The 144,179-nt window shown below is 32.6% G+C and overlaps 6 protein-coding genes, 1 long non-coding RNA gene and 2 other non-coding genes across 11 annotated transcripts in view; 8 read left to right on the top strand and 1 right to left on the bottom strand.

The window, feature by feature from the left end:
• LOC124840281 (homeobox protein knotted-1-like 6) overlaps nt 1-5,188 on the top strand; it is a 9,069-nt gene extending 3,881 nt beyond the window's left edge. The window contains exons 4-6 of one of the 3 annotated variants that reach the window (XM_047316315.2): nt 4,146-4,384; nt 4,505-4,667; nt 5,000-5,188. In XM_047316315.2, the coding sequence (XP_047172271.2) occupies nt 4,146-4,384; nt 4,505-4,663 (398 nt within the window). In that variant the 3' untranslated portion in view covers nt 4,664-4,667; nt 5,000-5,188. Of the gene's footprint in view, nt 1-4,145; nt 4,385-4,504; nt 4,829-4,999 lie in introns of those variants that run through there. The other 2 variants (XM_047316316.2, XM_047316314.2) reach the window with 2 other exon arrangements.
• A 34,964-nt stretch (nt 5,189-40,152) lies between these two features.
• On the top strand, nt 40,153-44,423 carry MENG (S-adenosyl-L-methionine-dependent methyltransferases superfamily protein). Its single transcript, XM_088098203.1, has 8 exons — nt 40,153-40,380; nt 40,460-40,524; nt 40,627-40,717; nt 41,735-41,823; nt 42,044-42,177; nt 42,263-42,324; nt 42,679-42,778; nt 44,197-44,423. The coding sequence occupies exons 1-8, from the start codon at nt 40,276-40,278 to the stop codon at nt 44,295-44,297; spliced, it is 747 nt and encodes a 248-aa protein (XP_087954329.1). The 5' UTR covers nt 40,153-40,275; the 3' UTR covers nt 44,298-44,423.
• Nucleotides 44,424-44,751: 328 nt separating this feature from the next.
• On the bottom strand, nt 44,752-48,469 carry LOC124846190 (cysteine-rich receptor-like protein kinase 2). Its single transcript, XM_088099063.1, has 7 exons — nt 47,222-48,469; nt 46,974-47,087; nt 46,401-46,540; nt 46,114-46,324; nt 45,748-45,982; nt 45,468-45,618; nt 44,752-45,336 (listed from the first exon to the last, which is right to left on the bottom strand). The coding sequence occupies exons 1-7, from the start codon at nt 47,979-47,981 to the stop codon at nt 45,001-45,003; spliced, it is 1,947 nt and encodes a 648-aa protein (XP_087955189.1). The 5' UTR covers nt 47,982-48,469; the 3' UTR covers nt 44,752-45,000.
• Nucleotides 48,470-61,219: 12,750 nt separating this feature from the next.
• Nucleotides 61,220-64,038, top strand: LOC124846153 (Pectin lyase-like superfamily protein). The gene is made up of 8 exons (XM_047323367.2): nt 61,220-61,514; nt 61,611-61,739; nt 62,051-62,218; nt 62,323-62,364; nt 62,460-62,667; nt 63,044-63,125; nt 63,234-63,342; nt 63,439-64,038. Exons 1-8 carry the CDS (start codon nt 61,242-61,244, stop codon nt 63,841-63,843), a joined length of 1,416 nt encoding a protein of 471 aa, XP_047179323.2. The 5' UTR covers nt 61,220-61,241; the 3' UTR covers nt 63,844-64,038.
• A 13,539-nt stretch (nt 64,039-77,577) lies between these two features.
• Nucleotides 77,578-81,775, top strand: LOC124846214 (carboxyl-terminal proteinase, putative (DUF239)). The gene is made up of 7 exons (XM_047323434.2): nt 77,578-78,253; nt 78,343-78,429; nt 78,594-78,806; nt 79,335-79,499; nt 79,721-79,774; nt 80,035-80,181; nt 81,131-81,775. Exons 1-7 carry the CDS (start codon nt 77,879-77,881, stop codon nt 81,506-81,508), a joined length of 1,419 nt encoding a protein of 472 aa, XP_047179390.1. The 5' UTR covers nt 77,578-77,878; the 3' UTR covers nt 81,509-81,775.
• Nucleotides 81,776-93,591: 11,816 nt separating this feature from the next.
• On the top strand, nt 93,592-97,813 carry LOC124846162 (uncharacterized). The gene is made up of 3 exons (XR_015782012.1): nt 93,592-94,645; nt 94,732-94,978; nt 95,266-97,813. It is a non-coding gene; the product is annotated as an uncharacterized LOC124846162 (long non-coding RNA).
• On the top strand, nt 93,993-94,185 carry LOC148193223 (U2 spliceosomal RNA). The gene has a single exon (XR_015782472.1). It is a non-coding gene; the product is annotated as a U2 spliceosomal RNA (small nuclear RNA).
• A 3,011-nt stretch (nt 97,814-100,824) lies between the features above and the next one.
• Nucleotides 100,825-101,017, top strand: LOC124846231 (U2 spliceosomal RNA). The gene has a single exon (XR_007029518.2). It is a non-coding gene; the product is annotated as a U2 spliceosomal RNA (small nuclear RNA).
• Nucleotides 101,018-114,234: 13,217 nt separating this feature from the next.
• LOC124846221 (uncharacterized) lies at nt 114,235-117,746 on the top strand. Its single transcript, XM_047323444.2, has 8 exons — nt 114,235-115,034; nt 115,151-115,245; nt 115,378-115,481; nt 115,584-115,684; nt 115,811-115,914; nt 116,243-116,680; nt 116,782-116,913; nt 117,279-117,746. The coding sequence occupies exons 1-8, from the start codon at nt 114,789-114,791 to the stop codon at nt 117,436-117,438; spliced, it is 1,380 nt and encodes a 459-aa protein (XP_047179400.2). The 5' UTR covers nt 114,235-114,788; the 3' UTR covers nt 117,439-117,746.
• Nucleotides 117,747-144,179: the final 26,433 nt, after the last annotated feature.

Raw genomic sequence — 144,179 nt, 5'->3', positions numbered from 1 at the left:
AACAGTGCAGCATGGTTACCTTTATTTTTGTTTTATCAGTGAAAATCTTATTGGAAAGGAATAGAAAAGGTACTCCCACCTATTTATAAATAGAATGTCGACATTGATTATATGAACAATGAAGTATCTCCAGAATAAATTTCCAATGAGATAATTAACAAACAATTTATGACCTCCTAGCCTGAGAAAATAAAAAATGTTAGCTGGTTCAAATATAGACCCCAACGATAGAGAAGCACCCGAAACTTTTGACTCGATTCAACTCCAGCTTCTAACTTTAATTAGTTCAACTACTTTTTTCCAATCAAAAGCATAGTTGTTTTAGATAGTTTAATTCCCATTTAGTTGAATAGAACAAATGCAGGAGAACTGTAGTAATTGCCAGGAGTGTTCTAAGTTCGTCGTTGTTGACATTTGTCATGAGTGATTATGCTGAACTTTTTTTGTGTATGTGATTTCCAGATCGTCCCAAACTATTTGAATATCTAGTGTGATTTCTAGATGATTTGAATACCTAGATATTTAATTCTTACGAAGCAAAATAGACCAGATGTAGGAGAACCATCGTAATTGCCAGCAATGTTTCAAGTTCTTTCTTCGTTGTTGACATTTATCATCGTTGATGCCGATAAAAAATCATGATTGATCACGCTATGCTTTTTTAATGTATTGCATTTTCAGATCGTCCCAGACGACTTGAACATCTAGTGTGATTTCTAGATGATCCCTTCAAATAAAAGTTTACTCAATTATGCTTCTAAATGGGCTTGATCATTGTGATATACTGCACTCTGATTTGTGTTTTTTGGGCAAAAGCTTGATAGATGGATGTGTTGCTCATAGTATAACGTCTTGCTGCATGATGTTGTTCAAGTCTGTATTTAACTGAAGTTTATTTCTTGACTAAAGGAATTAGTTACGTGCTAAAAAAATCTCCAGGATAGATAAAGACTTCCTTTAGATAAATAATTAGATGTGAACGAAAATAACGGGTTGACATGAAGGAATGAAGAACATTAGTTTTTTACTCATGACCTCCGTCTTATTTTATAATCTTTTTGAAATCACATGGCCAATGAATAAAATGTTATATTATTTATAATAATGTAATAGGTAAAATGAGTTTGTAATCGTTGATTACTGATTGATAGTAGGTTTGTTTCGCACCGCGCTTTCATGTTCATTATTTATATTTTAGTGCGAATAAAATGTTTTACACGGTTCAGGCGAGTCTATGGCGTGGTAGGTGAGTGCATCGGATGTTGGGAAATTGGAGTATTGAGATCCTAATATCACACTTGCTGAACCATTTTTCAACACATTTTATTGTTAAATAAATTTTCACCCAGTATAAGCACTTACGTAGGACATTTTGAGTAGGAAATAACACTTGCATGGCTTAATGAATCTATAACGTGAATTTTTCACCCACATAAGTGTCTTGGTGGCTTTATGTAGTTTGGAGATTTTTTGAAATAAAAGGAATTTGATTTCAGATTTGCTAATTATCTTCTAAATACCATGAAAACAACCAGGAGTGCTCTCTCGAACTATGTACATATATTGGATTGTTGTCTTCATCGGCTTGGATGTTGTGACGTTTTTATGGTAGCGTCTCCCTGTTTCAGTGTGACGTTCGTCTCTTCTGAGGTAGCGTAACATTGTGTTTCTATGACTTAGTTTGCTTAGTATGTTAACCTCTATTTTTTACTGAGTATTTAAGTTGAGTAATTGGTTAAACCCTAGGATATGCTTCTTGGCGGGGCCTAAATTAAAGTAGGAATGACAAGAAAAAATACAATGCCGCTGGATAAGTGGTAATAATTACCCGAGGGGTCAATTTTCATCTAAAATAGAAAAAGAAAATGGTAGCTTTTTAATGTTTGGATATACTAAGCATGAGATACATTTTGGTACTTGTTTGGGCGGAAGTTTCTCTAATCTCCAAAATAATTTGGACTTTTCAGAAGTACGTTATTGGGTCGTTCATTATCTTAGGAATTTGATAAATACATTAAGAAATGTTAGGAAATGGTTGTAGCGCACAGAGTTATTATAATATACGTTGAGGTGAGTGATTCTGATGAACTTAATTAGGACCTTTCAGAATAATCCCGAATGCAGCGGGTGATCGTAGAGTATTTATATCTTTCACATGCACTCCCGCAGATATCGCTGTGATCTTGATTCAGCCCTTTATTCTGAGAGAACGTTTTATTCAATGTCAATTTCATTTTGTATATACCTTCCCCACTGCCCTTTCTTCTGCCTGCTGGTTCTAGTGCTTGTCATTGCCATTTTCCGATATTTTGTTCTCTTGTGCCCCGTTGTGGGCCTCTGTCATTGACCCTTAGGTCATTACTTGATGCGTAACACTTGTCGATCCCAAAATGCTTCATCTTTTTATAAACCGGTCCCTCATCCTCCCTCTTAGTGAATAAAGCAATCGTATAGTTAAGGGTCATATTTTGGAAACCGAAATTGTAGATTCAATTAACTGAAGTAGTTATTCTAGTTCTTCAATATTTTTATTTTACATTTTTTTAATATATAGCGTCCTTAAACACACAAAGGGTATTATTGTTATTATGTACAATAAATTATTCAGTTAATGAGTGATTATATCTCGACAAATAGACACAAGTGCGATCTATCTTATAACGGGGGGATGATTTTCCGTACCGAGGCCCGAGAATTTTAAGGTGTTTATTATGTAAACAACTGTAATTTGAAACGGATACAGCGGAAGGAGTAGATCTGGGGTCATGAAATGGGTGATTAAGAATGACTAGAGCCGTACCGTGTGCCTCGTTGGAAACTTTGAGTCTCTCTCTGGTTTGGGTTACAGTGAGTGACAATGGATGGAACCAGGCACTGACACTGATATTTTCATTTTCTTTACTTTCTTTCCAACCTAGGTCTGCTCTGATCTGGTCTGGTGTGTACAGTGTACTCTCATGCGATGGTCAAATCCTTGTCGGATTGAGTGGGTGTCAGAAGTAATTTGTGGGTGCTCGTGGGCTCCTAGGCCTCTGTACTCAAACATTATTCGCCTTTGAGATAAGCTGGTCAGAAATGATGAGTGTCAAAAGTTTCTCGCAAGATTAATTTATATATCTTCAGGTGAAGTGGCACTAAGCATGAAAATCGGAAAATGATGGATTCAATAGGTTAAGTTTTGTGAGCTTTAAACTAGGTTTTTTTATGGTTTGATTTGAAAACTTTTTAATAATCTAGATTTTTCAATGTCTAATTGAAATACACAATAGGCATTTCTCTAACTAATTTCAAGTTGGAAAATAAATTTAAATTTCTGTGTAAATTCTAACTGTTGCAATAATTCATTATTATAATAATAATATTTTTATTTCTATGAATTCGTCAGTTCCTTAATCCGCTACTTACTGACTTGAATGTTTAATTGTGCCCTCAAAACAATAAATTTTTCCTTGGTTACATTTGAAAAATGTATTTTCTGATTTAAACCCAAATATAACCAACGCTACCGGGTAACTAGTATTCATTAACCAAAGGACCTTCATTTGAAAGTATTTTTTATTTATTTAAAAGTAACATTAAATACTAGATTTTCAAGGAGGAATTTCACTCATTATCTATAGTATATTCACATTATTGTAAATCAAAACCTTGTATTTGTTGTAACATTTAATTTTAAACTTGTCTGGTGTTAGTATTTATTAATTTATTAGTATTTTACAGCAAATAAGATTGTACTGTTGTAAGTTTTATTTGTAGTCAAATAACTTGTATACTTTCTTGTCATGAAAAGAAGAAGGTAATAAGAGATCTGAGAAAATGAATAAAAAATAGTTAAATTTCTATAGTCTTTGCTTTAAAAGTAAATAGAATCAAAGTAAAAGTTGAGTTTTTCTCTGTGGTCCTCTCTGGTTGGGTAACTACGTGGGGATAAATTCTTATAATTATAATTTGAACGGTTGTAGGATTTTTGCCTAGTTTGTTGTTTTCTTTTCCATCAAGGTAATTTTAGTTTGGAGTGCATCTCAGACGTTGTTTACTCTATTATGTAACCAAACATAATAAAACTACTTTTTTTTTATCTCATTTGCTTTGAAACAACGATAGTGCTGATGATTTTGCTATGGGTATTGCTGTTGCTTGACTAGATGATGGTGGTATGTCTTCAGACGAAGATTTGAGTACAGGAGATGGTGATGGTCAAGATGGGCAATCAAAGGGTGAAGATCGTGAACTGAAGGATAGACTCTTACGGAAGTTTGGGAGTCACATTGGTACATTGAAACTGGAGTTTTCAAAAAAGAAAAAGAAAGGTAAACTTCCGAAGGAAGCAAGACAAACATTGCTTCAGTGGTGGAATGTTCACTACAAATGGCCTTACCCCACGGTAATTAATGGTTCTTGCTTGTGATTTTATTCTCCTGTGCAAACTATCCAGTTCCCGCACACACGCACTCACGTGAGACATCAGCTATTAATATTTGTGTTACTTGATCATCATGTATAGGAAGCTGATAAGATTGAACTGGCTAAGTCAACAGGGCTAGATCAGAAGCAAATTAACAATTGGTTTATTAACCAGAGAAAACGTCATTGGAAACCATCCGAGAATATGCAGTTTTCCATGATGGAAAATCTTAACGGACGGTTCCTTGGTGATGAATGATGAGGTGCGTGTACATGTATTATTCTCAAATGTATATCCTGATTAATTAATTATTGCTTGTATTTTCTTTTGTAAATTCTAAATTAAAAGCAGATTGTTGACAGTAAAATGCGTACTTTCCTAAGAAGAGAAAAGGGAAATGATCATAGTATTCTTGATAAATAACTACTGACATTGTGCATGAAATGCTCATACTGTGCGGCACTGTCTTACTCCGTTATTAGCTCATTGCCGTTTCATTTATTTGTCTCCTTGCGTTTATCCACACATCAAATTAGCTTTTGGTTAATTGGGTATATGAATTAATATTGGTATCTTTTAATGTTTGGAAAACAGTGTTAAAGAATTGCAGTTATGAAATTCATACGCCGGAAACGCTGTCGCTGTACATTTGTGGAAAGAAAATCTTCAGATAAGTTAAACTTGATATATAACTTTGAAAGTATCGAAATTGACTATTCCTCAAAAAATTGGTAAAAATAATCAGTAGTAGGAATTATGTGTAAAGTAAACTCTTACTTGAAAATTTTAAGAGATATATTAATTACTAACTTTTACTTACAAAAGTTTACTCAGTAGAATATTTTGTCTCCTAAATCATGAGAAGTGATGTCTCGGACTGAAAGGATTATAAATCAAGCATAAACCGGTCATTTTACTTTGGTCTTGAGGGTCACAGTGAGGAAGGAATGCCCAACTAACTGTATTTTAGATAATTAGGAATTTGAATCCATATTTAATGTGGAAATTAGAATTGTAGTAAACTAGTTGATCACGGAAAATTTGCAACAGTTTTAACTCAATTTGAATAAATATCTATAAATGTTTATTGCTGAAAAAATTATAATTTTTTTAATTATTTTGGAAAACCTCATTTTCAATTTCTCTTAGAGTTGGATGTTCAATGGTAGCCCTGATAGCACCGTTGTCTTTTGATTAATTTTTGCAAGTAAATAGGTCTCGGTTTGAAATATTTGGTTGACATAAAGGCACTTTTAACAATTTATTGTGTCAAAATGATAAGTAAATTTACGATAATTAGACATTTGATATTTTGTTCATAACTTGTGACTGAAATAGGAAGTTTATGATTCCTTCCAGACACGTGATTACTAATTTATATCACAGCACCTAATTACTAATTTAAATGTAGTTAAAGGATTTTTTTTAGTCTTTATAAAAAATTAACGTGTAGAAAAGTAGTGGTAAGGATATAACATCAGTGAATACCTCGTGACTAATGTACTAAATTTTAACATATTTTATATTGAAATTGTTACATATGCTTCTGGACTATCTTCTGTCTGCGTACTTATTTTGGTATTTTCATTCATAAGACTATTTTTTTCGACAATAATAAGTGACTAAAAATAACAAACACAAATTCAAATAAGTTGTTAGATATCTTACATGTATTCACTTTTCAACAATATATCTCTTCTTTCTCTATCTATGTACGGTAGAAATTCAATTGTGTTATCAGATTTAAGATTTTGATTTTAAATAAACCATTTAAAAAAAATATGAAAACTTAATTGAAAATAAATTGATTTTTTTGATAATGCAGGTTTTTTAAGACGTCAATTTTTTTTTATCCGAAAGACGTGAATAATTAAACAGGTTAGCAAGTATTGGACAAACAATTTATCTCAAAACTAAAGTTACTTCGGTACTGTATACATAAAAAAAATAATGGTAAAGATCAAATTTAAATAACAATAAAATATGGGTAATTAATTAATAATTATTTTATCATAACTATATATAGTAAAAGGACAAAAATTTGAATTAAACTACTTTTAAGCTTTAAAATTTTAAATTATATTTTTTTATTTTAATGATAAATTTATTTTAAAATTTAGGGAAAGACATTAGTCAAAAGTTCATTTAAGTTTCCAATTTGTCTTAGTTTTAAGAAAATCCAAACCTATGAAAACGTAATGTCATTTTTAAAATTAATGATAATGTTTAGACTTCAATTGTGTATATATATTCTATTGTAATATCCCAAAAAAAAAAGTGCTTTATTATATAGAAGAGTCCTCACATTAGTAATATTAGAATAACAATTATATCTACAATATAAGGTCTAACTTAGAGTTATCCAAAAATAACTATAAAATTTAAACTATAGTTACTACTCGTCTATTACAAAACTATTTATATTACTGTTCTAACTAATCTATACTGCAGTATTATCTTGCAGCATTATCTTCATCCAAAGTCTGCTTTAGAGAAATATCTTCTCTCTCTGTTCATACCCACAGGATGATCATTGCCATGGAAAGAACACGCACATACAAAACACAATCACAAAAAACAGGGTATGCTAGATATAAAAAGATTCATACATTGATATAATATACTAAACACTATCAATCATGCATAGAGAATAACTGACTTCAAACATCCTAAGCATGTTATAACTTAAACTCGACTGTCCGAACTTAAAATGATTGTCGAGCTATGACGGGTTGTGCACTTGTGGTGACTCCTTCTGCTTTGCAAAGCCATTGCCAACGAGTTTCACCCTACCACACTTACAAGGTTAGTTTGTTCCGGGCCTTGAGGCATACTGGAAGCCCCCCAAGACTAAGACCTCTTACTACTCTTCACCACATATTCAATCCTCTCTACTTGAGAATGAAAGACTATTAGAGTTCAGGATAAACCCTAAGACTGAGCTCCCTGCAGTCATTCTAAACACACTTAAACCTCGCAAAGAGATTCCACTATAGAACTTACTTACATAACTTTTAAGCCATACTTTGAAACCACTTACTTTCACTTTGAATCTCAAATACATAACTTTATATCATCCACAAGAAAACAACACATAATTAAAAAAATTCAGTCAAGAACAAAGAAAGAAAGAGTAAAACCAAAATTGAACCAGTCTGATACGATGTCGTTGAAGCTATCAAATTAATACTATTTTTCAATGCAACTTCACTATTGCCCAATCAGTAGTCAATAAAGTAGATAGGGTTAAAGTAACCCTGAGTTGTCTCCCAACGAACACAGAATTGTTTTTCAATATTTGACTCTTACGAATGCTATGCAATGCTTAAGAATAAAAGTGAGAAACTATGCTAATGAAATTAATGTTTGAAGAACAAAGAGGAAACTTAGAAACAATTATGATGAAATGGGCTAATTCCACTGCTTTTCCAAGATAGATTCATCATCGGTTATCCATAGATCATTGTTCAATTGATTATTGTTCAAGTTTCAAATTAATTAAAGTACATTCTTAATTAATTTGAGGGCGATCATGCAATTAACCAAAGTAGGTGCTTTTCCAAGATAGATTCATCATCGGTTATCCATAGATCATTATTCAATTGATTATTGTTCAAGTTTCAAATTAATTAAAGTACATTCTTAATTAATTTGAGGGCGATCATGCAATTAACCAAAGTAGGTTCTCAATCAAATGCAAGACCTTTCTAGATCATGTCTGTTCTTAAATCTCCTAACCAAATTAAAAGTTAATTAATCAAAGTAAATTCTCAATTAATTATAGTTGAAATTATTACCACCAATCAAATTACATTTTCAATTGATAGCAAAAACTCGTTTAATCATATGAAAGTTCCTAAATTTAATCAAAGTATATTCTCAATCAAACCTAGAAACCCTTGAACTCATATGATTAATATGTACGTAGATTCAAACACCTTATGATGCAAAAATCATTACTTGTAATATGATTGAGAGATGAAAGACATAAAAAGAAGAATAACTCAAATCAATAATTAAAAGAAACAATTGCATTAATTCAACTTAACCTCAGAATCCATAATGAAATTACAGTGGAATAGCCTTATGAGCTTAGCCCTCCATGAATGGACTAGAATACATGATGAAATAAAAGTGAGAGGAGTGATGAATGATGGCTTCGAGTGGAGGAGTCAGAGAATGAATGAGTTGTCATTTTTTCCTCCCCTGGGTCTCTTTATATAGGGTTGATTGAGCTTGGACTCTCATTCTTCTATTGATAAGATCTTTTATCTTATATCCAATATCTTCCAAATATTTAACAGATTTAATCGGTTTTTGAGAATATTTGATAATATTTTTTCTAGATTCAAAAAGATTTGACAAATATTATCTTTTGATATTTATTGATATAGTTAAATAAGGTTACTATTTAAAAATATCAAATAAAATATCTTAAGATATGTTTTCTCCAAATTATCTTTTAAAATATCTAACAGATTTGAACTTGCCCAAAATTACAATTCAACCCTTTTTTATTTTATTCAAGATTGTACAGAAGTCTAGAAATTTCCTCTAATTGTACTTTAACCTTTTCTTTCTTTTCAAAATTGTAATTCAAACTTTAATTCCAACTGTAACAACAAACATTAGACTCTCCAAAATAATGTATGCAACTAAAATGACATTTTAAGTCTCTTTAATTCTCAAACCCGATAAAGTCAATCAAGCAAAATCTTATTCAAATCAATCATTTAAGCACAATTATTCCACTAAAATTTTGAAATTAAATATAAAATTTGGGTATAAATATACACTTATCACAGTCGCTCAACGAACCCCTCGCTAAACGACCCCAGAGTTCTCTCGCATAGCTAACCCAGCTCGCTACGTGAATACTCAAATAGTACCTCTAGACTCCAAATCACTCGCTCAGCGACCCAGCGTGCTTAGTGAATAAAACTCACAATACTCCCAAACCTCAACCTCTCGCTCAGCGACTCTGCTCGCTGTGCGAATCCCCAGACAGTGGTCTAGCCCCTCCAAGCATTCGCTTAGCGACACGACTTTTTAGGCGAATAAAACTCCAAGTGATCACAAACCCCAACCTCTCGCTCAGCTACCCAACTCACTGTGCGAATGCATGGACAGTGTGCTAGACTCTACAACCACTCGCTGAGCGACTCTACTCGCTCAGTGAGTCTGCATAATTCTACAACCCCAAATTGTTGAATTATAAACCTACCTCAAATTTTACCACTTGGAAATATTTTCCCCAACTTTTAATCCTCTTAGATCGTGTTATATACCTAATTTGGCTTGGACAAACGTTTCTAAACCTTATTAACCTCATTTTAAAGTGTTTCCTAACCACAATCAACTTCAAAGTCTACTAAACCTCAACTTATGACCTCAAATTACATTCTATCACTTTTGGCACAATTTTGAGTAACTTAAGAACCCTAACAAGTCCAAATTGACTTACCAAAACCATCTCAATTAACCAATTTAGCACCTAGCTCCCAATTCAAGATTTCAATAGTCCACTTCCTCCAAGATGAACTATAACCAAGACTAAACTATACCTACTCCTCATCATAAATTCTTCACACATATTTGCATCATACCATACATACAATCACAGATTAAACATTATACAATACAATTTACAATCATGGTTCATCATCACATGTTCCAAACGCACCCCTTACCTACTCCACAACTACTTAAGGCAACATTTCATACAACTAGTCAAAGAATTCTAACTTCTCTAACATGCACAATTGACATCAAACAAAGTAAACTCTAGCTTCCCTTACCTCAACTCAACCGTTCAAGATCTCTAAACGCTCCACCAATTACTTGCGACGCAAGGAACTTCTAGAACCTACAAATCACTGATTGATGATTGAAGACCAACCTCAAAACCTCAATTGAACTAAGATTCAAGGAAGATGGACTCTTGATTCATGCAAAACAGAACCATTTTACATAATCAAGAACCCTAAATACTAAGAAAAGGGGTTTACCACTTACCTGCTCTATTCAACAAATTGATCGGTCAGATTGGTAGCCCTTGACGTAAGGATCGTCTAGACACTTCCTGATCGTCAAACAAATGATCCAAGAGTGAAAAAGGTTAGAGAGATGTGAGAGGAAATGAAGAGAAAAGAGCTTAGAGAGATAAATAGTATTTTAGATAATAAGACGAGCTTTAGTAAATTTTATTTATATTATAAGATTATTTTATAATAAAATACTCGGTCTCATTATTTTAATACACCTATGTTCTAGGTTCTTACATCGGTTATGTGAGAAGAAGTCCTTAAAAGTTCTTATTAATTTAAGAAATGACACTCGTATTTTTTATTTAATTTTTAAATAGATGTATGAACTTAATTACTTTTAAAACTGAAGAATAAACATGTTTAGGTTTTGATATTATGAATAATCCTAGCCTAAATATTTATTTGGAGTTATTTTTTCTGAAATTTTAGACTCGTGTTAAGCGGTTGGTCTCAACAAAAATTGTTTTCCTTTGTTCTCTCGACTATTTATCTTTTGTTCTTTCTAAAAAAATTGTTTTCCTCTTTTCTCGACTATTTATCTTTTGTTCTTTCTACAAAAATTGTTTTCTTCTTTTCTCGACTATTTATCTTTTGTTCTTTCTTCTTCTTTTTATTTATTCTTGAGCACCTACACTCAACACTGTCAAACTTGACTGCATTTTCCTTTTTTTCCATTCAATTTGTTTTCTTACGCTTTTAAGTTGAGACTTCATCACAGTGTGAAGGTGACCGACCAGCTTGAGCCTTAATTGAGATTTCTGGTTAATTGTTAATTTTTCAAATATGAAGTTTGTAACGTGATATGAGTTCTCAATGTAAAGATGAAGATGATGAATCTCGTATATTTGAATTCTTTAAATTCTAACGAACTTAGTTGATTTTAGAAAAATAAAGGGTTTCATTAAAAACTAATTGATATTTATCATCGATCAATAAAAAAAACTTAGTTTATATCGATATATCTTTGAAAAAATATTAGAATAATAAATTACGTTAGCAATGGAATTTATTGAGATTACTGTCTAAAGACAGTAATCGGTTATTTCAGTTTTACTTTCCCGTTGTTTTCCCCTTTCCCCAAAGAACTCTATAAATAGAGTTCTCCATTTTATTTTCAGTTGTAATGTGTAACACAAAAACAGATTTATTACAGTGAATAAAACAAGAGCATTTTCTTACCTCCGAGGAAGCCCTTTGTGCCGGTTACGTCTCTTCCCGAATGTCCATGCACTGTAGCACACCATTCCACTTTTCTTCTCAGCGACCGGAAGAGCCCTAGGCTCTGTCTCTCACTCAGCTGTCTGAACGAAGGATGTCTCTTCGTCAACACGCTCGTCCAAGAGAGACATTAAGTCTTCTCACGGGCTTTTGCCACAATTGGGCCGCACAGTGCTCAAAGTTATGTTGGGCCATATTTTAATATGGTATCAGAGCAGATTTTAAATCTGCTCTGCTTCCGCTGCCCCTGTTTCCAAGTCTTGCATCATTTCTTGGACTGATTCTTGTTTCTTTTAATCTTTTTCTACTGCTATGGAGCACATAGATCAATCTGCTAATCCTACCAGCCCTTTCTACTTGCATCCTGGGGAGAATCCAGGACTCACTCTCATCTCTCAAGTTCTAAATGACAACAATTACTCTTCTTGGAGCAGAAGCATGAGGAGGGCTCTCCTTTCCAAGAATAAAATCAAGTTTATAGATGGGTCAATCAAGAAACCTCAAAGAAGTGAAGTTCTGTTTGATGCTTGGGAGAGATGTAATATGATGGTTCTTTCTTGGATGATAAAGACTCTCTCTCCAGAAATTGCAGAAAGCGTAATATACGTGGAAGAAGCCAAGGAGCTATGGGAAGAGTTGAAAGAAAGATTCTCTAAAGGTGACTATTTCAAAATTTCTGATCTTCTCCAAGACATCCACTCAATTAAACAGGGAGAGAGAGGTGTTAGCCAATTCTTCACAGATTTAAAAATTCTATGGGAAGAATTAGAGTCCCTTAGACCTATACCCACTTGTACCTGTGACATTCCCTGCAGCTGTGAGCTTTCAAAGATTTCTCTGAAGTACAGAGAAATAGAACATGTAATATGCTTCTTGAAAGGACTGAATGACACCTACAATACTGTAAGAACCCAAATCCTTTTGATGGACCCTCTCCCTAACATCAATAGAGTTTTCTCCTTAATCATGCAACAAGAAAGGCAAGAGAGACAAGATTTGGCTACTGTCAGTCAGAGCCAAACTGCTGAAATCAAAGTTCTGGCCAGCACTGCTGAAAGAAACAATAACTGGAAAAACCAAGGACGTGGTAATGGGCAACGTGGTCAAGGAAGGGGAAGAGGAAGGAACCCTAACTATGGAAAACAGTGCTCCTATTGCAATAAAATGAATCATACTGTTGATGAGTGCTATTCCAAACACGGTTACCCCCCTTGGTACAAGAAACCTGACAACAATCCGGACAGGAAAGGAGACTGGAGCTCTGCCAACGTTTGTCAAAACAGTTCTAGCGTAGAGGGTGTTCAATCTGCACACCAGGTCAGCACCAACGCTGCCCTCAATTCCTTTACCCCTGAACAAATGCAGAAGCTCCTCAAAATGATAGAGAAGGTTGATGAACCCACTCACAAAATTAACCAGGTGCAGAGAGACAGCACAGAGGTTAAACAAGGTATTTCTTCTTGGATTCTTGACACAAGGGCCACAGATCATGTGACCCATGACAAGAAGAACTTTGTTACTTTTTACAAAATTAAACCTATTTCTATCAGATTGCCCAACAACACTGTTATTACTGCCAAACATGCAGGGACAGTACAATTTTCTAAAGTTTTAGTTATTTTTAATGTTCTGTATATCCCAGATTTTTGTTTCAATCTGATTTCTGTCCAAAGTCTCATCAGAGACTCAAATTGCAATCTAACCTTTTCTTTTGAGGATTGTCAGATAAGGGAGAATTCTACATTGAAGATGATTGGGTATGCTAAACCGTCCAAAGGACTCTACTACCTACAAGCCTTTCCTAATCCTGATCAGAATTACATTTTTAAATCTGCTTTCTCTTATGAACATGTTGATGTAAATTTGTGGCACTATAGGTTAGGCCACCCTGGACATAATACTATGAAACAGATATGTGCAAACTTCCCTTATGTACAAATGGGTCCTGATATTGTTTGTGATGCTTGCCACTATGCTAAACAACATAAACTACCTTTTCCTAAAAGTAATTCTTTGACTACTGACTGTTTCCAGATTATTCACTGTGACATATGAGGCCCTCTTTCCACTTCTTCTGTCCATGGCCATAAGTATTTTCTCACTGTAGTTGATGACTACAGTAGGCATACTTGGGTTTTCTTAATGAACAATAAAGGTCAGACAAGGGATTTATTACAGAATTTTATTGTCAAGATTAAAAATCAGTTTGATAAAATGGTCAAAGTTGTTAGATCAGACAATGGTCCAGAATTTAACTGTGCTAATTTGTATGATTTATATGGCATTGATCACCAAAAGAGTTGTGTTGAGACCCCTGAACAGAACTCTGTGGTGGAGAGAAAACACCAACACATTCTTAATGTGACCCGTAGTCTTCTTTTTCAATCTAATATGCCTAGTGCCTATTGGTCCTATGCAGTTAGTCATGCTGTTTACCTGATAAATAGGTTGTCTTCTCCCATTCTTAATAACAAAACTCCCTATGATCTTCTTTATGATGCCCCTCCTACCTATTTGAATCTCAAAGTTTTTGGGTGTTTGTGCTTTGCTTCTACTCTTGAAAACAGCAGAAATAAGCTTGACCCAAGAGCTAGAAAAGGTGTTTTCCTTGGCTACAAAAGTGGGGTCAAGGGTTATGTTGTTCTTGATATAAACACTAAAGAGCTTTTTATAAGCAGAAATGTTGTCTTCTATGAAGACATTTTTCCCTACAAAGATCAATGTAACAGCAGAGATGTTGCTGACAAAGGAGAAGGTGGAGTCCCCTCTCTTAACGACCTCCTGGGCACTCATGACCTTATTGGTGATGCTAGATATCCGGAGCTGGATATCACTGAGCAAATAGAGACACAACAGAATGTCACTGAAAACAATAACAGTGACCATGCTGCTCATGATGAAGAGAATCATAACTGCAGGAGATCTAATAGGGTTAGAAAAACCCCTGAATATCTCAATGACTATGTGCATCAGGTCAATCAATCCTTGTCTGTGAAAAATACTTTCAAAACCCCTTATCCCATGTCTAATCTACTGTCTTGTGAATCTTTGACAGCAAAACACTTAAAGTATACTATGGCCATTACTGCCAATGATGAGCCTCGGTCATATAGTGAAGCCAAAGGTATGTGCGTATGGGAAGAGGCTATGCAAAGGGAAATCAAGGCCTTGCAAGACAATAACACCTGGTACTTAACACAGCTGCCTCCAGGCAAGAAACCCATTGGATGTCGATGGGTATACAAAACTAAGTACAATGCTGATGGTACTGTAGAAAGATACAAGGCACGTCTGGTGGCAAAAGGATACACACAACAAGAAGGGATAGACTATCTAGACACTTTCTCTCCTGTTGCTAAACTCACCACTGTTAGACTCCTTATAGCCCTTGCAGCCTCAAATAATTGGTTTCTCCATCAACTTGACGTGGACAATGCTTTCCTTCATGGAGACTTAAATGAAGAAGTTTATATGGAACCACCCCCTGGTCTTAATACCCATAAAGAGGGTCAGGTTTGTAGGCTTACTAAGTCCCTATATGGACTGAAACAAGCTAGTCGGCAATGGTTCGACAAACTATCCTCCTTTCTCATTTCTGTCAACTACACTCAATCAAAATCTGATCACTCTCTTTTTATCAAAGGCACTTCTACAGATTTCACTGCCTTACTTGTCTATGTAGATGACATCATATTGGCTGGAAACTCCATGACTGAAATCAACAGCATAAAGACTTTGTTGCACAACAAGTTTCAAATAAAGAACCTAGGAGAACTCAAATACTTCCTAGGCTTGGAGGTGGCCAGATCCAAGAAAGGTATACATCTATGTCAAAGAAAATATGCGTTGGACATCCTTAAGGAGACAGGAATGCTGGGATGCAAACCATCTTCTACTCCCTTTTTAAGTGATACAAGCACACTGTATAAAGCAGACAACTACTTAGATGACCCTGGCCCCTACCGACGATTGATAGGGAAGTTACTATATCTCACCAATACCAGACCTGACTTGTGTTTTTCCATTAATCTGTTGAGTCAGTTTATGAAATCTCCCACTAACCATCACTATCGGGCTGTCCAACATGTTCTCAGGTACATCAAATCTAAGCCCTCAGAGGGCTTGTTCTTTGGGGCTGATTCTCAAACTCATATAAAAGCTTTTAGCGACTCAGATTGGGCAACGTGTCCAACTACTCGAAGGTCCACTACAGGGTTTTGTGTTTTCCTTGGATCATCCCTCATTTCGTGGAAGTCAAAAAAACAAAGCACGGTTTCCAGATCTTCCACCGAGGCGGAATATCGTGCCCTAGCAGCCACTGTATGTGAAATACAGTGGCTTCACTATCTCCTACAAGACCTTCAAGTACGGGAAACTGGAACTCCTGCCCTATACTGTGACAACAAATCAGCGCGACACATAGCTCATAACCAGAGCTTTCACGAAAGAACCAAGCACATAGAGCTTGACTGTCATGTTGTTCGTGAAAAACTACAGGCCAATCTCTTACGTCTTCTCCCCGTTCGGTCGGATGAACAGCTGGCAGATGTCTTCACAAAATTTCCCCATCGCGTGCGGTTCAGATCCATCGTTCCCAAGCTTGGATTGGTGAGCATACACCATCCAGCTTGAGGGGAGGCTATTGAGATTACTGTCTAAAGACAGTAATCGGTTATTTCAGTTTTACTTTCCCGTTGTTTTCCCCTTTCCCCAAAGAACTCTATAAATAGAGTTCTCCATTTTATTTTCAGTTGTAATGTGTAACACAAAAACAGATTTATTACAGTGAATAAAACAAGAGCATTTTCTTACCTCCGAGGAAGCCCTTTGTGCCGGTTACGTCTCTTCCCGAATGTCCATGCACTGTAGCACACCATTCCACCTTTCTTCTCAGCGACCGGAAGAGCCCTAGGCTCTGTCTCTCACTCAGCTGTCTGAACGAAGGATGTCTCTTCGTCAACACGCTCGTCCAAGAGAGACATTAAGTCTTCTCACGGGCTTTTGCCACAATTGGGCCGCACAGTGCTCAAAGTTATGTTGGGCCATATTTTAATAGAATTTTAAAATATGTTGTTCTTACAAGGTTGAAAATGCACAAAATTAACAAACATAAAAAATATAAAATAATATTTAGTTTTTTTCTTATTTTCGTAAATTATTATAAGTTTCTAAGATTCTATTTCTTTTTATCCTTATGTTACATTGAGTTTTTATTTAATTTTATTTTTTTTAGTTTCTCGAATCCTGGTTGAAAGTAAACTAAATTAAATAATTTTTTGACATGAACTTTACATTTCGTTATATTTCATAATTGTTTTACCTGTCATTTTAAAACTATTATTAATAAACAATAAAGAATAAATATTCAATGTGACTTCAAATATTATCTAAAACATATTTGTTTTAAATTGAAATAAGAAAATCACTTAATTTATTATATGTTCAGCTTGGTATCACTTTATATTGTTATTAACTTTTTAAAACTATTTAATTTTATATTTGTTTTCATTTGTATTGTTAGAAATATTTATTTGGTGTTTAGCAAGAGTTCTAAAAATATATTTTATGCGTTCTAAAAAGTGTATTCTATATTACATTTTATACTTTTTAAAAAGCTTATTTTAAAAATCCTGTTGAAAGTTACTATTTTGGAATTATTTTTCCAAAAGTTCAATAGAAAAATATGATCTTTTTAAAATTTTAAAAAAGATTATTCTAGCAGATTTTTAGAACAGATAATTTAGAAGCCAATTTTGCGAAAGATAAAATGATGATTTTAGAAATTCTGGGAGTGCGGCTAGTATTTTGGGGTGCAGGAAAGAAAACAATCCAACAAATAGTCACGCATGCAATAGAAAATAAGCAAGTAAAAAGATATAAAGTGGTGGCTATCGTTTCCAGCACCCTATTAAATTTCTCGCTGCACCCCATCAAAAGAATAATTATAATTTAAGATACAATTTTATTAATATATATATATATATATATATATATATATATATATATATATATATATATATATATATTTATTGTTCTTATTTTGGCTTGTGCCTGATTTAATTATTAAGAGTGTGCTTAATTTGTCCATAGACAAAATATTTTATTTATTTTTTACCAATAAATCCAATAAGTAGATAGAGAAAACATATAGGAGTGTTAATAATAATAAATAAAATAATAGTTTTATTATTTCAAGTTTTAATGAGAATTAAATTGATGTGAATCAACCATACTGCTGTGTTGAACTTTATGCTCTTAAGTTTCATGAACTGATTCTAATCCATTTAAAACTAAGCTTCTTGTTTTTTTGTCCATTCAAGAGGAGAGTTTTCTGAAATCTCAAGTCCCAAAACCCATAGAAAGTGGATTGAGGTTGTTATAAGGTAGGGTTCATCCTTAAAACTTGTCCCTTCCAATTTATTAAAGCCACACATTCGTCGACTTGCATTCATGCACACATCGGAAAAGCAAAGGATTTCAAGGCTTCAAATGTACTCCTTGATGGTGTCAGAAACTTTTTTGTTAATTGATTTTATTATGTTGTTTGTTAATCTATCTTTTCCCTTATTTTTAGAGATGAAAGCTAAAACATTTGTCGTGTCAAATTAAGATGAATACAGATTTTACAATTTCAATCCCATTTTTAGTTTTACGAGCCAAACTAACGTTGAAAATAATAAGCTAGCAAACTTGCCACCATTCATTATTTGACAGGTCTAATAGTCTGGACCAGAACAACATGCTTTTTATCTTGCATTCTTTTTTAGAATCTATATGTAAATTCAACACGAGAAATTATTCTCATACATAATTTTTATTATATTTAACAGTATTCAACTACTTTTTAATCAAGTAATCATAATTCAAAAAATTACACCCAATAAAATAACCACAACTAAAAATAAAAAGTGATTTCTAAAAAAGTTATTTCCAAACTTGAAAATTAAACAAAAAGTAGAAACATTGAAAAAAAATCATAATTAATAAATTAGTGTACTGAATCAAAACTCTTTAAAAAAATATAAAAATCATCTATAAGCACGAATTAAAAAAATGTATTAAATGAAAAAAGAAATCAAAGTAAAATTACGCTGTACAAGAAGACTTCTTCGTTTTGTTTTTCCAAACACATGGTAAATTAAAAGAAAATATTTACGAAAAAGGAAATTGAACAGTTAATTTACACAACAAATTATCATCTCAATAGTCTGGAAAACCTAAAATGATCTTAACAATAAGACTTTTTTATTTATTAATATAATTACTTATATTAAAATGTATTATAATTTTATTTGAAATTTATTTTTCAAGTTTTTGTGATACAAGATTATATATTGTCATAATTAATTTCATTTAATATTTATTTTTCAATAAATAATAAAATCAATTGAGACATTATTAATCATAAATAATTTTTTATGGGTTTTAGGTTTTTGAAAATTGTTAACATTATTCCATAATATATATATATATATATATATATATATATATATATATATATATATATATATATATATATATATATATATATATATATATATATATATATATATATAGAGGTTTAATCTCACCAGAAGTTCATATTTTGGTTCGAAATTTTAAATAGGTCCATTTTCTTTTTGACGTATCAATTAGGTCTCTTTTCTTGTAAAATTGATTCAATTAGAGGAATGTCGTCAAATTCAACAAATGACCTTTTAAGTGTATTACAAACGTGGCATTAGTCAGAGTATACATTAATCACATGTGGCATTACAAACGAATTTTGTATTAAAAAATTTGAGTGCAGAGAGGTGTAATCAGCTTTTTTGAAGGACAAAGTGGAAATAATTAAATCACGCTTTTTGGCTCCTGGAATGCCATCTTTCATCTTCTCCAATAACCAAATCACACTTCCATGGTAGCCACCGTAGACAGAACTGCAAATTGCAGGAACCCAATCACGAGTTTGCCCAACATTTTCACCACTGCAAAAATTCCCAAATAAAAAACCAGAGCAACCCTAATAAGAAAACTAATGATTTTTACCTGAAGATGGCTCTTCAAATGATACAAAGTAAGCCCTAAAATCCCCATGAGTTTCATTACCGTTTTGAGTGTTGCCTCTGTAGAAAAAAAAATTAGCTCTTGGAATCATTCAACTAATGAATCATGAAATAGGAAAAGACAAGCAGAGAAAGAATAGAAAGATGAATCATTCAACTAATTGCTACCTCCAATTTCCACAAAGCTCAAGAACTCCAAATTCAACAGCTTAACATCCGAGGATTCCAGCCACACATGTCAGCACCAAATCTCAAATAAATGAAAACTCTAAACCCAACACTCTCGGCCGAAAGCATAAGCATTAGTGGTAATTTTTCCATTGAAGTTGTAACATGTATCACAGTACCGATCACCCACCAATTACCCATTGTCTGCAGAAGCCGTCTCACAAACTGAAGAAAGGGGACAAAAGAGTTCAGCTTTTTGAGGGTGAAAGTGAGATCTTTCAAGCGCACATCCATTTAGCAAAGAGGCATAGTCTTAACAGTGGAAGAGGAGATCAGTCCTCACGACTCTGACCGATTATTGAGGACGGCGTCGGAGGTGGTGATCTTGGTTCGTGCCGGCGATGTCGCAGGAAGAGACGAGATTTCTCTCTCGCGTGCGAAAAGGAGGACGAAGTTTGGGCTGCTCTTTCCGGCATGGGTGGCGTCGTCGGTGACACTCTTGGCCGGTGAAAGGAAGGCGCGACGGAGGGTAGGGACTGCCGCGTTGGAGGTTGAAGGAAGAGACGTTTCTCCCTTTTCCTTTTCGTGCATATCCCTTAAGATTTTAGGGTTCTGAAGAAGAAAAGGGATTTTCCCTTTTTGCCTATGAAGAGGTCTGGTTTAACCTTTGCTCAATCCATTTTTTAATACAAAAATTAATTCAAAATGCCACGTCCGATTAATGAATACTCTAACCATACCACATAGACCAAACTTAAACGGTCGTTTATTGAAATTGACGGCAGGCCCCTAATTGCTTCAATTTTACACAAAAAGGACCCAATTGATATACCAAAAATAAAAGAGACCTATTTAAGATTTCGGACCAAAATAGAAACTTCTGGTGAGATTAAACCTATATATATATATATATGTGTGTGTGTGTGTGTGTGTATGTGTGTGTGTGTGTGTGCACATATATATGTACACATATATCTGTGTACACACATATGTGTGTATACACATATATGCATGTGTGTAGACACACATATATGTATACACACATACATATATATATATACACATATATATACATATATACATACATATATACATATATATATATACATATACACATACATATATACATATATATATACATATACATATATATACATACATATATATATACATTTACATATATATGGATGTAAATGTATATATATATATATGTATATATGTATACATATGTATATGTATGTCTATATATATATATATGTATATATATATATGAATGTATATGTATGTCTAATATATATATATATATATATATATATATATTTATATATATATATATATACATATACATTCATATATATATGTATATATATGTATATGTATGTATATATGTATATGTATGTCTATATGTATATGTATGTGTATATGTATATGTATGTATATGTATGTATGTATATGTATGTATATGTATGTATGTATGATATGTATGTATGTATGTGTATGTATATATGTATGTGTATGTATATATGTATGTGTATGTATATATGTATGTGTATGTATATATGTATGTGTATGTATATATGTATATGTATGTATATATATATATATATATATATATATATGTATATACATATATGTATATACATATATGTATATATATATATATACATATATGTATATACATATATATGTATATACATATACATATGTATATATATATACATATGTATATATATATACATATATATGTATATATATATATATATGGGTTTGCTATGTTTTTTTTTAGTTGGTACATTTTATCGATGTATATTGGGTTTTAGTAGACAGAAACACTCTTATATATTATTCTAAGTTTTAAAGTTAAGGGTATTTGAATAATTTTTATTTTCAAAATTAAAAAACAAGAAACCCCTTCGGTAGTCCCAATTGAAAAAATAAAAAATACTCGCTCTTAAACTAGTTTTTACAAAAAATAATTTTATAATGAGTTTTCATTTTATAATTTGTCTTATTTAATTTTATCTAATTTTCTCAAGTATAATAATATTCGAAGGAATTGGTATGTACCCAACAGGGTGTTTATAGGGATGATGATTCAACATCCGTAGATGATGATTCAACATTCGCAGATGATGAAATTAGAGAGCTTAGTGAAGATGATGAAATTGAAGAGATCTTGAATGGACCTTTGCTTGAAGGCAAATATGCCAATGACTCAACTCTTTACAAAGGCAAATTGTTTGATGGTGAGTGTTTCTTATTTTTTTTTTCAGTTAGGGCTAAAGTAGGGATGACAGAGAAAATGTGAAAATGTTAGAGTCAGAGAGATGAAAGAGAAAACGTTGAGAGGAATGAGGGACTTTGAGTAAGGGTTTTAGGGTTTCTTGTTTTTTTAGCTTTGAGAATGAAAATTATTCAAATACCCTTGACCTTAAAACATAGAATCATAACATATGAGAGTATTTTTGTCTGTTAAAATCCGGTACACATTGCTAAAATGTACCAACTAAAAAAAGAGCGTATACAAATTAGCAAACCTCTCTATATATATAAATATTTTATTGGAAATTTATTTTTCAATTCTATAGTTTTCAAAATATTTAATTATATAAATAAATTTAATATATAAAGATCCAACAAATTATAATAATTTTTTAAGGTTTAAATATTTTTCAAATGTCTAAAATAATTCATTTAAGAAATCTGTGATTTTTAAAAGATGTAAAATAAGAACTTTACCTGAATTCCTAATATAGTTTGTTCATGTGGTGGAGTGAAGATGTTAATTCATTAAAAATAGCATTCCTAATGTTGAATAAAAAGATAATAAGTAAATTTGCTTTAAACCCTTTAGTTGTCCTTATTGTTGTGGGGTTTTCCCATTTTGATCCCCTTCTTATGAGAATCCCCAATTTAGTCCTTATAAGTGCTAATTTGAATCAATTGAGCCCCTGCCATTAAATTTAGTTAACGAAGTTAAGTTTTTACACAGGTGGGAGAATGACGTGTTAATTTCTTTAAATGTGACATGTTTGGAGTTGAAACGTGGCATTTGACCATCTTCTTCTCCTTTATACATCTTCTCGTCATTCCCAAACCCAATCTTCTTCTCCATTCTCAGCACTCTCTGTAAATAGGTACGCTCCCCTTCTAAAGCTACCAATCCAATAATCATCCTTTCTTTAACTTTAGTTACTCTCTTTATTTTTCGTGCAAGCGTTAGGTTTTCATTTCCTCTGTTCTGTTTCATTTTTCTTCTTGATCATTGTCGAGGACAGCAATAATAGGAGCGGTTTGTTCGGCTGGCATGCTAGAGAGAAGAGTTTTGACTTTTCTGGGATGCTTATAAAGGAAAATAGCTTTGTGAATTGTGGAGATGCTATTTTCATATTCTAGGTCTGATAGTGGTCAAGGTACAAAGCAAAAGAGGCACGACTCTGGGTTTTACAAAGAGGAGTTGTTTCGTGATTTCACGATTTGGGCGAAGGGAAAAGTTTCGTGATTTGCATCCCATGTGATTGCGGTAATGAAAAAACCTTGGTGGCTATTTGTTGCTCTGGTAGTGTGAGAAGCTCGAGGTGGCTGCTCATGATTTGCAGGTCAGCGAAGATGATGGCTCGCGATAAAGGAGGAGTTGCTCCGTCACGGTGGTTGGAAGATGAGCGAAGTTACAATTTAGGGTTTCTGGTGCGAAGAGATTTGGGGCTTTCTATGTTTCAGGTTTTGTAGGTTGCGAGGAAGTGTTTCGCGATAAAGGAGATGAAGCGAGGAGCTTCGTCTCGCGATGGCTTCTTCTTGCGGTGGCGTGAGGGTTTGCGTTGGTGGTAGAGGGGACAATGAGCTCTAGTGACTATATGAAAAATTGGAAAAAAGAATCAGAGAGGTTTACAAACACATAACTCTCACATCAGCATGCCACGTTTCAAAAAATTGACACATCAACCTCCTACGTGTACAAAAAGTTAACCCCATTAACTAAATTTAACAGCAAGGGCTCAATTGATTCAAATTAACATTTTTAAGGACTTAATTGGGGATTCTAATAAGAAGGGGATCAAAATGGGAAAACCACACATAAATAGGGACAACTAAAGGGTTTAAACCATTAAATTTTGTGGAGAGAAACCAACTTTTTAAAAGCAGACAATGACATTGAAAAATCTTGTGAGAGACTAATCTAGAGGTGGGAGCTTCCTCTTCTACTCTTAGGGTTTCACTATCTTGTTCTTTTCCATTGTACATCTAGTTTCTCCATGTCTATGAGGAACTAAACTCTATTTGTTGTTGGGGAATGATGTAACCTTGTGAACTCTCATGTATTTGAATTGATTCTTAATCATATATGCTTTATTTATTAATTGTTAGGGAATTCATATGTTTTAATGCTTGCTCTATTTAACTCATTTAGTTGCATGATTTATGAATTGAATGAGTGTTGGGAGGTTCCTTACAATTCAGGTTCTTGTTGAATTCTCCCAAGGGTAATATTTCTCAGGGATGAGGGTATGAGTACTTGGTCGTCTTAAGCTCTTGATCTTCAGACTTAATTTTCTAGGAACGCTAGGAATTGCACGAACTAGAAATTAAGGCAGACTTATTGTGCCAAGGGATTGAGTTCTAAGTATTTTAGTGAGTGACGTTAACATTAATGCATAAATAGGAATTCTTATATACATGAGAGGGAACTTGGTGAAATCTAACCCCAACAAGATATTAAACAACATCACTTCATCTCTGTGTTACTCTACTACTGATCAATTTGCATTCATATTTAATTTTTTGTCTTTGCAATGATCTCGTTTATTTTAAGTCTTAATTAAATAAGTTATCACACGACTGTTTAGTACCCTCTAGGATACGATACTTGGTCTTAGCATTTTATATTACTTGTGCGATTTGGTACACTTGCCAATCCTTTAACAAGTTTTTGGTGTTGTTGCCGGGGACTCACAATTTAAACTATTCTATTTGTGTGATTCTTAATTAATTTTGGATTTATTCTATTTTACTTTATTTTATTTTATTCTTGTACCTTTTATTTTTATTTTTGTTTTTGTGCTAACAATATTTTCTAGGGTTTTGTGTCTAATGTCTTCAAGATGCAATTTGGACAAGAAATTAATTATATGGGCACTCAATTCCACCAAGGCAATTTCAACCACTGGTGGGAACCTCACTCAAGCATGGATCAAAGTCAATTTGGGTATGCTGCCGGACAATTTTATAGAGAACCACAACAACAATGGCAGCAACAACCCTCTGTATCATAAAGATGGGCTAAGATGGATGACACACTTCAATAGATAATGCAGATGTCTGATTCTCATCATAAAAGAAATCAAGGAGCATTCACAAGGATAGGGAGCCAGCTTGATCACATAATTCAGAAGCTGGACGATCTTGGGGGCAATATGGAAGTTAGCCCTAAAGAGGGGTGCAACGCCGTTATCATTGAGAGTGGCAAGTTTTTAGATGAGAGAAAAGAAGAAGAAAGTGTGAGTGAAAAAGAGAAAGATGTAGAGGAAAAGAAAGAAAAAGAAGAGAGTAAGGTAAAAGAAAAGAGAAAAAGAGAGGAAGAAGATGAGAGAAAAATAGAGAGAAAAGAAACATAAAGTTTGAGTGAAAAAGAGAAAGATATAGAGAAAGAAGAAAGTAAAGGAAGAGGATAAGGAAGAAAAGAAAGAATTATATGAAAAACCTCTTCCCTACCCAAAGAATTATTATAGGGAGGAGAAGGAAAGACAGTTTAAGCAATCCATGGAAATCGTTGAGGAAGTGGAGATTACAATTCCTGTGACTAGGACATTGCAACAGGTCCCCAGTTATGTTAACTTCCTGAAGAAATTCAATAAAAAGAGAAAAAGTCCAGAGGAGGAAACAATTGAGGTACATAGCAATTGCAGTGTGATCTTGCAGAAGGCACTTCCTCCAAAAGCTAAAGATCCAGGAAGTTTCAATATCCCCGCACTATTGGAGTCATAAAAGAGGGAAAGCCTTAATTGATTTAGGGTCCAGTATCAACTTGATGCCCATATCTGTACTTAAAAAAATTGGTGGTCTTGAAGTCAAGCCTACAAAGAGGAAGCTGCTGAAGATAAGTTGGTGTGGAGACAGAAAGGAGAATACCAAGATTAAAGTTGGAATTGGGTGATCCAAATTGAGCTTATTGGTGTCAAGCTAGTGACGTTAAAGAAGCGCTTGTTGGGAGGCAACCCAGTCTCTAAATTTTTTTATCTTTTATTTTGTTTTATTTAATTTTTTATTTTTTTATTTAGTTGTGTGGTTTGGATTTGATTTTGTTTTTTGTGTGTTTGAGTTTTTTTTAGCTTATATGTTGCTTTTGATGGCAGTAATGACAGGATCTACTGATGGATGCTTCTACAACATCTACTGATGGATGTTGCTATGATGAGCATGATGAATAATAGCATCTACTGAGGGATGTTGCTATGGAAGAGGACGGTGACTAGACATCTACTGATGGATGTTACTGATAGTATCTACTGATGAATGTTATGATGATGAAGACTGTGTCAAGCTAGTGACGTTAAAGAAGCGCTTACTGGGAGACAACCCAATGTTTCACAAACTTTTATTTTATTTTTCTGTTTTTATTTTATTGTTTTAATTGATTGTATTTTGTTTCTGTTTTATTTTTTTCTTTTATTTATTGTACTTTGCTTGAATGAACTTCACTACTTTGATTCAATTGTGATTTTTTTGTGATAAGTATTGCTTTGTGATATTCTAGTGTATTGATTGATGTTGAAATGATGCATGATGTGTTGATATACAGGTGATGGCTAAAAAAGTATGAAATTGGTGCTTGAGGTAAAATTTAATTGAGATACTAAGCAGGATGTTTTTCTGAATTCTGGGACTCGAGAGTTTTACCTGTGTGAGTTTTAGGCTTCAGAATTGTTGTGAATAATTGTTATTACTTTGGAAGCATGAATGATTTTGTCCAAATTTTCTGTGATTAAACTACTTGTTTGCAGGTTTCATATGATCAAGGCCATCTTTTGTTATTCCTTAATTTATTTTAGCCTACTCATGAATTTTTCCAAATAAAAAGAGAACAGTTTGTTCCATCCTTTGAACCTTTAGCCTTAAGCATGCTTTGAAAACCCTGTTTTAAATTCTTTACCTTGAGTTGAGTTGAGAATATTTGTGAGGTATTGATAAAGGTTCAAGTTTGGGGTTGCTAAAAAAAAAATAAGTAATGAGCGAAAAGAAAAAGAAAAAGAGAAATCAAAAGGAAAGAAAAAATAAAAAGAAAAGCTCACTGCAAGGGAAAAAGTTGGGAATAAGAAAAAGATCTTCTTGAAAAGAGAACCTGTATGTAATTATTAAATTCATAAATATCTCTCTTAACTCAAGGATTTTGCATTCCTGAAAAACCATGTTTCTTCTTAGCCCAGCCATGTTACAAGCCAAGAAAAGCCCTTGTGATAAAAACCTACTTTTGACTGCTTGAGTGATAGCAGAGTGAAAGAAACTCCAACACCTCACTATACACTTTTGACTGCTTGAGTGGTACACCTTTAGTGTTGAGTGAAACACTTTCTTTGGTGAAGAGTAGTTCTCTAAATTTCTGATTACATCTTTGCTTGGTTGATTGATCATTCTTAAGAATAGCATCTATTGAAACATATGAGCATCAAATTAATTTTAATTGAATTAAGACACATGCACATCTTGACTGACATCTTTATGCTGAGTTGATAAAAGTGATCTCTTGTCGTGGAAGAAAAAGTTTTTGAAAAAGGTTGAGTCATTGTAGTAATTGTTCTGAAAAGCTACGTTACAATTTGTTTTGCTTGAGGAAAAGCAAAGTTCTAAGTTTGGGGTTGTTATAATGGTTTAAAATACCATTATCTGTGATGTAATTTTGATATTAAATACACCCTTTTTGACTTACAAACTTGCTTGGACTCCTGCTTTTTCATTAAGTTGTGTGAATAAGAGAGTTGAGGTTGAATTTGATGATTTTATGACTAATTCCCTTTATCTTGATAGAAAATGAGTTAATACAGGAAGCAAAGATGAAGTGCTAAGGATATAGAGCTCATAAAGGCCTAGAAAAGCACTAGAAGAGGGAACCACACGAAGCTTGGGCGACCTGCAGGAGGCTTGGGCGTGGAAAAATCGACGCCCGCCGCCCAAGCGGCCAAATGGGGTGCCCGAGCGGTGTGCGTTGCTGATCCGGCAAAGTTTTTGCTCTGTTTCGACTCTTTTTTGGATCGGGCCCTGTTTCTACTCTTTTCCAACTTTATTTAAAGGACCCAGACGCTCTAGGTTTTGTATCTGTGGCTGGAGCAACACAATAGCACACTCTTCTACTCTCTAAAGGCGGATCTGGAGGCGGAAGCTTCCTTTTCTACTCTTAGGGTTTCACTATCTCGTGCTTTTCCATTGTACATCTAGTTTCTCCATGTCTATGGGGAACTAAACTCTATTTGTTGGTTGGGAATGATGTAACATTGTGAACTCTCATGTATTTGAATTGATTCTTAATCATATATGCTTTATTCATTAATTGTTAGGGAATTCATTTGTTTTAATGCTTGCTCTATTTAACTCATTTAGTTGCATGATTTATGAGTTGAATGAGTGTCGGGAGGTTCCTTACAATTCAGGATCTTGTTGAATTCTCCCAAGGGTAATATTTCTCAAGGATGAGGGTATGAGTACTTGGTCGTCTTAAGCTCTTGATCTTCAGACTTAATTTTCTAGGAACGCTAGGAATTGCACGAACTAGGAATTAAGGCAGACTTATTACGCCAAGGGATTGGGTTCTAAGTATTTTAGTGAGTGACGTTAACATTAATGCATAAAGAGGAATTCTTATATACATGAGAGGGAACTTGGTGAAATCTAACCCCAACAAGATATTCATCTCATATTAAACAACATCCGTTCATCTCTGTGTTACTCTATTATTGATCAATTTGCATTTATATTTAATTTTTTGTCTTTGCATTTTAAACCAATGATCTCGTTTATTTTAAGTCTTAATTAAATAAGTTATCACACGACTGTTTAGTGTCGAGAGTCCTCTGGGATACGATACTTGGTCTTAGCATTTTATATTACTTGTGAGATTTGGTATAGTTGCCAATCCATCAACAGCAAGCAATCTTTTTAACAAAAAATAAATAAATAAAAGTAAAAATTAATAAAGATAAAAACTGGGATAACTTATTGAATTTGAGCTTTGTTAAGAGTTTCGAAAATAAAACGATCGTGATTTAATATGTGGACATGTTTTTATCAAAATAAAATATGATTCTTTATAACCTATTTTGAGTCTTAAAGAAAAATTCTTGAACAAGTCGGGTTGACATAATGTTATTTAAAAAGTAGTTCATCAATAATATTTTTTTAGTATAAAAAAGAAAGAAATGTTTTTGAAATAAAAATCAAAATTTCAAAACACAAAAAAAAAAATGAAAATGACAAACTTTTTTTTTTGAAGATTTTCATTCACGGTAACAAGAGGGTGTTGCTCCCACTACCACCACCAAATGTTCTATGCACCACCCCGTACCTAATTTATCCTTGTAATAAAATGGATGTCAACATCTGTTCACCTTCAACGGATGTTGACATCCTTGAATGGATGTTGACATCCGTTTACATATTTTAACTTTTTTTTTTTATATTTTAGTTTATTATTTTTATTTTAGATTTTATTTCAATAATATTTTTCATTTACGTAATATATTATAAAAACAAAAAAATTAATTATTTTATAAATTAATTAAAATAAAAAAAATTAAAATAATATTTAAATATTAATTTAAAATACAATAAATTAATAAACTAAAAACTAAAATAAAGAAAAACCTTAACGGACGTGCATCTCCGATTAAGTAATTATATAAAAAATATTTAAATAATTAATTAAATAATAATACATAAATTAAATTAATAGTAATTATTTTATTAAATAAAATAAGTTTAATTTATTTATAATTACGTAATAAATTAATTTATTTTATTTAATTAAATAATTATTATTAATTTAATTAAATTATAAAACTTTTTAAATAATTAGAATCAACGGATGTGCTAGAGGCAACATCCGTTTAAGTGTTTTTTTAGTTTATTTAAATATTATATTTTAATTAATTTATAAATTACTTAAATATTTTTATTTTTTTATAATATATTACGAAAATTAAATTTATTTTATTTAATTAAATAATTGTTATTAATTTAATTAAATTATAATATTTTTTAATTAGTTATATTCAATAGTGTGTCACATTGTTTATGTTTTTTCTTTTTTACTTTTTAATTTATTAAAATATTATATTTTATTTAGAATATATTACGTAAATTAAATTTATTTTATTTAATTAAATAATAATTATTAATGTAGTAAATTAATAAACTAAAAACTAAAAAACAATATTAAGCTTAAATGAATGTGGACATATCCGTTAACAGATGTGGCATATCCATTGGAGAATTTTTTCTTCAACGGATGTCGACATCCGTTGAAGAAAATAAGTGGAGGTGTAGGATTTTTTAAAATATTAAGATTAGTTTTGGAATTTTAAACAAAATGTTGTGGTACAGAGAACAATCTGGGGTGGTGTAGGGAGTAACCCTCGTAACAAGAACATTTTTTAAGCCCATTAGGTATAGTTTATAGTTTTCTTCAAATCCAATTTTTCGAAAAAAAAAACAAACGAATGCGATAAGAGAAAATAATAATAAAAATAATATTTCTCAAAAGGATTTATAATTTTCATTTCGCAAAAAAAAAACATTGAAAAGGAAATCATCACATTTTGAGTAATTTATTATCATATGCTTTTGTGACCAAATATTTTAAATTATTGATAGCATTTTCTGTTGAGATATGTGTGTGCACATTGCTTGAAAACACTCATCCTTCAGCCTTCCCCCAAAAGAAAAAGAGACTGGCTCTAACAAACAATAGCAGTACCCATAATATAATAAACATAAATCCTTAGACTAGAACATTTTGGTCTTTTGCTATTCGGAAACTCCCTAACTAGCCAGAAGCATGCATAAGAAAATCAAACCAATTGGGGCAATCCTTTTTCGGTAAATCCTTTCCATACTCATTCCCTATCTTGAACAAAACCCATGCCTAAAATTGGGGCATCTTTGACATTCATGGATCCATATCCCATACTTTTTTTCCAAACACCAACATCTTTTTGGTATGTCGTATCTCATATTGATATTCACATATTACATTTCCTTTTAAGGGCATATAGAGAACGACACACCAATGTGACTATCCCAATGTCTTTTAAACTTTTTTCTAGATAAAGAACTACGTGATCTCTGATTGTCCATCATAAATAGATATACATAGGAACAAGGTCAATCCTTGTCGGGTTCATAAAACAAAAAATAATTTTTATTTCTTATTAATTTATTTACATAATTATTTTTAGGGAAAATTAAATATTTTGAAAAACCACGTCAAGTTATTTAGGGAAAATTAATTATTTTGAAAATTAAATATTTAGTTAAAGGTACTGCCTTTGGGCAGGTGCAGTAGGGTGCTAACACCTTCCTTACGTGTAACCGATTCCCGAACCTAAAATCTAGTTTTCGTAGACCATGTCTTATTTTATGGTTTTCCAAAATAAATTATGGTGCGACTCCCAAAATATTTTCTTAAACCCATTTTGTTTTCAGTTCGTCGTCCCGTCGCGACCCCGATTGCGACAATAATAGTAATAACAATAGGATTCCTAATCCTCTAACATAACAAATCAATCAAACAAATTACTTAATCCTCGATCCTCGATTATCGATCCTCAATTGATGAGTGAACATTTATGCCCACTTTTTAGATTAAATTTCAAAATTTTAGTGGAATAATTGTGCTTAAATGATTGATTTGAATAAGATTTTGCATGATTGGCTTTATCGGGTTTGGGAATTAAAGAAGCTTAAAATGTGATTTTAGTTGCATAAATTATTTTAAAGAGTCTAATGTTTGTTGATGCAGCTGAAATTAAAGCTTGAATTGCAATTTTGAAAAGAAAGAAAAGGCTTATGTGAAATTTTAAAGTGCAAATTTTGAATAAAATAAAAAGGTTGATTGTAATTTTGGGCAAGTTCAAATCTGTTAGATATTTTAAAAGATAAATAGGAGAAAATATATCTTAAGATATTTTATTTGATATTGTTAAATAATTACCTTATTTAACTATATCAGTAAATATCAAAAGATAATATTTGCCAAGTCTTTTTGAATCTAAAAAAGATATTATCAAATATTCTCAAAAACTGATTAAATTTGTTGAATATTTGAAAGATATTAGATATAAGATAAAAGATCTTATCAACAGAAGATTCAGAGTCCAAGCCCAATGAAGCCTATATAAAGAGACCCAAGGTAGTCAGAAATCACAACTCATTCATTCTCAGACTCCTCCACTAGAAGCAAGCATCCTCTCACTTTTATTTCATTATGTGTTTCACTCCATTCATGGAGGGCTAAGCTTCTAGGGTTATTCCATTGTAATTTCATTATGGATTCTGAGGTTAAGTTGAATTAATGCAATTGTTTCTTTTGATTGATTTGAGTTGTTCTCTTTCTATGTCTTTCATCTCTCAATCCTATTAAAAGCAATTTTTTTTGCATCATAAGATGTTTGAATCTACATGCATATTAATCATATGAGTTCAAGGGTTTCTAGGTTTGGTTAAGAATCTACTTTGATTAAATTTAGGAACTTTCATATGATTAAACGGATTTTTGCTATCAATTGAGAATGTACTTTGATTGGTGGTAATAATTTCAACTATAATTAATTGAGAATTTACTTTGATTAATTAACTTTTAATTTGGTTAGGAGATTTAAGAATAGACATGATTAAACAAAATAGAATTTGATTGAGAATGTACTTTGGTTTAATTCATTGTGAATAATCTAGAAATGTCTTACATTTGATTGAGAATCTACTTTGGTTAATTACATGATCGCCCTCAAATTAATTAAGAATGTACTTTAATTAATTTGAAACTTGAACAATAATCAATTGAACAATGATTTGTGGATAACCGATGATGAATCTATCTTGGAAAAGTAATGAAATTAGCCTATTTCATCATAATTGTTTCTAAGTTTCTAATTTGTTCTTCAAATATTCTCCAAACATCATTTTTATTCTTGAGCATTGCATAACATTCATAAGAGTCAAATATTGAAAAACAATTTTGTATTCATTGGGAGACGACTCATGGTTACTTTAACCCTATCTACTTTCTTGAATAGTAGTTGACAATACTCAAGTTGCCTTGAAAAATAGTATTAATTTGATAGCTTCAACGACAATGTATAATCCTCGACCTCCAACCCTTGATGTAATGACTAACATCTTACACATAGACTCTTGATCTATCCACTCCTTAGCACCTATGTTAGCTACTTACTATACTCTTATAGTGACACCACTATCACATAACATCACTTGGAGTATCATACCAATTGTCAGAGTGACTGCAACAGAATGGTTAGCGTGAAATAACAAACCAAGAGGGTTTTTAATATGAACGTGTGCCTTTTAATTTCTACTCAATTAAACTTACCAAACAAATAAAAATAACAAAGAAAGAGAGTAAGGTTGAGAGAAATTTGCACAGATGATTTTATCCTGGTTCGGATCTTACCAATCCTACATCCAGTCGCTTATATCAAATCAAGATAAACAGTTCACTACTCACAAAACAATTACAAATTAATATCACAAAGAAACAATTTGTAAAATTTTAGAAACCACCTCTCCTCTTGTTACCCCAAGAGATGAAATTCACTTCCCCTATAACCCACAAGGGATGAACACCTCCTCTGAATCTTCACAAAGGATGACCTCTGAATGCTTCACGAAGGATGATAGGCTTTTAACTCAGCAACAACAACAAAACTCAATCACACTCCCTGTGAAAGTTCTCGCTCTATGCCAACCCACCAAGTTCTCAAAGCCACAACACAAGGGTTCAACAAACCCTAGAACACTTATCACCGCACACTACAGATAAGATTTTTCAAAATACACTTATTTCGTATTTTAGAATGAGAGTCCCAATCTGATTTATAGAGATCTCACTCAAGGATACCTCCAAAAATCCGTTGTCAACTAATTAACGTATGATAATCAATTATCCAATTATGGTAATTAATTATGCATTTAATGAATGCACAACAGTAAAAAAACTTGCTTAAAAATTCTCATAATTGCTCATTATAATCAATTATGGCAAGTCATAATTGATTACTGATAATCGATTATTATAAATTGATAATCAATTATCTTGAGTATAAAATGAGGTTTTCTGATTCAAAATAAATTTTAACGCAACCTAAGGCAAACAATACATAAAATCAAATATAAACCACATCCTATACATAAATCTACTAAATTATAAAAGCTTTAATATAAAAACAAGTCTTCATGAAGATCTTCCTGCAATAAGAGCACTTGTGACTTGATTTTGAGACATCATCAAAATTTCTACTCTTTAGCTTTATGCTAAAATCAACCACTATGATCACCATCATAGATACACCACCATCATGACTATCCCAGTCATGAAAAACACCATGAGCATCACCATACCATAAACACCACAATGGAAAGAATCAGTCACACTCTTGTACCCTACCTCACCGACTATAGTCGCTCCTACAGCCCCATCTGTAGATTACCTATACAGATACATTCGAGTAGTCCCGCAATCTAGCAATGAACATGTAATCCTGCCACACAAGGACAAGGAAGACACCTTCACCCCCACACAAGGAAGGCTCAATACCCGAATAACCTCCAATGCACACAAGGCAAAAGGAAACACCTATCCGTAGATAACACCAGGATCTGCTAGGTACAACAAGTCAAATACTATGGGTGTATGTTTTCTTGATCATAAACCATCCTTGTTGAAATTAAAGTTGTCTGGACATGAAACTCAATTTTTTAAGTGGAAAAGCTTTATTTAGAACTGAGTCTACCCTGGTGTGAAAAAGTCATAACGTAACTCCCAGTTATTTGAACTTTGGTCCCAAAGGTGTATTCCAGGTATATTTGTTATTTTTAAGTTCATTTTCTTACTTAGGGTGTATGTTTAATTGATCATAGACCATCCTTGTTGAAATTAAAGCTTTCTAGACATGAAACTCAACTTTTTAAGTGGGAAAACTTTATTTAGAAATGAGTCTACCCTGGTGTGCAAAAGTCATAATGTAACTCCCCAATTATTTGAACTTTGGTCCTAAAGGTGTATTCAATGTATATTTGTTATTTTTCAAGTTCATTTTTTTACTTAGGGTGTATGCTTTGTTGATGATATATCATCTTGTTAAAATTAAAGTTTTTCCGACATGAAACTCAATTTTTTAAGTTTGCATTGTGAATTTAACAGTTTTTTATATTTAAAATAAAAAATGTATATTTTAAAAAATTGAAAATATTGTTTAATTATTAAGTAAAATAATGGTATAAATACTTTTTTTTAGTTGAATTAAATTTCTATTATGATTTACATAGAAAAAACTCTTTTTTATTTGAGTACATCTAAACTAAATTGTATTTGCTTTTATTTTATAAATTGTAAACGTAAATAATACTATTTTTTTTTCACTTGTAGCCTCAATACCTCAACTAATGAGACTAACACAGCAACCATCATTCCAAAAGGATGGCCAACATCAAATGTAGGAGCACCCCACTCAAGAGGGTATGGAATCTTTATCCTGCCACAACACATTGAAGAGTCAAATAAACTTGTTATTTGTTGCATTCATGAACATGGTTATTTTCTAACAGTAAAAGTATGTCTTGAAAACAAAATCAAACATTAAAAAACATTATTCTTTGTTGTCCAATGGAATCTATGATTGTCAAAGCAGACATTATATAAAAGATATGTGAAAATAATCGAACAATAACCATAAACCTCCAAAAATTATTTTGCGTGTAAAAAAATATTAACTTTGTACCCAAAATGATAAAAAAAATTCAAATATTTAATACAAGTCAAAATCACCGAACAACAACAAGAAAAAGAAATCCAAAACAAACCACAAATACTTACAAACAATGCTTTTTCGTCTTCAATAGCGAAACTAACGGCGGAAAGCTTCAAAACTCACGTCAATGGCGGTTTCGGTGTTGAGAACGATGCTTTAAAATCAACGAAAGAAAAGGTTCTTCGAAACAACGGAACGTTCTGAATGACAACAGAGACAGCTCCACGGCGACAAACACAACTCCGGTGAACGACGGTGATTGTGGGTGAGAGGACATTCCTTATTCTCTCGTATATTCTCTCTAGGAAATGAAATTTCCAATTTTTTAAATCATTAAAATGAAACCCGCAAACTTAAAACCCTACAACCCCAAATCCTTTGCATTTCCACGTCATTTCAATTTCTTTAATCTTTTCCAACTGGACCAATCAAAACGCGACACGTGAATGGTGTCAAAAGTTTGTCAAAAAATTGTGTCAAAAGTATCACTATCTTTCTTCAAAATCTACAACACGAGTTTTGATATAGTTTTTATCAATTTATTATTTTATTAGTAAAGAATCAGGATTTTGAGTGACAGATACGAAGGCATATATTAAAAGTTTATTGCATGACATATTTATGAAACCATGCAAATAACAGAACATGATCAAAGATACTTGGTTTTCGAAGCTGAAGGCAGATTCTGAAGAAAAAAAACTTGGTTACTGAAAGAAGGTTGGTAGAAAGTTGGAAAATGGAATATGAGCATGGAAGAAGGTTGGAAACTGGAATATGAGAGAGTATACACAATTTCGTCAAAAGCAGTCATAAGGAGAGACTGACTTTTCAAATTTTCATTATTTATGAATAAATAAAGATTTAATTATTTTTTTTCTCTAATTTCATTACGGTGTGTCGAGTTGGTCTTATTTTTTAAAAAAATTTCAATTTCGTTCATAACTGATAAAATTTTCCTCAAATCCCTTCATTTTCTTCTCTCTCTCCTACGCGCGAGATAGAAGGAATTCTTTCTCTTTCTTTGACACAGACAAAGAAAAAATATTTTCTTTAAAACATATCAATCAGCGAATTCAACATTTAAACATCAATCCTCTCACAAGCTTCAACCTGGAAAACACATTTATGCACATGGAGAGCTAGGTTGAGGTGACCAATCTTCCCACAAGCGAAAGTCACATTACCATGGTCAACCATCCGACGCAAATCCCCACCTCTTCATATCAAGGCCACTTATTACAGCATTCCATAATAACATCAACCATGGCGCTGTCTTCTTTGTTGTTCCTCTCCTCTTACTTTTTTGTTTCCTTTGTATTCATACTTTCCAGTCTCAAGTTCCTTTTGGGAAGCAGAAGAGTGAGGAATCTGCCACCGGGGCCCACTCCTCTACCCATAATAGGAAACCTCAACCTCCTCGAACAACCCATCCACAGCTTTTTTCAACGAACTTCCGACCACCACTACGGGAAAATCATCTCCCTCTGGTTTGGTTTCCGTCGGCTCCTGTTCCCACGGTGACCACTAGCACAACCTCTGCCGCATCACCGCACTCGACATTCTCTCCACCCAGCGAGTCCACTCTTTCTCTGGAATCCGAAGCGACGAAACCAGGCGGTTGATTCGCAGGCTGGCTAGGAACACGCGCCAGGGTTTTGCTCGCGTGGAGATAACTTCCATGTTCAACGACTTGACCTACAATAACGTGATGAGGATGATATCCGGAAAGAGATTTTACGGAGAGGAGACTTACATGAAGGACATGGAGGAAGCCTGGGAGTTCAAAGAAACCGTGGCGGAGATGCTGCAACTCATGGGCTTGGCTTTTGCACCAAAGTAGGCAAATATGCCTCTAATATTACCAAAATAGGCAAATTCAAATCATATTACGAAAATGGGGAAGTCGTGGGGGGTCCAAACGACTTCAATTGAAGAAGTCGTGCCCCCCTGCACGACTTCACACTGTTGATATAAACAGTGTTGTCGTGCACTCCAAAAACGACTTTTGACGACGGTAATCGATTACAACGTAACGGTAATCGATTACAGAGTGTTGAAATCGTGACCACCCTACACGACGCCCGGGCGCGAGCTTCTCGCAAAAACTGGCGCCCGGCGTCCCTCTTTTAGTTGGACGAGCGTCCTCTCTTGTGTCCACAGGGCGAGCGTTCTCTTCTCGTTGGACGAGCGTCCTCTCGTGCGTCTTCGCTGGACGAGCGTCCACATCTGCTTGCAAGACGAGCGTCCACTGCGCGTCTTTGCTGGACGAGCGTCCTCTTCTGCTCGCTTGATGAGCGTCCACTGCTCGCTCAGAGCGCAGAGTGCTTCTTGCTACACAATCAAGCTGGTAATCGATTACCGAAATGTCGTAATCGATTACCAGTACATTTTCTGCCTGGTCACCATTTCACACTCTGTAATCGATTACCAAATCAATGTAATCGATTACAGGATCCAGAAGTCGTTTTTGGGGTGCACGACTTCAACACTGTACCTATGAACAGTGTAAAGTCGTGCAGGGGGGCACGACTTCTTCTTTTGAAGTCGTTTTGGCCCTCCACGACTTCACTTTCGGTCAAATTTTGCTTATTTTGGTAATAAGAAGGCATATTTGTCTACTTTGGTGCAAAAGCCCATGGGCTTCGATAAGAAGGCCAATTAGTTTCTTAAAATTCTTTATTAAAATATATTTTAAAATTTGAGAAATTAACATGTGAATTACAAATTATTGAAATATATGTCTTAAAATACTGTTATATTAAAACAAAAACCATAAGAACATTTTACAAAGATACTATAATTTAGTTGCGTAAAGTAAAACAAGATCCAATCAATATACTGGTGATTATAAGTTTTATTCACCAAAACTACTAAAAAACTTAATTTAATTATTTTATTCTCAACGTAAATTTAAATAAGTTACTGATTATATTTGGTTGATTTAATTATTTTATTCTCAACGTAAATTTAAATAAGTTACTGATTATATTTGGTTGACAAGTTTGGTAGAAGAAAATTCTTTTTGGAAGATTCAATGGTCAAAGACGAGAGAAAGAGAGAAAAAATTCACTTTCTGTCACACAGAAGAGAAGAAAATACAGAAACTTTTTTTAAAAGTACGAACAGAATTGAAATTTTTTTAAAAGGTAAGTGAAATTAAGAACAATGCAAGCAATTAAACTATAAATAAACTATATTTATAACTTTTCACTTTTCATTTATGAATAAAAAACTGAAGTCATAATGTCAAAATGTCTAACGAGATTTAAACTGCAGTCATGATAAATAATAAATAATGGATATTTATAACTTTTCACTTTTTTGATATAATTTATATTGAGCTAAAACTCTGAATTTTAGAGTGTAACTGAGTGGGTTAAAACTCAATGGACAAGCAAATTATGAATAGTAACATAAAATTTTCGACAACCTTTATAAAAAAATTTCATTATCTATGAATATATGAAGTTATGAATAAATAAACTATATTTATAACTTTTCACTTTTCATTTATGAATAAAAAATAGAAGTCATAATGTAAAAATGTGTAACGATATTTACATTGTAGTCATGATAAATAAATGATATTTATAACTTTTCACTTTTGATATAATTTATATTGGACTAAAACTGTGATTTTTAGGGTGTAGCTCAGTGGGCTAAAACTCAATGGGCAAGCAAACTATGAATAGCAAAAGAAAATTTTCGACAACCTCAACTAATATGTTCCAATATATATGCCCCAAAAAAATATTAATTGTATACAACAGAGATGAGCCAGCAAAGTAGATTGAATACCAGTATGAAGTCTAACACACAGTCAATTGCATCCAAAACATAGATACAAATCCAACAGAAAGTACAATACATAAATCCACAATAAACATTAAATAATAGATTTCAAACAGTTCCAAATTACATCACTCATTTCTCAATTTTGATATTTTTCTTCCTAAAGGTCTTCAATGGTAACTAATCCTTTGGTACTTCCGAAGTAGTAGAACAATCTCTTTTTCAATAATAAGTGATGTGGTGGAGGTTAACACATTTTTTTTATAATATTTTAATGCTATATATATCTTATTTTTTTCATCTAATGTAAATATTATAATAAATAAATAATGAATCAATATATATTATAATTTTTTTTTTGTCAAAAATATCTTTTTCCATAAGGTCGCATTGTCACCTGAATTATATTACTATAAGAAAAACCAAAAACAAAAAGATAGGTTAGACATCGAGAAAGGTAAGTTTTGGGTCATGGGTCGGCCCACGAAGCGTGGTACAGCTGTTGTGTAATCGCAACTGGTACAAATATGCATATATGAAATGTTTTGGGATGTGAATTCGAATTGAAGTACATGGCCTCGTTAGTCCCTTCTTCTTCCATTTTCCGACCAACATTGGTTCGGTGCACCAACGAGCGCCGGGCGCTGTTTAATCGCATTGCTCCTGTCTATGATAACGTGCGCCACTATTCTTTTCTTCCTTTCTTCTATTAGCTAATTTATAACTTACGCTGTTTCTCTGTATGTTTTTGAACAGCTGAATGACTTGCTGAGCCTTGGGCAACACCGGATTTGGAAGCGAATGGCGGTGTCGTGGACTGGGTATTCCTCTTTCTTCGTTTTTAGCCTCGGCAGTTTCTTCAAAATATTGTAACAATTGTATTTTCATTTCTTAATTGGGTGTTTGTATGAATTTGGACACAGTGCGAAATTGGGAGATCGTGTGTTGGATGTCTGCTGCGGAAGTGGGGATTTGTCATTTCTCTTGTCCGACAAAGTAGGCTGTGATGGCAAGGTGTTTGATTTTAGTTTCACATATTTCAGTTGCTTTCCTACGAATAGCAAGGGCTTTGAATTCCTGAGAGAGAGAGAGAGAGAGAGGAAAAACATAAAAAAAAATTGATTTCTTTATAAAATCATAAACTAAGTTAAAATAAAAATTTGGAAAAGATATAGGGAAGACTGCATATACTTGCAGAGTTTATTTATATATATATATATATATATATATATATATATATATATATATTTATTTATTTTATACACACACTTCTAAATTAACAATTTTGGTCTCCAAGTTCCCCTTATGTGCTAATTTGGTTATATCATTATATGTTTTCAACATGAGAATGTAGTTTCTTAGACACGTGAGTAAACTAAACATTTAACAAATCCCAAATTTCCATTGATAGAGGAACTTAAGTAACATCTTTACAGTAGAGGATTTTACAGTTTCATCTAATTGTTTATTTTCATCTAATTAAGTATTATCATGTATGATAAACTTATTGACTTTTGTAATATCTATATTAAGAATTGTCCATGTCTAGCATGATTTCTCGTTGCTAATAGGACATTGGACATAAATTAAATTCATGTATTACTATCATTATTATTAGGCCTAAATATTTCTTTTAATTAATCCGGAATTATTCTAATTTTATCTTTTAAGCTTTAAGGTAATTATTATAGACATGATTGCACCTGTTACGAATGACAGTATATGAATGAAGGACACTCTAACTTGAAAAAGAAAATGATTTTATTATGTAATTAAATTATTCTATCTTTATCTGTAAGAATCTAATTTTTTAAAAAAGAAAATAAGAAAACAAAATAAGTTAGAAGATCATACACATATAATTAGGAAGATTGTATAGAAAAATTTTATAGATATTTCCTCTAATTATAACATTTAAAAAAAAAAAAACTTACATTGTAAGTAAAAGTATATTTTAATCAATTCTTCCTATTGTTATAGCATTTGAATTTTATAGTGAAATTAGGGTACATCAAATGTTTTGCGGTGCAGGTCATTGGTCTTGATTTCTCGAAGGATCAGTTATCGATTGCTTCATCCCGGCAACAATTACTTTCAAAGAAGTGCTTCACGAATATTGAGTGAGCATGGGTAAATTTTGCAGTCTGCAGACATTAATTATAACCTGGGGATTTTTTTAATATAATTTTAAACTCTTTTTCTATTTTTGAACCTTCAGAAGAACTTTTGGTGTAGAATAAAGATATTAGCAGTGTGTATAGTAGAGTTCTTATTATGTTTGTGTTGTATATTAGTATCATTGATGCTCTGGGAAGGTAGTAATGGTTTGTTGCGTCGTAGGTGGCTTGAAGGTGATGCACTTGACTTGCCATTTATGGATGGTTGGTTTGATGCTATCACTATGGGCTATGGTCTTCGAAATGTGGTTGATAAACATAAGGCAATGCAGGAAATTTTCCGTGTCCTAAAAGCCGGTAGGTTTTGTATCTCTATCCATTAACGTGATAATTGATGTTTATATTAAATTTGATACATTTTATGGTTTATTTTGCTTTCCAGACTCTACAGTGTCTATACTGGACTTTAATAAAAGCAATGAGTCACTAACTTCTGCAATTACGGTATATCTCAGTCTCACTTGTTGCTTTATATAGGATCTAATAATAATCGGCACATCAATGCTCCTTCATTTTGGACTAGTATTTCTGATCTTTTCAGTAAATTGAAAGGTTTGTCTTTAGACTAAAAATCAAGGTGAAAGAAAAATGCATTCATTCTTTTCAGCAATGCTTTTGACAGGATAGGACCGACGAAAATCATGTTTGGTACTGCTAAATTTAGGGAAAAATTTTCAATCCACTTGTCTAAACATATATTACCACATCTTATTCGTACAATTTTTTTTTTTTAATTTGCTGTTGCCGTTTTCATTTCGTGGTGCACTGAAGGTAACCCCACGTATTTACTTATGATAGGAATGGATGATTGACAATGTTGTTGTACCTGTTGCGTCTGGTTATGGTCTTTCAGAGGAATACATATACCTTAAAAGTTCAATAAGAGAATTTTTAACAGGTTTGTCTTCAAATGAATTTTTTTATCAGATCAGACTTTTTATAGGATTTTTACATTGTATGTCTCGCCCGTTTCTTCTTCTCAGTACTTGAGATATATTGAGAAACTTTCTTTGTAAAGGATATATTCTCAGTGGTTATAGAATGCCATTAGTGTGGCTGTGACTTGGATTTTAATCGTATGGCTTGCCTTTGTTTCTGTGAATATTATAATGGTTGGGATCCATCATACTTATTTGGATTGAGCGAATTACTTAAAGCTTTAGATTCAATCCAGTCTAATCAGCTATCAGGTGGTAGAAATGAGATAGGTCTGGCTATACTTTTCCTTAAAATTAGGCCTGGTATATTTCCTAAAATATAATATTTTTTATATTTTTAAGGTCTAACTTTTTCTAACAATGTGACTTCTTGAAAGCCTATCCAAAAGCCTATGTTATAGCAGGGCCTTTTTAAAGGTCAAAAACAAACTTTTAAATAGACTAATGGCGTAAGGCTTTGTGTATAGATATATATTTTCATAAGGTTATAATTCAATACAATAATAAAACTATTATATTATATTATTTGCATCTGCTTAAATAGGTTGGTTTATTAGTTCTAATCTAAGTGGATTTTCTAATGGCCTAAAGTCTTGACCTTTTCTTGCCAAATAAGCTTTCAAAAAGGTTCTGCCTAACTTACTTAATGTGCTTAAATGTGGACAAAGTTCATATGCCCCAATGAATTACCTGGCTTATTCCCATTCCTATAGTAATTGTTATAGCCTCAATATCAGACTCACTTAACTTGTTGGCCAACTGAAAAACCTCACTTAAGAATTAAAAGGCTGATTTCATGGTACAAGTGTAATGGAGGGAAGGATAGGTCACGAGTTAAAGTTTTCCTACGAACAAAAAAAAGATAAACATATTAACATAAGGCATGATAGGATGCAATGCTGCCAAAATCCTCTAAGCTCAAGATTTTACGGTATTCTCGTTAAATTTAGTTCACCTATCTTACTCTCAAAAGTGGGCCCAAGTTTGGAGCCTCCAAACTTTTGGAGACTTCTGCAAACAGCTTCAGTTTTATTGATCCTCACATTGAAATGGTTACTTAGGATTATGGATGCTTGTTTAGTAAACTGTCCTAAGCACAAGCATAAAAGTTTCTTTTGTTCTATTACACAACATGAGCACATCTGACTATATGTTATGCTATACTTGATACTATATTATATGCGGGTGAGTGGTGGGGTGCTTTAGTCATCAATTTTTGCACCTGTGTCCATTTAACATTGTAATCTTGCAAGTTTTCATTTTGTTGGGGGTACGATTGTCATTCCTTGTTATGTAGTTTGTAATTGTGATGATTAGAGACATATAAATTATGTTGATAAGATTGATTGTCTAATTTAAGAATCTTCCTGTGATGCAGGAAAGGAATTGGAGAAACTTGCCTTGGAAGTAGGATTTTCTGATGCCAGACATTACGAGATTGGTGGAGGCATCATGGGGTGTCTGGTAGCTAAGCGTTAGATATGGGATTTATGTATTTTTTTTAACCCTTTTGTATTCAGGTTGTAAAAACATAATCCATAAATGCTTCAGTAAGATTTTCATATGATCTTTCTCAAATGGTACATTCCTCCATTAAATCCATTATCTCAAGTTTTGGGAGAAAATTGAGTTATTTGGGCTTGGGCCCTGGGCAAACTGCTGGGTCATAGAAAGTTCATTTTTTTAAAATCAGAAAGAATATCCTTTTTTTTCTCTCTTACATGATATGGAATTGATAATTATCTTAAAGGAATAATGCAATCTAATACAAAACATTTTTTATATTCAAATTTAAAAATATACTAAAGAGATATTAGATTGCTTATAGATAAAGAAAACTAAAGGAGGAGGGACTTGAAAGCCTTTTTGTCACTTTTTAAACTCTTCATGTCCGGTTTATGATCATATCACAAAAGTATTAGTATTTATGAGCTGTCACATAAATCAAATTAATCTATAATTCTTATAATATGGAACTGTACAATATGCATTGTTTGCTTCCCATAACCAAATTGGACATTTGGATTAAAATCTCTTCGTAAGTATGCATCCTAAATAGAAAAACATCTGATGCTTGGTGAGCAACCTTAAGCGTCATAGGTCTGAGGCAGACTAAGTTATTTGCCAATCACAAGCAATGCTGCAGACATGCAGTGTGTAGGGATTCTCTGCATTCTCGTGGTCACCTGGGATAGAAAGAGCTATGGGACATGGTAGCCACTGAATCAGGTGCATTAAGAGGATAAAATGGGTCCGCACTTGTGTCATGAAGTTCCATGGTACTCTCATCTAGGAAGGGTGGATTAGAAGGAGCAATTAGATTCTCCTCCTTCTTTGTTAGCATCTTTAATGTCTTTGACATGATTGGTCGTAACGAAGGGACCTCTTGGGTGCATAGAAGTCCTATGTGAACCACTCTTAAAATCTCATCCTTAACCTCGCTGTTGTTGTCTTCCTGTAACTCTATATTTGGATCAAATAATTGTTCAGCAGTCCCTGCCTGAAAATGCTTCCATGCCTGATATTGCCAGAATATTTTTGGGTAAACAGAAGAACAAAATTGTTTCGTCAGTTATTTATTTTGTTAACCATAATCAACGTACAGAGGAGCAACAATTAGAAGAAACAACCAAAGAATCTGCTACTTACCACTGTAACTAAGCTGTCTGAATACTCCGATACTATGCTCCTGTTGTTCTGTCTACCAGTGACCATCTCTAGCAGCAACACTCCAAAACTATACACGTCTGCCTTTTCTGTTAACTGACCATGAGCTAGGTACTCAGGAGCCATATACCCCCTGCAGGGCCAAGAGTAAATGGTTATCTCAGATAAAATATTGCTTCAGTTTTCTGCAACAGCACCTGGCTCTTTCCCTCGTACTATTATTTCTTCAAAACTAGGCAGTGATTTATGAAAAGATACTTACAAAGTTCCTGCAATAGCTGTACTTATGTGGCTCTTGTCCTCTTGAAAGGACCTGGCCAGACCAAAATCTGCAATTTTAGCACGAAACTTTGCATCCAATAGGATGTTGCTGGCTTTTATATCTCTGTGAATTATCTTTGTTTTAGAGTTCTCGTGCAGATAAACTAATCCTTCGGCTGTCCCGATGATAATTTCAAATCTCTTTTCCCAGTTTAATTCTTTGCCCTTGTTTTTATCTGTCATGTATAACTTGACAAATATTAAATTCAGTTCCGTAATTACCAAAAATTTATAATCACTTTGTGATCAAAATGAGGTGAATAGGTGAAAAGGGTAGTCAAGCCTACTGCATGAGTTCCGTAATTACCAAAAATGAAGCGATCAAGACTTTTATTGGGCAGGAATTCATAAACAAGCAGGCTTTCAGGTCCTGAACAACTGCATCCTAACAGTCTGACCAGATTCTTGTGTTCCACACTACTAATTATGTTGACTTCGTTGTAGAAATCTGCTGCTCTATGTCTGTTGTTGAAATATAACCTCTTGATAGCAATCTCTCTTCCATCAGCTAGAACTCCCTGCAATAGCAAATTGTAAGAATGCGATGATTCGTACAATGATGGATAGATATTTGTCTTCAGAGAAGAGAAGTACTTTATAAACTGTTCCAAATCCTCCTTGCCCTAACTTGTTATTTTCATGAAAAGATCCAGTAGCTTTGTCCAATGTAGAGTACTTGAAGTTCAAGCTTTTGTTCTGAAGAGATTTTGCTAACTTTTCTGCATCATTTGAACCTGGAAACCAGAATGATCATTGGAATCGCTAAATATTCTTCAATAGTTGAGTGGTATCACGTGATGTTTCATCAATTTGTTTATAGACAAGGTGAATAATCTCTTCATAGATAAAATAATTCATAAGCAAAATTTATCTTTGAGAGCAGAAGGACTATCTTATAAACACGCAGCTGAAACAACCAATATCTGGTAGTCTAAGTGACAAGGTACTAAATTGTTCCTAAGCAAGGCTCAAGGTTTGAAATTTTTGAATAAAGAAAATAATCACTGAAAACCTTAGCTCAGCTCGAACTGGTTTGGCTCAAAACGGCTATTTAATCAAACCAAAAAATTACAGTTAGACATTATCGGTTGGGGAATGGAAATGATTATAAAATTTGGGTTTCTCATTCTCAGGCTAATAAATGTACTTAACAAATAAGACAATTACCTCTTCGTTTCTTCTGAATGTATCTTTGTTTCCATATATAAACTCCAATAGCTACTCCAACCACCAAAACAATCACCGAACTAACTACTGCAACCACTATTACTACCACGTTACCTGCACAAATAATCAAAATGAACTATACTCAAGATTCACCATTACTCTCTAAAAATTTTTCAATGCAGGATCCTGCATCCAAGCACAGATTGTTCGTCAATTATGAATTGTGAAGAAATCAACAATTTATTTACCTCTTGAACTCCCATTTTCCTGTTCCTTGTTAAGAAAATCTGTGTCTGAGTACCTCATGAAGCAGCCGGTGTTGAGTGCTCGCCCTTCTGACCAGGGCAAGCATCCCTGTAAGGAAAAATATGCATTCTCAAGACATGCTTTGCAAGACCTTTGGTCCAAAGTCCTCCAACAATCCGCCAGAACATAAACAGATTGGTTAGTTGTTCCTGCGACAGCAACATTCCCTCTAGCATATCCTTTGTTGTTGGGTGCATCTTGAACTGCTCTTAAAACTGCTTGCTTTGCCGCTGCTTGAAAACTTGAATTCTTCTTGGTCGTGTTCCCACATACAGCTTTGTCTCCTGGTCCTGTATACTCATTAAAGAAACTATAATTCCCAGCCCTCATGAAGCACCCATCAAGGAAAATGCGACCAGAGTTATAAGGGTAACACTGAGGAAGAACAGTACGTGCCTCAGCATAGCACAATACACAGTCAAGCAATGAAAGATCCCCATAACACTGGGCCAGGCCATAGTTAGTATCAGGTCCTGTCCCTACAACTGCTGTGCCAAAGCCAGTTTTCCGCATCTCATCACTGATCTTCTCCATAGTTGCAACAAAATTGGGAACAAATATAGTAGAATTATGCTCTCGTACATTGCCACATGTTACTAGGACCGTCTTGGCCCTTGGTTCTGCTATAACAGTCTTTGATAGCAGTAGTAACTTCATCACAACAAGGTGGCATAAAGAGATGAGAGAGACTACTTTCTTCATTTTTAGGACGATCCAATCAAAATAGATTTCTCTGGTGAGCTATTCACTACAAACTGTGGAAAAAAAGGGGAGGGTTTAGAATATCTGTGTAGCTATAGGTCTGATAAAAAAAAAGTCATTCCATGTTCGAACTTTACAACTTCTTTTAGTGAATCAGAAACAAGCATAAAGTTTGTCTAACAGGCGCAACAGATTGTTAATGCTTAAGCTAAAATGTTCACAACATGTTTCAACAACTATATCACAATTTCACACATAATCTGAGGTTGAATTCCAAAAACTTATCTGTTCCTGAGAAGAAAGGCAAGTTGAAGACCCAGAGGGACTTTGGAAGAAAAAAATCGTGAAGTAACCAAAGAGGGCAGAATCTCAAGTTCGTACTTCCCTTTTCTGTGCATCCTCGAATTCTCAAAGAATGAAAGAAAGTACTGCTACTTTGGCAGCAATCATCATTAGAAAGGTAGATTTTGGTTCTTTTTCCATGTTTATCACAGAGATGTAAAAAAAACTAAAGTTTTAAACTTGCTCTCACTTACATGACGTATGAATGATGCTGATGTATATGGACCAACAGTTTGAAAAATGAGGAGCAGAATAGAAGCCACTCCACCCGAAGACCCCACTTTGAATTAATAGTAATAATTTATTAACAATCGTTTTTTAATCAACTTTTTAAAAATGCAGCTAAATAAAATAAAATAAAATTGTTAAGACAGTTGGTGGAGGTCGTCTGAAACACAGACAGAGTATGAGATTGAAGGTGACGAAAATAGGAAAAGAATATGACAAAACTTATGACAGCTGTTTATGTTTTTTAAGACATTTGCTTAGCAATTTTTTTTTCAAATTTATAGATTTGAAGGAGAAATTCATTAATGAATCACATAAAATTGATTTTCAAATAAATGATTAGAAAAAAAAAGTGAGAAGAGAATATAAAGATAATCTTATCTAACTTTCTCCACAATAATATATATATATATATATATATATATATATATATATATATATATATATATATATATATATATATATATATATAAATTTAAAACTGATACCTTTAACTTTCTCCATAATTATATCTTAAACTCAACCAATATGATTATAATAAATTAGGAAACACTAAATTATGTTTGTTCAATTAGATCTTGATATCCTAATTTAACTTATGAAAAAAAATGTATTAAAAACAGTTAGATAGATTTTGAGTACTAAAATAACGAGTAGACAATTATTTATTTAATTGCTTATGATTTTATTATCATTAAAAAATATCAATTGGTTATATATATGAAAAAAATTATCAAATTTCTTGTAGGTTTTACTAAGAATCGAAAAAAAAGAACGAACATTTATCTCTGTATGGACTTCCTTTCTATGTTATCTGTTTATAAAAATAAAAACTTCTATTTTTTGCTCGGTTACTAGAAAATAAGAAAAATATGAAGAAAAAAAGATAAATACAATAAAAATATACTTATTTATTAAAAATAACTTAAATAAATATAATTTTATTATTATTTTAAAAACAAACGGATTAACACTAAAGAAAAAAAAAGTGGGTATTTATTGGAACGAAAACTTCCCCCACAACAAAACCTAACCAATTTATTACGGACCCCACACGTGTCAACAACCATTCATATCAGCCCACACGAACCAAACCAGTGATCAACAACACAGTCTGAAGAAAACCAAAAAAACAAGAATGAACCAAAAATAACTCTCGTTGTTCATGTCGCTTAGTTTGTTATACAAGAACTCGAAGCAAGTGTTGTTAAATATAAAAATACGAAAGGTTGGGACAGAATTTCAGAGGAAATTGTTACTTACCTATGATTCGGTCGGTCTGCATAGAAGAAGAAGCACTGGAAAATGGGAAGTGAAATTGAAGTTGGTGGTGTGAGAGAATGGGAGGATTTAACGAAGAGACAGGTCAACGAAAGTTGAGACAAAAAGTGAGTAATGTAAGTTTGAAAATTGGAAGTCTTTTGGTATGCAGAGAGAGAAAATTGAATCAGTGGAAATAAAACAGAGTATGACAACGATACGAGTAGTGTATGCAAGAAAACCAATAGTGTAATCAAATGTAGCTGCGTGGTAACATCGTACCTTTGAATCGTTCTACATTTTTGGAAGTCGTCAATATACACTGAACTTACCATCTTGCCCTGCAATTTAATCTATTTTTTATGTTCAGTTTCTTCATTTAAAAAACATATTTCTACGTTTTTGAAACTATTTTTTAGTTTAGAAACAAATGCTGATGTAACACAAATGTCTGATTCTAATCCTATATAATATTATATGAACAATCTCATTTCTACCAACTCTTGTGGAAGAAAATATAGAAAATTGTCTGAAATTATTTTAGTAGAGTAAGTGATATGAACCATAACTTTTAATCTGAAAAAAAAAAAGAAACTTAACGTGTAGGGTTTTGGAATTAATAGTAAGGAGAAACTTCCATGCATTTCACTGTATTTGCTCACAGAAGCACTCAATTTCTTGGTCATTAAAAGGACAAAGGAAGTCAACTATAGAACTAGTGATAGATGTTAAGTGTTTAAAATAAATTGAAAGTTTCACGTTATGAAAATAAGTAATATAATTAATATATAAGTAGAATACCTTATAAGTTTGTTGAAAGTGATATTATAATCTTTTATATAAACTTGTTTATGAATTATTAGTGTCAAATTTTTCGTTCTCAATCATCTAAAAATAGTCAAATACAAACAATAACAATGACTCTAATTCTTTATTTGGAAAAGAAGGCATCTTTTATGTTTACCCAACCCCAATGTTCACTTCTCAATGGATTTTTGGATTAATAAAATGGAATTTTTTAAATTATTTAATAGAATTTTTAATTCTTATATTTATATTTATAATTATTTAATGTTTCCTTTTCTATTTATTAAATTAACATTAATATCATTTCTTCCATTTTGTTCCTAGAAATAAATCATAAGCATGTAAAAAGAGTAATTATATTATCAAACTTTGTTTTATTATTATTATTATTATTATTATTATTATTTAAACAACCTCAACACAGATCTACCTTAAAAATCATATTGAATGTTTTTAAAAACATAAAGAATATGTTGAATAACAAATAAATAAATATATATGAAATCATATTACAATTATAAAGACAAAATTGCTATTAATTCATATTAAAGATGAGGATATATATACAGAAAAGGCTTTAGACGTATGTTATTTTGGACTTTTAACGTCTAATATCTATCCGACGTCTATATGGGTGATGTTAATGAGATGTCAGACCTAATAAGTTAGACGTATATAGACGTCCGATCCATACAGGTCATACGTCTATATAAATGTTTGACACTATAGATCAGACGTCAAAAACATTGCCGTATTTGATTGGATCTTTTTCCGCTTGAGGCCTCTCGGGTTGCTCCTAGCTCATGGTGATTCGAGTTTAGAACAAAATATTTTAGTTGAAGAGAATGTATTATACGTTTTTTTTTTTGTATTGGATGGTTTTAAAAACGTAGTGAAGAGAATTTGAGGAGTGCAAAACACAAGAAATCGCCGCCCAAGAACGCCGCCCAAGGACACAAGCAAAACTGCACCAAAACCCAACGAAAACGTATTTTAATCGGTTCAAATAAAAGATAATTCATCAAAGAGTGATGTAATCGGAGTAAAATTAATTTAAAACGGTGCAAAAGTGAGAAAACGAACCTGAAAAGCGTAACCCTTAGAGAGAGAACGCGAGGAAGATGATGAACATTAAGTGCGCGTAACTACTGCCTCGCGTTCGCGATGTTTTAATGCAGCCATATAGAAGTCGGGTCCGCCCACATCAGACGTCTATATGGCTTTAGAAGCCGGATTGGCAGGATCTGACGTCTAAATGGAGTTAAAAGATGACATTTTAGATTTAAAAAATGAGTATATAGAAGTCGGTTCCCCCCACATCGAACGTCTATATGGCTGTAGAAGTCGGATTGGCGGGATTTGACGTCTAAATGGAGTTAAAAAGTAACTTTTTAGATTTCAAAAATGAGTATATAAAAGTCTGTTTTCCCCATATCAGACGTCTATATGGCTGTAGAAGTCGGATTGGCGGAATCTGACGTCTAAATGGAGTTAAAAAATGACTTTTTAGATTTAAAAAATGAGTATATAGAAGTCGGTTCCCCCCACATCGAATGTCTACATGGCTGTAGAAGTCGGATTGGCGGGACCTGACGTCTAAATGGAGTTAAAAAGTAACTTTTTAGATTTCAAAAATGAGTATATAAAAGTCGATTTCCCCCACATCGGACGTCTATATGGCTGTAGAAGTCGGATTGGCGGAATCTGACGTCTAAATGGAGTTAAAAAGTGACTTTTTAGATTTAAAAAATGAGTATATAGAAGTCGGTTCCCCCCACACTGGACGTCTATATGGCTGTAGAAGTCGGATTTGCAGGATCTGACGTCTAAATGGAGTTAAAAAATGACTTTTTAGACTTCAAAAATGAGTATATAGAAGTCTGTTCCCCCACATCAGATGTCTATATGGCTTTAGAAGTCGGATTGGCGGGATCTGACGTCTAAATGGAGTCAAAAAGTGACTTTTTAGATTTCAAAAATGAGTATATAGAAGTCTGTTCCCCATATCAGATGTCTATATGGCTTTAGACGTTTGTTTAGTGAAAACAACATAAAAAATTATTTGATGAGTATTTATGAATGTAAAAACAAAAACTAATCATCAAAGGGAAGATATATTGACTAATTATATGAATGGGAGTCAAACTAACTTTGTAAATTTCTAACAAACGTGAAATTCCCCTGTCAATTAAATAAAATAAGTTTAAACTAATAATGTTTTTATTTATATTGATTTGAAATTTATTCATTTCAAAATAATTTAATTAAATTAAAATTAACTTGGGCGTACATATACTCATATTTAGAAAAGGTTTAATAATTTCGGACGTCCTTATTTGTGCAGAATCATCTCAAATAGGTTCTCGTATTTTAATTGATCTTAATTAGGTCCCTTTTTATGAAAAATTAACTCAATTTGGACCTTGTCATTAAGTGGGCTGGACGATGTTAAAAAAATTTGTGTCGTGGTTTGGTGACTAAGCAATTTTTAATTACGTGGCAGAGTTTGGTTGCCTTAGGTGAATTTTTTTTATTTACAGTTTTAAATAAGTTACATTTAATAAAAAAAACATAGCGTTTTACTTAGGAAAAGGTTATTAAAACTTAGGGATTTGTTGAGTGCATGCAAAATTAGGAAAATTTGGGGAAAATAAGGTTTTTCGTGGCTTGGTTGTTCTGGTTGGAAATTAGGGGAAAATAGGAAACGTGGTGAGAAATTAGTTGTGAATGAAGGTTCGTTTTATGAATTTGGTGTGATCTATCGATGCTTTTTCGGTGGAATCGACAACTTGTTGGTAGTGAATCATGTGGAAGGCAGTCGCGAAGGTGTTCGAGGTGAATCACATGTTGAGGTTAGTAAATGGGCTTTTCATTTAATTGTTCGTTGATTTTGTCCTTTTATGGTTGTCCAATAATGTTGCATGGTCATTCATGTTTCATTGTTGATTGCAATGTGGTTCTTCATGTTTAAAGTGTTGTTGGATTCTCTTTTTCAGTGGGTCGTGATTTAAATTTTTATTAATTTTGGTTGTTGTCGTTATGTTATTATTTTATATGTTAAATATAACTTTTTTACGTTATGGAGGAACATTTTGAAGTTGTATTCCACCACAGTGAAAAGTTCATAAATGAGAGGAAATTTAAGTAGGAGGGGGAGAGTACAACTTTATCGTTTGACCCAGACATGTGGAGCTAGTTTCTTCTAGTCAGTGTAGTAAAAGGATATGGATATGATGAGTTTAAGTTGTGGTACTGTGTAGGTTGTGGTTTTGTGTTAGATAATAGATTGGAATCTTTGTTGCATGACATAGGAGCACTGCACATGATTAACTTAGCTAGGCTTAATGGTGAGATTTATCTATTTGTTGTTAGGTTTACATGTCAGCACCTCTTTACAATTTAGTAAAAGTATATTACTTTTTTATTTTTAAATGTATTACAAAATATATTTATAGTTTTATTCAAAGCATATTTATCATATCAAAATAATAATATAAGTTAATTAAATCTTTAAGATATATCAAATTATTTATTCAATTACTATTTTATCATTTAATAAATTAGACAGTTATGACAATAAGCCTTTGTTCACTTAGGGGAGAGGGAGTAGATGAATTTGAAGGGATTTGAGGGTGAATTAATTGTTGTTTATTTGAGTGAATTTGGAGGCAAATGAGAGTGGATTTGGAAGTAAAGTTTATGAGAATTAGTTTAGAATTTGATTGATGTGACAAATACAAAAAATTTGTTTAATTGGTAGAAATTAAAGATTACCAAAATGCCCCTATCTATTAATGTAATATAAAATAATATTTGTTAATGTTATATTTAATAAGTGAAGGTGATTATTGTGCTGCATGATGCATGATGCATGATGCATGATGCATGATGCATGATGCATGATGCATGATGCATGATGCATGATGCATGATGCATGATGCATGATGCATGATGCATGATGCATGATGCATGATGCATGATGCATGATGCATGATGCATGATGCATGATGCGATGTGTTTCTAAAATGGACACGCAAGCATGCACGTTGCACGTGATCATCTTTAGTGCTCCCTCCCTTCCTTCAAACATAACACCAACAACGGGCTCTTTCTTCCACACTACTATCATCGCTACCTCCTTTCTCGCTCATTCTTCACCGACAAACTCATCCTTTTCCTTTTCTCGGAATATTATTTTCTCCTCTTTTTTTTGTAAAGGAAACCAAAAAAGGCTCAATTTTTGCCATTCCTTTCCTTTACCCTTTCGACCGCACGCACACGCTCTACATTCTCTCGCACCTAAATTCATCCAATGTCTCATGCTAATCCAACCTTTTGAAACTCAATTTGGGATCTCCTTGGCGGGTCTCAATTGTTGAAATCCAAATGCACAGTTACCGCCTGGGCAGAGCAGCGCGTTTGTCGCTGTCGTCGCCGCGATTCTGCCACAGCCAGAGCAAGAACGAAAGCTGAAATTCATCTAAGGAGAGCAATTCCATGGAGAAGTTGGTCTTTATTCTTATGTCGGCAGTTTTCAGAAGGTGGGGTTGCTTCTATTTGCATCTTTGTTGTACATTTCTAGAATGTTGTTGTATATAGGTTCCTTCAGCTTCGATGTTGTCAGTATAAATAATGGTGTCGTTCTTGTGGCTTGTAATAAGTTTTTGTGATCTGAAGAACTACGAGATGCTGCCGGAGGCTGCGATTGTAAGTGGTTGTGTTTCAGGAGGAAGACGTTGTATACGACCAACATTATGGCGGCGGTTCCCACCACCACAAACCGTAGTACAACATAGGCATGTTGTTGTTGTCGGAAGAGGAAGATGGCGAAGGAGAGGATGAAAATTTGAAAGGGCTTAGAACACACGGTAGAACCGAATACGACGGGCAGAACCGAATACAACGTTGTATGCAATTTATTGTAAGCACTGGAACCGAATACGCGATATCTGGAACCAAATACACCACCCTTCAATATTCCTTGTTGAAGCGGAACCGAATACTCCTCCTGCGTAACCGAATACAGCTTCCTTTGTTGGCCTTCATTCTTCCTCTTCAACCACATATATGCTCTGTCTTTACCCATCAAACTCGTTACCTTCAACAGAGAGCACCCCCTTCTTCGTCTTCATTTCCAACAAAAGCCTCCAACCTGCAACAACAACTCAAGATCTCACAAAAAACCATTACCTGAGATCAAGCATGGAACCGAATATCACCATTGGGAATCGAATACTACTACAAGGTAGTCGAATACACCTCTAGTTCTTCCTCTTCAAATGCTTCGAACTGGTCTTCATCTTCAACCATCAGCCAGGATTGGAGTTGGAATTATAAAATGTGCAAAGGGTAAATTAGACATTGTATTGTAAATCTTTACAAATCTCTGCACTCCATCGAGTGATGAAAAATACCACTATCCCGCAAATCTGTACCTTTTCGTCGTCGCATTTACGTTGAAGTGGACGCACATCGTCCCGTAAATCTACACTCTCATTCTTTTTTTAACAGTAAAATCAATTCAAATGAGCAAAGAAGTTGAGAAGTAGGTTGTAACTCTGCCGTTTGAGTTTTTATGTCTACTTCCTTTAGACTTTCTTTGGTTCGAGTCCAGAGAATGATTGATTTGGAAAGTACATGAAAATAGTTTTGTTGAATAGGAAGATACTGAAATTAAGTTGAATTTTTATTGGTATATGTGATTGTTGAGTCTAATGTAGTGTGTAGTGTCCAAATTTCTTTTACTTGTATTTTTTTCATAATATAAACAGTTTTTGTTAGAAAACACATCAGACTAGAAAATAAAATAAACTATTTATTAAAAAATTATTAATGATTTAGAAACACTATTTATTAATATTTAATAACAATTATAAAAAATTAAATGAAATTTTAATAGTTATTTTAAAAAACCAAATGTTGGATAAAGGCAAATCATTATATCTACACATGATGATGTTGAAGAAGTGCATAAGAGTCTAGTAGATAATTATAGTGAGAGACTTGTGTTTGTAGGTTTATTTTCTTATATGTTATTCAATCTTTTTTTATTTAATATGATATTTTTAACTTATATTTTGAATTCTACCAAAACTTATATAAGATCTCATTTAGCAAAAAAAAATTAATTTAGTTTTATAATCTTAGATAATTATTTTTATATAAGAGTTACCTCGGGATGATAACTTGTTATATATGTTTTTGAATTTCATAATTTCATATTCACACATATCAAAAATTCACCAGTCTTTGCAAATTTCGGTAGATGAACAGTAACCATTACGGAATGATTATTTAATAACATATAATGTATAACCGATTTACCACACCTTGCTTTACGTTTTGTTTGTTTCGGATTCGGTATTCTACCCTTAAAATTAATAAGATTCAGTGTATAACGCCGGGAGAAATGAAAAGATTTGTTTTATCGGAAATTAATCACAAGGAAACTGATTTTTAGTTAGAACTTATTTCAATACTTATCGATATTAAAGTAATTTCATAGAATAAATATATAACGGATCTTGATTTACATCAACTGTAAAAAAAAATTTTAACTAAAGGATAATATAGAAATGAGGAGGTGTAGGGAGAACTTGTGGTGGTGGAGGAAGTAACCCTCAAAATATTACTTCAAAATGGATAACTCGACTTGACCCAGTTTAGTCCATCACAAGTTGATCATTTAGTTACTCAATCCAATTCGGCTCACTTATTAGAAAGAAAATTTTTTTTTGAACCCGGCACAGCTTATCAGGGATTGGTGAGTTAAACTGTTTGACTTGACTCACTTAATTACAAGTTTTCTTTTTCAAATAAAAAAAATTACATTTTTTAGGTAATTCAAATCTAAATAAATTTCAATCTAAAACTATATTAAACTAATTCAAAATAAATAAAAAGTACCATACAATCCAAATGTAATCCAAAAGCAACTACAAAAAACAAGCAAATAAGTTTATAATATTGATAATTTTTGTATCATTTATCCATTTATAAGATTAGAGTCTAAAATAGATAAATCTATAATATTTTTCTTTTTTAAAACATCTTTTTTTTTATCTTCGTTTACAATGCAATAAAAAAAATTAAATTAATAATATTAAAACACAAAATAATAAATAATTAAATTAAATTAAGTGGATCGATGATAAACTCGACTCACGGCATATTCATTTCATGTGTACAAATTTTAAGTAGATCAGGTTAAATATTAATCCATATAAAAAATTATATATTTTTCAATTTCAACCCAAGTTACCAAATTGTTTCTCGAATTCTAACCTATTTTACCAACCAAAAAATATATAACACGAGAAGAGAAGAGGTAATTTGGGTGTGCTTAAGGAGAGTTTTCCTGGATTATATAAACAACATAAGACATAATTAAAGAACATAGAGTAGAGGAGTGGCCCCACCCGCGTGCTAGAACAAGACAAAAAAACCTAGTAGCTGGACACTCTTTGCAGCACATACAACCAATAATGTCTCCATTTTAGGCTCACTCTACAATTTCATTCAGCTACAAACTGGTTTTTTATCCACTAAATATACGTGTAAACCACTTTCCCATTCTATATATAATACCATAAAGCTACCATTAAATTAACTGAACTAGCTCTTACTTTCTTTATCCACACCATGTTCATCTTCTGAGATTAGTTTAGACACTTTTTTCTGTAAACTAACATGAAAGAGTATTCTAACCAAAATGCTTATTAGGATAATGTCAAATCATATTACCATTAAAATTTATTTTTAAGTCAATTATTCAATTATACTTCTATAGAATATATATAGTATTAGTGGAAATTAAAATATGAGTCTAAATTGTATATTAAAAAAATAAAAGAATATTAAATATAAAAGAAAATATATAAATTATTATCTTAATGTTTTGGATTTAAAATAGTATTAATTTTTTTAAGTTTTACCCGTATCTTATTGATGTGTCTTTCCATATATGTAGTTTATTTTATAAACTTATAACTACTATTTATAACAAACTTATATTGATAAAGTTAAATATTAAGTTTCTTATTCACCAACAAACTTAAATTTTAATAGATTTGTAAATTAAAAAAAATAAAAAAAAGCCGCAAATTTAAGTTTGTTATGATCATATGAGACTTAAATTTACTTTTTTTTTTCATTTGAAATTATTTTTATTTGGGACAAAATCAAAACCTGAGAAAATTTTCTAGAATAGAATATATATTTTAAATTGTTCATTTATTTTTGTTTGGCACAAAATCAAAACCTAAAAAATCTTCTAGAGTAGAATATATATTTTAAATTGTTCAATTTCCAGTATATAATAAACCGTTCTAAAATAAAAATAAACAATAAAATGTTTAACTTAAAATTGATATTCTAAAATTTAAAATATAATCTAATCTACACATTGAAGACGATAACTTGTCCATTGATATATATTAATTGGACTATGATCACCTTTGATATAAATGATAAATCATTAAACACCTAAAACAAACATAATGAAATATTTCAAAGCATAGAATTCATACATTAGTTATAAATGTTTATTGTTGTTACCATAAATTTATATCTGAATGATACTTAAATTTAGGTATATGATTTTGTTGACACAGTTTAGTTCAATGTATTAAGATATATAAGACCCTTGAAGGAGTCACTAACATGCAATTCCTCTTTGAAAAGTATACAATTATGATTAGGTAAATGTGGAAATACAGATACCTTACTTTTCCATGTTATTGATGAAAGAATGATGCTTGTAATTAATTAATAGTGTGTTCTTTAATGGTCCATTCTTATTTGTCTGCAACATAAACTCCTAAAAAAGGCTTCTTCTGTGATACATTGTTATACAATGGATGGAATAACAAGCATTTTTCTGCTCACAATAAAGCCGGTATTTCAGAGAAGATAAGGGTTTAATTTAGTATGCATATATAATTGGGTAAGCTTTCCTTAATTTATTGCCATTACAACCAATTATTCAAATGATTGCATGATTCTCATCCACCTTATATAATTGTGGTGAAATGGTGCTATAAATATATATATATATATCTTAAGGAAAAAGGAGCCTCACGTAAAAACAACAAAGCTAGCCTATGAAAAGGTTATTTATTTTTATAAAGAATGAAAATATTATTTATTTGCCACCCCCTCAAAAAATGAGGACAATAATACTATATTACGATATTCCAACAAAAAAAGAGAGATTATTATGCGACTAATGATTAACAACAGTATAAAAATATTGGTCTGTGTTTATATATGCACATTCTGTCATTAACTTACTGCTTTACCGGTCGTTATAGATACAGGGAGAATTCGTTTGATTTTTTTTCCATGAAACGATGAGACAACTAATCCCACTTAATTCAGTATGAATCGATGGGAATTTTATAAAAAGAGATTGAATATTATAATTTTAAGTCAAACCCTAAATTCTTATTTTATCTCATAATACGTTAAGTTTAGTAAGATTGATTTTTTCTTTTTAACTTCTAAAAGTCTCGTTCGTTTCTATTGACCGTGTCGTGATAACAGTAGAAGATAAATTTGTTCAATAAAAGTTGTTTAAAGAAGTTTGAAAAAGTTCTTTGGCTAAATACTGATTCGTGAACATTATTATTATAATATGTTTTGAATAATTTTAAATTTGTAAAAATAGTATAAAGTATTTCATATATTAATGTATTTTATTAACACATTATGCTATAACTAAACTTATTATAAGATATTTTTTTTATCTTTAAATACTAAACATCTTTTTTAATATTAGTGACGCTATAAATTATATTTTTAATAAAAGAAATCCGTAAAGTATTGAGTACGTTAAATATTAATATTTTATCTTATAAATGGAAATAATTTTCTCTCTCAGGTGTTTTTTGTGCTGAATTATTAATGTTATTGAATTGGAAGGACATGAATAGGGATAGGACAAGAGAACCAATAGGGAGGATAAGCTAAATTCTGGACCTACTAAAAAATGGCAGAGTTGTCTTGGCCATGCTTAAAGAACAGCTTATTACTACTAATTCTAGAATTGTTCATATTTGATGAAATTTTTGTACGAATATTTTTTGAAATTTACAAAACTAACAATGTTTTTTTTTATAGAAACTCATTTCATACACATAATTTCGTAGGAAAAGTCTTACTAGACATGAAAAATTCTAATAGTTTGCTGTGTCGTCTGTGTTTTTCACAGGCAGCAAGAATATTATTCACTGCAGAAGGACAACCATGAAATTCTGTTCTGCACTTGTTTGACAAAAGTACGATGAAAAAGAAAGCATAAAATATATAAACAAAATACATATGACTTTTCTAAAGTACACTGTTTGTGTAATACTTATGGGAATCTTCATATTATATGACAATGGTATCCACTTTTCTTTCGATTAATTAAACTTATCTTAAGCATTAGTGATTGAACAATTTTTTGAAAAGCTTACACTAAAAAATTAGAATCAAACACACTATTTTCCATCATATATTCCACTATATAAACCCTCTATAACTACTATATGATCACTTCCCTGCACATTACCAACTCAAGATCCTAGAACTCGTTGCTAGAGCTGAATTTCTATCAGTGGCAAATAAAAGGGTCGTGAAGGAATGAAGAGAAACAAGAGGTTTTCCTCACTCTTTTTCATCTCCTTGTTGGTGATTGTCTTTGTCACCTTCTCTACAGTTTCTGTGGAAGCAAGGAAGACTAAGAAAAATCTTCACAAACGTCATAAAGATAGTCACAGTGGCAATGGCCACGGTCGACGGTCACATTCTCCATGTCCAACACCAACCCCTCCGCCTTATTATGGTCCTCAAGGGAGCATGTTTGATGTTTTGTCTTTTGGTGCCAAGGGTAATGGAGTTTCTGATGATTCAGAGGTAAATAAATAAAGGAAGAGTCATGCTATGAATTCAAAGACACGGTGAGTTTTAACTGCTAGAGTTATAACATTGTTGATGATGCTTATAAACCAGGCACTTGTAGCTGCATGGAAAGGTGCATGTAAAGTTGCTGGTGCTACAGTTAAAATTCCAGCACAACGCAAGTTCCTCATCAAACCTGTTACTTTACAAGGCCCTTGTATGCCTTACCTTACTCTTCAGGTTTCACTTTTCTTTTTTGTTGTTGCCGAGTCAAGTTATTTTTATTTGGATAAACATTTCTGAAAACAAAACAAACTCAACTTCATACAAATTAAATTCATTTTATACACTTGATCTTATGAGAAAACTTGGTTTGCTTTATGTCTTTATCTTTTTAATTTTGTTTTGTTAGAAGTCCCATATGAATCCGATAAAACGTTATATTTTCTTTGCTTTTTATAAGATACTGATAAATTTATGAAAAGAAGGTATCATTATCAAAATAATGTTTTGCACGAGGCATTTGAAAGTTGTATGTGTAACTGTAACAGATCGATGGAACTCTATTGGCACCTGCTGAAGCATCTTCTTGGCCAACATCAAGTTTGTTTCAGTGGATAAATTTCAAGTGGGTACAGAACTTTACCATCAAAGGTTCTGGCACTATTGACGGCCAAGGCTATAACTGGTGGAGCTACTCAGAATTATATGACATACAGGTAAAAATTGCCAGAAAAAAGAAACAAGTCAAGTATATGTGACAAAGTTAATATAAATTTCAAACACAAATAGCTCACTTTGCACTCATTATGAATTCTGGCAGAAGAAGATCTATTCAAAAAAAATTCCAAGCATGAAACCAACAGTAAGATCTTACCTATAACAGAAAGTACAATTTTCTGTGTAATTTTGTTTAGTTTCAGTTTCTGATAAGCCTTGTTTGAGACTTACTATATGCAGGCTATAAGATTTTACTCCAGCAACTCTGTCACAGTTCGTGATATCAGAATCATAAACAGTCCTCTGTGCCATCTAAAATTTGACAACTCAAAGGGGATTGAGGTTGACAACATTACAATATCCTCCCCAGAGAATAGCCCAAACACTGATGGCATTCACTTACAGAACACACAGGACGTGGAAATTCAACGTTCAATCATTGCAACAGGTAAGAGATTAATTCATATGTTTTAAATGACTGTACATTCCATTTCTACAAGCTGGCAAAGTAGAATCTTGTAAATTGTTAAATCATGGCCGGTATGGTGCATTGCCACTTGACTACTTTGACAAAGAATAATTGGCTGAAACATCCTTTTCAACTTAAAACGGTAAACTGTCACCACAACTAACTTTTGAAACGTGCAGCATATAAAATTATTTTTACAGCTGAACTAACTTTAACTTTTGTTACATAGTGTGCAGATATAGTAGGTACCCAACTGAATTCAGTCTACATAGTACTGAGATATTAAATTTTATATTTTCCACCAGAAGATTATAATTTATAATACTTTAGTTGCTCTTATTTTTTATATTATCAGGAGATGACTGTGTATCCATCCAAACCGGTTGCTCTAATATTCATGTCCACCACATTAATTGTGGCCCCGGACATGGTATAAGGTAAGAAAAGATATGCAGACCCTAACCAGTCCAAGTTGGCATCTTCCTATAGTGATTTTGTTACCAAAACCACTCAGATTCTTTATACATCTCATTTTCTTTATACAGTTTGGGAGGATTAGGGAAGGACAAGAGTGCAGCATGTGTGTCTGACATCATTGTTGAGGATATCTCTATGAAAAACACTCTATATGGAGCAAGGATCAAAACATGGCAGGTATTAATAACTTTTATTTGTGCTTAAACCTGGTTATAACAAGGTCTGGTTGTTGGCAATATCATTGAGTTTTTTTATTCTTCTTGCAATTAATAGGGAGGCTTTGGTATGGTAAAAAATGTGTCATTTTCCAGAATTCAAGTGTACGATGTTATGTTTCCAATAATGATAGATCAATACTATTGTGACAAGCAAAAGTGCAAGAATCAGACAAGCACTGTGGTGATTTCTGGGGTGAAGTTTGATCAAATAAGTGGAACTTTTGGAATGCAGCCTGTTCATCTAGCTTGCAGCAATTCCATTCCATGCACAGATGTTGATTTAACCGACATTCAACTGAGTCCCTCCCCTAAATATAAAGGTTTGCAACAAGCTGTGTGCTGGAACACTTACGGAAAATCACAAGGGCCTTTGCTACCTTCAACCATTGATGATTGCTTGAAAAGTGGTGGTGGACTAATCAAGAGGATAGCAAGGTCACACGATAGACTTTGTTACTGATTGCTCATGTGAGCCTTGTGGCAGCTTCCCTTCTACAATTTTTTTTATAACTGTGGGAAGGTGATGATGGTGTAAATTAATTTACTTCATTTTTCCATTGGATTTAATGTGCTCATAGACTTTGTTCATTGGTTCAGTGTTGAGTGAGACCAAATATTTAACTGGTGCCTGTTGGGTTTGTTATTGTGGAAAGACATGGAAAGGTTTTTCTTTAAAATGGTCAAAACTTTATGTAAGACAACGAGCCATCTATTTTATTATCCCAGACATTTATGTTTGAATCATCCTTTCATAAATAATTGTGTCTAAAACCTTTTAAAATAGTTCATAAAAAATTAAAGCAGTTTAATAAAATAAAATCGAAGCAATTATTTTTATATTTAACTGAATGAATCAGCTAAGTGTTTTCGAGCCTAATTAAACATGCAAATGATAATCCTGTGTTGAATTAACTCTACTATAAACAGTGAAGTTCATTTTTAGTAAATTTATATAAGCATTAAAAATAATATCTAAAGTTTTCCCACTAATTTAAAGAATAGAAACTTAGCAAGCTTACCTTATTACTTGTTGAGTTGGATTCTCTTGTCTAAAAAGACTAAATTAGTGAAGTTCATTTGTTTCACTCTTAATTTAAATGGAAAGGAGTCGTGTAGGTTAAAAGACTGTAAATTGAAAATTGTTATAACCTTTTTTAGAAATAGGTTTTATTTTTTAGTTGTTTCGAAAATATATCTTTAAAACAGAGATTGTTGTATAAAGAGTCATTATAGTGAGTTTGCTTTGTATGCCCATGTGTGTGAGTGTCACCACCATAGTGAGTCTGGAAAGATATGTTAGATTGTGTTCAGTTTAGAGAAGAATCAAAAGAGGTGGAAAAGTAGTGAAGTAATGCAGGTAGTGCAGGGGTTGGAGTGATGGTTAATGGAAAGAACGAAGTGAGTCAGTCAGGATATTTAAAAAAATAGAAAAGAATATCACACATATTCACCCAAGTCACCACCTTACTAAATTTTATTTTAGTTAAAACTTTGATAGTAGGTTAACGATATATGTTTCTTCATTTTAACAGTTGAGATAAGATTGTACTTAAGATAAATTAGTTTCGTTTTGTTATTATTAGGTTTTTATTGTCTTATGTTTTATGTCTTATGTTCTATGTCCTATGTTTTAAGCAAATTTTAAATCATCCCAACATGGGAAGAATGTGTTCTAACAAATGTCTCATACCATATTTGGAGTTGCTCTTTAGATGCAACAACCTGAGCATAACAATAATACTCATATAATGCTAACTAATTTTTTTATGTTCAAGATAAATAGTATCATGTGGCCAAAATTGGGAAGGAGAATGCAACCGAATAAATAAAAAGAAAACATAGGTGATTGGTGTGAATAGGTGAGGTTGCAATGATGGAATGAAGGTTTGGGAAGAGGTGGCCCTTGGTGAGTGGAAAGTGACTAGAGGAAGCCTTCTCAGACTCTCTAGTTGTGACTCTCAAGAAGGGAACTGGACTCTGGAGTGCTCTCAACAGAAGATCAATTCATTGCTCAAAAGTCCCTATTACAAGTGATGAATATGGCTTTTATAGGAGTTTTAATGCTCTATGATGCATAACTAAATGACTGATGATTAGTCATGATACAAGGATTAGGTGTCAAGTGGTCAGTTACATGTACAATGCATAAAAATGTGTACAAACAGTTGTTGAATCTGACAGACGCAAAACGCTTAGCATTGGCAGCATGTGCTCAACGTTAGGTCATTGAGCAAAGATCAGGGCTCACTGAGAGAGTCCTCATTTTTTTCAGGTGATCTTGCTTGGTTGCTCTAAACGGAGAAACATGGCTCGTTGAGCGAGGCTTCATGCCTTCCAGGTGAACATGTTAAAAAGTGATTTCTTTGCAACTATTTGTCTTTTCCTCCCAGCCTACAGACCTTCTTATATGGGTCCACTAGTTAGACCCAAGTCATCACCATACATTTGGGGTTGCTCTTTAGAAGGAACCACCTGAGAATAACAATAATACTCATACAATACTAAATAATTATATGTTTAAGATAAATAATGTCATAGGAACAACATAGATCACTTATCTGTCACTACTACAATTGGAGGAAATATTTTTCCTTGAGGAGCCAAGGGACACATCAAGTTCCACAAGCACTAAGTCTTAAGCTTTAAGGCCTAAGTCCTAAGTCCTAGCCTTACTTTGATCTAAGCTTTTAAGCCCTACTAAATTCTCCCCATGGCCTATGATCTATGCCCTATGCTCTATGATCTATGCCCTATGCTCTATTTCCTATGCCTTATGCTCTATTTCCTATGCCTTATGCTCTATTTCCTATGCCTTATGTCCTAAGGAAACTTTTAAGCATCCCGACATGGGGAGAATGTGTTCTAACAAATGCCATATACCATACATTTAGGATCGCTCTTTAGGTGCAACCACCTAAGCATAACCACAATACTCATACAATGCTGAATAATTCTATGTTCAAGATAAATAATGTCATAAGAACCACATAAGATCACTTATCTATCACTACTAAAATTGAAGGAAATAGTTTGCCTTGAGGAGCCATGGGACACACCAATGCCAGTAATGAGTGTGGGAACACCAAAAACAACCAAGACTAAAAGAAATCCTTCACTGAGTAACATTGAAGTCAAGCCTCCAAGCTACACCATAAATAAAAAAAAAATGATAAGACAAAGAATTTTTCATCACAAACAACAAATACAACATATACAACTAATTATATTTGAAGAAATAGCGAATCAAACGTAACATCGTACCTTAGAATTGATCTTCAACCATACATTTTTTAAAGATTGACCGTTGACAATTAATGTGGTGCCAAACATTATTGGGTGACGGTTCTCATTTCAAAAAGTATCTTATTCTTCAGCGAACCCAATCAAGTTCAATTAACTTTTAGCAATAATGGACTTGAACAATTTCATAATGAAAAATATAAGTAAAATAACTCACCATAGAGAACAAAATTTTTTTTCTTTAAAGAAACAAAGATATAACGAATTGTGGAATCCAATGAAGTTTACCATCCATCGAGTCAACTACTTTCTCAACTCTTAAATGAGGTGAAAAAATTTATTTCGAAGATTTTCACAAAATGTTTTAAATCAATTGTAATAAAACAAATAGAAAAAGTTTGTAAAATTATCACGGGCTAAGTCAACATGATTTTTGGAACTTACAAATGTTTTCATTCCACCACACTTGAAAACATCTCGTACAAATCCTTGTGCATCACATTGGACAGAAAACCTAAGCTCCATCTTTGTTTGATTGAATAATTGGAGAACTATTCGGGTTAATAACAAAAATCATAATCTCTACAAAAGAACACAAAAGTTTAGATCGAAAGTTTAATTAAACACCTTATTCTTAAAGTTTCACCTCCCATTTCTTGGTTTGAAGTCCTTCCTGTTTTTAATCTCAAATTGTACACAATTTTTCATTGAACAAAAACATTAATTGAACAAACAACAGATTAAACAACAACCAAGTTTACAGCTTATCTTAGACAGAAAATAAAACCGAGCTTGTAAAAGTCAAGTTTCTATTTTAGTAAAGGCACAATTGTTAAAGATATAGAGCATACGTTCACAACCATAATTGCTTTGACTCAATGCCTATAATAATACAAGTAACATCACATACATCAACAAAGTTTTTCAATTGAACAATTGTACAAAGAACATTTTGAAGAGACTAACAGTTGTGACCTTTTGCATTGTCTCCTATGGCTTCTGATTTGATTTCTCCACCAACGAGATCCTTCTACATGTGGTTAGAACTTTTATGTAATGTTAAAGTGACACCAAAAAATAAAACTAAGTACAACATAGAGGAATAAGAAATGATTTTACTTAGTGATGATCCATTTCATATCAAGAACCAATAAAATGAAAATCACCAAAATATACCTCAAAAGGCAATTATGTTGTCTGTTTCGGCTATGCAACATTAGAATGTAGCGAATACACTGGAAGCGAAAATGATCATACAAAGTCACACCGTCCTCATTGTCATCATCACCGTTCATTCCACCTTTTTTCGTCAATGTAAACCTATTATATCAACCACCAAATTATGAAGCTGACAAATGAAATCACAAAAAGTGGACAAAGTCAATGAAGAATGACAAAAAAAGAGCGAAAAAATGCTTTTTTGTATTTGCAAGGGATGTCAATAACCTATTTACTATATACACTGGATTAGATTTATTTTCTTTAATCCTGAAGGTTATCAATGTATATAAAATCAATTAAACACAACAAAATATACAATTGTAGTGATATTTGGTTATTGTAAAGAAAATGGATTACCATAGACCCCATTGTAACTATCAAGAAAAAATGAGTTAAATGTAATTAGCATCAATAGAAATTTCCTGCCACATTAATTACCACAAGACAACATGTCAAGCAACGGATCATTCCCAAAGTATGTGACAAGCGTACTTTCATAACTACAATGAAGTCTCCTGTAACCAAGCACACATTTTCCTATATTGGCAAAACTCAATAGATCAACAAAGGAAAACGACCGTCACACAAGCAAACAACCTATGTAATCGTTGTTTGTCAATAACTTGAAACTTGTACACACAAAAAAGTTGAACAAAAGTATTAACAAAAATTAACTATAGTAATTCATGAATAATGAGAATTTAGTATAAATCACACACTACTTAACAACATGTCACAAAATGATATTAAGAACACTAATTGTTTTTTTTTATGATTATGGAAACACAACCATAGACAATGACAAATAGTGGAATCTCTTAAGCAAAGTATATCTTTACCTTAAAGTTTTCAATATGTTTGTGCATTATCCACTTTCTGAAACTTAATTTTACAATTGAATGAAATTCGTAAAATATTCAATTCATAATTTTTACAGAAAAATATAGATAGCCAAAACATTTAACCAACTTTAAAAGTAAAACAACTACAATAGCAAAACCATCTAAGAGAAGCATTACTAACTTTGGGCAACAAATTTGAACTCAAATCCCACAACCATTAAGTCCTAAGTTTTAAGTCCTAAGTCTTATGTTCTAAGTCTTATGTTCTAGTACAATAAGCCCTAAACCCTAGCCTTACTTTGACCTAAGCCTTTAAGTCCTACTAAGTTATTTATATGTCATATGTTTTATGTCCTATGTCTTATGCTCTATGCCTTATGCCCTATATTGTATGTCTTATGTCATATGCTATATGTCATATATCCTATGTCCTATGTACTATGCCATAAGCAAATTTTCAATCATCCGACAAAGGGAGAATGTGTTCTCACAAATGCCCTATACCATACATTTAGGGTCACTCCTTAGATGCAACCACCTAAACATAACAATATTACTTATACAATGCTAAATAATTTTATATTCAAGATAAATAGTGTCATAAGAATAACATAATATCACTTATCTAATACTACTATAATTGAAGGAAATAGTTTGCCTAAAGACTGATGGGACACATAAAGAATGAGGTTGTGAGCACCAAAAGCAGCATAGCAATAATAATAAGGTCAAACAATCAATTTTCTTGTTTAGATACTATTTTTCTAGCTCACTACTAATGAGCAATTAAATCTATATTTTTACAATATATGGTTTTCTTATTCACTAATAAGAACATTCAATCTATATTTTTAATATATGGTTCGCTTGTAATCTAATTTTTGCTTTCTTACAATATTTATATGGTTCTCGTGTTAAGTATATGTTATATCTATTTATGGACCCTGAACATATAAACAGTCTCTGACCTTTTTACGCGTGGGCCATGCTCGCATAGCCTTACTGGAATCTGCAACTTTCTAGTAAACATATACAGTTGTTTCTTTTTTTCGCCCATTAAATTTCTTTTCATGCACTCGTTTCAGGAAATTTTGATCCGGAATATAGGAGTGGGAATTGATACATTCCGGAAGGGTGCAGAAAAAAAATTTGATGAGTACAAAAAGAAACAACCAATGCGTATGCCTCGAATATAATGGGCCTTGGGTTTTGTGATACGGGCCGAAACTGCAATTTGCCCTTTATTATATTGGCCTCATTTCATCGTCATCTTCTACATCAATACATCTCTCTGAATTGAAAATGAAAATCAACTCCAAAAAAAGTTCATGGAGACTCAAATGCTACTCTAAAAGGTGTTTATAAACTCAATAAAGTCACTAACTAGCTAACCTAAGCTAGAAGTACATAACATAAAAGAATTTATGAATATAAATAATTTTAAATAAAATATCCCTCTTATTATTCTGAACCTCCATCTGTTACTCAAATTCTCAAAGTACACGCAGCAAACTAAACATAGTCAATAATAAAATATAAATATAAACCACAATCATTATATACTTGACTCAGCATTACAAGTTTATCTTAAACTTTCAAGATTTTTTTTTTCTTTCTATAAACTAAAATAACCTTATCTATAAACGAATTCATAGAATGAAATATATTGTAACATTTAAGTCCAGGAAGTCTCTTTCTATTTATATAGTTGTGAGAATTCTGAACTCGTATACAAGATAATTTTGCTATATTATTTGTCTTAATATAATTGTTTTGCATGAACAGAAATAATTTTTATCGAAAAAATATTATTGGTTAATATGTTAATGTTTATTAACAAAGAATGGAACCAACAATCTATCTCTTCCTCTGATTCACTTTTATAACCAGTTAACCTTATATTTATAAAGTAGAATAAATTTTAATTTTTTTAAAATCTGATTTTCAGTAGTGAATCTTTTCATGCAGAGAAATCAATTTGCTTTCGTGACTTCCATATTATTTAATTTCATCTGTTCTTTACATATTCCAAACCAAACCTTTTGCTATCTCCAACCTTTCTGAACACCTTTCTGCAAAGAGATAGCAGTTCTACATCTATGCACAGGTGCAGCATGAATAAAGCATATCATTAATCATAATTATTTCACCACGTAACACTATCAATTCAAGCACCATCTTATTTAAATCATGTGCATGGTTGGAGCAACATCATCATGATGTAGATGATGATGATGCATTACTGTATTAACAGACAGGTTGGCCAAGCCATGATGCTAGCATGCAACTGATGCAATACATGAACCATAAGTTTTAAGAAAAATGAAACAAAAATTGGCCAAAAAACATTATTTCTGAACCACACCACGTTCCTAAATCATGGTTTATGAACTTGTTTTACAGAACATGATAACATGAGATGGTTCACAACGTTTTTTCAATCTCTATATGTTCTTTCGCACACTTTAGGATTTACTTGTGTTTACATTTTGAACATGAAAAGTTGATCATGCATGTTTTTTAAGCTCTTTAGACAAAATCATTGCTTAACACATCACTATTCCATGCTTGGAAACCTTAATATATTTTTCTATTGGCCCCGTTCATGAAGCTTTAGGGTTTTAAATAGTATACACACACATAGAGGGGATATTTATCAATTTATAATTAACCTTATTTTTTAGAGGGAGATTCATCATTTAAATCTAAGCATCTACCATTGTTTCTCATGATTCTATTCTCTTCTTTTTATAGAATCACTTTACTAGTATCGCACTTTTTCAGTAGAAAAAATTCTAAAGTTAGATGCTTTAACTCGATGCTGTTTATTTCTATATGTATAAGACATGTATTTTAGGTTAAAAATGCTGTGTGACTTCCTTCTTAGTTTAGAAAATGGGGAAATGTTCTGAAAAAATCTTACTATCATTTTATCACTTTCAATAGAAAAAGTTATAAGGAGATGATTATAGTAATAGTCTTAACTTTGGTAAAAGATGAAAGAAAATCTTTCATTGAAATCTATGAACCTGTTTTAAAATATTTAATTCTCGAACAACATTATTTTGGACATTTATTTATTTATTTAAGTGGGACCGGATATAACAATGTAGAAGAATATAGAAGTTCTTAATTGTTTTTGCTTTCACTATCTTAATTTCTTTTTTCTGTTTTTTGTCCTTTTAATATTAGTTCCTAAGGTATAAATTCCTTGTTATGTGGCTACACGACAAACAAAGTTTAAAAAACAAATTTAACGTAAGTTATCTAACTCGTTGAGATTAGATTAACAACATTTTAATATATAAAAAAATCTATATCAAAACTTTACAATTTTGAAGAGATTAAAACGACATAAAATAGACTATGTACTAATGAAAAATAGTTTTGTTTATTCACCCCATCACAATCTTAAGTATAATGAAGTCGTTAAATTCTTTGTTAATAATCATCAAGTTATGTAACTAATTTGATAGTGATAATATTAGATTGAAAGATAGAGATGAGAAAATATCTTTTTTTTTTTTTTGTTTTAGTTTTTATAATTGTAAAATGCCATCTTAGTTTTATTCTATTTACTGTCTCGAAAAATTTGTAAAAGAACAAAAAATTTATATTTTTGATTTTTTTTCCTTATATGTTATATATTCATAATTATTTAAAAATATAACATAATACATTCGCTAGTTATTTTTTTAACCATTAAATTAGAAGTTGAATTTGATTTTTTTTAATAAAATGAATAGAACGTCTCATATATTAGTCATTATTTTCTTCACAATGAGTTATAAATTATTTTTTAGTCCAGTAAATAGAAAGTGAAATAAATAAGGTTCTAAGGTTATTATAGGAATCTAAGATAAAGAAACCATTTTGATAATGTCATACTTTGTCAATTCACATGTGTTAAAGCAAGAAAGATACAATGAGGTGAGAGAGAAATTGAAAATAATTTCCATCACAGTTAAGAATATTAAAAAATCATAATATAAATTCAGAAAAAGTTTAATGTTAGAAAACTAAATTCAGTAAGTTGTTTAATTAAGAAGAATTACCCAGTTAGATTCTAAAAAGAGTATAGTATATATATATATATATATATATATAATAATAATAATATTAATAATGATAAAAGAATATCTTGACACACTACAGTCATAGAAGATTCTTCAAGCTTAGAATTCCCCCATCACTTCACATCACATCACATCACATAATGCTCCACTCTCTTTTGTTGGTTTTGTAGGAATCGAGCCACTCAAAACGCATTCTTAGATGAAGAAGTTGTTTTGATCATTCATTGGTCAATGTTATACCTCCAAACCCATTATTATTTCATTCTTTGGTCAACTGTGCCTCTTTTCTGACCTTAATTTCTCATTGAAATTGTTGCTATCTATGAACTCACCGTTTCAGCACCACTCCTAATAGTTACTTGTCAAACCATTCTAGTCTTCATTAGACAAAGTGTCTCATAGGGTCGGGTACTTTGCGACAAACATTTCTGTGAAACCTTCTTTCTGCTTTTACTTTTTCACTTCTTTCCTCACTACACTTTCTATCACCAATTTTAATCACCTTCTGCATACCTCACATTAGGCAAAATCCAAAGAAAAAAAAGCCCTGTTAATCATTTATTAATCACTCTATAAATAAAACAGTTAATTTAGTGATGGTACAAATAATATGTGGGAAATTCTTGAACCCTCCACCTGCTTATAATAATGTCAATAAAGAGGAGCTTCGGCCGCTCTGAAATGCCACATAAATACCACACAAAGTGGCCCTTTTTCCCTCTCTTTTTCTCTTTTTCCATATGCTTCATCTCTCTAAGCTAATCTCACAGCTTCGACTAGGAGACATCATCATTATATGCCTAGGCCCAATTAGAATACTGTACAAAGAATTTTAGAAGAATATAAGCGTTAAGGAAGTGAGTGATTCACTGACTTGTCCACCGACTACAGTGTATAGTTGCTCAGTACCTTAATGAGCACTACAATGCTGACTACATAATGCATTAAAAAGGTAGCTTATGTGGCGCCTTATATGGAATCAAATAAAAGATGACTACTCTGAAGTAATGTACGACTGAGATTTCACATCAGTAGAGGAAAACGACACACCAAGAGGTTTAGAATTTTTTCCCTTTGGTTAGCTTATGGGATGTCAATGTCTGCATCAGATATTGAGCCAAAAATGGTTAAAAGAATTCATCTTTGTGAAAGTTTTTCTAAAGAAATGAGTTTGCTGTGAGTTTTATAAATTTCCTTGAAACATTTAAAGAAAAGTTTTAGTTGTAAAAGGAGAGTTTTTTGAACAATAGAACAAAGTTTCTTGTTTGCTGCCCTGGAATTCTGAGTACATATTTTCCTCTGTCAATTTTTGTTTATGACCATTCTCTGCATTCTTTGATCAAGATGTGAAATGTTGGAATTCCATCACATATAACGAACAAAGTCACACGTTCTTCTCTGACAAAATGTGTGATCAACGATTGGTGCAGAATCATATTTAGCGCTCCCTCGTTACATATATTTAATATTGAAGTGTACCTTGGGAAAACCATGTGAATGCAAGTGGAATTGATATTTATGTATTCCCTCTTTCTCTACTCTTTCAACCAATATTTTCTTGCGTGATATTGAAACTTCAACTGAAGTTTAGAATTCAACCCTCCTTAATTAAATTAATTAGGCCATAACTCTGCATGATGGACTCTCTCACTCACACTGCACACTCATCCACCATTCACCCATGCTTTCCTTACATATCGACTATTGACCGATTTCTCACCTAGAATTGCCTTCCATTACATTAATAATAACCCCACGCTACTGGTTTTTGTTTGCTCTTGAAATAGTGAACTACATTTTTCTGTCTGCACCATGTTTTGCCTTAATTTGTTTCCTTAGAAACGTAGACACATGCCAACTTTTCAGTAGCTATAAACCATTTCTCGTAGTTTTGTCGCAAATTGATGTTTCATGCCAATCAAAACAAGTGGAAGCCACGGTTGTCTGGTAACAGTTTTCTCAAATAAAACATCTGTCTCCATCCCTTCCACCAATTAAGAAAGAAGGATGATCATCTGTCTAAATACATGAAAAAATTAATGCACAGTGACTGACAAACTCAAAAGATAAACAGAAACCTTTTAAGGCATTATTAATTAGGACTTTCTAATTCTTCCAAACTTGGTTGTACAATGGTCCATAATGTTCATTAAACTGGTGACTATAATTAAATTAATTAATCCCTCGAAACTGTCCATGAGTTAGTTAGAGGGGTCTTTTCATTTTTCACTCAAACAACAGAAGAAGAAACATATTTGGCATTTTGTGTTTATAGTTGCTACCCAAACATATCTTGATTCTTGACCTTCAACTAACTTGTGTAAAGTACATTGCTGAATGTTTCTGGATGTAAGAGACATGAGTTTTGGTTTCACTGAGGTTGTGTAATTTAATGTGCGGACCAGTGAGCTGTAGTGAGAGTGACTCACGGGGAACCAGATTCTCAGTATGCTTCCCATTGTCTATGTTGCTGATGTTAGTGAGTATGTGAGAGATAAGAAAAGAAAAGGATTTAAAAATTCAGAGCTACAAATAAAGAGGTTCCTAGCAAAATGGTAGGCAGGTATCATTGCCAGAGTCCCCAAAAAGGAGAAACTAGAGAAACACTGTGAAAGAAAGACAACATCCGTTTTGGTGCCAATGAAGCCTTGAATCATAGTCCCTAATGTCTTACAAAGGTTTATGAGCTACATCCCCTAGGAAGGGTAGCATACTCTGTCTTAGCTCAAATCAATTATGTTTTGTTGGTACTAATCATTTTGGTTGAGGACATATGTTCTGTAAGTTACTTAAGCTATGTTTTCCTTTCAATTATAATTGTTGAGTTTTAACTGTAAAGCTAGGTAACAAAGATCTTAGATGCATTAATAATATTTTTTTAAAAAAAAGTAGTTATTCTTGTGAGAATAGCACTGATGGAAATAGTATATTCAGAATTTCTTAAAGGGTGTCAGTGGTACAACTTTTTTCAATGAAAATAAGCCATTAGCTATGAATGACTAAAACAGCAAAATATAGCTTTTTCCTAGTTCATACAATTAACTGCAAAATGTAGCTTTTTCATGATTAATTTTCCTTCTCCTTAATAACTCCCCAATGTTTCCTTCTCACCAAGGATAGTTAAAAGTGATGGTTAGCATTTTGACCAGCCACTCGATTACGTAGGGGTGCACCACAGTAACAACGGAACATAAAGACAATGATTATAATCTACAAAAGTGGAAGAAGCTAAGACCTTTTATGATAAGAAGAATTTGGTGAGCATAGAGCATATGATAAGTGTCCTTGATTAAGGTAGTTACGTTGGTAAACATTATTAGTGGTTGTTCTTTTTTCTGGATGGGGTTCACCTAATTAACGACAACCCAAAAGATTGAGCCCCCAATACCATGGACAAACCATGACACGCATGCATCTCATGAGTTTGTGCTTAAACATGTAGTGAACAATGCCAGGTCTGCGCGTGCCAATTGGGTTGGGGACCTTCCTACTACCAATTCAACTCTCACTAATGCAAATTCATGTAACTTCTTGAAAGACATATATAAAAGGTCTTAAAGAATGATAAACTTTAATTTTAGTAAAACAATTAGATTAATCTTTTAAATTACAAAAATTAAACTGTCAGTGTCATTGACATAAATTAGAATATTCAATTAATTAAAATATTTAAAAACTAGTCAAACACTGTTTGTTCAAAATACTTAGTAAGAGTTATTATCAAAGATATGTGAAAAGCTGGAAAGTTTTATCCTTTTAAATTGATTTCAATTGGGTTGAATCAAAGTATGGTACACTTTCAAATACTGAGGATTTCAGGTAAACATTCATAAAATATGCATATTATACTTATCTGCTATCTCTCTAGTTTGGTATAAGTAGATAGAACATTGTTTTCAAAGTTGCAGCTAATGAAAATAGGCTCGAGGATGGTTATAGATTGGATTGAAGAGTATAGAAATTTTGCTATGAAAGGGAATATGGAAAAATGTGGTAGCAGGTGAGTCATAATAGAACATCTTGGGAAGTGGGAAAGCAAGAGCCTTAAAGCAAATAGAGAACCCAAATCAATCGTAATTCCTATCAGTCCTGAGACACAAAGTAAAGAATAACAGAAATCATCAGTCCCATTTTGCCCCAAAAAACTAACACCACAAAAGCTAAAGTTTCAGTTCTTGTATTGGAGACCGGAAACATGTCCTCTTATATCTCTCTGACTTCGATATTTCTTCCTCTCTTTCCCTCCCACCAAACTGTCTTAGGACCAATTTGGATACCTTCAAGTACATCTTGTGTCTAAATTTTTAACCTTTTCTGATACAAGGTTACTTCTCCAATTTTTTACTTCAAAATAGAAAGCCCTACCACCATTTGTTCTGCAGTTAAAGATAAAAACGAAACTACCCTCATGATTGACCACTACAAAATGACATAATTTTCAATAACCCATTTCTTATATTTCAAAAATGCAGTTTCTTTCCAATGCATTCTTGTAACCTGAAAAGAAAATCTTTACTTTTTCACTTCGAACAATAAAAGAAAGTAACATTAACTCTTAATTTTAATTTTCCAATGTTAAAAAAGTCAACAGTTTGGTCCTTTCACCATAAACACTAATATTAAAGAACTAATTTAATGTTAAAATTGACATTAAACCACCATTTTAATGAACCTATTAGTATTGATTGTATTGAACAACCAAACTAATGGACACCGTGATAATTACATTCCTTAAAGACCAAAATGGTAACTAAAGGAAAAACTGTGTAAAAAAACACACACACAACTTTTTTAAATGAGCCATGATTCATGCACCCCTCTTGCACTCGGACTTTCTTGGAGTTTTTAAATTGGGCATGATTTCATCACTACTCTGGCATTTATAAGTACTCCACCCCACATGGTCAAAACTTCAAGAAACCCCAACCCTGTGCATTTTTATTTTAATCAGGTAGCACCTGGAAGTTGTAGTTGTCAGTAAAAAAACCCGAGTTTCACAAGTCTTGAGCACTAAACTCCAAGAGAGAGTCAGAGCGAGAATAGAAGGAAGTTGTTGTGTGCTTCCAAGACATTGAAGATGGTGAAGGAGTAATTAGCCTTTCTTAGAATACTCGCCATGTGTTGGATAGATTTGGTGGGAGACGTGTTTCCCCTGGAAGAATCAAAGCCTGGGAACACACACTTTTGTTTTGTTCGTGCAAGAACAAGAAGACAAGGCCAATGTGAACAAACTCACTCGGATTTGTCAATAGAAACAAGGAAGACAGATCTCTCAAGCATGAATTTTAGCTTGTGTTTGAGCTCCCCGATCATTTCCATACTTGTACATTTCCTTCTTGTTGCTTCTTTGCTTTGTCCTGTTTGTTCCTCAGAAATGGGCAACGCCCCAGTTGCCAACCAGACTTTTAAGCCGCAAGAAGAGGTTCACAAGATGAACATCATAAGAACTCGTCTTCAGCAAATCAACAAGCCCCCTGTTAAGACAATTCAGGTGAGCCAAAGCTTCTTGCTTTTCACGTCCCTTGTTTTCTCCCCTGTTTTTTTACCGTAACACGGTGAACTTCTTTTCGCTGCCACCAGAGTCCTGACGGTGATGTAATAGACTGTGTGGTGTCTCATCAGCAACCAGCTTTTGATCATCCTATGTTGAAGGGACACAAACCACTGGTAATTGTCAATTGTCTCAGACATTTTCTTACAGTTTCTTTTTTTTTTTTAAATTTGAATATATTATTTGATGTGAGGAGAAATTTGAATTACATAGAATTTATTATTTGAAGTTAGGGAGAAATTTGAATTAAAGTGCAGATGTTCGTTCATATCATGTGCAGGATCCTCCCGAAAGGCCTAAAGGTCATAACCAAAGGGACCTATTGAGTGAGAATTTTCAGCTATGGACCATGTCAGGGGAGTCATGTCCAGAAGGTACAATTCCAATTAGAAGAACAAAAGAAGAAGACATGTTAAGAGCTAGTTCTGTAAGCAGATTTGGAAGGAAAATAAGCAGGCGTGTTAGAAGGGACACCAGCAGCAATGGCCACGAGGTATGTACTGAAACTTTCTTTTCTTTTCTTTACCTTTCTTTTTTTCCTTTTTCCAAACCAAAGGAAGGCATTAACAAACAACTCTAGCAGAAACTATTAAGGCAAGCACATGGGAGTTAAATGTTTTGTTTTTCACCATGCTTCACAATGAAGCTAAGAATAGCGATGAAAGCACCAAAAAATAATTTTGATTAGCTGGATTTTTATTCCTTTCTTCCGACTGTGAAACTTCAACCTTTTCCTTTTTATGGCAATCACAGAATTCCATGGTTCCTCAGCTAGTAATGTTTCACTTACTCCAAAGTAAGTGGTCTTTTCATCCTTGTGTATGTTGCAGCTAACTTTACCCTGTATACAAAAATTTAACCAAACCACTCAACATCAAGTTTAAACCCTCATTATCTTGCATAGAAAAGTAACAATAAAAAACCTAGCTTCCTCTAGCAACTCTTCAAACTGACCTAACAAATAGTTTCGTTGTGACATACCTGCAAACCTAACAATAGTATTTGTTGGTGCACTGCACAGCATGCAGTTGGGTATGTGAGTGGAGAACAGTACTATGGAGCAAAGGCTAGCATAAACGTGTGGGCACCCCGTGTGGCAAATCAGGATGAATTCAGCCTGTCCCAAATGTGGGTCATATCTGGTTCATTTGGGGATGATCTCAACACTATTGAAGCTGGTTGGCAGGCAAGTTTCAATTCACCCATTACTGCACCTTAATTAATCAACTCTTTCTTTACACAAACATACTCATTTTCCTTCAATAATTTCTACCACTGTATCCTTTTTGGTTACCAATAGCATTCAAAACACAGATACCATGCTCAACTACCTACCATTCATTTTCATCGCTGAATTTAATATTATGCTTTGGACAACCAAACTTATTTCAATTAATTTTGCTGCAGGTCAGCCCCGAGCTCTATGGGGACAGATACCCCAGATTCTTTACTTATTGGACGGTAAGAAAACTCATTCAAGCAAAATGGGTGCACAGTTATACTATATGTTTATTGTGATCCTTGCTTAAACTCCAAGGCAGATCATGTATTAATAAGCTATGATGTTTCTAGTCAAACAGATTATTTCATTTATTATAATGTTAAATCATGGATACAGATTATAATTTAAAGGACAAAATTGAGCATGGTTCATACTACAGTTGTTATTGTTATTAAAAAGAATGAAACTGATGAAAAATATCGGTATTTATTATTTACAGAGTGATGCATATCAAGCAACTGGATGCTACAATTTACTGTGCTCAGGTTTTGTTCAAACTAACAATAGAATTGCAATTGGGGCTGCAATTTCTCCAACTTCTTCCTATGCCGGTGGGCAATTTGATATTAGTTTGCTGATTTGGAAGGTAATTTGGTCTTTCTTTACGAAATTGATCACAAAAAATGATTATTCATTGAGAACTTGGTGTAGAAGTCTCCATTTATTTCTTTTTGGGTTACTTTATGTTAATTTTTGTTTTGGTGATTATGCGCTGTTTTTGTTGTTGACTGAAAAAGTTAAACTTTGTCATATAAAACGGATTAAGCCATTTAGGGTTTGTTTATATCCTAGTTTAGGTTAATCTTTTATGTGGCATACGTGATGGGTTGAGGGTGGGTCCCTGTTAAATGATATAAAAGATTTTATGACAGAACACTGTGCCTACCGTTCGATTTGAATACTTTTGTGGTTCAGAAAAGTCTTCGAATTTCTTAGTCAAAATCCCAAACGAGCCAAAAAAAAAAAGTTAATAAAATGGATTTAAAAATAGTCAATGGTGGGGTCTCCATTATTTGGGAAGTCTCGCAAATGCCATCGAATTTTGTGATATAGACTGGTAGAAGAAGCAAGGGAAGATTAATTTAAGCTTTTGATGGTAATACGATAATTAATTATTTTAAATTTTATAAAAGTGAAGATATAGTAGCTAAAAAAAGAGGAAGAATAAAGTGATGGTGCACAAAGTTTTGTCCTATGTCATGTCTCAGTTAACATGCCACTTTACTCACTTTAATACTTTGGGACATTACACGCATGCACTGTGAATTCTAATAATGAACTGTATTTCCTCTTCTTTTCAAGATTCTCTTCACTTTTTTTTTTTATCTTGGTTTTACTATTATTCTAACAAAACCCTAAAAATTGGCTTATTTATTCCCCCAACATTCACGACCTTTCTTTTCCCCTCTTTTTGACCCGTTTCGCTTACCAACCTGGCTAACATGTTGCTATTCATAATTATGTCTATCTTTGAGTAGTTTGCAACAAAAGGTGACATTGAAGGTTTGGTGTAATGCTTCATTTTTCGTGTACAGGATCCAAAGCATGGGAATTGGTGGCTTGAATTCGGATCCGGAATCTTAGTCGGGTATTGGCCATCGTTCTTGTTCACACACCTGAGGGATCATGCAAGCATGGTGCAATTTGGTGGAGAAGTGGTGAATTCAAGGCAATCAGGCTCTCACACTTCAACCCAAATGGGTAGTGGTCATTTTGCAAGTGAAGGGTTTGGAAAAGCTTCATACTTTAGGAATATGCAAGTTGTGGATTGGGACAACAACTTGGTACCCTTGTCAAATCTTAGGGTTCTAGCAGATCACCCCAATTGCTATGACATTCAAGGAGGGATTAATAATGTTTGGGGGAATTACTTTTACTATGGTGGACCTGGGAGAAATGTGAGATGTCCCTAAGGGGATGAATTTTTTTTAATTTTTTTTTCTTTAATTTTATATTTGGTCATTTTTGGGTTTGGGTGACATTGGTTTTCCTTCTCAAGGGCATGCAAGAAGCTTGGGTCATGGGGTCATTTATTCTTATATTTAATTTACATTTGTTTGTTAATCAACGATTTTTTTTTTATTTTGACTAACCAGTCACCCACTGATTATACCATTACCACCTGGACTCCTATGTAAATCTTTAAAGAGAAATAGTAAATATATTTCTTCGTTTTTCTATTCCATTCTATCCCTTTTTCTTTTTTTATTTCCTCATTTTATTTACTGGTTAAAATCACGATTGTTTCTTCTCTAGTTTTCTTCTTCCTCTAATTTGAACTATGTCTTGGTCTTGATTAAAACTATTCTCAACGTTTGTTTTATGATAATACATTTCTAGAAATATTATTAATGGAGATGTTATTTTGAAAATTAAATGAAGAAATGTTTGGTTAGATTTTAACATTACTAAATGTATTGTAGGATCGTTCGATTAACAGAATTTATATGTTTAAGTCAATATATACATTGTATATATCGTATGATCGTTTAATCAGTAGTTAACTAGATAATCAAACTTTCATAACTTTTTACTATAAATTACTTTTTGCCAATAATCTCACACGAATACTAAAATAAATATTTGGATTGTTATATAGTTTGAAAGTTATTTGAAGTTTAATATTAAAAAGTTTAAATAATTGTTGTTGCAGGAAATTTTTAATTAGAAGTATTTAGTATAGGAAATTTAAAAGTTTGCTTTGCTGTTAGTTGCAGCTTCACAGTCAAAGTTCGGAAATAGTCAACAGAGATCTTGGACTTAACGTTATCGAAGAGTAGTTGCACTGTTTTTATTTTATTTTGTCAAGCATTTCAATATAATGGCGTAGGGATGTAACGAGGTTGTATTACTTGATAACAAACTATTAAATTTTATGAATAGGTGAATCTCACCTCATACAATAATATATAATAAAAAATATTATTTATCTAATAATTTTATTGTAAAAGATAACTTTATGTCTACCACATTATATAAGTATTTTAATGTGTGTGTGTATATATATATATATATATATATATATATATATATATATATATATATATATATATATATATATATATATATATATATATATATTAATATAATAAATGAATATATCTTTGATATTGTTTAAATTTATCTTTATTTGAACGTAAAATTCTTGTATTAATTAAGTATTTATATGTATATAAATAATATTTGATTTTTCAAAATTATACATGTGAATAATATTTAATTTTTAAATTGAATATAAAAATGGATATATATCCCGTATCTTTAAATATTAAATTAGTTTTAAAACTATTATGTAATTTAAAAATTTATATTATTTTTTTCTTTAATCATTAATTATTATAATTATTTTTAAGACATATATTTAAACATTTTTATTCTCTTGTATAATTATTTAAGATTTATTAATTATTATTATTAATCACTTATTTGGTAATTATATTGTAAGCACCTTAATTAGCATATACATTATTACTAGCTATATCGTTACATAACTAATAACACACCATATCCTTTAAACACAACAAATATATAAATATGTACATTGTATATGAATTTTTTTTCAAAAATAAACTAACTTGACTTAACGAAGAAGAAGTTGTACCCGATATAAAAGTACATAATTAAAATATACAATTTATTTATATTTTTACATAAATATAACTAAAGAAAACTTTACAAATTCACTTATTTTTCTCATTACCGGATCATTTATTCACGTATAATATTTCATTAAAAATCATAACAACACCAAAGCAAAAGGTAAACTAATGAAAATTACATAATTAAAATTGTCCTCGAAAAATAAGCCAATAGTTCAAACATACAAGTTTAATCTTCTACTCTTTTATCAAACTTTATCCATCTTTATCAAAAATTCGATTCAACAACAATAGTTATCTTTCAAACAAAATTTATTTTCAACTCTAGATTATTTGTTAACAATAAGAAGCAAATATGTATCATATAATACAATCCTTAGGACTCAAAAATCACAACACAACCCTCACGACTAGATCTCATAGCTCAAATAACATTTAAATCTATTTTTAGAAGATCAAGCAAACTCAAAAAATCTACACCTAACATATCTTACTCTTACCGCTCAGATTATTTATATATATATATATATATATATATATATATATATATATATATATATATATATATATATATATATATATATATGGGACATAAATTCCTGTTGAGTATGACCATGGTAAGTTTTTCACATCTGTTAGGTCTGATTTTATCTTATATTGAAGCTCCAGATGCCAAGAACCTCCTTTGACTCCCATCACTAGATATTTGCCTCTACACGAGTATGATAATATTATAATCAAGATAGTTTCTACAAAATTTCTCTCAATACACCACCTAACATCACATCACATCAACTTAGTATTCCCTTCTTAGGAGTCACTACATTCACAATATTCACACAAAATTCATATTTCACTCCTAATACCTTTAATTAATTTAAAACACATTGAAAACAAAATATTTTTAAAACACATTGAAAACAAAATATTTTTTCTCAAACTTCTACCTAGCAAGATCTCACTATCGCCTAGTGTTGAGACTTTGACAAGTGTATTAAATCGTTTCGAGCAATAAATCGGTGACACTGGATATCGTTTCCTAAGAGACCCGTGTCACCAAACAATCATATAATTTTTAACTAACTTAGACTAAAGAATGATTCCATATTTTGGGGTTTTATGCAATTAAAGTAAAGATGAAACATAAATGGTAAAAGTGATATTTGATAACTCAAACACTTGGAAATGGATAAGATTAGAAATGATATGGAATGATATTGTTGGGGGATGATTTCACCTACTTCACTCTTATGCATGGAAAATCACTTCATCTTCATTAATATGTCAATGTCAATCTATTAATTTACTCAAACTCAATCCCTTGGTAGAGAGAGCCTAGACTTCCTTATTAGACTTCAATCCCTTGAAAAACCTAACAATTATTTTCGCATTAAGAATTGAGATTCAAGACAACCAAAGGTCTTAGTTTTATCCCTAGATATTATTTCCTATAGGTGTTTAATATCCAGTTCCAAATTCACACAATATTTCCCAATATCAAACAAACCCCAAAATCATGCCATGGTTGATCAAATCATAACAAGCTTTAAGTGAAGGAATTAAACATTAACAATCAATGAAAGACACATATAATCATTCAAATCAACTATAATTTACATAAGAGATCTGTGGTCACATTAGTCCCTAACAAGAATGAAATTAGCTTTTCATTGTCATAGAGAGCTTGAGCTTACAAATGGTGGAAATGGAAGAAGATGAAGACCCAAGGATGAAGAAGGGTTGTTCCCACAGCTCCGAGCTCGCTTCCAAGTGCTCCAATAGAGAGAAATCGTGTTTTGGTGCCCAAAGATATCGACCCATTCGCGTTTTATGGTTAAATAAGCTTAATCTGTCACATCAGCAAAAGTTGCGCTCAGTCAAAAAAGTGGCACTCAAGCGCCCCTAGGTAGAGGGCGCGAGCCCCTAGGCAGAGGACGCAAGCTAGAAATGGTGTAATGCGCTCCAACGGCCATGGAAAAAGGGCGTTCGTGCACGACTTCAGCAGAGTCATGATTCTTCAGTTTTGTTGTTCTTCTTGCTTTCTTTGGGTTCCAGTGCCTTCATTAGATTTAGAGACTTCTTCCAACTGACTTAAGCATATAAAAGTAGGGCTTAATGATCAATTTATCTCATTAAAACTTAAGATGCAACCACTTAATAAACTAAAAGAAAACTAGGATTTACAAGACAAAAAACCAAGAAAGAGTTGACATTTTCTCTTAATTCAATATTGAAATCATGGTAAAATATGTCATTATCACCTAGCAAAAATAAAATCAGGGCTCCCTAGAACTAAAGTTCCAAGTCGCACCCAACGACAACAATTCGGCACCCACTACCCTTTTGTGCGTCCAACGATGGTGATTTGGTGTCCAACACTCAACCCTTAGAACTTTTGTAATTTATTTTATAGTTGGCACACAACAATATATAATTGGTGCTCATGCTCCATTCCCTTAAGCTTACTCAAATTTATTTTTCCTTTAGGACCAACAATTTTAAAATCATGTTCAACGACATTACATAACTTCAAAAATTTCAATGTATACGAGATTGCTCCTATGGTGTATCTAAGTTATTTTACTTCTTGTATCCAAATAAACTCATTAAATTCAAAATCAAAATAGATACCACCACTACACTAGTTTGTACACCATACTCAAATCCACACATTTTATTCATTCCTATTTCTCTAATGTAACATCCCAACATATAGTAATTACCATAATCAGAATTAATTACATTAATCATATAAAACAGTGCAGTCTTACAAATCTGAACTAGCATTTAATTGCCGAACGGCATAGACATAAAGAAAATAACGAACGCTTAAACCAGCAAGAGTTCAGGGACGAACGGTCTTACAAAACTATGACCGAACGTTCAAAAATAACATAAATAAAACTAACTACAAACACTCGCGAGCGCTCTAAGGCTCTGCTTTAACTTCTACCTCCACCAGGTTAGCGTCTTCCAAAATTTCTTCCTCTAGCACTTCTTCAAGTGACGCACCTCCATCTGCTCACATCCACACGGATGATCATTGCAATGACAGGACGAACGTACATATACAAGGTGACAACACAAGGAAACGAAAGGGTAAGCTTATATAATTTAAATTATACATCAACATATACAATAAACATATCATTCCACGCAATCACTCATGTAACATTATATGACTATATATACATATATATTTATGACGACCGTCCGGACTGTATGATCTGTGTAGCTACAAGCGTCCTCGCACCCGAGTGGTGTATTAGCCGGGATATACCTAATCAGCTGCCACTCGAGGTTAATCCTTCGCCCCTGCTAAGTGAGGGATACGAAGACCTCCTGCCATTCCCACACATGAACTACTCCTCTCTACTTGAGAATGAGTGTCACGGAATATCAGGATGGACCAAGCCTGGCTTAGCTTATCCACAGTCATACTTTACCAAATTTAATATTCCAATATATATAGGAGACGTCCCTCCATGGAACGCTCGTTCAAATTTCATACTCATAGAATCACTCAATATAGTGTTCGCAAGGTAAGATCTTATAATTTATCATCATTCTCATATTTAACTTTAAGAGCATAAAAGAACGAACGTTCTGTCCTTTGAAGAATTAGGACGAACGTCTAAAATAAGTACTGGATGGACGAACGTGACTCTCTGTTGGTCAGTTAAATGAAACGACTCAATTTTGAAGGAGTACTGATACTTAGAAAATTTCATAATAAAGATCTTGAACCAGATTCAATATATAGGAAGGATGGATAATAATACTTAAAAATTTTCTTTGAAGGAATTTGCACATGGAAGACCGAGACTAGTATTAGAACGAACGTAAGAATGTGAATATTCAAATACTTGAACGAATGCTATATACGTTCGTCAGGGAATAATATCGAACGTTCGGTTTAAGACCGAACTCTTTATTAAAGCGGACGTTCGGTATATGACCGAGCACAAATCATGACGAACGCTTGGCAAAAGGCCGAGCGCTCTTTAGGACGACCGTTCGACATGAGGCCGAACGCTATTAAGGACGAACGTTCGACATAAGGCCGAACGTTCTTATTTCAGCATTGTTTAAGTTAAGGCATACGACACTCTATGTTGAGCCGGACGCTCAACATAGTAACTCAATAAAAACGCTCGCTCTCACACCGAATTCTTCCCAAATGAAAGAATTCAATTCTAAGTCTTTTGTAGGGAAACCGAACGGTATAAGACCGTACAGTGACGAGCGTCATTTATCAAAGGGAAGATTTACAGTTTCAGATTTTTCAACCTTAACAGACTTTTCCAGATTTCAAATTTTCAAACTTTATAACTTTCATTCCAGATTTAATTCACCTTAAACATCATCATCATACAGATCTCAACATTTTAATCATTCCCAAATATACAATATCCATTCTTCATTCATACATAATCAAATCAACATACATTTCAAACCACCAACAACATATATATTCCATACAACCAGTGATCGTTCATGACAGATAAATCAAACCAGAAACCATATCAGATCTCAGTAAACTTTCATAACAGCTAAATCTTCAGATGTATCACACATGCAAATCAAAGCATATAACATACCGTATAAATTAAACATATAAGCTTCCCTTACCTGGATAGCAGTGAACGTTTAACAGTATATCTTGAATCTGCCCAACTATGACTTTCTACCCGCTAAGCTCTTCCTTACGCTCCTTAACTAAGTCGGTTACAGGATCAAAAGAGGTTCGGCTCAAAATGAAGCTTACTGGCCCGTGAACGTTTCTACGGTTTCAGAAAGTTGATTGGAGTTGAAAGAAGTGAGTAATGGTAGAGAGAAGATGAAGGTTCTTAGAGAGAAGTTGGAGAAAAATGGAGGTTTTAGGTTCTGGGGAAGACGAAGAGTGCGTGCAAGTGAGAGAGAGAGTTTCTCAAAACTCAGATTTTGTGGATTTCCACGTCAAAACGGACGAGCGTCTCCCAGCCTGCCACCTGCACACCAAACCCTGCTTTGGAAGCTTCTCCCGCGACACGTGGCGTGCTTGCATGCAAAGATTGGTGCGTTTTTAATGTTTCCAGAGAAAATGATTTTTGGCTCAGTTTTCCGTGCACAGCAGAGATGAAATCAGAGTTGGGAGTGGGTTTTTAAAGGGATTAAACATTGATTGTGGTGCAAATTAATTTGATTTGACGCAGAATTATTATTGCTAATTAAAGAGGGTTTTACATCTAAAATATGCCAATCAATGAAGTTCAACTTAATAAAAACAGCCTAATGACTTTCACAACTCAGTTTAATATCACAATATATTCATAATCATAAAATTTAAAAAGAAGTCTAAACTTTTATTAGCTTTTCTTATCTCAAAATAATGAGTTAAATTATTGTAGCCTAAGAGACATTGTTATCTCTTTTAAATACCTAATGTAAAGTATTCAAATAGAGTTAAATTTCAGTATAAAATAGATTAAATTGAAAGCATCACTACTAATTTTTTTTACTAAGATCATGACAAAAGCACTACGAAAACTAAGATTTAATAGAATATATAGAACCTTAGTCGGTTTAAAAATTCAATTTATTCAAAATTCTTCTTAAACCTCCATTTATTCAATGGTCCATTTCAATTGATGTCTGAAATAGAATTAGAAGTGAATAGAAGAATAAATTGAAAGAAATAGGTTGAGGTAAAAAGGTTTGGATGGAAGTTGGCGTGAAAGGAATATGAACACGAGAGATGCAGTTTCCTACGTTTCTATCCAAAACTCCTTTGTATATAATATTATTATATTCTTTTATTTCAAACATCTCACATATATAATTATAATTTTTTTAATTTACTATTAGAGAAAAAAATGTGTATTCCTAATTACTAATGGCAAATAATAATAAATAAAATCGTTGTAGATAATCATACTTATTAAATAATAACTGTTTATATGCATATTCATTAGAATTTGATGTAAAATATAGTAAAGTCTGTTTTACATATTAATTATTTTACAATTTTCTTTTTTTAATCTTTCTCCCTTCTGTTTAAACTGTAATAAATATTTATGATATTAATAAAACATTATCTATATGTAATGTTAGGGGTGACCGAGGAACAATCATGTAGTGTAGTTTACAATGATATACTTAATTTGTAGACATCATACTCACTGATTATAATATTCAATGTTATGTTTTTACTGATAAAAAATAGTGTACGTTATATGTACGCCATGTTGAATGAATATGAAAGTATGCGAAATAAAAGCAGCTATTAATCATGTGGGAAGGGGCATAAAGAAAATATTGACTGAATGACAAATAGGGGTTTATATGATAAAAGACCATTGACTAAATAGACAAAGGAGTAAATGACCTCTGCAGCAGCATATTAATCAAATTGAACCCAAAGTCAATACATATGAAGATGTAGGGACTATATTGATGGATCTGGGCGGGATAGAGTATTATGTCCCACTACCATTCCATCCCTAATTCTCAATATGCTATTTTCAATATAATATTTTTTTATTTAACACAAAGTTAGGGTATTTTTAGTGTGAAACTATCTATTATTTTAGTATATTTAGAGATTAGGCCTAATAATATTTTTGGTTTCTATTTATAGAATTGATTTATTGTTTTCATTATTATTTTTTATTTTTTATATTTTTAAAAAGACAGTTTTGATGTTACTATTTCCATTTTATTTATAAAATTGATTCTTGAACTCTCAATCCGATCCACAAGTTTTAATCTCGACTAACATAGATCAAGGCAAAAAAAACTAATATAATCAAAAGTCCTCGAAAAAAAACTCCTCAAAGTTACACTAGCTTCAAAATCTTTATGGGCTAAAGTGAATCCATAGGCCAATCTATGTGAGTTGGTCGATGATAAAGATAAATAAGGTTGGATCAAACCTTGGTTAACTCGTCTCTATCCTTGGTGCAAGCCAACTTTGCTAGACCTTTCAGGTTGCACCGACTTGGATTGACTCTTTGTCCTAGTTGACTCAGACTGTTTTTCAACTTAAATTACTAAGTTTAACATTCGACTTGTGCTGACTTGACTTGAACTTCGATCCAGGCTGACTAATTTCAATCTTTGGCAGAGCTCAACTTGTCTCAAGCTGTAACTAGAGATGACTAGTTTTGACCTTCGACATAAATTGAATCGACTCAATTATCAGCCTATAATGACTCGATTCAAATATGAATATGAGCTTACATAGCTCGACTATGATAATAAAAATATAATGTATTCTACATATATTTTTAGTCTTATAAATAGGAAAACCATAGTATACTTTAATAATAACTTGGAAGTGTAAATAGTACTATATTTAACTTTAAAAGTGTGCTTGGATGATGTAATTTGAGAAAATAAATAATTTATTTAGTAAATTTAAAATTATTCGAAATAAAATGAGTTGTTTGAATGAGAAAATCAAATTGAAGTTAAAAGTTATACTTAAAATTTTTAATAAGGTATTTCAAATAACTAAAATAATATAATTTGAAATCTCTTTAAAAAAAGAATGCAATTTCATAACTAGTCACTTCCTCTTTATCACATGTGTTAATTTGATCCATGACTCATGGACTAACTCAATCCAGTCCTAAATAATATTAAAAGGGTGATTCGACTTGATTTTTGATTCGAACTAATTCTACTTAATTTTTTGTTCCAAAACTTGGATTGATCTTTAGTCTCAACTAGTTTGGATCATCCTCAAGTCAAGGTAGACTTGTGTCAAATTGACTCGACTTATGGTTTGAGTTGACTTGACCACTCTTTGATATAGGGGTGTTGCTCCCTCCACCATCACACCTTTCTCCCTCTACCTTCCATTTACTATTTTGCCCTTAAGTAAAATTTTATTTTTAGGGTTATTTTTTAATTTTACCCATTCACAACCTATTCCACTAATAACCTATTGAGTAAAATATTTTTCTTTCATTTTAACATTATATTTCTTCCTCTCTCTCTTTCGTCGCTGTGAGATACTACAAGTTGCAAAGGTTGGTGGTGGTGGAAAGAATTATCAAGCAGTCTCCCTCTCGTGGTGCAGTGTCGCTCTCGTGGTGCAGTGTGTGGAGTGGTGCAGTGCGTGTGTTGCTTCCTCAAGGTGCGTATTCGAATAAACCTTCAAATAAAACCCTAAAATAAAAAACGTAACCTTTAAGACATCCTTCAACGGATGTCAAAATCCTTCAACGGATGTCAAAATCCTTCAACGGATGTCAAAATCCTTCAACGGATGTTAAAATCCTTCAACGGATGTCAACATCCGTTTAAGGTAAAACGGATGTCGACATCCGTTTTTCCTTAAACGGATGTTGACATCCGTTGAAGGATGTCACCTCCGTTTAAAAGTTACGTTTTTTATTTTAGGGTTTGTTTTATTAGTTTATTCTTTATTTTGGAAATATTTTAATAATTTAATTTACATGTTTTGATTTATTATTTTTGAATATATTTTTAATGTATTTTAATAATGTAAGAAAAATGAAGAAGAAAGAAACGGAGGAGGAGAAGTGAAACGGAGAAGACAAATGAGGTTGCAGAGTAAAACGAAAGACAAATTGTTAAACAGAAATTAGAGATGGAAAGATTGGGTGCACGGAATAAAGTAGGAGAACTAGGTTTGAAATAAATTAAAATAGTAAAAGCAAAAAATTTTAATATGAGAATATAATTGGAATTAAAAAAATTGGGGAGGTGGAGGGAGAAAGGTGTGGAGGTGGAGGGAGCAACACCCTTGGTATAGTTATTGAGTCTTCGAATAAATTGTAGGGGATAACTTGATATTGTTGCTTTCCTTATTCTAATGTTATTTTGACAAAATAGTTATAGCACTTTGACATAGTTATAGAACTAAATCAGCTGTTGATGTTATCACATAATAAACATATTATAACACTGCTAGTTTAACAAAACAACAAAGGTTTTAAAGCATTGTACTTGTCCCTTTGAATTTAACTTGTCTTGTAAGAAATTGTTGGGGATGAATTTATTTTATTTCTTCGTAAAGCTGAGTTGAGAAAACTTTGAACCAAAGTCTCTATACTGAGTTCAAAATCAATCCGTTAAGTTGGCCTTTTGTACGTAGGTAGCAGATTTTGGCCTCGCAAGGCTAGTAGAACGAACCAATGATGAAGAATTCATAGCACCAAGGCTTGTTGGAACACCGGGCTACCTTCCACTAGAGTAGGTTTTGTGCTTTCAAATCATAAGTACACTCTCTTGGTGTATTCAACAGAACCAATTTTCTTGCTACCATTATATACTTAAACCCAAGTCAAAAAAAAACTTACACACCAGTTGATTTTATTCTGACTTGATTGCTTTTTTGCTCCTTTTAGATCTGTTAAGGAGCTTCAAGTGACTATAAAAACAGATGTTTTTGCATTTGGGGGGTGCTGTCAGAGTTGATAACAGGGAAACGTGCACTATTTCGTGACAACCAACAAGCCAACAATATAAAATCACTTGTTACAGTTGTAAGTCAAACTCGTTTTTCATAGAACATTAAAAAGAGAAATAGAATTTAAGGTTGAGAGTATGTACTGTGAAAATGAAATCCAAAAAATCATTAGTTCACTTTTATTCAGAGAAATCTAACTCTGCTGTTGACTCAATACTCAAACATTTATTATTATTATTATTTGAAAGGCTTCTTTTCATCACATTCAGGTTAGCCAAATTTTCAGAAATAAATACCCAGAGAATGCTTTAGCAGACGCCGTAGATGGGAATCTTCAGCATAGCTATCCCATGGAAGATGTCTACAAGGTTAGATTTACCTGAAGTTCCTGTCTTCATTCACATACTCTATTTTAATTTAATATCTCTCTGTGAACTCAATGGAAATATATATAAAAAGATATTTGTTTTTTAAGAGACAGTAAATTAGTAATTGAGGATATCAGTTTCACTCCGGAGGACCAGTAAATTAGACCTTTTACAGGCTGTAATCTAAACTTTTCCTTTTAAGAAGTCAAGAGCACCCATGAAAAGTTTATGCTTCAAAGATAGTAGGGATTTTATTTATATTCTTATCATAAATTAGGATACATTTTCTGACTAAAACTTCATAGACAACTAGAAAAGGGGTGAAAACAAACAAACGAATGAGTTTCTTAATCACCTAAAACAAACAATCTTTTAAAGGCAAAAGCATTAGATGGGTTTTATGTTTGAACAAAGATAATAATGATCACTCCTTTAACATAGTTATTGTGTGTCTTTAGAGATAATGTAGGGAATAGAATAATGCTGTTGCTTTCCTTAATCTAATATTATTCTGACATAAAATAGTTATATCACTTTTTCACAAGACTCGTTTTTCCCTTTTCATAATTTTGTTATTTGGAACATTTGGCTTTGCAGATGGCAGAAGTAGCTCATTGGTGTTTGTGGGAAGATCCAAACGACAGGCCTGTGATGAGGGAGATAGTTGTGGCATTGTCAGAGATTGTTATGTCATCCACAGAATGGGAAGCATCACTAGGTGGAGACAGCCAAGTCTTCAGCGGGGTTCTTGATGGAAGATGAACACCCTTTTCTTACTTCACAATTCTACACTAATGCTTCTTCTCTTTCTTGCATTCATCAAATCTCATGCTGCTACCATTTTCACTTTATGCTCTGCTGTATATATTCCTACACATTTTTAATACAAGATTATAGAATTAAATCGTGGAAGCTTCTGACTCAAGTTATGAAGTCCCACACTTGTCAGAACACTCACAAGGAGTTGCAGCTTAAGATATAAAATCTAAACACTTTTAACTTTCAAAGCATACCTTTCTCGGCCTTTTGGCTAAGATCAAGTGTAGTATCTGTTCTTATCAGTTTAATATCTGATATGTGGACTATTAGTTCACACGATATTAAATTAAATTTTTGAGGGAGAGAAACAATGAGTAGCTTGCTGCTTGGTTTCTTAAGCATCATCCTTGTTTTGCACTCTTGCAAGGCCTGGTGCATCCCACCCAAATTAGTTCAATTATTTATTCTTATATCTGGTAGTCTACATTTATGTTCTAGCTAAATGGTTGCTTATTTGTTCTCCATCAAAACTTGATGAGTAATTAATGTTCTATCCTATTAATTTTACTGGTTCTTCTTGGTTGTGTGGCTCAGCATTGGTTTCTTTGGCAATGTTATTATTTGGTTGAACAGTATTATAATTACCTTATTCATTGGATTTTCTGTTAAAATTAACATATCAAATGGATTTGTATGTCATTTGATGAAAGAGTGTTATTACCCATCAAAAAGTTTACATATTTTTATTAAGTTTGCTGCACATGGCTGAATTATATTTTTCATTTTTGGTGATGCTTTTCTCTGGTCGGAAAAAAATCTATAGGCCGTTTCTTGGGATTCCTATTACAGTGATTGGGTGAATTGGAAAGTTGACATAGTGGTGGAATGAAGGCCTGTCTTTCGGTAAACATATCTTGAGCTATAAATTTTGATAGATGATGTGAATTTGCACCAAAAGGTTACATTTTAGTTTATGCTTTTTGTTTCAGGTGTGGTAGGAGTGAAGAAACCATCCTCTATTTGCTTAGTGACAACCCAAAAGCAAAAGGATTTTAGGATGTAACAATTTAATGAAGTCAATAACAATGCAGAAAACAGCTCCTACTTGTTGCAGCATCACACTACCTATAGCAAAGGGTCTTTGCTTTGGCATGGTGGTTAATATGGAAGCCCAAAAATGATGAGATATTCAAGACACTAATATTCCAGATTTCTCTATGACAGTGCAGGAACCAGGTAAAGGTTTTTTGGTGGAGTTATTGTAGACATGAACAGTAATTGGATTCTTGACTTCACTGAGGGCTGCAGAGTAGCAACTCCGTCATGTTAGGAATAATTAAAATATGCATCATAAAAGTTAGATGATACATAGCTCTTCAAATTGAAAATTATCCATTTCAGACTTTAGACCTCAAGATTTAACCTGCAAATGAAGTAAATCTTCAAGGCTACTTGCTTGGAAGTGTCTTTCATCAAACACCTTATGTGCATTTGTTAATTCCGCTGCCATCCACTCTTCTCAGCTCTGTGCAACTTCAACGAGCAAAGATAAATCTCCAATCATCCATGGAGGACGTCATCAAGTGGTATTCAGAGTCAAGGTTAGAGTTGAGCTAAGTGTTTCTTCCAAATCCGTGTTGTCTCATCATTTCCTGTTTTGTCTTGTGTTTACTGTTTTATTGAATTCTCAATTGTTCATTAAGGATATCTGCAATTGCATTGAGTGTGTCTATGCCTTGAGTCAGTGTATTTCATCATTTTAATCGGTGCATTCTGTCTGAGTCATTTTCATTTTGAATTCTAAATTCTGTTTTGTCTAAGTCATGTGCATTGGTTAAAAACTGGTGCAGTTTTAATCTGTTCTTAAATCTGATTTGAGTTGCGCATTTGCTTTTCAAATTTTGTTTGAGCCTTGGTGTAATCTCTATCAAACCACAAAAGCCATGAAACATTCAAATGTATGAGCTGGTTAATAGATATCCATTGGTCAGTTCAATTGATTCTTTGAAGTTGAATTCTGTTTTAGTCCACATTAATCTGTTAAATTCATTCTGGATTTTGAGCTGCTGACAAATAGCAAGTGCATACTAACAAAGATCAAGGAAAGGCATAGCCTAAATCATTTGCACATTTTGCAAATAGCTTAGCAACTTTGCAGCAGTTAGCCGAAACTGCATTTCATTGATTGAGTCAATTCTTTAGTTTTTCTAATCTGGTTCAGCATTAGAATCATTGCTAGACTTCTGGTAGTACATTCTTAGAGTCTTTATGAAATTTCAATTGCTGTTTCAGAGTCATTCTCATCATTAATTTGTCATTTGAGTCATTACAACTTAAAATTGGTGGTGAGGTTGAGCTATGTGACTGCATAAGTGGCTATTGCAAGTTTAATTTTCGAATTACTGTGTTTTGCATCCCATTTTAGTGAAAAAAGTTTGTTTTGATGTTTTAAACATGCTGAGATAGTTTAATTCGAGTTAAATCAGCCTTTGTGCAATTTCACCTTTTGAAACCACCATTTTAAGTCAATTTTTATGAGGCAAGTGCAGTGTAGTACTGAGTTTTTGATTTGTGCATTTATAATTGAGTTGGATTGTAGTAAGATCTAGGTTTTGATTAAGTCAAAACAAATGAAAAATAATATCTAGACAAGTTTAAAAAGCGTTCAGACCTTGTGCAATCCAACTTAGACAAGCTCCAAATCAGAAACTGAAAACATTATCTGTTATGAACTAATTTCATTGGGGCATTTTATCAAACACTTTCGTAAAATTAAGTACTGGAGTCAATTAACTGTTTCTGCTCAAACTTGCTGGTTTTTTTCTTGCTTCCTTATTCTTTTCTAGAGTCACTGGTAGGATCAATTTGCGTGCATTCCCTTCCTAAGCAGCTTATTTGATTGATTGTCTTATTGGCTTGATAGTTTTGTTTTTCACTATAAATTCTGATCAGCTTTTGAGAAATCAGTTTGATGCACTGATTGATTGGTCAGTGGTGGCTGTTATTAGCAGTTTGGTGCAGCTTAGAAGACTTGCAAGGAAGCAAGAAAAGGGTAGTGTATTAGGTGGTGGAGGGTGAATCTCTCTTTGGACGTGCAACAAACCCGAACCATGGAGTGCAACCTGAAATTCTGTTTCCAGCTAGCCTAAATCTGATTGAGAGTTGTATAAAAGGCACCCAAATCACAACCTACACCACTGCAGCTGTGAGCTTTGTGGCTGTATTCATTGCAGCGTTCTTTATTCCAGAGAATCCCAAAGCTGCATACCCCTTTCTTTTACCGTTTATGTCCAGAAAATAAACTGTTGCATCTGTCTTTTAGTTGCTGATTGAAGTGCAAATATCCAAAATTCTTTAGAGAGTGGTTTATTAATTCTGCCTTCCTGGTTAAATGAGTTGTGTGACTGCAATTGAATACTTTTCTCATCTTCGATGTCACTGAAAGTCAGAATAGAACATTCAATTGTGTCTATTCCACGTTCATTGCGAGTTCTGGATTGTTGGTTAGTTTCATTGGTGCAGATTGATTTAGAAAGCTGGAAGAAATGCAAAACAGCATAATGCAGTGTAGGTTGGTGATCTGAACCCGTGACACAAGCGGCAACAACACCTTTTTGGAGCCCTGACATGTCTCTTGGTCCAAATACTATCACAGCAGCTGAACACAACCCCAGAATCATGAAGCTGTGAAGCCCAAAAGAGCAGAAGTTAAGTTGTCCATACAGCCTGGAACACACATCAGAATCAACATGACGCTGACTCCCAGTAGTTGAAGAGAACCGACCAGCGAAATCCAGCAGATTTCATAGCTTTGCATCTGTTTTGTGTAATTGCTTTAGATTTCAATTTCTTTTGGTTTTTCTTTTGTAAAAGGCCATTTTTTGGACCAAGTGTTTTGGAAGATTCCTTGGTGCTTTTTCAACTCTTGGCAAACTTTCTTGCTTGTTTAAATTTCACATAGCTTAGTCGGTGAGTGTGTCTTATTAGCCAAAGCTACAAGCCTCACCATAGGATTTTCTTTTGCTTGTGAATGTGTTATCCAAAATTGGTCAAGTAAGTAGCTTTAGACATTTTGGCTAGGTAAAGCTTGGTACTTAAGTAGCCCTTGGCTCATCTCTCTTACCTGGAAATTATCTTTTGGTGAAATCTTAAACCTTTTCAAATTAGGAACACACTTTTGAAATTAAAATATGTTTGAACATCTATCTCACCACATAGAGAGTCATTATGAGGAAATCATCACTTTAAAACAAAAAGAACTCAGAGAGCTCAATTTATGGTGACTAAGACATGAGGAAAATAAGAACATGGGTGGAGTGTACTATCAAGCTGAGAGAGATATCACATTCTTTGGTAGGAACATCAGTGCATTATCATACTTAGCTTAGGAGAGGAAAATTGATTAGTTACATCCATCCTTTGCTAGCAATAGTAAATCCTATGTTCTTAGTATATACACTTCTAGGTTCGAAGATCATGCAAGTAAATGGTGGAGCCGAAGGCAATATAGTTTTAAGAAAGGTAGAAAATCCCCCATCCATGATTGGAGTGAATTAAAAGCTTGCATGAGGAGAAATTATGTTCCTCCTTCGTTTGATAGAAACCAAGAGCTTGTAAGAGAACTCATTAAAGAGGGCAAGTCATTCATTAAAAAATTAAGTGAGTTCTTTCATAGGGAAATTAAGTTTGGAGAAAAACTTATGATGCTCTTGGATGAGAAAAGAGCAAGAAAAATTGAAAGACAAAAGAGGGAATTACAAGAGATAGTTCAAAGAGAGAGAGAGGAGGAAGAAAGAAAAATAAAGAGAAAGCAAGAGAGATAAGAAAAGGAAGACAGAGAAAATTAAAGAGCAAGAGATAAGAGGGAAAGAAGAAAAGATAGAAAGAGAAGAATTTGAAAGAAGACAAAGGAAAGAAAAAGAAATGGAAGAAGCGAAGAAAGTGCAATTAAGGGCAACATTTCCTCCCACAATCACAATTGAATCAAGACTCTTAAGGGACGGTTTTCAATCCTTTAACTTTTCTCCACTTGTCATTGAGTTTTCAAATTTTAACTTTTATTTTGAAAAAAGTGTCATTCCATCCTTTAAAATGTTACAACTTTCAAAATGTGGCAATTCACAACTTGAGTTATTGTTACCTCTATGGTTACAATTAGCTCAAAACAAAAATAAACTTTTAAAAGAAGAAAGGTTTCTTAATTCTATTAAAGTTAAAAATTTCAATATTAGGAAACCTTCTTCTAAACATATTTTTTTTATATATCTTATTGAGTCAAATAAAATTAATTAGAAATATGTTTTATGCTTATTGCATATTGACATTTAGGAGAGATTCATGTGGATTCCAACAAGAATAAAATCATTTCAAGATATTCATGTGGATTCTAACAAGAATAAAATTATTTTAAGATGGCCTACTCCCAAGACTTTGAGGAGTCTCTTCTACAATAATTTTAGATATCCTTGTAAGAAAGACGAACCATCAGATTTGAAGACAAATCCTTCTCAAGGAAAGAGATGATGACTTAGGCCTAAGCTCAATAACAAGTCAAGACCCATTACTCATGGAATGATCAACCAAATGATTTGGACCCAGGTCCACCTTACAATGAAAGGCCTCATCACTAGAGGAATGATCAGAAGACTTCAAGAGGACCTGAAAGACACTTCCAAGCAAGAAGCCTTGAAGATTTACTTCATTTGGGGCCAAGTGTAGAGTGACTTCCGGATTGCCTGCGCTCAGCCCAAGACTTTTCGTGCCCAGCATGCGTGGTGCTTCCTAGCCAGCAGTAAAGTGCAGCACGAGTTTTGGCACTTCCCACACATTGGAAACGTGTTGTACACGTGGAATGTGATCCACATATCACAGCTGATCATCAAGCTAGCTTAGGAGATCAAATCCAGGTGCTTGAATGGTTATAAAGTCAGCACCCATCACTTGTAATTGACACTTTTGATGAATATAGTATTGAATCCTTGTTGAGATCACTCCCAGGCTCCATTCTTCATCTGAGTCACGGTCAGATAGAGCTTCTAAGCCTCCTCTAGCCACCTTTCCTAGATAGATTCCTTTCTAGGCTTCAAATTGCACCAAATCACATCTGCCATACATTACGCCTTTCATCAAACACCTTATGTGCATTCGTTAATTCCGCTGCCATCCACTCTTCTCTGCTTTGTGCAACTTCAAGAAGCAAAGATCAACCTCTAATCATCCATGGAGGACGTCATTACAAGGTTGAAATAATAATTTTTATATTAATGGTTAATATACTTTATATCAAGAAAACAATTGGACAAACTTTAAGTGTTGTATTTAAAAAAAATAAAAAATGTTTCGGTTGAACTGATAAGTATCCACAACTCCAAGATATTTAAGCTCTTACTTCCCAATTCTACTCTAATGCTTCTCTTTGTTGCATACATCAAATCTCATGCTGCTACCATATTCAATTTATGCTTTGCTGTATACATTTTTAATAGAAGATTATAGAGTTAAATCGTGGTAGTGACTTCTTAATGTATCAAAAAACTTCAAACACGTAACTAACGTTTTTCCCCAGCGAATAGTCTAGAGCACTCACTATTCTAGGGGTCACCATTGAGTTCTATAAGCAATTTACAAACAACTTTTTCCCTTTCTTTGTTGAATCCTAACATCATCAACATTTAACTTGGAAGTTCGAGACTTTATTATTGACGTTAAGATTTTAGAATAAAAAAAATATAAAATATGTGGAATTCTAAAAGTTCATGTCAAGACATTTTTAGTTTTACTTAAAATACATAATATTTGCTATTTGTTGATGAATAAGTTTGATAATTATAATAAGATAAACATTTTCTTCTTAATTGACTATTGGAAAGGATCAACATTATTGGTCTAATATCAAGTGAAAAATAATTTGATGACTATAAGCAGTTTCAAGTTTCACCGCTGTCTAAATTTTAGTTTGGTGATATTAGATAGTCATTTTGGTAGCATGTGACTCACAAATTATGAAGTCCCACACTATTTAGCATACTGACAAAAAGTTGAAGCTTGAGAGATAAAATCTAAACACTTCAAGTTACCAAAGCATACCTTTCTCGGCCTTTTGGCTAAGATCAAGTGTAGTATCTGTTCTTATCAGTTTAATATCTGATATGTGGACTATTAGTTCACATGATATTAAATTAATTTTTTGAGGGAGAGAAACAATGAGTAGCTTGCTGCTTGGTTTCTTAAGTATCATCCTTGTTTTGCACTCTTGCAAGGCCTGGTGCATCCCACCCAAATTAGTTCAATTTTCTGGTCTGACACTTCTGCAAAGTGCTGGTGCTTCCCGCCCAAAACAGTTGCAAAATATCAATTTTACTTTAGAGTGACTGCAACACTTGTTTTCTAAGTAGTGATATATCTATATTAACACTTAGGTATTTATATATAAGAAACACTCTCTTAAACTTTAATTAGGCATGCATATCAATCCTATTGCAGAAGGACAACCATGGTTGGTGATAACAAGTAAAATATAATTGGAATAAATAGCTTAAGTTTCTTCAGATATCACACTTGTCAGAGTACTGACATGTACCTGAAGTTTGAGATATAAAATTTGAATACTCGGCTGAAATTATGTATTTTTATTTTAAGTCCCAGCTTCCACAATGGATCAGTGATGATAGATATCTGCATATCTGCCTCTTTTGTCCATTGACTAGGCGTAACATAATCTGTGCACTGGTAAACAGCTTAAGCTTAGGATGTAAAATAGGGAGAGGACCATCAACGCAACATGCTATTTGGTTTCTGCTTTTGCACTCTTGCAAGGGCATGGTGCATCCTACCTAACAGTTCAATTATTTATTCTTATTTCTGATGATTTTTATTTTAATGTTCTAATTGGTTGGTTGCTTATAATTTTTGTAGAATATAATTACTAAAGCCTGAGGTTTGCTAAATATGGTTGAAGTATATTTCATTTGTTCTTTGGTGGTGTTTGTCTTCTCTATAGATAAAGAATTTTCAGGCCCATAAAAACGCTGGTGGAAGGAAATTGTTTTTGAAAGAAATAGGGAGAAAGCATCCCAGTTATCTGCTTCAAGTCTTAGTGGATGAGTTAGAAAGAAGAAACTTAGCTTCTACTTCAATTACCCTAGCATAGTTTGGATAGATGAAAGCTGGGTCCTCTTCTTAATGGATTAGTTGTTTCTTTGGGACTGTCATAAAGTAGAAGAGTTTCATAATTACCTTATCATATGGATTTTTCTAAGCTATTTGTTTGTTTTATACTGAAATTATCCTTCCTCATCCAACAAATCAAGGAGGACATTTTGCCTTTGAAGATTGTTTGTAAAAAAAGTTATGTATTTTTCATTTGTTCTTTGATGATGATTGTCTTCTCTTCTGATCAGCCACGACTTCTTCTCAAGGCCCAGGTTGTAAGTAAGATTAGTCCTGGTCTTGGTTTTTCTCCCACAAGGGATCAATGATGAGCTCGATAAAGTTACCCTCTTATTTATTTAAAGGTTCCTATTACAAATCAGGTTCCCATTCTTGAAGCTGAACATAGTCCGCAACTTTTTTCCATTGACAAGGTTTAACATATCTGAATTTTTTCCATTAACGTTAGCATACATATCATATAAGAAATACTTAGTTAAACCTTAATCAGGCATGAACCACTCCTACTGATAAGGATTAAAATGGTCGGCAATATCAAATAAAATATATTTGGAATGACTATAATTAGCTTCAAGTTTCATTAGACATCACATGAACTCAACTGCTGTTCTAAATTTTAAACTCTGTTCATCATTCTAAATTTCAGAAAAAGACACCTGGGGTTTTTCCCTCTTTAATGCTCTCTCTCATTAGCTTTAGTTTTTATTTTTCTAACTAAAGGAGGCACACACTTTCTTCTCATGCAAACTCTTAGTTTATACTAAGCATGAATGAAGGATTTTCTACCTTGCTCAACATTAAATTGCCTTTGATCCCACCACTCTCTTGCATGCTCTTTAAATCTAGAAATGTATAAACTTAGGACAATTTTTATTTGTTCTAGAAAAGACATAGGATTTATAAGGTTCACTAATTTTAGCAATGATGGGATGCATTTAATCAATTTTCCTTTTCCAAGCTAAGTATGTTAATGCACTTATTTCTCTACCAAAGAATAAAATTTCCCTCTTAGCTTGATTATATATATCAACCTCAATCCTATATAATTCCAAAAATGTACAATTTTTCCTGGCCTTTTCAAGTATTTTTGATCATATCTTTGAAAGTATTTGGCTTGTCAAAACTAAAATTACTACTCCTATAAGACCTATGACTTTGTATCCTTTGTTCTTAAAAGTTTTCTTAATCTAAGACAAATCTCAGGTAAGAGAGGTGAGCCAAAGAGGCCAGTTAAATACCAAGTCTAGCCTTGCCAGAACTGTCTTAGGCTACTGATTAATTACCCCTTAAACTAAAATTACCTTTACAAACAAAGTAAACACACCATGAGAGAAAATAAAAGAACTAGACTCCTAGGAGAGTTCTCTTAGGAACGTTCCTCGCTGATCGGTTAGTGCTAGGAGTTCACTTGGAACATTCCCTAGGCTTACGATTTTGTTACCACCGAGATTGTTAGGACAGGTGACTTGTGCACAAAATTGTTCAGAAGCTTCTCATTTTATTAATCATCGTACAACTTTACATGGAGTTAACTGAAATAAAACTTTAGATGTGAAGCGTTCCAAGTGTTAGGAATTGATTTCCTGTTTGAGTGTTCAATTCGGTATGTTTCCCTTCCCAAATCTTCGACAACCCGAAATGGGCCTTTCCAGTTTGCAGGAAGCTTCCCATGTGCTCGATTTTTTTTGGCTTCGCGTGTCTTCCTCCAAACCAGGTCTCCCTCTAAGAAAATTCGTGGTTTGACCTTTATGTTGTACCTTCTACCAACCATCCTCTTCTAGGCTTCGGCCCGTATGGCTACCACTTCTCACTTCTCTAGTAACATGTCGAGCTCTACACGAAGTTGTTCGTTATTGAGTCACAAGTCTCTGAGTTGCCTTCGAGAGGAGGGCTCGCCCACCTCAACTGGAACCATATCGTCTATTTTGTATGTGAGATTAAATGGGGTTTCTCCGATTGTATCGTGCACTAAACAATGATATCTCCATAGCACCTCCAATAGCTCGTCCACCCAATCGTCTTTTGCATCACCCAGACGTCGTTTTACCTCGGTCACAAGGGTTTTGTTGACCGCTTTGGCTTGTCCGTTTGTTTGAGGATGTTCGACGAAACTAGTAACATGTTTTATACCTATGTTCTTGTAAAACTCACTCAACCTTTTATCAATAAATTGTCGTTTATTGTCTGTAATCATTGTGTCGGGCAGATCAAAATGACAATTGATCTTTCACATGAACTTCTGGACTTGATGAGCAATAATAGTGGCGAGGGGCTCAGTTTCCACCCATTTGGTGAAGTAATCAACAACAACAAGGAGAAATTTCTTCTAGACCCTACCCACTAGGAATGGTTTAATAATGTCCATCCTTATTGAGTGAATGGTTATAGGGAGATGATATTGTGCAATTTCGTTGGTGGTATGCTGATATTGTTGACATGTTCTTGCCACTTACACTTCTTGACGAACGTGTCGCAGTCTCGCTCAAGGGTCGACCAGAAGTACCTTGTTCGCAAGGTACATGCCTTGAGGGTTCTTCTCTCGGTGTGTAGGCCACATATCCCGTTGTCAAGTTCTTTTAAGACGTATTCGGATTCCTCTTGTGAAATTCATTTTAATAAGGGGGTGGAAAAACCCCATCTGTAAAGTTCGTCACTGATAAGGACATATCGAGCAACCTTTTTCGAATCGATCAGACATACTACTTCCCCCTCTTCTTTCTTTTTCATGAGGACGCACACTTCCTCCCTTTAGTTGACTTGGTCGGGGGCCATTGAGATCGACAAGACTTTTATGGTAGGCTTCGTCAAAATTTGCCTAATCACTAAAGATAGTTGTCCCTTTTCCTTGCCGTTTACGAACTTGGATAAGGTGTCTGTCCATGCAATTTCTTCTCTAGGGATCTGCCTCATGCTCGCCTCCTTAAAGCTCTACAACAACTCTTTAGCCTTATGAAAGTATTGTAACAAGTGATTATCCTTGATTTGGAAATCACTGTTCATCTCCCATACTACGAGCTGAGAGTTTGTCCTCACTTCAGGGTTGGCGCTCCCAAGTCTTTGGCCAAGGTGAAACCGATGATCAAGGTTTCATACTCGGCTTAGTTGTTGCTAATTTTGAACTTAAAGATCAAGGGTTGCTCCACGACGATGTCGTGCGGTCCTTCGTGCACCACCCCAACTTTGCTTCCCTCTTTGTTTGATGACCCGTCAACATACAACTAGGGATGGCAACGGGACGGGTCGGACATGGATAGTGCTTACCCGCAACCCGACCCGCATGCAAAAATCGTACCCGCAACCCAACTCGCTACCCGTTGGATATCCGCATAAAAAAAATCCGTGGATTTTTTTCAATCCGAGAATAGTCGTTTGATACTCGTTTTCAACCCACAAATATTTAAAAAATATATTTTGTGAATTTTTAAATAAGGTTTAAATTAAATTACAAGTTAAAGAGAACAATTTAATATATTTGGTACATATTAAAAAGACACAAATGTAATTTTTAAACAAGTTAAAGAAAACAAATACTAAACAACTTTAGAGAAAAAAAATATATGAGGAAGAAACACCAGTAACTGAAGTCTCAATTTAGTCACAAGATTAACCCACAAATACCTATCAATGTATGAAACAGAGACAAAGAATTTTCAAGAGAACGCAAACAGGAATCCTAAACCCAAATTCCAAAAACAAACGCAATCACAGAAATCTCTAAACCGCGATAACCACCTACACGAATAGAAGAAGAAAACCTCTAGAGTTCGCTGTAGGAGATCATGTTTTCATTAGGCTGAATCCTACGACGGGTATTGGGAGAGCTATTTGGCCTAAGAATTTATCTCGTAAGTTTATTGGTTCGTACCAAATTTTAAGACGCATAGGACCAGATAGCATTACCTCCTCAACTATCCAACCTTCATTCAGTCTTCCATGTCTCTCAACTCAGAAAGTATGTAGCAGATCCTTCTCATGTGCTAGAAGTAGAAGATGTTCAGATCAAAGAAGACCGTTCGGTTGAGTTGAAGCCTGTCAGCATAGAGGGAAGCCAAATCAAACAGCTCAGGGGAAAAACCATCAATTTAATTAAGGTGATATGGGACAAGAGAACAAGTGACTTTACTTGGGAAATGGAAGACGTCATGAGGGAATTGTATCCTCATCTGTTCTCTGGTAAGTTCAATTTTCGAGGATGAAAATTTTTGTAGTTAGGGAGAATGTCACGACCATTAAATTCAGTAGTGAGTGGAAGCCAGGTGTATGCGTAAGGATTTTAGAAACTTAGAAAGTGGAAGACAGGTGTGCGTAGTTGAGTGGCTGATCGGTTTTGACGGTAGTATATAAAGGAACTTTTCAAAATTTCGTGCCACTCGCCTCTCCATGCACTTCTTCTCTCTATGTTCCTGAATCCTTTTCTCCTCCTTCTCTCTACAATTCTCCTCCTTCTCTCTACAAAATTCTCACTTTCTTCTTCTTCTGATTTTCAATCAGATAGTGTTGAGTAATCAAAGTGTCAAAATCTTTCATCTTCACCGATCAAATTCAAGTTTGGAGCCGGTAAGTTCATTCTCTTCCTAAGAAATCTGTTTTCGGGCACATGCAAGTCAAATTTCTGGTTGCATGTGTTCATCTGTTTCATCATCACAAATTCTGATCATGTTTTGGTCTGTTGGTTGATTATTCCTTCTTGATCGGTGGGTTATAGGTATTCTAGAAAGTTTTGGTTTTGGGGAAACGAATTCTACTGTGAGCTGAGTTGTTGTTCGGTTAAAAAGGTAAGGGAAGCTAGTAATTTAATTATGTTTGTTTATGTTTGAAATGGTTGGTTGAATGTGTGCATGAATGAATAATTGGATGATTTACTGGATTTGTGTTAAATGGTGTGTATAGTAGAAACCTGTGAACGAGTTGGGTTTTCCGCATTATAGCGTTCGGTCTATTATGTTATGAAAGTGATTGGTAGAAATCGGCTATGGGATTCTTTTGGTGGACGTTATTATGGTTTAGGTATATCTAAATAGGGTTGAATTGATTTATAATTCGAAAGGGGAGAATTAGATATTGGCCAAGATATTCTAGTTTTGTAAGTTAGGCATTGTCATAATTCGGTAGAAGTTCTGCAGATTCATGTAGAATGCCAAGTGGTTACTGTTGACCGCTCGGTTATTATTTGGAGTTGGTCTTCTCGAAGTCCTACCAGTTCATGATCGTTAGGTATTAGAAGGGTGGGTTTCCTAGCGTAGCGTTCGGTTTTATACTAAGCATTATTGTCAGTGTTAGTGATCGTTTTTTTTTGTAGTGCTCGGTCTTGTACTAGCACTCGGTATCTTCGTAGTACTCAGTCTTGTACTGGTATTCGGTTTTAATAGTGTTCGACTTAAGTTAGTAATATTCGGCATAAACTAATAGAGTGCGGCCTAAGCTAATAAGTGTTCGGCCTATTTCAATAGTGTTCGACCTATTTCAATAATGTTCGGCCTAAGCCAATAGTGTTCGGTCTAAGCCAATGGTGTTCGTTCTAAGCCAATAATGTTAGTTCTAAATCATAGGTGCTCAGTATAGGTTCAAATGTTTGACTCCTGCTTGAGTCTTACTCTCTAAATGACTGTTCGGTCATGTTCGTATGTAGGGAAAGTCTCTCCCGTTCGGTCTTGTGCATAAATTATGTTAATTTTTTCGTTCGGTCTCCAAAGTTCACAAAGTTCTCTATTGTATGAGTAAAGATATGATTGTTGAATGGAATTATATGTTATATAATGATGATGGTGTTTTAAGTAATGTGGAAGAGAATTCCAAGGAGGAATATCTCACAAATGATTATGGAATTATAGAGTATGAATGTGGGTATTGCTAAGCTGGCGTTTATCCTGATATTCTACGATTACTCATTCTCACGTAGAGAGGAGTAACTCATGTGTGAGAATGGCAGGAGGTCCTAGTTCATAATTGTAACTTGGGCGAGGTATAACGGACTAACCCCGGTGGCAGCTATTGAGGGCATCCCAGCTACTACACCATCCGGGTGCAAAAACGTCGTAGCTACACAATTCATACAGTCCGGACAGTCAGAGTAAAAGTGGTCGGTCATTGCATATGTTATATGTTCGGTCATTGTTGGAAATGTATGTTTGGTTGTTGCATGATTGACATGATTGGCTTTTGCTTACTCTTGTATTTGTGTGAATTATATGTTTTATTGGATTAATTAAATTACTCCAGCTTACCCTATATTTCCTGTCTTGTCTTATGTTTTTCATTCAGACGTCTTCTCTATTGCAATGATCATCCTGTGGATGTAAGCAAGGTGATGATTGTTCGTTGGAGCAAGCTTTGGAAGACGTTAAACCTGCAGTCTAGTTAGGACCGGTCGGTCAACAAATTTAATGTTTACATTTTGTAAACCGTTCGGTTTATACAGGGTGTTGTATAATCGATCGGTTTGTTCTTATGTTTTGTGTAGTATCTATTTTCTTAAAATTTTTAATTTTATAGTTATTTTGGATAATTGTATTGTTAAAATACTTTTAGAACTCATGAATAACTGATTTACTATATTATTATTTGTAATAAATCTATAATATAGTTTATACAAATACTTAAATTTATTTTTAACTCTATTTATTATAAGTCAATTGACATGGAATAGACAATTCTAATTATAAAGATTAATAATACACACATTATTATATTAGTAATTAGGTTATAAGATTTTACCAAAAAATATAAAATAAAATCAATATATAGGTTATAGCATTGATGGATTTGAAACCTAACTAAGTGAAACAAGTTAAATAATATATTTGTACACTCTCAGTTGTACACAAATATATATCATAAAATAACAATAAAACAATTTAAATATATAAAATTAAGAAACAAAATAAAAAAAAATTCAAATATTAACTTTAACAAACTCAGATGATATATATATATATATATATATATACATCCTTTACCACAACACAAGTCTAGAGAAAATAATATTGGCAGCATTAGGGTTGGGGAAGTTCTAGATTGTTGAGTCATCAGATTCTTCTCTGTTTTATTTTCCTCGTTCTTTTAATATTTTTCTCTCCAACCTTTCACGTGGCCCACTCCCATAAATATAAGTCAAATACATCATTTTCGAATAATAATAACGCTTATAATATAACTATTTAGTTTATAGATTTAATTTTCCAAAACGAGAAATTCTAATTTAGATAATAAATTGCAGATAAACTTGTTGACAGTCAAATCATAGTGTGGACCAGTTATTGTTTTTCCATATTATATATGCTGCAGAAAAAATAAAGTAAAGAGAATAAAAATAAAAAAATAAAAAAAATTAGCTGCATATGACAATCAGTTGATCTGTTTTTTTAACAATAAACAACACATATGAATGCAGAAAATGGTTTTAAGCCACAGACTTGTGACAGTGAGTTATTGAGGACCATGGATTGGACCCTTTGATATTTCAAAGTTGGTAACCAGAACTACACCATGCTAAATTATTCATAGATGCATTGAATTTTCAACCCTCGACACGATTAAACCAATAACCAAACCAAACAACACAATTGAAAATCGAACAAACAGAATATTGGGTGTTTAAAATACTACACAGCTAGCTTTGTTTATGCAGCAAAGCAAGTCCAGATGATTGAAAGTTCCAAAATCTGAACATTGATTCTACCCTCATTTTATTAATTATTATTACTATTATTATCATTATGCAATGGGCAGAAAGAATGAGCAAAACTGTTGATTAAAAAAATGAGTAAAGTTGCAGACTCGGGGCTTTCCATTTGCAACTATTTTTGTTTTGTTGTGGAAAAGCAAAGTTTATTATTGCACTTCATACATAAAAAATACCAACACGGAATGATTCATGGATATGCATGTGCATCTCAATTATCACAAGCCTTTTAAAAGATGCCCAAAATTTACACCATATACTTCTCTATTTCAAAAATCTCTTTCACCATCTCCAACATATCATCGTTGCTCAAGTCTTAAATTTTTGTATTTTATAAAAATCTATATTTATTTAAAATTAAAATAAATTAATTATATATGTATATTGTGACCCTCTAGTCAACATTTATTCGGACGATCACATGATATGATATGTTAAAGTAGGTTGATGTTAGTCTTGCTCTCCCCGCAATTTATCAATTAGGAGTTTGGTTTACTAGTCATTCAAATTCTTAAACTTTATTAACAATTGAACTTATATGTAAAAACATGTTTATTAATTATTGGACTGTGATTAGGCTTATGCTAATGGTAAACTCATCTCGAAATCTATAAATACAAGTTTGAAATAATGGGATAAGTGATTGTATTTATTGTGAATTTAAAACTTTACTATACTAATTGAACGATTATGTTACTAACTTGAATGTCAAAGTACCTTTAACATGTACCCATCCACACGACTTGGACAAGGAATAAAGAGACTAAAAAACAGCGTAACTTATACTAATTAAACCATTAATCACTAACTTGAGTGTTAGAGTACCTTTAACAAATACTCATTCACACGACTTGAACAAAACATAAAGAAACTACAAAATAGCATAACTTAGACTTTGAAGACAATATTAGAGCTGAATATGACATGGAATGTTTGATTGCAATCTCATACCTCACACATAAAACAATCTCATTAAGTTAAAAATTATAAAATGTCTTATATTATTAGGATAGAATTTATGCAACATCTTAAAAATATTATAATACGATGAAACTCGCTTAAAATAACACAAACATCTTGCGAAGATATTATGGCACTGTTTGATTATAGATGTTATAAATCATACCAAAGTAATAATATTCTGTTACATGTCCAAATGTTAGGTCTATATGTAGCGAAGTTTGGTTACTAACACCTGTAATAGAATGTGGAAAAGGTACCTGTTCCTAATTTATGGTATAGTTTTGATTTTGTTGAAGTATCTCTATCTTCAAATACTTCACATTTCTGAACATGTAAATGCTTATTTGGTACATCTCAGCTAAGGTTTATAAAAATAAGTAGTTCAACTTCGAATACACCAATTGATAAAATAAAAGTTTAAACTTACAGAAAATAATTAATGCATCATTCTAAAAGCAACCAAAACATTGAATATTGTTTGCTTTTTCTCTTAAAAGTTAAAATCATAGTTAATGCAGTCTTTTTTTTTTGTCTATGTCTAAACTTATCAATTACTTAGTAACAGTTGACTTTGATTTAACGTGTTCGATGGTAATTACTATGATACAATTTCGATGGAAAGTTTGGTTAAAGTTAAAATTTCTCAACGTTTTTGGTGCCGAACATGTTTCTTAATTACCCTTTTAGTTGTCGCAAGTCACAACGTACAAGCCATTATATTTTAATGGTTTTATTTTATTAAACTGATATAATTTATTCTTAAATTTATTAAAATGGACAATTTTAAAAAATTATAAATTTGGACAAGTAGAGTTAAATAGATATAACTTCAATGTCAATAAATTTTAATCCGTAAGATAATTTGACTTGTCGTAGATTTGATTTAATTGGATTAATTTTTTTTTAAAATATGAGTTAAATTAGACTCGATTTACATAACTTGTAGGTTAATGGGTAAGTACCGGATTAAAAGTGGGTTTACCCACAATCTACCAACAAAAACACTATATTAGTTTTTTTTACCATTTTCAAAAGTTTTTTATTATAACTATTTATTACTTCTAATTTTATAGATTGATAATTTGATCTTTTTAAATACTCGATTGATGTTCAGTGATGTTTTAATAGTTTTGATGTTTAATTTAGTTTTTGTCAAATTATATAAATTGACATTTTAATTTCTAACTACTATCCTTATAATAATGTTTGGTAAAATATGTTGATACTATGGTTGTTCTACTATAAAATAATGTCATAAAATAATGAGTCAAGTTAATATATTTTGATTATACTATAATGAATATTTAAAATAATTTGAAAGAATAAAACATCCTTAAGTGGGTCAACAGATCATTTTATGGTGCGTTGAACTTAGTTATATAATTTTGTGTTTAGCAAAAAGTGAGTTGGGTTGAACTGACTCATTTTTAGCTTAACTTGTGGTGAACCAATTTGTGTGAATTGAGTTGACTTATTTTGACACCCATGAAAAAATGGTATCAAATGAGCATGATTTTCTAACTGAAAATGTAAAGTTATATTATATCCTCGTAACTTTAGGGAATGAGAAAAAGTAATGTGATTTTCACATGACTTTGATTAAACTAATACTATTTATTTATATTTTTCTTGTTTGCAATAAAGTGGTGTCATAGACACGACTTTACTTTGACAATATTTTAGTAAAAGTCATTTAAGGATGACACAACTTTAGTTAAAATTTAAGACATGACTTTGGTGTTTTTAGTGTTATCTTGACATTGTATGAGTTTGACACAATAAGACCTTAAAAAATTTAATTAAGTAGAATGAGTAAAATGTTCATACATGTTATAGATTTGGTAAGAGCATTTAGGTAAGGTATAAGATGTATTAAATTCAATTTTTACTAACAATATTTTTATTTTTAAGGTTTTCTAAAAATTAAATTTGGAAGATTTATAAATTCGGTGGAGTTCTTTTGGGCGTAAGAAGAGTAGTAAGAGTGGAATAAAGCATCTAGTTGTTATTAGGGTTTTATTAGTAATGTAGCTTTCGAGTACATTATTTTTTTTATGGTGCCATTTGGGAGTAAGTAGAATAAAAGGAGAAGAGAGAAGAATATTGGTTTTAAGAATTAAGTGCAAGCACTTAAGTATTAAGAGTTATAACAAGAATAACAATTTAAGTGAGAGGAACTAATTATTCTTTTTTTTTTTGTTTGTGTTTGTGTTGGTGTTGTAAAAAAGTTAACATTATTATTGTTTGTTTTCTTGATAGTATGTGTTGGAGATTGTATAGGGAGATAGCTTGTGTTTATTTTTACTTTTGTTTTTGTTTTTTTGAGTTTGAAATTTTAAATACAATGAATTATGTGAAATATTCATTAAAGGTAATTCTTTTATCATTGTGGATTTTATGGTTGTTTCGGTAATGACAATGGCTGCCATTAATTAAGCTCTTGTTCCTTTGTTGTTTCTTCTTCTTATTTTATCAAATGTGTATATATATTAGAGTTACGGGTAGTGTGATTATTATATATCTTAAGTAAGGTTCATCAAGATTTATTATATATATTAATATTATAGAAAAATAAGTAACTTATTTCTTTTACTAATAGTTTTATATATAATATGTATAGGATTTGAGGGGTATGTGAATTGGTATATGGAGGATATAATTTTATTTGATTATTATACATTGTGAGGTTATTGTTTTCTTATTATATTTTAGGTAGTAAAAGAAAAGTAACAGATATAAAAGATATTATATAATAATAAAATTAATATAATTTTATTAGAAATTAAAAGTCATTTTACTTTATTATATAACCTAAACATAATTTTTTTTATTATAAATTAGTGGTTTTATACTTTGATTATTGTAGAACTGAAACTTAATATTGGAATTTATACTTAAGTTCACAACTCAAATAAAAAAAATTATTATTTTTATTTTATTTGAATATTTTTCGATTATTAAAATTGTGTCACACTAACATTATTTCACTAGAAATAAAAAATAAAATAAATTTTATTAAATTAATTAAATTTGTAAGTGGACCACATCACTTTTTGATATTGTTCTACCACGACTTCACTTTTTTAGTTTGACACAACTTATTCACATCAAGTTATGCTTATTTCACACAATTTACGTAAATTCATATTTTTTAAAAGTTATTTATTTTAATAAATTTAAAAATAAATACTAATTTAATAAGAAGACCACATTTTTTTATGATTCTTAACCAAAGAAATTAAGTAAAATAAAATTCGGATAAGATCACGAAGTCCAATCCCTAGTAAAACTCCACGTTCTACAAATCCACAATCTCCGAAAAAGCGCGTTGGGTAGATCGCCCAACAAACTACCAACAAATGCTTATTATGATGAGTCGATTTTCTTGTACTTTCGGGTTGTTGGCGTCCAATTTCGAATTCTATGGATAAGGCGAATCAAGAACCTTCCAGCTGCTTACAGCACACACTGCAACTCCAAACAACAATTATTAATAATGTATTATAATAAGGAAAATAATTAAATACAATTTTCAATTTATGAAGTTTGAACAAAAAATTATCGTAAAAACCATAAATTTGCCAGTAAAAGTACACGACCACAATCTGTGAAATTGACCAAACTTTATCTATTGTTATCTATACACAAACATGTTTTTCTTTTTTTATTGCCCTAATTTGTGGGCGAAAATTTAGTAAAGTTTAGATATAGATTTATGTTGAATTTAGTTGAGGCTGAGGCTGAGGCTGAGAGCAGCCTGCAGACAAGGGGCACATCCCCAATCGAGCATTTTTATTTTCTGACAGGTTTTTGTTTGGAACGAATTTGTTTATTTTGTTTTGGTATTCCGAGCCACGTGGAGGAATAGAAAATAGGTAAAAGGAAAAAGAGAAATGAGAAATGTGAGGTAGAAAAAATGAGGAAAATGTGGGAAGAGACGACGTTCAAAGTCTGAAGAAGGCAAGAGCGCGTATTTGTTTGCTATATATACAATATAAGAAGAGAGGTTGGGTCTTGGTGAATTTTCCAATTGCCGCAATAATATAGCTTTTGAATTGTTTGGGCGTGGAAGGGAAATTGATGTTTTTGAATGTAAAAAGGAGGGTCTCTGTCAGCAATATCAGGGGTTGAAATTGAAACGGTTTTTGATTTTAACCCTGCAAAGAGCCTTCCTTTGCGGTTTTTTCTTTTTGAGAAGGCTCTTTGTGGTTGTTGTTGCTTCTGAGGAAGAAAATGATGCGGTTATGGATTTCTTATCTGCAATTGGTGGAGCTGTTTGTCAGTTCCTTGGTTCATTTGCTTTATGGATTTTACATATTTAGCACCGCTGTTGCTGGGGACCTCTCTCAGGCTCTCAATGAATATTTTCGCAAGCCTAACGTCGAGGTTGTTGAGGTCAAACATGGAACTTCCAGGCCCAATGCTGATGATCTTCCTCCTATTGTGTTGGTTCATGGGATTTTTGGATTTGGCAAAGGGGTAAGCCCCATTGCTTTTATTTCCTTCTTTTCCTCTCAACTTTTACCCTTTTCATGCTATTATTCTCTTTCTCTTCTGGGCTGCTGATTTGTCTTTGACACGGTTCTTTTTCACAGAGATTGGGGGCTTTGTCGTACTTTGGTGGGGCGGAGAAGAAAGATGATAGAGTTCTTGTCCCTGATTTGGGGTCTCTCACCAGTATCTATGACAGGTGGGCTATTGAGGTGTAAGACCTTCGTTTTGGGGTTTTTCCGATTAAACGTTTGTGTTCTGTACCTGTTCTACGCTTGCTCTGTTTTGCAACGTTTCTGAAAAGGGTTCCCTTGTTTTTCTTTGCCCTCAGGGCTCGAGAATTGTTCTATTATTTAAAAGGCGGGCAAGTTGATTACGGTGAGGAGCATAGCACGGCCTGCGGACACTCGCAGTTTGGACGAATCTATGAAGAAGGTTTGAAGATCTTGATGTTCTGTTTGGTGTTGCTGTTGTTCTAGCTTTTGTAATCTGTGATGTTTTATGAAAATGTGTTTCGTTGCTGTTATTGGGATGCAGGGCATTACCCTGAGTGGGACGAGGATCACCCTATTCATTTTGTTGGACACTCAGCAGGTGCACAAGTTGTTCGTGTCTTGCAACAAATGCTTGCTGACAAGGTTGGTGCTAATGGTTTCCCGTGCTTTTCACCTTTCCTTCTATTTCTAAAGGGTTTTATTTATTCATTTTGTTTATTTGTTGTGGTTTTCTTATTTTTTATTGTTTGATGTTCATACTGTCTTCAGACATTCAAGGGGTATGAAAACAGTTCAGAGAACTGGGTATTAAGTATCACCTCCTTATCTGGAGCATTTAATGGGACTACAAGAACATACACAGATGGCATGCAGTGAGTTCTTGTCAGCTTTTCCTTATAATTAAAGTTGATTTCTATTAGCTGTCTTTATTTAATTTTATTGCCTTCAAATGGGGGGTAGTTGAGAGAGCATGCAGTATTAATTCCTATGAGAAATGAATGAAAAACAGATAAACAACAAGGAAGATGCATGTAACAGCTCTTTTAAGCATATTATCTACATTCTTGCTTTAACTGAATTTCAAGAACTCTCTCCAGCAAAAAAACATGATAATTAGAATCAATATGTTGTCGATTATTAGTGTTGGCTACAATGGGCAAACTAAATGCTAAGCTAGGGTATAATTTGAGATTGTTTCAGGCCGGAAGATGGGAAAACATTGAAACCTATTTGCCTTCTACAGCTTTGCCGCATTGGAGTGATTATATATGATTGGTTTGACATTGCCTGGCTGAAGAACTACTACAATTTTGGGTTTGATCACTTTAACATGTCATGGAGAAAGATGGGTCTATGGGGTCTTGTCGATTGTCTATTGGGGAATGCGGGTCCATTTGCTTCAGGAGATTGGATCCTCCCTGATCTTACAATTCAGGGCTCTATAAAACTCAATTACCACCTACAAACATTTCCAAACACATACTACTTCAGCTATGCTACCAAGCGCACAACGAAGATCATGGGCGTTACAGTTCCTTCAAGCATACTTGGAATTCACCCCATGCTGTTCCTAAGAGTTTTGCAGATGAGCCAGTGGTGTTTTCCTCCAGATGTTCCTCCCCCTTACAAGGGATACAGGTTGGTTTTTAAAGACAATATATATACTATTACAGTACTAATTTGCAACTTGGATTAAGCTTGATCAATCAATCAACAAAATGTTACTTTTTCTGGTGCAGGGATGAGGACTGGCAAGACAATGATGGAGCACTAAACACAATATCCATGACTCATCCTCGCCTACCCATTGAACACCCCAACTGCTTGGTTGAGAAGGAATCAGACTGCAAACCTTTACAACCTGGCATCTGGTCCGTAAAACTAGCACCCTATATACTTTTTTCCAATAATAATTCATAACATACTCAATCCTGTAGCCTTAGGCTTAGCTTTGCATTATTTCCTTATATCTACAACAATTGTATGGTCTACTAAATTGCATCACAGATATCATCAGTATAGTGCAGTGACCTCTTTTTATAAGCTGCATTAAGAACATCTTTAATAGGGATTTCTTTTTTTTTTTTCAAGAGAATATGCTGATACCCAGCAGAGGGTATTCTGGTTGCAAATAACCTGTTGAATAAATGGCATTTAATGGTTTTGAAATGAACAGTTTTTGCTCTGAAAAGATATTCTGTATTATTGATGAATTTATGGTATTTTGATGGAACAGGTACTACACATATGTGAAGGGTGATCACATACTATTCATTATTAATCGGGAGAGAGCAGGAGTGCAGTTTGACTTAATCTATGACAGTATTTTCGAACGCTGTAGGAAACACGTCTTTAGGAAGAAGCCTCCAACAATGCCGAATGAAATCAACCATTAGCAGATAATTCTTTACTCTCCTTCATTCAACTAAAAGAGACATATTCACCTTTGTAAATGTAAATATTTTCCCAGCTTTTCACCTCAGTTTTATGCCACCATTCTGTATTTTGTAGGATTGTGAGGGATATATCAGAGGCCATAGTCAATAGAATGTCACAATCACTATAGTGTACACAATTGTTGTCTCAGTATAAATACCACAATTTCTTGAAATTTTAATTTTGAAAGTGGGTTGTGGTAGAGATTATGTGCTATAAACCTGGAACCTCTTCAATGTCAATATCCAAACCGTTTATTTTTTTCAAACACGTCGCTTTTTCTTACAACGCAAACTCTATAATTTCCTTTCTTTATGTCGTAGATACTTTGCCACATGTAAATATACAGAAAATTTTGGTTTCAGTTGCTGATTGATGAAATGGTCATTTTGTATTTTTTTATAGATGTTCAAAAATATCCTTATCCAATCTTAAAATACTTGACAATTATTTCATACTAATGTTTAGTTATAACTTTTTATTACATTATAAATGAATAAATAAGTATTACATATAAATAGAATTGTACGCAGTGGTTGCTGTGCTTTCTTATAACTTTTACAGATTCAGATTTCTATTTTTTTAATTTCTTAGTAGGATTTTTTTTTCAAATATGTAATAAGTTCCTATAATTATGTTATTAAAATTTAATATGATCACATTAAGTCTTAAATGTATTTAATAATTAAAATTCTCATTTATATAATAAAATTTAATCATTACTAATTTCACGATAAATAATTAAACATTCAACTGTAATTTTAAAAGCTTACTTATTATTTCAAATGAACACGTGCTTGTGTCTCACGATTTCGGTATAATTTTTTTTGAAACACCAAAGTCGTAAACAAGACTAACAACTTCCGTGTCTGGACCATATAAAATGCATGCAATTGGAGACCTATAATTATGGACCACATTATTCGTCTCTATTTTATTTTTAATTATTTAAACATGAAAAACACAAATAGGATTTGTTAACATGTTTTTTAAATAAAAATTCAATATCTTCACTATCTAAAATCGAAATAGTGAGATTTAACAATATACTTAATTTCTTAGTTTGCTACCCGCTATGATTTTACGACAAATTAATATCATGATTTAAATTATTTATTATAAATTTTAAATATCATTAATATATTTTAAAATTGATTACTGATTTATAACTATAATATGTTTATAATGTAAAAATATTTCCTATCATGAGTTATTATTGCAATAATATATAAAAAAAATATTTGATTATGCTCTTTTAGATTAATTTGCTCTGTAAACTTTATTGAATTAAAAAATTAAAGTAATAATTGCATAATTCTCTTAATATTTCAAATTTGTTTAGTTACCAAATTCATTTTATTTAGAAAATACACCTTTTTGTAGGTGTTGTTCCCTCCACCTCCCCGTTTACTCCCTGCACCTCCTAAAAAAATTTTAATTACAAAAAAACCCATCTCATTTTCACTCTCTGGTGCCGCCACACCCCCATCCCACTTCTTCCAAATCCGTTTGACATTCTTCCTAACATCATCCTCTTTAAAAAGGTTGAATAATTTTCGGATTTTGCCAGGGCGAGAGTATCCCTACAACGAAGGTTTTGCCAGAAACCTAAGAAATATAGGTTGCAATACCCCTAGGATGGATGGTCCAGCCGACAAAATCACCCACCGCGTGTTTGGTATGTGCCATGGAGCCCTGAAGCAAGGTGGCTACTGCAAATAGCACGAGAAACACGCTTCTCGCTATAGATGTGTGTTCTTGGAAGTAAATCATCTCTCTTTGTTTCTAGATTATACCTTTATCTATGTTACTCTTATCTCTTTCTTTTCCTCCCATTTTCGTCTTCAACCATTTCTATTTAAAACAAGAAAACAACAAAAGGCTTCATTTGAGATCCGTCTGACTTGAACAAATATCTATATTCGTCAACGGATGTCCATATCCATTTAAGGGAATTTTCCATATCCCTTTTGGGTTCGAGTTACATCATAAATGAAAGTGGGCATAGGGCAAAATGAGTTAAGTACCAAGAGTTTGGAATTATTTTCCACCATTATATTTAATCCAGCAGTGTTAGTTGGATTACTAAAAAAAGTTTCAAGCAGCAGATCTTTGCTAAAGTGCAAAACACGAAGTTAAACCTCACAGAAGACCATACCATATCCCCAAATCCTTATCCTCACCCTTTGCTCAAGAATTTGTAAAAACACTTAAAAAACAATAAATAATCAAAAAGCAATGATAAAGGTGTTAAATTATTAACACTTTCTCTTCAGTTTTCCTCCCGCGTGCCACGTCTTGTTCCATGGAAGTAACTAGAAGGAAAAAAAATGAAAACAATGGGAGAAGAGAGGGAAGAAAACGAAACTATAACACCAAAAGAGAGAAATAAAAATGGAGAAAAGAAGGAGTGAGAAAGAGTGAAGTTGTGGGGGTGGATGATAGAAACGGAAATGAGAAAGAAAAGGGAAAAGAGAGAAGTCTGAAGGAGGTGGGGTGTGCTGTGCCGCAAGGGTTTTTAATAAAAGTATAAAAAGTTAAGGGTAAAAGTAAAAATATTTTAACCTGAGAACAAAAAAATAAGAGGTTCATGGAGAAGTTTGCGGTGGTGTAGGGAGAACCTCTGTCTTACAATTACCAAGTTAAGAACAGATAGGTTCCCTTATGAAGAAGCAGACAAACCCTAGTCGTCATTAGTGAACGTATGTTCATATTCGTTTCTCCAACGGATAATACTATCAGTTTAAAAATACAACGTATATTTATATTCGTTCAAATATTACTAAAGGGTAAAAATGAAATGGGGAGGTGGAGAAAACATTTTGTAGAGGTAGAAGAAGTAACGCTCTCTTTTTATTCAGCAAATAAAACTTATAACTATTCAGCCCAATTCCTCGGCCCAACTAAATATAAAACCAAAATGGAATGCATTGTACTTTCTCATTAACACTGTTTTTTTATCTCATCTTTATACATCATTTAATTTTCAATTCAGAGATATTAAAAAAACTTTATGATGAAACATTGTTCTCGAAGGTTGAAAAAGCACCACACAGTGATAACAATAAAGAATAACGAATATTTTAATTATTAAAATAATCATTTAACTTATGAGAATGAAAAAGAATATTTAATTAAAATCAGCCAATAAGATTTTCCCACAACAACTAAACATCAATGTTGAATACTTATATCGATAGTATAATTAAGAAAAAAATTACGATATTTAAATATAAATTAAAATAATTTTTTAAAACGAAAGGACATAGAAAAACATAAGCATTGGGTTTTTTTTTCATCTCTTGGCTTGTGTACTTCATCTATAAATATAGTTTTCCCAAATTCATCAGAAGTCAAATTTTCAAAGTTTTTGTTGTTGTTTTCCACACCATGAAATTGCTAAGTGCTGGCAATTTGTGCAACAATTTTCCTTGTGATGGTCAATACACAGCATCCTCCCATGAGAATGTTCTTAAAAGCATCTCAAGCAGACAACAAGCTTGAACTCCTACATTTCTTCTTCCTAAAGTTATATTTAATGTAATCTTTGTTCTTATATAAGTCGCTTCAATATTAAAATTCAGCTTACAATTATAATTGTGCTTTAATTTAATCTAAATATTGAAATTTTAGTTTTAAAAATTTAATTTAATTTCAATCAATTTTAAATCATAAATTGAATTATTATCATCACGAGAGCGTGATTAACTTTCGTCAAAATTAATTAATTTAATAACTGTTTACTATTATTAATGTTGTGATTTTTTATTTTAATTTTGTCTTTAAACTTCTTCTATCTTCCATTGAACTTGAGCCAGATACGAAGAACACGTTCCCAGATTCTCACATGTTTTGAAACCGAACAGAAGCATGTGACTCATCGTCCTTGGTCGACCATTGATTAAGTAATGTTTATGTTGGTAAATGTGAATGAGAAGCATTAACAGTAAAACTTAAGTAGTGATGATGAAATATAAAAGGTAAAGGAGGAAGGAGAAATCATTGAAATGAACTTGCTCTCTAGATTGCTCTGAAAAAGTTATGAGAAAGCTGTGAAGTTTAGTTAAAGAGTGAGAAAGAGAGAGGTTATGTGTATGTTGGGTGGGGGACAATCTTAAGACAACAAAACCCACACTCCCCCACATTTAATATTAGTAATACAACACTAAAATTATCAATACTTATTATCAATATACTTTTTTTAAAAGTAAAAATACTTACTCATATTTTACTTTATACTTTGTAGAGACGGAATTATATATATATATATATATATATATATATATATATATATATATATATATATATATATATATATATATATATATTTTGAAGGCAAGCGATAAAGAATTTATAACTTTATAAATTATAAAATAAATATTAAATAAATTACTTTTTTTAGTAATTTAAAATAAAAATAAATAAAATTATATATGTTTTAGGTGTTAGAGTCAAGATCGATGGTCTGACTGCACTATCCAAGATTGATGTTCCGTTCATTTGTCATATTAGATGTCAAAGTCATAAAAATTTGAGTACTCAAATATCAACAATGTATTAAATGTAATTATGTAACTTCTTACTTTTTATCTATATTTATAGATTTTGAAATGAGTTTTTATTAGCAACGATTTAATTACAGATCCAATTGATGATAATTACACTTTAAGTTACTCATAATTAGTGTTATAATTTCTCTCTAAATGATGGTTTGGTTTATTTCTTGCTTACGATCACAAAAATAGTACATGTAGAAGAATAGACTGTTCGGTATGTGATATGATTAGACGATCATACAATATAGGCTTAATTACCTACTTAGTCCCCATGTTCGGAGGTAATTTGCTGTTTAGTACCCGGTTTTAAAAATGTAGGCATTTGATACCTATGTTTTGAAATTTGTATCAATTGAATCCTACCCACTTAACGCCGTTATAAATCTAACGTTTTTCTGACTGTGTATGTGATTTGTGGACGAGCGTTTGTGGACGAGCGACGAGGACGCTCGTCCAGCGAGGCAGAAGAGGACGCTCGTCCAGCGAAGCGAACGCCCAGTCAGGCAGAAGAGGACGCTCGTCCAACGAAGCGAACGCTCGTCCAGAACCGCTCGTCCACAAATCACATACACAGTCAGAAAAAACTTTAGATTTATAACGGCGTTAAGTGGGTAGGATTCAATTGATACAAATTTCAAAACATAGGTATCAAATGCCTACATTTTTAAAACCGGGTACTAAACAGCAAATTACCTCTGAACATGGGGACTAAGTAGGTAATTAAGCCTACAATATAATAAATATATATATAATAAATATTTTTTTATTTTAAACTTAATCATGGAAACTTTACTTATTGTAATGATAAATGAATAAAAGATAAGGTATTGAAGAGGAAAAAAAGCTTGAACTAAAAGGGGAGAAGAGAAAGGAGATTGAAGAAAAATATTTCAGTATCTTTGTGGTGAAAATAATTATTGTGGTCATAAATCATACTTTTATTCCTAGGAGAATATGTAAATGTTCATGTTTAACTCAAATATTCTTTTAGATTTTTTTCAAAAATAAGTATAATTTGTTTTGTGAAGTATAATGTTTTTATTATGGTGTTGGGTGAAGTTATCATGTTTTTGTATTTTTTTTAATAAATTTTCGTTATGACAAAATAGTGTCAATTTTTTTTTTAAATTATTTTTGAAAAAGTGATTTTACAAATATATTCTTAAACTACAAACTATCTACAATGTTTTATTTATAATTCTTATTTGACGGATTATATTTCAAAAAGTAAACTTTCAACAATTGTTTTATTGCGTTAAGAATTGTTTAATTGCTTTAGATTTGTGTCGCAGTAATTTTTTTAAATTCTCATAAGTGTCTCACAACTCACTTCTTTAATTTTTAATAATCGTTTCATTAATATTTTCTTTCAAATTTTCTTTAAACCATTTTTCTTTTAAAGTTGTTGAGTTTTCTTAAACATAGCTTTAACATAAGCTTTTGAATTATATATATATCTTAAGTTTCACTCTTTTCTCAAGATATATAAAATGACGTAAGCCTTCTCAATTTTTATATCTAACATTCCATACTTTATTCAAATTTTGAGTAAATTTATCCCACTTTAATAATTACTCGAGTTATACTTGTTCATATTCTCTATTGACATGAGAATGTTTTCAAACAAAATACACATAGGTTAGTATTTATTTATTTATTATTCCTAATTAAAAATATGTCTATTAAGTATTCGGATAATAAAGGTTGTTGAGCTATATGTTTTGAGCTTTTTTGTGCATAACTTAAAAGATAAGCTTTTTTTATATACAAATCTCAAATTTCACTTTTCCTTCATGCATAATGTTATTCAAGCATTTTCAATTTTTTATATATCACACCATATTGATTTGTCTCATAATTAATTTACTTCACCTTAACAATTATTCTTACATGCTCATACTTAATTAATCCAAATATTCTCTATCAACATCATAGTAAGTTCATACAATACACCACGAGTATAAATTTATTTGTCATTTTTTATAAAAAAATAATTATTTAAATAGAAAAAGAGAAAATTAACAAAAGCAAATATGCGCGTATGAGCAAGGATGACTTCGACGCCGCCGTCGCCAGCGACGTGCTCATGGATCCGCGATCTTGAGAAGCACTCCTGCGATGAGTTCTCCTTCGTCATCATGTAGGCTAACGAAGTGATCGAGGATCAAAGCCAGGTGGAGACCGGCGCCGACACTGTCTTCGTCTGCCTCTATGACGGACACGGCGGAGCCGAAGCCTCGCACTTCATCAACGATCACCTCTTCCTTAATCTCATGAGTCAGTCTCCTTTTCCATCTTTCTCACAGCCAACAATTACCCGATTCCACCAAAAAACAACCAATGACGACAATTTCCTAGAACGAAACTTTATCTAAACCTAATTTCAATCTAAAACCCAATGTTCCCCAATTGCCAACCACGAACCCTACTTTTCCCAAATTTGCCTAATTTCCCACACACTCAATGTCTGACCCCAAAATACCAAAGTTAACCCTAAAATCTTTTAATTTAATTTCCAAAAATCCTTTTTAAGTTTTGTTTTTATTAAATTTACCATATTTTAAACTTTTTTAAAATTTAAAATCATTGAAATCCACGTAATGAGCTGTTATTGTGCCATGTGGGTCTTAAATGCTACCTTAGCATGCCACCAGGCTAACAGTAAGGGCATTATTCATTCAATTTTACATAAAAAAGGACTCAATTGAGCTCTTTCAAAATACAAGGACCTAATTGACACAAATATGCACAAATAGGGACCTCTAAAATGATTAAACCTAAAAATAAAGATATATCGTATTTCTATTCGGTTAGTCATAGATCGAGTGATCAATTATATTTTGGATGGTCAATTAGTGAGCTCGGCTACAATGCCAAACATGCGGGTTGGTGTGACACCAACCCGAATGAACGTCTCATTACTCAAAGCCCACATCCCATAGCTCGGAGCACAAGTCACCAAGACTAGCCGATCACTGAACAGGTCGAGCAATTATGTACCAATATGAATAGTCAATCACCGATGAGTAGGGTAACGCCGGATCGCGATCAAGGAAAAAAAAGACAATCAACCATGAATTGAATTGACTAGATTAACCTTAAAATTGATCAATTTAATAGAAAAGTATGATTACTTACAATTGGACCGTAATTAGGTTAATATTAATCGAAAGTCTACCATCAAACCTATAAATAAAGATTTTGAAGTAAAGAGGTAGGTTACGTGCATTTACTATTATGTTAACTATTAATTGTTAAACATTGAGCTAACTTTGACATCAAAGTACTTCCTGCATATACTCTTTGAATGGTTTGAGCAAACGATAACTCACTTTCTAGATAACATTTAGACTTAAGATGATACGATACAACTTGAACAATTGATCTTAACCCACACCTGAAATAAAATGTATGATATTGAGAAAAAGACAAAAATATTTAATAATAGTACTTGATGAGAATAATTACTTACCTGCAAAATCTAATAAAAGTTGAGGTGTTTAATAACATAATATATTTTCCTGCAACTAGTTAAATGCATATATTATATTATTATATAATATTACTAGAGAAGATTAGGTAGGAGAATTCATATACCTACTAGGTTGTAAATGTGATGACTCACTCCATTAACCAAACCATTCCTTTATGGAAACTACCCAGGCCTAACACCTTTGACGCTCCAATGGCATTTTGATCTCACATTTCATTTAATGTAAAAAGTGGACTCTAAATAATTATTTATAATCTTATGTTTTGATTATTTTTACACAAATTACTTCTAAAATTATTTAAACGTTTATGTTTAAATATATGCAAACAATTTCATCTCCAATAAGCTATATAAATAACAAAAATGTTTTATCATTTTTTAACTTTATGACGATAAATTGAAAGGAAAAATAAGTAAATAAATCTAAGAAAAGTTAAAAAAAGATTTAATAGTCCTTATTTTTGTCAGTTTTGTTCGAAGTTCATCGACTTTTTCTAACATTCAAATTGGTCTCAATTTTTGTAATTTTTGTTCAATTTGATCATTTTTTATGACGGTGTCTAAATCATTAATGACATAGTGTCCACGTGAGCCATTATGAATGAGGTGTAACTTTTTTGACATAAGTGAGAATTGACCAATGAGGAACTACCACGTGATAGTTTCATCTTCCAACCAAAATAAGAACGGAGGTTGTTGTTCGAAGATGGAGGCACGAGAGATTGCGACAAGTGCTTGGTTCACGATTTTGTTCCAGTGTGGTGACCCTCTAAGATTTGGGTTCTGTTTTTTTTTTAATTTTGCACGTTTGATGGTGCGAAAGAGAAGATAAATCTTGTGATCCGGGGCTTTTTGCGATTTAGGGTTCATGATTTTTGGGATTACGGGTTTGAACAGGTGGAGAAGATTTTGCGATTTGGGATTTTGCATTGCTCTCAAACTATTGTCGTGGCTGTCACGGTAGTTAACGAGGTTCTGGTATGGTGGGTCTCTACGATTCGAGTTTTGGTTTTTTTATTTTGCAAGTTTGATAGCATGGAGGAGAAGATAAATCTTGCGATTTGAAACTTTTTGCAAGTTACAATTAGTGATTTTTGAGATTACATGTTCACATAGGTGGAAAATATCTCGCAATTTAGGGTTTTGATGACTAACAACTTGCGTAGTGGTTTGATGAAAGAATGATTGTTCTGATGGTGACTAGGGTTTTTAGTGGTGAGAGGTTGAAGATGATGATGTGGCCACATTCAATTACCACATTCCACGTCAGTCATCGTTTACATTACCACATATGTAAAAACGTTACACCTCATTCGGCAATGGTGCACGTGGACATTGTGTCATTAACGATGTAGACACCGTCATAAAAAATGATCAAAAATTACAAAAATTAGAATCATTTTGAAGGTCCGATAAAATGTTGAGAACCACTTTGAATAAAATTTAAGAAAGTAGAAACCAAGATAGATATTAAGCTAAAAAAGAAAACTTTAAGTAAAAAAGGATGAAATAAAAAAGTTAAAAGAATACATTAGAAAATTAATTTTATTTTCACGAAGTGAATATTTTATAAATGCGTTCTTACTTTGCTTGCTAATATGTCTTAACGTTTATATGATAGTGAGATTTTTCTATACACATAAACTTCCATTTCGTGTTCAAAGTAGAAATAATTTTCTTTTTTAAGATAATCTCTTTAATGGTCTCGTTTTATTAAATTATTTTCTTTTAAAGATAATGTCAGTTGTTTATTTTATTCAAAATTTGAGTCGATTTATTTTATACTAAACCATATTAACTATTTGTGACTTGGATGATGTCTTTAACATATACTGCACAGTGATATTTTTAATTTTGGCAGCTTCCGTATATAACTCATTTATTGACAGTGTTAAAAAATTTCTTACAGTCATAATGCATATATATAAAAAAGTTATTAGAAAACTTATGTAATAATAATAATAATTTGAAATAACGGTTTATGGCAAACTAGATATATTTGAAATATATGCGTATACCCTATACCTATACGCCAATATTTATTCTGGTAGGAGAAACTTATCAAATGAAGTCTATTGTATTCATTTTATATACGGATAGATTTTGTGGAGGGAAAAGGAGGTTTTTTATCCACTCAATTTTTTTATATATAAATTAACATATAATTTAAAATATATTATCTTTAATATATTTATATATTTTACACTTCAATTTTTTTTATATTATATAAAAGTTTTAATATTTTAAAATATTTGTTGAAAATCTTGATTCGTTACTAGAAATACTTAATTTACTGATAAAAATTTATCGATGGTAAATATAAAATTAGAGAAAAATTAGTGATAAATATTGACATTTGATTTTACAAACAAAAATTTGTTGGTAAATAAGTTATGAAATTATAGATCAAATATCTTTTGGTAATATTTGTTAGTAAAATTGTAATAATTGATTATTGAAGGATTATTACTAATGAACTGATTATTGGTAATTAAGTGACGAAATTAAAATAAAATTTTGCGATGCATTTTCTTCCTCATTTCAACGTCGATTATGGTTTCATTCTCCCCATTTTAAGAATTAAAGATTCCACAAATTCACCATTTCCAGCTTCGATTTTAGCCCAAAACTCGTGTTTCCATATTTGTATTTCTTTTCAAACCCTATTTCTTGATATCAATCTATCTTCAAAAACCCAATTTGAAGTGAGGTTCATGTAGGGACAGCAGACGTAGCTGATTTTTTATGGCACCACTACTTGTTTGTCCTAAGTGGTTATGGAGGTAAGATTTTATTCATTCCCTTTTGCTTTATTCATTAAGGAAATTCGTTGACGATGTATGGTTATCGTTCACACTGAAAATGAGAAAATTCAGCCTGATTGATTGTCGACGCTTTTCTAGTGCAACATAAGAATCCAAGTTAGTATCAAAGTCTTCCAATTGTGGTGTTTAATTTGTATTTTCCAGTATTTTTATGAGTGAATTTGACAATTTTGTTGTTCTCGTACTTATGCTTGGTGTTTGATTTGCTTGATACTAATATATGATTTAGTTTGTTATTTTATTTTGATTCCTATGATTATAGTTTTAAAATAGTTTTGGTTATTTGATGTGTAGTTGAATGTAAGACCTTGAATGTTTGGTTATTTGTTGTTTTAGAGTACTTTATTAGTTTTAAAAACTATTCATGCTATGTGTTTTAGTGGTTTGTCTGACTTCCTTATTCTAAGAACACGTGATTTGAGTTTTTAGTAGTCAAGATTGGAGAAAATAAGACATTAAATGTATCTGAGATTAGTAGAGTGTCCTTCTTGCATGTGATGATGAGTTTATGAGATTAGTAGAGTACCCTATTTGAATTAGAAGTTCTAATACGCTTTTTCGAAAAGTAAACACTATGTTTGTTGCTAGTTTTTGGTTTTGATTATTTTAAGTTGTAGTATTTAAGTCTCTAAGTGTTATTAGGAGTTTTTATGCGAATTAGGAGTTTTCATTGTTAGGAGTTTTCATTATTAGGAGTTTTCATTGTTAAAAATTTTCATTATTAGGACATTTCTTACTTAAGATTTTTCATTATTAGGAGTTTTCATTTTTAAGAGTTTCCATTATTAAGAGTTTCCATTGTATAAAATTACTAGTTTAATAACTTATAATTTATCGTATGTATGATTATTATGTTTTGTTTCGGTACACTAAAAGAAGATCTTTGCACGATTGTATATAATATAGTTACACTTATCAAAAGTCATTACAACAATCAAACATCCATTGACAATATGAACTTAATGATGAAGTATATGTCACTAATTACCAATATATTTTATAAATCTATCACTAAATCTTACTGTTAGGATATTTATCTTATTTTATCATCATTATATTATGTTAAGAGTTACCCTATTTATCATGATTATATTGTGTCAAGGGTTACCCTATTTATCATGATTATATTGTGTCTAGAGTTACCCTATTTATCATGATTATATTACGTTTAGGGTTACCCTATTTATCATGTACTCTTGTATTAATTTATTCTTATAAATATAGCATTATGAGAGGGATCAATCAAGTCCTCTAGAATTATTTTACAGTTTAATACTCAAGTTGGTATCAGAGCGGGTCGATCCCGCTCTGGTTTCTGTCTCCTAGCATTTGTCCAGTGCCACAGTCTGCTGCCGTCGGCCACTGTCCACCACCATCTTTGTCGGTCACCACCACAGTCTCCGGCCGTTGTCTTCCATCCCCGGCCACCGTCCGCAGCCGACCGCGACTAGCCATTGTCATAGTTATGTCTGTCTAAACCCTTAGGGCTTTCTTGTTCCTCGCTGGTACGATTCTTCTTCTTCTTCAGAGATGGCGTCTGACAGTACTCTTTCCTTCTCCTAAAGTCCATCAATTACCTTCGAGAAGCTAAATGGAAAAAATTATCTATCATGGTTTGCTGCTGTTGAAATGTGGTTCCTTGGCCAAGGAAATTATGACCACCTTGAGCGAGATGGAAGCCATGTGCCTACTGAAAAAGTTTATCAGTGGAAACAAGCAGATTTCCAATTGTGTGCCCTATTATGGCAATCAGTGGAACCAGAACTTCTTATATCTCTGAGGGCTTTCAAAACTTGTCACTCCTTTTGGAAGAAAGCCCAAAGCATTTATGCCAACAATATTCAACGTCTCTATGACACTGCAAACAAGCTTGCATCTCTTAAAATGGTAGACCGTGATATGGTGTCCTTCATGGCTGAAGCCCAATCTGTTGTCGAAGAACTAAGGATGTTTTTAGAAGCTAACCCATTAGAGGATATCAAAATGAAACTAGACAAATTTTACATGGTGTTGATCCTTCGTGCCCTACATCCCGATTTTGATCATCTCAAAGATCAACTTCTGACCAGTCATGTATTGACCACTCGCCTTCTGCGTGTCTCGGTACCTCAAACTCGGGAAGCACATGAACTAGTGGAACCATTTGTCATGGTTGCCAAACGAGGAAGAGGAGGACGTGTCACTAGAGGAGGAGGATGAGGAGGTCGAGAACGTCCTCAATGCACATACTGTAAAAAGATAGGTCACACTCAAGAGAATTGCTACTCCTTACATGGTTTCCCTTCCAAAACTGTCAATATTTCGAAGACTGAAACTTCCACTTCAAAGATTGAAACTTCTACTTCTAAGTTCTCTGAGGATGAATATCAAGAGTATTTAAGGTTAAAGTCTAACAGTTTGGAACAACCATCTCAATTTCCTAGTACATCAACAGCCTGTGTTTCTTAATCCATGGAAGGTCAAAATTCATGGGTAATTGGCTTAGGTGCTTATGATCACATTTATGGTAATATCTCTTTGTTCTCATCTATTTCCTTTTGAGAAAACCTCATTTCATAACCCTTGCAAATGGATCTAAAACTTCCTCTAAAGGAGTCGGTCATGTTTCCTTGTCTTCCTCCCTCAATCTCTGTTCTTTTTGTCCCTAATTGTCCTTTTAATCTAATATCCCTAAGCCAGTTGACCAAACTGTTAAATTTTTTAATAATCTTTGATCACAAATCTTTTGTTATACAGGAGCATGATTCGGGGAGACAAATTGGAGAAGGATATGAAGCTGACAGATTATACCATTTTGGATCTTGTCCAAGGGTGTCCTGTGTTACTGCTTCTAATCCTAAACTTCTACATGATCGACTTGGCCATCCTCATTTGTCCAAATTAAAAAAGATGTGTCCTGAACTTAGTGGTCTCCAAACCTTAGAATGTGAGTCACGTCAATTAGGAAAACATGTTAGATCTTCCTTTCCTTAAAGGTCTCACTCAATATGTAATTCTAGTTTTTCCATCATCCATTCTGATATTTGGGGACCTAGTCGTATCTCTTCTTTTGGTTTTAGATATTTTGTTACCTTCATCGATGAATATTCAAGATGTACTTGGGTTTATCTTATGAAAAATCGTTCCGAATTGTTAGTCATCTTTACATCCTTTTAGAATGAAATCAAGAATCAATTTGGTCAAGTAATCAAAATATTAAGAAGTGATAATGCAAAAGAGTATTTCTCATCCTCCTTTTCTGCCATCTTGGGTTCCCATGGTGTCTTACATCGGTCTACTTGTCCTTATACACCGTAGCAAAATGGTATAGCAGAACGAAAAAATAGACACTTGGTTGAAACTGCCCATACCCTTTTGCTTGGTGCCCATATTCATGTCCATCACTGGGGGATGTCATCTTAATTGTATGTTATCTTATTAATAGAATGTCGTCCTCCTCTATTGATAATAAAGTCCCTTTCTCCATTATGTTTCCTAATTATCCTCTCTTTCATACATCTCCCTGAGTGTTTGGTTGTGTATGTTTTGTTCATGACATGTCTCCAAGGCTAGACAAAGTCTCTGCTCGCACTCTCAAATGTGTCTTCTTAGGCTATTTTCGACTTCAAAAGGGATATCGGTGTTACTCTTCCTGAAACTAAGAAGTATTACATGTCTGCCAATGTCACATTCTTTGAACAAACTCCTTACTTCTCTCCATCTGTTCAGGATGTTTCTATCCTCCAACATGTCCTTCATATTCCAATGGCTGAGTCAAATAGTTCCACTGTCTCTATCATTCCAAGTCTTGATCACAATCCTCCTGAACCCGTTTCTCCACATACCGAGATCAATCCATATAGGGCCCCAATGGATAGTCCACCTCCCCAAGACAATGGTGAATCTCCTACTTCAGATTCTTCTCCCTCGTCACCTCCTCCCACGCCTCCTGGTGCAAATGATTTAGCATGACCTATTTCTCTCAAAAAAGATACTCGTTCCACTCGAAACCCTCATCCCATTTATAATTTTCTTAGCTACCATCGATCTTCGCCTTCCTATTTTTCTCTTTTATCCTCAATGTCTTCTGTTGTTATACCCAAAAATGTGAAAGAAGCACTTGATCATCCTGGATGGTGAAAAGCTATGATTGTAGAAATTTAGGCTCTTGACCACAGTAATACTTGGGAGCTGGTGCCCCTTCCCCCGGGCAAAAGGGCAGTTGGTTATCGATGGGTGTATGTAGTCAAAGTTGGCCCTGATGGTGAAATTGATCGGCTCAAAACCCGACTTGTTGCAAAAGGTTACACTCAGGTTTATGGTCTTGATTATTGTGACACTTTCTCTCCTGTAGCCAAGATGACTACTATTTGCTTCTTCTTTGCCATGGCAACCATTCGTCACTGGCAACTTCATCAATTGGATATCCAGAATGCATTCCTACATGGTGATCTTGAGGAAGAAGTATATATGGAGCAACCTCTTGGATTTGTTGCTCAGGGAGAGTCTGGTATGGTATGCAAACTGTATCGATCTTTATATGGCCTCAAGCAATCACCACGTGCTTGGTTTGGAAAGTCTGGCTCCATTGTTCAAAAATTTGGGATAAAACGCAATGAAGCAGATCATTCAATTTTTTACTGCCATTCTTCTCTTGGAAAATGTGTTTACTTAATAATATATGTTGATAATATTGTCATTACAGAAAATGATGTTGTTGGAATATCTCAACTGAAAGAAGAGAAATTTTGACATTATTTTAATTTAAAATTTTCAGAAGAGAAATTTGTAGATCTTATTTTTTTTATTAAATATTATATTTTATATTTTATTTTTTAAAAAGTAAACTCATATTAAACATCACTAAGAATTTTTGACATTTTAATTATACTAACACTCTAAAATCTATCCATCATTTGCTATCATATTAAAAAATTTATTAATATATATATATATATATATATTAATATATATTATATATATATATATATATATATATATGAAAAGTGTAAAGTTTATCGTTCAACTTTTACAAAGTTAAAATTGTAAAGGCTTAAATGCTTACTTCGTCCCCATGTTAAGAGGTAAATTTCTGTTTAGTACCCGGTTTTAAAAATGAAGACATTGGTCCCTATGTTATGAAAAGTATATGAATAAGGTCCACAAAGGAAGAACAAGTTCAACAAATCATCAAAGTACAAGAGAGAGAAAAAGCTGGACAGCAGAAGAGATAAGAGAAAAAGTACGGCCACATCACATGGATTTAACGTCGTTGCTGTCAACTTAACGGACAGGACCTTATTCATACACTTTTCATAACATAGGGACCCAATGTCTTCATTTTTAAAACTGGGTACTAAACATAAATTCACCTCTTAACATGAGGACGAAGTAAACATTTAAGCCAATTGTAAACCACTAACTATCCAAATAACATATACACAAGAGATTTGTTGAGTTATGATAATGATACTCAAAACAACTATTCATCTTTATAATAGTTTTTTTTTATCAACAATAAAAAATATATTAATAATAAAAGGGGAAGATAGGATATTCCAACACTTTTACAAAAATAAAAAAACTAGACTGAATAAAAGGATTCAAAGAAACTTTATTCAATGCAAAATAACGATAATACCAACTTAAAAACAATCGTTATTGAGTCTAGATCTTTTATTTTAGTCTAAGAATTATAATTATATATTGTTTCACCTCCCATTTATCATTGTTACACTTTATTTATTGTTTGTAACATCCCAAAATATAGCATAAAATTATATAATAGTCATCACATGTTTAATATAAAAGACTAGTTAGAGAAGTGATTATAAAGTATAATTTACAGTCATCCAAAATAACCATAAATTTAAAATTTTATATACAATATAGTTGTATCAAAACTATATATAAGAATGGTCATCTCAACCACAAAACAAAAGAAAACAAAAACAGATGAATCTACTACAACTGCATAGGAGTATCAGAGACATCTCCACCAAGGGTCTACTCAAGTGACATCTCATCACCCTCTGCTCACACCCACCAGATGATCATGGTCAAATCAAACCAAGGAAACATAACAAAAAACAAAAATAAAGCAAAAGGGTAAGCTAGATTAAAAAACAATACCTCATAGTTAAAACATTTCACATAATAATCATATATATATATATATATATATATATATATATATATATATATATATATAATATATAATATAGATCAACTCAAGCATCTTAGCATACAAAGACCTAAATTGACTATCGAGACTTAGAATGAATCTCAAGCTATGGCGAGTTATGCACTTATGGTGGCCACTACTGTTTTGCAAAGTCTTTGCCAATTGGGTTTCACCCTACCACACATCACAAGGTTAGTCTGTATTGCATCATAGGCCATACTGAAAGCACCTAGACTAAAACCTCCTGGTACTTTCACCACATGCGTCAAACCTCTCTATATGAGAATGTATGACCATTAGAATGTTAGGAAAACTCCCAAAACTAAGCTATTCGCATTCATTCTAACACACTTAAACCACACCAAGAAGTTTCACCTTGGAACAAACATTTCCAACCTTGAAACCAATGAGATCACTTCACATTCACATAGTATATCAATACATGTAACTATTTATCATACATTAAAGGAATAGAAACACCCATACAAGTAATCAGAAATCACATAATAACACAATTTCTTCATGGCATCTTGATACTCACATTTAGGTAAGGAAAACAACTTTGAAACCCTCACCAACAACTCCAGAAGGGTCCAAAACCCCCCAAAACGACTTAAAGAAAGTAAAAAATCGATAACCGAAACCTTAAGTTTGATATCTCGGAAACTGAAAAAAACCAAAATCTGCTGAGTTGCGCCTAACACCCCAAAAAGTGGCGCCCAGGCGCCAAACCCCTGGAACAAGGGTGCTCAGGGGGCGCCCAACGCTGCACCAGGTTCTAAAACTCTCCTATTTTGACTTTGGTGACCCTTTATACAAGTTTAAATGATTCCTAAACACTCTTAGGTGTTGAGAAACATTTAAAATCAGGCCTCTAACTTGAATTGACCACTCCAAACCCAAATTGACCTATAAAAACACAAATTCACTTCTATAAGCTACCCAAACTCAAATCTATACTTTCTAACCCCCATATTAGTTTCCCAACTGCATAACTAGGTCCAAATACACTTTCTAGTACACTCCAACACCTCCGATTACCCATAGTTACTCTGCTCCAAAATCTCGCAATGCAAAACCTCAATTTGGACAAAAAACACCCAATAACTCACTCTAAGATAATATTAATTGTCCTACATCAGTTTTCACTCATTTAAATGCTTAGACAAGTCACAATATAGCTAATAACAAACCCCCAATACTTCAAACCAGCTTACAATCCTCACCTCACAATTTCACTACCTAAAACCTCACTTTTTCTTCAAAATACTACCAAAAATTCAACTATAAACTTCACTTTTGATTACAGATTAAATTTCAACCCTCATTATACATCCAACAAGTCTCAATCTACCTCATGACAGTGCTAAGACATTTACCTTCTCACTCTCATACTTATGTCTCAAATTCACTCATCAAAACCCTTTTTTTTTAAAGCTTGAACCAAGCAACTTGACCAATATTTCACACAATGACTTGAATTCAGTTTCAAACATTACAACACCATCATCATACTCCATTATAACAATATTAATTATCACAATCACACTCCACTTACATTCAACATCACACTATCAAAATCACCCATCAAACATACATGTTATACACCCAATCATACCAATTTTTTCAAAATCATCTATAACTCATAGAGACACCAAATTTATAAAACAAACACAACCAAGAAAATTTCTAGCTTCCCTTACCTAAAACTTTTCTCCTTCACGACAACACCCAAGATTGCGAGATGTGGGAAAGAAACCATCTTCGAAACCTTAAACCCAAGTTCACCGCAAATCAGAAAGAGGAACGAAACCATGAATCTGAACCCTAAAATGATCGTGAAGAACGTTGTGTTAGAGTCACCAGAAACTCACCGTGAAAAAGTCGTAACTCCCCTGTCGCGAAGAGAACGTTGTTGTCGTTGCACCCACGAAAGGAAATCGTCTTTCCACGAGGAGGAATGAGTTTCCTCCTACTGTTCTTTTTCTCACACTAGGGTTTAGCAAAGCAAAGAAAGAGGAAAAGGGGAGAATGGTGAGAGAAGAAAAAGAAAAATGAGGAAAAAGAAAGAAGAAAGGGGTAACGAGAAAAGAAGAAAATGAATTTCTAAGAAAACCAAGTTCTTACAATTTTCATATTATTTTGAATTTTTTGAACACAATAAATTTCTCCTTTATTGTTTGTGTTAAAAACTTATTCATGAAATAAAAAATCAATGGGAGGAAAAATTAATCAAACTATATATTAACGTATTTATTCCCTTACTTGAATTTTGTTTAATATAGTGGAAAACTATGTATGAAATTAATCTTCCTTATTGAATATACAAATAGTGTATTATATTTATAATAGAAGAAATATAAGCTAAGCACAAAATACAAATAATGAATAAAAATAAACTAACTAAAAATAAAAGATAAAGATAATATATCTAACGTCCCTCAAGTTGGTGCATACAAATCGTATGTTCCAAACTTGTTACTAATATAATTAATAAAAACTTAGTGAAAATATTTGTTTCTACACTCGAGTGACATCAAATTGTTAATAATTTGCGAAGATGACATGGAATATAAAATATCAACTGAGAAGACTCCCCCTAAGCAAAAACTTTAAGAGGTTGACCCTTGTAAATCTTTTTTTTGCAAATCGCCGTTGAGGAATGCATAATTGATATCCAATGGATAAAGAGGTCATTGTTGAAGAGCTACCATGGCTATAAAAACACTAAAAAATCCATCTTTGCCACGGGAGAAAAAGCATACATGGACGGGTCAAACGCAATGGTGACAAAAGGGAAATCAAAAGAGACAATAGTGAAAAAAGCCATTAATGAACAAGAAAGACAAACCTTAAAAATCCAATATTCTCCAATCAAGCCTAAAAGAGCGAAAATAGCAAAATCATGTGATTGTCACTCAAAACTAAAACTCTAGTAGTGGCATCGATAGACAACGATGTCGCCAACAGTGATAGACGACGTCGCACCAACAACGACAGGTGTAGTGACAGAGGTAACATAAACTTTTGCTCAAAAGAACTAGACTCTAGATACCAATGAATATAGTGAAAATCTATGTATGAGATTAATGTCCCTTGTGTTGAATATAGATATAAGGTATTGTATTTATAATAGAAAAAATATGGGCTAAGCCCAAAATACAAATAAAGAATAATAGCAAACAAACTAAAAATAAAAGGTAAAGATAAGATAAATATAATATATCGAACAAATTCAATGTAAAGTTGAGTGACGATAGAGTTCACGTGTTTCAAAAGAAACACTAGCATATCACCCTAAAATTAAGGTTAAATAAGTTCAATTTACATAAATTGACATTGTTGGACAGTAACATTTGAAAAAATTCAATAAAACACAAGAATGATGAGTTGAAATTTTTTTGTAGTTAATTTAGTGGCTTTTGACATATATAATGTTTATGCTCTTTCTACTAGTTAGTAGTTTTCACCTATTCATATTTGACATATATAATGTTTATGCTCTTTCTACTAGTTAGTAGTTTGCACCAATTCATATACTCTAAGAAGAATAGATAGGTCTTCATTTGCTTACATGTAACACAAGACAACTCTTGTCTAACTTTAGTTTTAATCTTTCAATAAGTTGGGTAGCTTATATATACCTTTAGGATGATGAAGAAATGAGTGACGTGGGACTTAAGCTGCCTTGGTTTTGTACTATGCAATCCTTAGCATCCAAGTCCCACATCTTCTAGATCTCTTACTCTTCTTCCTCTCCTAAACCTATATAAACAACCCTAAGCCTCATTTGTAAAACACACCTTTCATTAATAAAACAAGATTGATTTGTTTTTCTTCTTTATGATAGAACTTATCTTTTTAGTTCAATTTTGAATCTTATCTTGTGATAAAAGCAATGGTGTTCTTTTTGTTTAGATTTTAGTTTTCTTTCCATTTAGGTATGTTATTCCAAATCAACTTGATATGTTAACATAAATTTAATATTAAATCATCAGCAAACCAACATTTAGCTATTCTAAACATTACAATTATTAAAATTCCCCTTTCTCAAAACATCATAATTTCTGAAAAAATAATTTTGATACTTGAATTAGATTACTTTAAGATAATTAAAATGAACAGAATATAAAATGAATTTAGTTAAAATTAATAAAAAAAATAAAATTTATTTAGTAATTAAAATAAAATTTCAATAGGTATAATTAATTTAAAATAATATGTGATTTATTAAATAGGTATAATTAATTAAAAATAATATGTGATTTATTGCAAATAAATTTGTAAGAACCGAGAGGTTTAGAAGAGTTTGGAGTAGACAGGTGTAAGCAAAGGATGGGACCGAGCGGCTTAGATCAAAATAAGAGTGATATATAAATGAAAAGTTTCAAAAGTCTCGTCCCATTCTCTGAATACAGTTTTATCTCTCCAATTTCTTCTATTATCTTTTTTTCTTCTCCTTCTCTCTAAAGTTCTTCAATCTCACTTCATTTGTTTAACGATCAGACCGTGCATAAGTAATATGGAAGATAAGAGCTTTTTGTTTCACCGATCGGTGTAGTGATTAGAGGTATGAGTTATAGGTGTTCTTAGGTTTTTCTGGAAATGATCAAATTTCTGGAAGGGTAGAAGCCATTCGGTTTGGTTAAGAGGTAAGGGAAACTAGTTAATTTAATTGTTTGGTTGATGATGTATGAAAACGTTGTTTGATGGTTTTGCATGTGGGTGAAATTGAATGTTTGGGTGTTAGACATTGTTTGTGTGACATGTTAAATGTTGTGATTATTGAGTTGTAGATTATGCAAACTTTGTAGTGAATTATGGGTTGAGAAAAATGTCGAGTTTTTGGTAAATTATAGTGTATTTTCACTCTACAGAAGTTCTGCAGAATTATGCAGAAAGTCGAGCGTTTGTTGTTGACCGCTCGGCCAAGTTCAGGTACTCGGTCATCATTTTGGTTCGGTCTTAACTATATTCGGTTTCGTAGTAGTATTTGGTCTTAGTGTTACTCGGTTTCGTACTGACATTCGATTGTAACAGTATTCGTTTTCAGCCTTGGCAGTATTTGGTTTGGTATTAGTGTCCATTATTAGTCATACTAGGTTATGTATTAGCGTTCGGTTTAGTAGTGCTAGGTTTTGTATAAGTGTTAGGTTTTGTATTCAAGTTTGGTCTTAGTAGTGTTCAATTTTGTATTAGCGTTCGATTTAGTAGTGCTAGGTTTCGTATAAGTGTTAGGTTTTGTATTCACGTTCGGTCTTAGCAGTGTTCGGTTTTGTATTCGCGTCGGTCTTTGAGTAGTGCTCGGTCTTGTACTAGCACTCGGTCTCTTAGTAGCACTCAGTCTCTTAGTAGCACTCAGTGTTCTACTAGGGTTCAGTCTAACCTTAGTCCTCGGTTTTACCTAAGTATTTGGTCTAAGTTATAAGTATTCAGTTTAGTTCTGGTAATTCGGTTATTCTAGAGTTCGGGATAGTCTAAATGTTCGGTAGTGTTCTAGTGTTCGGTAGTTAACTGAGTTCGACTTATGCTTAGGCCTGATCGGTCATTGACCGTTCGATTGTACTCAGGGGTTTTGTGTTGTCGCTCGGTCTTCTTTTACGAAAGGTTAGTTGGTCTTTAAATGCTGATTTTATTGTTTGGCTCTGATTGTTTATTATAGTTGCATTTATATACTATGTATGACAAATTGTATTAATAGTCAGATAAGGTATGATGTTTCAACTGGTATGAAAGAGAATTCCAATGAGGAATGTCTCAGTGATTGGTTAATCAAGGTGGTGGTATAGTATGAATATGGATAGCGAAATCTACGGCGTTTATCTTGACATTCTAATGATTACCAAGTCTCAAGTAGAGATGGGTAAGTCATGTCGTGAGAATAGCAGGAGGCCCTAGCCGATGGGGGGGTCCTACGGTGAGTGATAACAGGTTAACCTCGTGTGGCAATTGATGGGTTTCCAGTTAGTACACCCACGAGTGCACAAATGGTCTAAAGCTACATATTCATACTAGTCCGAACGGTCGAGTTGCGTGGTCGGTCAATATGGATTTACGTGTTTTTTATATGTGCATTATTATCTTATATGTTTGTTTGTAATGTATGATCATATGATTATTAAATTACATTAGTTTACCCTTCTTTTCTGTTTTGATATGTTGCTCGTTCGGCATTTCTTCTATGCAATGATCATCCGGTGAATGTGAGCAGAGGATTGTGAGTGTTCGGTGGAGCAAGCGCTGGACGAAGAGGACGCAACGGTTTAGACTAGGACCGATCGATTATGTGAAGTTTTTTTTTTGTTTGGACCGATCGGTGGTGTTTATAGTTTTGTTCATTAGGTATATTTCTATAAAGTTTTAATTTTATGGTTATTTTGGATAATTGTACTGTTATTGCTTTATTACTTAGTAGATGACTGATTTATTGTATGTGATAACTCTATTATATAGTTATTATATATTCTGGGAATGTTACAAAATTCAATTACATATTAAATTATAAAAAAGGTAATGATATTATTAATATATGTAGGGAATCTAGGCTGTTCACGGTGCAATTAAAATAATATTAATAATAGATCTTCCAGCTTTGCAACAAACATTAAAAAAAATAAGGATAAATTTGTCATATACAATAAATATGTGCAAATAGATCATAATCTCGTCTCTCCGTAATTTCATCCTCATAAATCATACTAAATCTGCTAAACCAAATAGAGGGGTCACTCGTTCTCCCCTTCTCACCAATAGTAAATCTGTTTATCCAAACACTACCTAAATCAATAAATCGTACCTCTTTTTCTCTATACATAATAAATGACATGATCTAACATAATATAAGAAATATAATCTTATCTTATGTCACCCAAACTCTTATTCTAAACTACACAACTGAAATAACTTGTTTAAAATTATTGGTTAAGAAACCTTATTCATATTTTTCTCTTCATATATATACAATATTTTTTAAAATAAATTAAAAGGTTAAAACTTATAATTTTTTATTGATTTAATATAATTATTTAATTTACAAATGAAGAATTGAGGAATGCCACTTGTGCCATAAGTATTTTTTTTAATATAATGTTTATTCTTCACTCAGGTGAGATAGCATCATTATAAATAATAATTTATTTTCTTAATATCAATACCTAACCTTTTCACGTTGCTTATTGAAAAAAAAAATTGCTTAAAGAATATTAAAAAGAAAGAACTAAAAATTAATTACAATAAAAGAAAAAATATATAAAACATGCACCTAATATTTTATATATATAATGAGAATATAGGCTAATATTTTATGTAAAAAGAATAATATTAAATAATTAAATAAAAATAATTTATACCACGTTTTATAATTATAACATATTACTAAGAAAATAAAGCATCACATAATTAATTAATAATTCATAACTAAAATAGGCTTTTAGAATCATCTCAAAAACTAACCATAACAATCCAACATAAAAAAAAAAGTATACAACGAATTTAAAGATTTATAACATAAAATAAAATATCCCTCAAAAGATATTATAGAAAAAACAACTCCACTCTAAGAACTAGGGCTGGATCATCACTTTCTTTAAGACAGATGAAATCTTGCTTCTTCAAAAGTGATCATTACAAAAAAAAAATCAAAAACAACACAGAAAAAATGATAAGCTAATTTACAAAAAATAAAATAAAATCATATAATAGAACTAAAGTTAATATCACATACCAATCATTCATAAAGACAAGTATATCACAAATAAAGACTAAACAAAATTTAGTTATCCAGACACGCATTGATATTAGACTCTGATAAGTTTCGCACTTGTGGTGACCTCTACTTTATTGTTTTGTAGAGCCATTACTAATATGTTTCCCCCTACCACTCATAAAATTAGCTCATTCTCAACTTAGGCCAAAGTCCTAAACTATTAGCTCTTGTTACTCTCACCACCTAACACATAATCTTCTACTTTATTGTTTTGTAGAGCCATTACTAATATGTTTCTCCCTACCACTCACAAATTAGTTCATTCTCAACTTAGGCCAAAGTCCTAAGCTATTAGCTCTTGTTACTCTCACCACCTAACACATAATCTTCTACATGAGTCTGGATGATTATTAGAATATCATAATAACGCCCAATACTAAATCATTATATTAATGCATACACTAAAAAAACCTTAAGTCTAATCCACCTTGGATCAGTGCACACTATTCTCATACATATTCCATACCTAGATAATTCTCTTAATAATTGTTAATACTACATTATTCACACACATAATCACTTAAAATAAAATTGAATGAATAACTTTGCTAGTTTTGCTCATTGAGAGCATTTACTCACTCAACGTGTAGTAGATGATGATCCACTCATCCAATGGCTAGAAGTTTCACCTAGGGACACTAGCATTGGAACAATTTTTGCTATAAATCACCTAGTGAGCCTAATTGTCACCTAGTGAAAAATACCATTAGAGCTCACATGGATTTAATTGCCAAAATTCGACCAGCATGGTTTAATCACGTTTAACAACAACCAAGTCAGTAAGCTCTCTGACTTTGGAGTCACTTTAGCGAGAACATTCTCGCCTAACAACTACCAAGTTAATGAGCTCTCTGACTTTGGTGTCGTCCAACGACACAACCCTTCGTTCAGCAAGTCTGCATAATTGTAGAAAACAAAATTTTGCAATTATGTAAAGCCAACCATGTCAATTACCATTACAATGCTTCAAACATAGTAAAAACATACTAATTTGATGTTTAGCAGTTCAACTCATTCCAAAACAATCACATTTGTAATATCACTCATCAAATTACTGCAAAATTCATCACACAAGTTAGAAATGCATTTTAAGAGTTTAATCCCCAATTCAACATCTCATGCTTATCACATTTAAAAATTTATCATATAATCACAATTGGCAAGACTTACCATTAATTGAAACAAATTTAAAACTTAGAATAATTACAATTAGCTTTCATTAGAATAATTGTCAAAACACCTTCAAACACATAAGAAGACCTATCTATCCCTAGAAACAACACAAACATGATCAAGACACATTATTAGGACCATTGATCAATACAGAGTTATATGGAAGATTCTTACCCCTCATGCAAGCCATAAAAACTCTTGCATGTCAAAGAATAAATGAACCAAGAAAATGATAGAAAACCAACTTACTCTAAAAAAAAATTAATCGGACAAAAGTTAAAAGTTCACCATAAATATTACTCCAGTAGTCTCCAATCTTCAAATAGATAAACAAGAGATAAGATAAACTAGAGAGAAACAAAAAAATATATATATATATATAGAAATAATTTCTATAAAAATATACTTTTAAATAACGAAACTCATCTTTTCTATTATATATATTAAATATTTTAATATTAAAATAATCAAATATCAATATTTTAAAACTATCATCAATTCTAAAATATTATTTTTTTAATCTTTACAAAAATATCAAAGTATAATTTGTCCAAGTATACAGTGACACTAGCTCATGCTATTTTGTATTATATTGATAAAAGTGAAAATATATAAAATAAAATAAAATGTCTACGTTTTATGATATTGACATATAATATAGACCGTAAATATTAATTTTTCTAAAGTAAAAGAACGTGCGCATACATTTGTTAACGAAAGACTGCC

This window comes from Vigna umbellata, chromosome 9 (genome assembly GCF_029865625.1).
Source record: "Vigna umbellata cultivar VRB3 chromosome 9, Vumbellata_1.0, whole genome shotgun sequence".
Taxonomy (NCBI): domain Eukaryota; kingdom Viridiplantae; phylum Streptophyta; class Magnoliopsida; order Fabales; family Fabaceae; genus Vigna; species Vigna umbellata.
This window is presented reverse-complemented; position numbering and strand designations above follow the sequence as displayed.

What these genes read in the sequence shown, in the direction of transcription:
- MENG (XM_088098203.1), top strand. Translation starts at nt 40,276, where the DNA reads ATGGCCTCGTTAGTCCCTTCTTCTTCCATTTTCCGACCAACATTGGTT. An exon ending in AAGTGCTTCACGAATATTGA is followed by an intron (nt 41,824 to 42,043) that starts GTGAGCATGGGT and finishes GTTGCGTCGTAG; the next exon opens with GTGGCTTGAAGGTGATGCAC. An exon ending in TTTCCGTGTCCTAAAAGCCG is followed by an intron (nt 42,178 to 42,262) that starts GTAGGTTTTGTA and finishes TTTGCTTTCCAG; the next exon opens with ACTCTACAGTGTCTATACTG.
- LOC124846221 (XM_047323444.2), top strand. Translation starts at nt 114,789, where the DNA reads ATGATGCGGTTATGGATTTCTTATCTGCAATTGGTGGAGCTGTTTGTC. An exon ending in AACAAATGCTTGCTGACAAG is followed by an intron (nt 115,685 to 115,810) that starts GTTGGTGCTAAT and finishes TACTGTCTTCAG; the next exon opens with ACATTCAAGGGGTATGAAAA. An exon ending in CCTTTACAACCTGGCATCTG is followed by an intron (nt 116,914 to 117,278) that starts GTCCGTAAAACT and finishes TTGATGGAACAG; the next exon opens with GTACTACACATATGTGAAGG.
- LOC124846214 (XM_047323434.2), top strand. Translation starts at nt 77,879, where the DNA reads ATGTGTTGGATAGATTTGGTGGGAGACGTGTTTCCCCTGGAAGAATCA. An exon ending in GATTCTTTACTTATTGGACG is followed by an intron (nt 79,775 to 80,034) that starts GTAAGAAAACTC and finishes TATTATTTACAG; the next exon opens with AGTGATGCATATCAAGCAAC. An exon ending in TTAGTTTGCTGATTTGGAAG is followed by an intron (nt 80,182 to 81,130) that starts GTAATTTGGTCT and finishes TTTCGTGTACAG; the next exon opens with GATCCAAAGCATGGGAATTG.
- LOC124846190 (XM_088099063.1), bottom strand. Translation starts at nt 47,981, where the DNA reads ATGAAGAAAGTAGTCTCTCTCATCTCTTTATGCCACCTTGTTGTGATG. An exon ending in GATTTGGAACAGTTTATAAA is followed by an intron (nt 46,325 to 46,400) that starts GTACTTCTCTTC and finishes TTGCTATTGCAG; the next exon opens with GGAGTTCTAGCTGATGGAAG. An exon ending in ACAGCTATTGCAGGAACTTT is followed by an intron (nt 45,619 to 45,747) that starts GTAAGTATCTTT and finishes TTGGCCCTGCAG; the next exon opens with GGGGTATATGGCTCCTGAGT.
- LOC124846153 (XM_047323367.2), top strand. Translation starts at nt 61,242, where the DNA reads ATGAAGAGAAACAAGAGGTTTTCCTCACTCTTTTTCATCTCCTTGTTG. An exon ending in GGCCCCGGACATGGTATAAG is followed by an intron (nt 63,126 to 63,233) that starts GTAAGAAAAGAT and finishes TTCTTTATACAG; the next exon opens with TTTGGGAGGATTAGGGAAGG. An exon ending in CAAGGATCAAAACATGGCAG is followed by an intron (nt 63,343 to 63,438) that starts GTATTAATAACT and finishes TGCAATTAATAG; the next exon opens with GGAGGCTTTGGTATGGTAAA.